Raw genomic sequence first — 135,890 nt, forward strand, 5'->3', positions numbered from 1 at the left:
ACTTAGAACCACTTGAAATGTCGGGAAATTAAGTAGATCTAGACCAAAAAGTAGTTGGTTATGTGTACTTGAGAGATATCCGGAGTTTAATATGATACATTTGTTGTAAAATAAACCAAAGAATCAAGCAATAAGCAAAAACACAATACACGAAGTTAAGAGTTCCTTCAACATAGGAGTACTTCTCTAACAAATGAAGCTTTATTGAATTCCAACAAATACAAGAGAACTCACTAACTCAAAGTACTCTTAAGTATTCAAACTTCTACCTCTCAAACTCCAATACAAAACCTCTCCCAAAGCCATCTATTTATGCTATTAGATGCCGTGAGTTTTACACAAAATCCCGTAGAATATAGGAAACCAAATTCTATACTAAAACTGAATCCAAACCAAACTAGGAAGTTGTACTTAATGATGCCTTGTGTCCAGGATATACCAATCATACACCTTTCCTGATTCTTGTTCTAGTTTAGGCATGTTGATTTAATGCCATATCCAACAATCTTCACCTTGGTATAAAATCCATATCGAGGCATCCAACACAACAACAGTTTTCGTTGCTCCACCATTTTGCAAGATCAAACTTGCTTCAATTGCACCAAATTCAAGCAGTGCTCAAACTTGGTTGCATTAATCACCTTTGTCAACATGTCAGCTGGGTTATCTTCTATAGCAACCTTCTTGAGACGAATCTCATCTTCAGCTACCACTTCTTTCACACATACATCAATTTTCTTAATCCTTGTATGATGTACCTGATACTTGGCCAAGTAAATGTCACTTTAACTGTCATAATCTACATCCAACATGTGTTGTTCCACACCTAAGTCTTCTAACAACCCCAGAGTCTAGATTGCTTCTTTGTAGCTTTAGCGATTGTCATGTATTCTGCTTTTGCGGTTGATAGTCAATTTATAACCAAAACCTCAACATAAAAGACTCTTTCTTTTTGGGTTTATGAAAGCTTTATGTTTTTAAACTAAACAGGAGCATAACATAAGTATATTTTGAAATCAAAAAGGAAAATGAACATTTTATAATATGAAATTATGGGGTTTTGGCTAAAAGAGATTGATTATTGATTAACCAACCTCTTCAAACCTCACAAAACTTATTGGAAAGATGAATCAAATAAAAGGAATGAAAAGTCTAACCAAATAAAAGATTACTTCAACTCCTAGCACTTTTTCTCCCTCACTAGCCCTTTACAATTAACTATAAAGCTTTTTGTCTGACATTGCTATTATCGTTGATTCTCAGGAGAACTGTCTCCCTATTTGTTCAGGTTTTTGCTTCTTTTTAACTGGCTAAAACTCAAACTAATCTTAACAATCCTAAGGCCTAACTCTAGACTCTCCACCTCCTGCTTCCATAGACTCCATAAGTTCTCCTGGAACTAACACTCAGGTGACACAAGCCAATGAGCCACCAAGCCACCGAAATTGGACACCTCGTGACACAAGCCAATGAGCCACCAAGCCACCGAAATTGGACACCTCCTACTTGCTAACAGTAAAAGGAGGATTCACCTAACTCCCACATGGTAACTAGATTGAGATGAAAAATCCTAGCAAATGAAAACAATATGTCTGATTTTAAATTCTTACGTGGTGGTAAGAGAGAAAAAAGTATGGAAATCACAAGCTCAATTGTACAGTCATAAGGAAATGAAAACAAACTTACCTCATGAATTACTTGTTGGCTACTCCAATCTGACTCTATATAAGCAAAGAATTGTAGCCCCAAAGACAAAATTTATCTCTTGCTTAAGCTCATGGGCTTGATCTTTCAATGCCCACTTGGGCCACGATGCCTAAAACTAACCCGAGGTCTAAAACGAACTTATTTGTTTGATTGATTAACATATTAATAATCCTAGCCATAAGCAATTAAACTATTTACTATTTTATCATCCTTACTCAACTATGTATATCCTTCAATTATTACCTTACACAAATCATTAGGTTTCTTTTAGCAAGGTAGTGTGCAATTAGAACTCTTACTAATTGATTGTGAATTAAAACTCACTTTCAATTCTCCCTTAGTGATTATTCATCTTTAGGGCTTCCACAAACCATGAGCGACACTTAGCAGTATGTCATGGCTACCCAAACTAATCATATGAAGTTAGAGAACCTATTCAATTTGAGGTTACACAATACGATCTTATTGTATTTCAATACTCTTGATCACATTGTTTGAGTGATAGTTAATTCATGTCTACTATCCAATGTGATTCCCTTGTCTATATGATTACCTTGAATGTAATTTGGAATGACTTCCTTAATCTCATCCATACTCTGGTCAGAGATTCTTAATCATATCATAGAACATTCTTCCACAACAGTTTGAAGGTTAGAGATTCCTTATTGTACATTCACATGCCCACATGGTTAGCTTAACCACAACTATATTGTGGACATCCTCAAATGGAATGCCTTTAATATAGTCAAAGACTAAGGACCTAACCACATAACAACTATGATATCTCAGGTCAAATGATTACTTTGCACTATCCCAACTATGAGTTCTTATGTGACGTGAGTATGAAAACTCTTGGTTGATTGTGCTTAGTGGACTCACTCTCTATTGAGCACCTACATACTTATTTTGGTGTTAGTCGCACCGAATAACTCGAGACCAATCACTTTCCTGAAAGAGAATACATAGTATGTACTGATCTATTCGAATTGTCAATGTCCAATTGTTAATTCTATGATCATTAATGTTTAAGATATGTGTGTGAAAGAGAAAGGTCTCATGAATCTAACTTATTTAGATCACATTCTCTTAATTACATATTCCTTGGACTTATCATGTAAGCATATAACATTTAATGAGAGGGCATTAAACAATAATATTTGCCCTTCTATTAAATTAGTTTAGTTTAACATGTGAAATGTCAGTCAACTATCATCTTATGATTGTTTTAAGGCATATTTCCAACAGAATAATAAAGAGTGAATCAGCATCGGCCAGTTGACTATTATCTAAATCATGGTCAATTGCTCCACAAATAAAGTTAGTTGTCCAGAGCAAAAAGGCAGATCATTAAGCAATTTAAAATAATGATTTAGGCGATTGAATTGGTTAAAGTAGAGAACAAAGGAAACGTCTTATCTATATTACAGTAACACGAATGCCAAGTTTACCTTCCAAGTATGCCCACTGTTTGCAGAATTGGCAAGAGCAAAGTCAGCATGCCCTTTTGCGAGTGAATATGATTCAATTCTCAATATGTCATGGTCTTTGTAATTGTTTTATGGTAGAGTTCATTGGGCGGGGGAATATGAGTTCACTCACAATGAAAGCACCAATTGTTGAAACTAAATTTGCGCACATTCACGGGTAAAGGAAAAACCCAGCAGGAATTTCCTATGATCTTTGGCAAATGGAGAATGGTGTTGATTGGGGATGTGGTTGAATCTGAATAGGTCTGCGTGCATATCTGTGAAGGAGAATCAAACCCCTGGTGTAGTTTTGAGAAAGAATGGTGTGATATGTTGTACATCGTGAACCACCCTTGACAAATAGCTTGTAGTGTGGCATTAAGGAGATGGGTTCTCGATGGACATGTCTATACATAGACAACGACGTGTATGCAAGATGAGCCTCTTTTAGGTGTAGAGAGAATATGTGTGTAATGGTCTTGTAGAGAAGATGATGAATCGTCCATTGTGATTGATTAGAGAATCTAGAGTCAAGTATCTTGATAAATACCCAGGCTAGAGTATTTATAGAGATCTTAAGAGTCTTTTTAGGGAAAGTAATCTTCTTTAAATCGGGACACTATCTAGGAGATACCCAATTCTATTAGGATTATGATTATGATTACGTGGCCTAATCCCCAAAATATAGTAATTTGACTTGAATTAGGGGTTTTCTTACTTGGGAGACAAGTAATATTCTCTATTCCTTAAGTCTAGCATGCAAATTAAGGTTATCGGACTGCAAACTGCGCTACATGGGCTATAAGCATTCCGGCCATTCTTGCCACCTAAGGCGCCATGTGTCATGGACCTAGAAAATCATAGATCACAACGTTGATTTATTTGCAATATCTCCTAAGACACGCTTGATTCTCTTAGTATTTAGGACTTGGTGCTGGAAACGAACTAAGGAAACTAAACATCTCCAAGTATTTAGGACTTGGTGTTGGATACGAAATCCGACCCACATGTCTAGATCGAAGTGTGTAGAGCGCTCAATTTTATTTACCATTTGAGGAAAAAAAAATCTTTGTTTGTTGTAAACATTGGTGGCTGACCACTAAATGATGTAATGGATGACTATATCAAGCACTTTAGAGCACTGTAGCTTAGCTGGCAACAAGGCAGCAAGCACCATCATCTGTGCCTATAAAAGGGAATGTTGAGGATGAGAGAAAATACATAGAAGAAAGAAGTTCACGGAAGAGGAAGAGAAAAAAGAGAGGAAGAGGAGAGGAGATAATAGAGAGAGTCATCTTTGTACTCCTATTATTCCAAATTATAATGAAAACATCACTGCTATCCCAAGGACGTACTTCGGTCACACTTATTGTAGGAATCTCGTAAATTTTGTGTCTTGTTTCATTTATTCCACTACACACACTATCGATTTTACAACACGTTATCAGCACAAAAAGTTCTCGTCTTAGTGGAAAGCACAACGCCATAAATCCGGTAAAGCATTACCTACCTTTCACCTCTGTCAGCTAAAATCTCACAGAATAAAAGGTATGTCCATTTTTCATCTCTCCCACCGCACCAGAAGCGCCCCACCGAATTCCGGTGAAAATTGAAATTTAAGACCTGTAGTCGTCACGAGATAAGAAAACTCACCTGACAACTGGTTTCCAGAGATCCAGAAGAATCTCATCAGACTTGGAAACCCAAATCGCGTCGTTTTTTACGGATCTCGAGAACTCCCATGAATACTCGGTTGTCTGAGATGGTGATGGCAGGACTGACTCCACACAGGCCTCCCTCTCTTGTACCTCCATGAACCCCACTGTCATCTATGTTCCTGTATAGAGGTTCTTACTTCGCGATGCCATGTTCTCTAGGCCATGCAAAGAAAAACGAAGAAAACAAGGGGATGGGAAATGGTACAAGATGCGTATGAACCAAATGAGAGACCTTCTGGCTCAGCAACTCCACCCTCTACCTTGAACTGTGAATGGTGCACGGCACCATGTGGAAAAAGAAAAAGAATAAAAAATAATAATAAAGTTGATAGTGGGAAGTTAATGGGACCATCACCATTATGAAAAGAAAGAAAAAAATATATATATTTATTTATGTGAATGGTGTTGGCTTAAAATCCTTTCACAAGTTCTATTTACTTTAAAGCAATTTATTTACTGTGGACGGTATTACCGCCTACTGCTTTAAGTTTTGATTTATGTGAATGGTGCTGAATTAAAACCCTTGTCACAAGCTTTATTTGACTTAAATGCAATTGATTCACTATGGCTGGAATTACCGTCTATTGCTTTAATTTAGTTATTGTACTTCTCTTTTATTACGATGAGTATATACAGGACCTGAAGTTCCTTGATCGGATCAGAACCTGCTGTAGACATCGAAATTTCGGTAAATAAATGTTGACCGATAAATCAAAGTTTCAACGCTCATGTATTACATAAATTTTACACGTAGCGTGTGTCTAAACAAAAAATCGAAATAAGTTGGAAAAGTCATCAAACAGGACACGTGTCAACACCTGGCAGAAACGACTTATTTCATCTGGAATATTATATTCAAAATTAGGCCTTGGAAATTTCTATAAATAGAAGGCTAATTCATTCATTTAAAAGGGAACCAATTCATATTACACCTTGAAGCTCTGAAGCTCTGAAACTCCGAAGCTCTCAAGCATCCAGGTTCCCGAAGAATCAAGAAAGCCTTCTTCATTCTTCGTCCATCGTTCTTCCAAGATCAAGCCCCAACGGCCCTTTGGATCAACAAACAATCACCAACTCAAGATCAAACCCCGACGGCCCTTGAAGAAAGTGTTCTTCGTTCTTCGTTCATCGTTCTTCCAAGATCAAGCCCCGACGGCTCTTGAAGAAAGTGTTCTTTGTTCTTCGTTCATCGTTCTTCCAAGATCAAGCCCCGACGGCCCTTGGATCAACAACATCAACAAATCCACACATCCAACCGTTCTTCAAGATCAAGCCCAAAAGCCCTTGAAGATCCGTTCATCACCGTTATTCAAGATCAAGCCTTAACGGCCCTTGAAGAAACACTCATCCTCGAGATCAAGCCCCAACGGCTCCTTGAAGATCCGCTCAAATCCACCTTCAAAGATCAGGCCCACGGCCCCTTGAAGAAACTTCCACACAACTGTTCATCCAAGATCAAGCCTCGACGGCCCTTGGATCAACAAAACATCCACAAATCAATACCTTACGGAGATCGAATCAGATGATCAAAATAGAGAGAGATTGTAACCCAAAATCATCAAATACAAATATTTGTTTGTGCATGTTGTTCTTGTCTCTTTCGTTTCAGGAATTTTCCGTGTTCACACCTGCATTTTCTTGATCCTCATCATATAAAATGATTGGACCCGAAGTTCCATCATACAAAAAGATCGAGTATGAAGTCCCTTGATCCTTAAGATCAGGACATGAAGTTCCTTAATGAGTACCGTAAGTTTGAAGTGTTGCAATGCCTCAACTTAATTGTAATAAAAGCTATAAGAGTCTTAGTCTACAGACTATTAAATAAGGACTAGAAGTTCCTCATGTCTATACTCAAAATGGTTGAGTAGAAGCATTTATTAAGCGGATAAAATTGATTACTTGCACTCTGCTCATGAAAATAAAATTGTCAAGTTTTCTACATGGTGACATGTCATGATGCATTATTACTTTGGTTGAGACCAGTTGCCAACCATCAATACTTCTCAGTACAACTCATGTTTAGGCACCATCCAAACATTATACATTTACGAGTTTTTGGTTGTGTTATCTATATGCCTATTGCACTGCCACAATGTACTAAAATGAGGCATTATCGTAGATTAGGCATTGATGTTGAACACTAACTATCATTCAATATTTGGAACCCTTGACTGGGGATATGTTTACCGCGTGGTTTGCAGACTGTCATTTTGATAAGACAATTTTCCCACCGTTAGGGGGAGAAAATATCGTTACAGAAGGATAATGAGAAAATATCATTCTAGAAGAATGATGAGAAAAGACCGTTTCAGAAGAACGAAGAGAATTTGTCTTACTTTGATTCACGAAGCAATCAACCTGAAAATGAAGTAAGAATAATTAAATGATGCAATGATATATCAATCAAATGCCAGATGCATTTAATGATGCAACAAAAGTGATGAAATCACATATATTTGCTGCAAATGTGCCTACAAGAATTGATGTCCTCGTTGGACAATATTGTGAAGCATCAAATGATTTATCTATTGCATGCCTAAAGTGTGGCAGACCTTCAGACTCAAAAGGTTTAGTCATTTGAAAGAAAAAGAATATGGCACTTCAGAACTATTGCATTCCTGAAGCATAATTGTTGCATGCCAGAAGCATGATAGTCGCCGCATGGATATACGTCCCAAAAAGGACAATCCGCAGACATGGAAATGTTGATGTCTCATGCATGAAACATGATAGACGTATAGGTTCCAATGACTCAACTCCTGGAAGTGGAGATTAAAATCCAAGTTCTATAACGCTCAAGAAGAGGTTATGATCCGCATTCTCTAAACTATGACTATCCTGGAAGAGATAGTATAATGTCCTTGAAGAGGCAATGGATATCTAAAAGAAATGAAAAGCTTTTATGCATGAGCATGCACATGAGAATATGTGAACACGGATTGATGATAACCAATGGTAATTTTGGTTTTACGAGTAACTAATAAATTCATCAATGAGCTATGTTGATATTGAGTCTCGTTCTTTTTCGTCAACAAAATTATTGGCCAAAATGGAGAAAGGCAATTCCATTACAATTTTGTAAGAACGTAGAAAAATGGACCTATATATTTGAATATAATACAAATAGCCAAAAGATGTGAACCAAGGAGGTTACATTGAGCATTTGTAATGCAGTGAAATACACTCACATGATATGACACAAGGTTGTAAACAAGTTCATATGAATGAAGAATTATATATGAAGGGTTGTGAGTCACCCATATCATATCTCCATAAGTAAATCCCTCAATTATACATGGGAGCAAGTTGCTCTGTATAAATTCCAAAGGAAAATGTGTCATGAAGTGAAGAAAATCCCTGAATGATTCAAATTGCTTGAAGTAAGCCCCGGAAGGGTAAAACATAAATTGTGTACTCAATACCAATGGATGGTATAAATTGCCTTAGTAAGTACTATCATTATGATATTGTTGCAACATACTAAAATCTCTTGCAAGAGTCAATGACATTAAATTAGAACTCCTGAAGAGTTGATGATATTAAATTGAAACTCCCGAAAAGTCTAGAAAGAATATAAAGTGTTGAGAGAAATATTGTCTCTAACTGCAAATCGAACAATATGCCAACACGAATCTTATCCATGATGTTTATGATATTAAAGAACCATATGGATTGAAGATTATGAGTTAAATACTCAAATAATGTTGACACTAAGAATAATAATTTATCTTTGTGAGGGTAAAGATAAATTGATATTTGGTCCAGAAGTACCACATCTTAGTAAAGTATATGCTTTATTGTATTTAGCACAATACATTGAATGAAATAAAGCTTATCTATTAATATGTCCTAGAAATTACAGATATGTGCATACACATGAGTTAAAACAAACAAACAGGATGAAGCCTTCACAAAGGTTGCTCATGTGAAGCCTCAGTGCTCGGCAGTACCCCAGAAGGAGGAGGCACTGAAGATTGATCATGTGGCACCCCAGTACTTGGCAAAACACCAGAAGGGGAAGGCATCAGTTGCTTTCGGAATTTAGCAACGAACCTCTGGTGATCACTTTGAATCTGACTTTCGGATTCCTGCAGCTGGTTAAGCTTTCTTTTCATGCTCGTCGAGTAATTATTTGCAAGCACGTGTAACACTCTATTCTTGTGCTTGAGCCCTTTGATCTTGTTTAAGACTTGCCACCTCAGCCATCAATGATTCAACTTGGCGAGTTTGAGCAAGTAGGCGTTGGCCCATATTAGATATATAGCCCACACATTGAACACTGAGAGCCAATGAGTCTTGAATGGCCTTCTCATTAGACCGTTTTGAAAGGATTCTGTTATCCTTTGGAGTGAGAAGATTCCTAACTACCACAGTAGCGGTTATGTTATTCTTCATCACATAGTCCCCAATTGTAAGAGGATCATTAGAAGATAAGAAGGACGGGCGCCATATATTATCGTGACGTTACTCGTCTATATCACTCCTAAGACTAAATCTAAGCAAATGTTAGATGGGCAAACCATTTTCAGAAATGATGAAGGAAAAATAAGGTCAAATAAAATCTTCGAAGTGCAAGAAGGGGAAAATTTCTACAGGCAGCAACTTTCTGAGCATACTCTTGAACACGATTGATGTCTCTATAAAGGAAGAGGCAACAGAGCCATTTGTTCAGAGATCGAAGAAGCACTACTCTCTGAATTTCAAAAGCCAGATTTTCCTAAATAAAGTTCGTTGGCATTTTTCAGACGCAATCTCAGCTTTTTCGGATATCGCGTGCAACTTTGTCAAAAATCTCTGACAAAGTTGAAAACGCGTAAATCTTACTGTTCTAATTACACTACTGACAACAGTAAAGGCACAACACCACTACTTGCTATTGAAAGATCTTTATATATGTCGACCTTCGTTCTCCATAACAAGGCATACTTGCAAGAATACCTAACTCTTCCTCATCTTCGAGAATGCATCTTCAACAAAGCATGTCGAAATACTCAGTTTTCTTCCTCTCCGAGAATACCTCTTCAAAACAAGTCACACCAAAATAAGAGTATCTCATATCATCAGGGTCAAAAGCAAAAGTATCTCATATCATGTTTTCTCCCTGTCCTTTCCTTTGTCCTTGTTCTTACCTACAAAGACAAGGATAAAGAAAGCAATATGTCGAAACCTCCAATCAAACTTCTGGTAAGGAACTAACTGCCCAGAACCTTTGCCTGGTTGCTTACCTTGCATTGCTCTCGAGTATTCATCTTCAACTGTTAATATGATGTTGGCTATCATGGATGAGTCACTAATAAGTGATGAACCATCCAAATGCAAGGTTTGCATTCCATTCCTGCATCAGTGGACAAATACTACAAGAGAAGATGCCACACATGCATAGGGAAAAACCAGGAAAAACACCACTTATGCAAGGGGAACAGATAAGGCAAGCGAAAATGATACATTGAAGCATGTGGAGACAAGCGCAACAAACACGTGCTGATTTATCCCCGACAAAGCCGAAGATCACTTGCCACGTGAAGCTCCTCATAGTCCAATTTCATTCAAGATCAAGCCTCGAAGGTTCTTAAAGAAATCATAAGTCTGATTCAAGATTAAGTGTCCACCACCCTTGAATAAAATTCAGCTCCAGATAAAAGGAGTAAAATTTAGACCTTTGGAGGAAGTATAGTAGAAGGCCCTCCAGCCCAGTTCAAGAACAAGCCCGTGGAAAGTCAATAAGCATAACAAATATGGTACTACTCATCAGGGGAGCATCCAAAAACAGATCAAAATTTAAACGAGTCAATCGAAGATTTGTGGTCATCCAAGGGGGAATGTTGTAAACATTGATGGCTGACCACTAAATGATTTAATGGATGACTATATTAACCACTTTAGCTTAGTTGGCAGCAAGGCAGCAAGCACTATCATTTGTGCCTATAAAAGGGAATGTTGAGGATGAGAGAAAATACATAGAAGAAAGAAGTTCACAGGAGAGGAAGAGAAAAAAGGAGAGAAAGAGGAGAGGAGATAATAGAGAGTCATATTTGTACTCCTATTTTTCCAAATTATAATGAAAATATCATCCTGACGACATATTCAGTCACACTAACTGTAGAAGACCTCGTAAATTTTGTGTTGTTTCATTTATTTCACTATACACACTATCGATTTTACATCACTGTTTTCTTTTTAGGCGTTAGATTTTAATCAAACGGCAGCCGCAATTTCTGTCGGCGCATGTGCGCGCGCACGAGAGGACAATTCAAAGAGAGAAAGATGAAACGAGCAATCTCAATCTCAAATTCGCAGCTGAGGGATCCTGATTCCTGACACCGCACCATGGCATACGAAGACAATCCGCAAGTCCCTCTCTCGCGAACTCACGATTAGGGTTAGAGTTCTCTTCGATTCCCTGCATCTAATCATCGTTATTGGTTTCAGGTACCGTGATGAAGATGGGGAGCCATTGATGGACTTCGACGACTTTGGAGCTGGTCGCGACCCGTCTCCCGAGCCCCTCCAAGATGACGTCCTAGAAGATAACGACGATTGGCCCGACCACGAGGATCCGTCGTCGTTGAAATCGAAGCCGAGGAAGCGGTTGATCAAGAAGAGCCAAGTGGGAAAATTGCCTGTGAGCTCTGATTTGGACGATGATGACGGCAATCGGAAGAGGTTGAAGAAGGAGAAGAGGCATAAGGGGGAGAAGAAGGGGTCTAAATACCCCAGGAGATCCTCATCTGACAAGGCGGCCACCGATGGTGAGGTCAAGGAGATGTGGGAAACCATCGCCGGCGGCGACTCTGAGGTTGTCATAAATGTTTTGTTTTGTTTAATTTCGTGATAGCAATTTGTATTTAACTTATTTTATATTTGCATTTTATGCTCTGTTGCATAATTAATTGTTTATGTTGAAAAACAAAAATAATTTATTGGTTCTTGCCTTGCCATTTGAATCGAATCGCAATTTGTCAGAAAGAATCTGAATTTTCTTTGACGACGTTTTAGAATTTATAGCTGCATTATGCTTTCCATAACTATAAAGATGTATTGTTCCTCTTGACTTCACTTTACTGTCGGAACTTCCTAAATGTTTTATCCTCTTCAATGGAATAGGATGATCAAGAGGGTGTCAGGAATTACGACGACGACAACTTTATAGATGACACTGGTGTGCATCCTTCTGATCGGTATGGAAGTGACAACGAACCACGTTCTCCTAGTCACCATCCTCAGGTTTGTGTTTTTTTGTAGCCTACCCCACTTAGTGGGATAAGGCTTTTTTGTTGTTGTATGCTTCTTGTGCTTCTATCTATATGCTAATGAAACAATGCCACGGCATGGAATTTAAAGGCAAGATGTAGTACAGCTTCGGTTGATTGACAATGGTTCTTGTCTTCAACTTATGTCATGTCAGATACCACATGTCACAACAGATGACTTACCAATACTGTTGATTATTACTGCTTCGGCTTGATTGATTTTTCCATTTGTTTATTGTTTTAATTGTTCTAGGCTGAAGAGGGTGAGGAAGATGATGAAATTAAGGATATGTTTAAGATGGGTAAGAAAAGGAAGAAGAATGAAAAAAGTCCCGCAGAAGTAGCATTCCTTGTTGAGAAAGTCATGGCTGAGCTCGAGATAACAGCTGAAGAGGATGCAGATTTAAATAGACAGGGGAAACCTGCCATTAATAAGCTCAAGAAGTTGCCTCTTCTTACAGACGTCCTATCAAAGTAAGCTGGCTTCATGTGATCTCCCTCACCAGACTTGCACCAAATATATTTTGCATCTGTAATAATAGACTATCACTTTAATTTTTACTGTTTGTACAGGAAGCAGCTTCAACAAGAGTTTCTAGATCATGGAGTGTTAACTCTACTGAAGAATTGGCTTGAACCTCTTCCAGATGGAAGTTTACCGAACATAAATATACGTGCAGCAATTTTACAGATTTTGACTGATGTATACACCTCTGTTGCCATTGTTGTATTTGAAATTTTGTAAAGGTTGTCAATAATAGGACCTGAATTGTTGTATCTGTTATGCAGTTCCCTATAGATCTAGAGCAGTATGATAGAAGAGAACAACTGAAAAAGAGTGGCCTTGGAAAGGTTAGATCATTATTTTTCTTTTGGAAAAGCATAGAAAGCTTGTCAATCAGTGTGACAACTTTGATTGATGTCAATCAGTGTGACAACTTCAATTGGTTTACTTTGTTCTTGGGCAGGTCATCATGTTTTTATCAAAATCTGATGAAGAAACAACTTCCAACAGAAAACTTGCAAAGGAATTGGTTGACAAATGGGTAATTTGACTCGTCCTCTATTACTTACCTTCTATGCTTCTGCGTTTTTATGTTTCTGTTACAAATATGTGGCAATCACCCCATCCCTTTCTACGAATTTATTCTTCTTAGTGACTCTGCATTAAATAGATATATATGTAGCACCAATCTGATATATCCTACTGGAAAAGGCAGTTATGTTGAATAGTTAGTCTCCTTGTCCAAGGATCATTTATAGGAGATCCCATTTCCATTATTTGTTTATATATATCTTTGTCTTGATAGCCGACCCCACTTAGTGGGAAAAGGCTTTGTTGTTGTTGTTGTTGTTTGTCTTGAGATTCTAATTCTTTTGTCTTTCTTATTTAATGCTCACTAAATGAAATTCGTTTGTATTGCCTCAAATGACTTTGACATTTTGTCTGTTGCACAACTGCAGAGTCGACCTATATTTAATAAAAGTACAAGGTTTGAGGATATGAGAAACGTTGACGATGAGAGAGTTCCCTTTAGAAGGCCTACAATTAAAAAGTACTGAGACTTTCTTTCATCCAATAACTTATTGCTAATATGCATGTATACAAATACATGGTGAACTCAATATAAATTTCTCTAAATTTAGCGCATTAGTAGTTGGTTTTCTTAAATTATTATTTATATTTTATTACACAGGCCAGTGAGTAATGGCACAGGAATGGAATCTAGAGATGACGTGGATGAATTTTCAAGGTAAATTTGAGGATAGATTAGGCATACGTCATTGGTCATTCTAAATCCGGAGACTTCAGCTTCGAAGGTGCATTTCTTTCAAATTTTAATGTTGACTTTGGTACAGGGAAAGAAAATCTGGCCAATCATCTTCTCGGCAACATGCCTCAAGACCAGAAGCGACACCAATGGACTTTTTGGTGCGCCCACAATCCAGGATTGATCCTGATGAAATTAGAGCCCGTGCTAAACAAGGGACACAAGATCAGCGCCGTATGAAGGTAGGCTTTGTTTTTCCTACTGGAAAATGTCTGGAAAAAAAAAAACATGAAAAAAGAATGTGATGATTAGTTGGCATCCAAGTGAGCATTATTCTGTAAATTGAGTGCTGCCAACGATTTGAAATTGAAACCTTACATGCATAAAAACTTATCATTTTAGTGGTTGAAGTTGATAGTTGAAGTTATTCATATTGCGGTGAACTCAAAAATCAATGGAGCTTGCTTCAACTGTCTCTATTTGTTTGTTGAAATTTTGGAGTTGAGCCTTTGCCCTTGTTTGAGATTTTCTTTGAGCTTAAATCTTCATTATTTAAACGGTCTAAGGATTTTTTTTACCGTCTTTGTTTGTTGGTTTATCTTCATAATTCTTAAATGACTTTCCTTGTTCTGAACTTTAATTTGCTAACCTCTATTGATACGATAATTGAAGAAAGGTTATCTTTGTTTGGCAGATGAATAGGAAGTTACAGCAGTTGAAAGCACCAAAGAAGAAGCAGCTTCAGGCCACAAAATTAAGCGTGGAGGGTCGTGGCATGGTCAAGTATTTGTGATCTTACCCAACATTCAGATATATTGGTGTACTCCGCCACTGTCCAGGGTCCAATACAATTGTGTAAATTACATTGTGCCTACATACTTATATTTCATAATATTCATGTTTCTTGCGCTTGAGGTACAAACTTGTTGATTAATCTTTTTGAACTGCCAAGTTTCTTGTTCTTTTCCTCTAAAAATGAATTAAAACTAGGATCATTTAATCATTCAATTGTAGCAAATAGACAAATGGTTAGCAAGGGTTTCACCGAATCTGTCCATTTGTTTTATACAGTTTCATGACTAAACAATCTTAGTTTTAATTTATTTTTTGTAGAGATAATTTTTACATAGTAATTTATAATATGGACGCTTCTGATCATTAACACGAAGTTAGGTGAATAAACCATGAGGTATTTTTAGTTCTTTCTAAATCATTGAGGAGAAGTCTTTCTAAAAGACTAATATTTGTGCTGGTGCAGCTTACTTGTTAAGCAAACAACCAGTTTAAACTATAGAATTATTTACATTAAATTCTTCTAAATTACTGGAAGAGAGAATTGAACACGAGATTTCAAGTGTAAGTGATAATGTTCATTAAAACTATTGTGCAAGATTTCTTGCTAAGATTGAGGGCTCAATTTGCGTTTGTGTGTGGTGGCTGCAATCTGTGATGTCGACACAGTCAAATTCAAATCGACTCAGTCACTGTCAAGAATGAAAAACGATAAACAGAGGTGAAAGGGACCACAAGAAAGGAGTCGAAACTCGAAAGAGTCGAGTCGAGTCGAGGCTCCAGGGTGGGAAAGACTAGGGAGAACGAGAAACACCACCAAAATGATCTTCAAGGTTCAGCCAGAGCTCACGAGATGAAGGTACACCGACAGTAAAAGGAATTATGTCCTCTGATAGAATGGTATTGAGCCAAATTAGAATGTTCTAATCCTTTTCATACCAGACTTCAAATTCAGGATTAGGAACACCAGTACCATTACTAGATCCATCAAGAAGAAAAGGCGGTTGACAAATCTTAGATCCATCAAGAATTCCTGTCAGTTTATACCGATGAAATTTTGAGCAAATAACGCCTTCTACACTATGTAATTATCACGCTTGAATTTTGTAGGCACCATAATTGATATTCTGGATTGTGATTGAAGCAATTGAAGAGTTACGGTTTGCCTGCAAGAAATTCATCGGAGGAGAGGTTGGAGCAACAACTTCTAGATGTGCATGAGAAGAAGCTCAAAGATTCAAAGATCAAATCAACGATGGAGAAACAAGATCACAAAGATCACATGAGGTAAGATTGAAGAAAAGAGAAGCGTTAGTAGAGAGGCAGTTGATACTGTAGACATCGAAATTTTGGTAAATAAATGTTGACCGATAAATCAAAGTTTCAACGCTCATGTATTACATAAATTTTACACGTAGCGTGTGACTCGACGAAAAATTGAAATGAGTCGGAAAAGTCATCAAACAGGACACGTGTCAACACCTGGCAGAAACGACTTATTTCATTTGGAATATTATATTCAAAATTAGGCCTTGGAAAATTCTATAAATAGAAGCCAATTTCATTCATTTCATTTGACCAATGGATATTACACCAAAACCTTGAAACTTTGAAACTCTAAAACTCTCAAGCAAATTCCGGAGGATCGAGAAAACTCTCTTCGTTCTTCGCCAAATCCGCCTTCAAGCTCAAGCCCCGACGGCCCCTTTGAAGAACTTCCACCAATTCAAGATCAAGCCCCAAAAGCCTTGAAGAAAGTGTTCATCGTTCATCATCCGTTCATCCTAAGATCAAGCCCCAATAGCCCTTTGGATCAACAAACGTCGACAAATCCACACATCCAATCGTCCTTCAAGATCAAGCCCAAAAGCCCTTGAATATCTGTTCATCACTGTTCTTCAAGATCAAGCCCAAAAGCCCTTGAAGATCCATTCATCAACTGTTCATCAAGATCAAGCCCCAAAGGCCCTTGAAGATCCGTTCATCAACAGTTCTTCAAGATCAAGCCCCAAAAGCCTTGAAGAAAGCGTTCATTGTTCATCATTCATTCATCCTAAGATCAAGCCCCAACGACCCTTTGGATCAATCGCACATCCATAAATCAACACCTTACGGAGATTGAATCAGAGGATCAAGTTAAGAGAGATTGTAACCCAAAATCATCAAATACAAATATTATTTTGTGCACGTTGTTCTTGTCTCTTTCGTTTCAGGAAAATTTCGTGTTTACAAATTTGGCACGCCCGGTGGGACAATCTCTACCTCTCATCTCTTTCTTCGTTCAAGGAATCCAAACACGCCTCAAAGTCAATGGCATCAAGCAAGGGACAAGCCATTCTCGCAACCACCAAGGGAAGGATCCTGAGCACTTCTGCCGCGAACGGACAATCCATTGGCGCCACAACCAATCCATCAAGGAAGCAATGACGATCAACACAGCTCTCGTCAAAATCTCTACACGAGGCAAGGAGATTCAAGCCGAACCTTTTCGTAATCAAGAGATGTGTAGACGTACTTTGAAGAAGCTCGAGGAGAAAACTTATCCATTCCCCGACTTTAATGTGGTCGCCATGTTGAAAGACTTGCTTGGTAAAAAGGTGATCGACCTACCTGAGTGCAGATGGCCAGAAGAGATGAATCGTACTGATAGTCCAAGGTATTGTAAATTCCACCGTTTCATCAGTCATCCAACGGAAAAATGCTTTGTACAGAAAGATCTCATCCTGAAGCTAGCACAACAAGGGAAAATCGAGCTTGACCTTGAAGACACGGTCGCGGCACACACTACTACTATCGTGTTTGGATCACTCGATCCTGTGCATCTTCGAAGCATGTATGACCATTCCCGTCAATGTTCAAGTCACACGGCACCCCCTACACAACCATCACCGGGGGCAAGCAACCAAGATGCATCTACTGGTGATAAGGAAGGGTGGACATCGGCGACCTACAAAAAAACGAGAAAGCTAAGACCACAAGCCATAAGGCCAAAAGAAGAGCCTAAACCCACCCCTCGAACTTCAGTCTTCGACAGGCTGAATCATTTAAAACCTAGAATTTTGGCACTTGATCGCATCAGTGGTCGAGACCGAACTTTTGTCTTCAAAAGGCTTAAGACGCCAACATTGCAAAGATCTGTCTTTGAAAGGTTATCAAAACCCAAGAAACAAAGCGGCACAGCTAGATCTCCTCCGCAACGGTCAGCTGCGGACGGACTTGAAGAAACTAAGAAGCCTTCTAGAAACAGAAAGGCAACGCCAAAGGAAGAAAAGCTCAACAGTCTAGCAGGAAAAGACGATGTTCAAAGCTTGATTCCTTCAAGGATGAAGCGCCAAGCAGCTTTAGAGGTCGACACAAAAGGACCACTGAAGGTAAGGAGGCGCACCATCACCTACACCGGCCAATCTTCACGCCAACAAACCCAAAATGACCGCACTGAAGAGGAGGCCCAAGAAGACAAAGAAGACGAAATCCCGGAAGAAGACGTCACTTCCGGCTCTGTCAACTCAAAATCTTCACCTCAATTGCTAGGGGCATGCTCCAAAACCATGCCAGTCAAGCCGAGTGAAGTTGAAGGATGGACTCATGTCACTCCAAAGAAACTGCACAATAAGCATATGTCTTCTCCACAAGTGCACCCATCGGAAAGAGGGCAAAGCAACTTTCGCCAACCTCCAAAGCAATGTGAAAGTGTTGAAGATGAGGAAATTTTGACACAAAGATTGACCATGCGTGATCTCTTCTTCCTCAAAAATTATTAAGTTACTCGGTCAAGGCTCGTTGCTATAAAGATTACGAGGAACGCCTCTCCAGGCAGCAACCATCTATTCCACAAGTTCACCAATGTGAAAGGGGGCAAAGTAGCTCCTGTCAACCTCCAGAACAATGTGAAAGTGTTGGAGATAATGAAACTTTGACACGAAGATCATCCATCCCCATCACGATGTGTGACATCTTCCCAGAAGACTTCTTCAACTACTCAGTCAAGGCTCCTTGCTATAAAGATTGTGAGGAACGACTCTCCCGGATCGCTTGATGAACAAACAAAGCTCCTTGCCCACACGAGCTTAAACTGCATGGCGCAACGCTCATTGTCTACAAGAGCCTAAACTGCAAGACATAAAGCTCCTCGCCTGCACAAGCCTAAACTGCATGGCACAACGCTCCTTGTCCGCACGAGAATAAAAGGCGACACCAAAACTCCTGGCCCGCAAGAGCATAAACTGTGTACGGTAAAATCATCATCAAAATCACCACTAAAACCATAAAAAAAAATAAATAAATAAAAAATCCATCATTCATTTGAACTACGTTACGACTTGATCTCTTCTTTGGAGGGGTACGTAGGCAGCTCAAATGTTCAATTTTTTCGAGTTCAGTCACATCAAAATAAAAGAATAAATGTTTTATTAAAGAAGGTCAATTTTATTACAAATTTATTTGGTTAAGAAAATTGCAATTTTCTTTGTACAAAATTAAATCACAGTTTCTTCGAAAAAAAAAAAGAAAAAAAAAAGAGAAATGGGCCGCCCCAGCCTTGTCTCCATCAAAGGGGGTCACAGCCCAAGCCTCCCTTCACTTCACAGGCCTGTCTCCAACTATCCTCAGGTCCAAACCATGAGCCCAACAAGCCCAGACCCAGTTCTTCACCGCCCCCCTTAGATTCGGACCAGGCCGAGCTGCTCCACCAAGTCTGACTCTGTCATTGGTGTCTACGAAGACACGATTTACAATCTCCACATCAATTGCGCACGACCACCATACCAAAGGTCCACGGACGACTTGGCCAAGGTGAAGCGGTTTAAGGAAGACCTTCTTAGTTGTTCTCGACGATTCGAACACCGACCGCACGACTTGGACCTCGACTCGGTCATGAAGAGCTTCGAGGAAGCTCAAAGTCGCCAGACTTCTTCATCCTCACTCCACCCAAACCCCACCTACTACACATGGTGCGCACACCCGGAGCAAATGGACCTCCAAGCTAGCCGCACGACCTCCTTCTTCCTCACAGCAAGCGGGTTTTTTGTTTCTTTCCAAGAAACCTCCGTCGAAAGAAAGGTGCTGTTCGGGGAAGATACTTGGGTTTCGAGTGGGTCGACTTCGACAGCTTCCGGTGTGGCGAATATGGTTTCGGGTATGCAGAATGTGTTGTTGAGCTCAAAGTATTTGAAGACGACGCAAGAGCTGCTCGATGAGGTTATGAACGTCGAGAATGGGATGAAGACTAAGCTGCCAATAAAAGGGTAATGGGCAGCAAAGTAAAGACAGCAACTGCAAGTAGTCACGAACAGAACTCTCCCTCATTTGTCTCAGCCATGAAAGCCACCGCAACCTCCTCCTGATTATCTCTGACAAACAAGACAGCGGTTTGATTCAAGCTAAGAACACCATGAAAGCTGCACATAACGAAGCCTTCACCACTGCGGGGTCGATCCCGAGTAAAAGCTGGTCACTAAGAAATTCGCCGTTGAAAAAGGCACTGGAAGACCGTGAAGGATACCAGCTTCCATTTGAATCTCCTTTGTCATTAGTTGCTGTGGCAGAGCTCCAAACCCTACAACAATGTTGCCCAGCCATGTCACTCTCTCTCCCGCAGCGCCATGAGCAGCTTCGCCTCCTGGAATCTTCTCGCAAGCTTGCCGTCACCGGAAAAGCAGGCTGACTTCCTTCACGACCAGACAACCACAACCTCACTGGCGCATGCTCCATCTTCGTCGCCTTCGTCTAGATCTCGTCGTATATATCATCTGTGCCACTGAGCTCAAACTTCAAATTGACACCACCATCATCTTCCATGCTCCGCTCCAGTTTCTAAGCACCATGCTCCTCCGTCTCTGCGACATACAGCCACAACGACCTCTAGACCAACTTCACCCGCAACGGCAGCTTCATGGTGCAAGTGGTGGCGATGCAGTGCATCATCTGGGCACCCTCTCCGTTGTGCAACGCTTAAGCCCAGCGAGGAACCCAACTCCAAAGCGTTGGCACCGTCTGTCCACATCTTCTCCATCTCTTGCCTCCTACAGCTCATCGTCCGTCTTTTCCTCTGCAAGGCTGTAAAAAAATGCAATGGCAGTGCAATGGTTGGGTAGTGGCAGTGGCAAACAGCAATGGCGAAGAACTTCAATAACCGCCGTCAAACAACTAGCCGGTCATGAAGCCTCGACTGTAGCTCTCCGTCCGTGGCAAACAGCAATGGCGAAGAACTTCAATAACCGTCGTCAAACGACTAGCCGATCATGAAGCCTCGACTACAGCTCTTCGTCCGTCTTCGTCCTTCCTACAAATTCCTCACCCATCATCAAAATTTATACAAAAAAATATATAATAAAAAATGGGATAGTGGAGCAAAGTGGTGTTGTCACCACGTGAAAAAAAAAGGGTGCATCTGGCACCATGTGCAAAAAAAAAAAAAAAAAAAAAAAGAGGAAAAGAAAAGAAAATATAAAAAAATGGATGGTGCATCTGGCACCATGTGCAAAAAAAAAAAAAATATATATATATATATATCTTTTTGGGATAGTGTTTTGAAAACCTTGAAAAACAAAATTAATAATAATAATTTCTTTATGCTTTTGGCACTAAGAAATATATATATATATACACACACACAGAGAATGAAATAAGGCTCCTTTATTGATTTCTCTAAAAATTTACATAAATGTACGTTTTACATAAGTTAAAAAAAAACAAATAAACAAATAAACAAACAAGATGGAGCTTTCCCAAAGGTTGCTCAGGAGAAGTCTCAGCAGTCGGCAGAGCCCCAGATTGAAGAGGCACCAGAGGGTGATTATTTAGAGCCTCAGTACAAGGCAGAACTCCAGGAGGAGGAGGCATCGAAGATTGATCATTTGGAGCTTCATTACGCGGTACAGCCCCAAAAGACGAAGGCAAATGCTGTTGGAACAAACCCATAAACCTCTGATGATCAAGTAAAATCTGACCATCAGATTCCTGCATCTGGTCAATCTTCTTCTTCATGTTGGTAGCATAGTTATGTGCGAGCCTGTGCAATTGTTTATTCTCATGCTTGAGCCATCTAATCTCCTGTTTGAGACTTATCACTTCAGCCACCAATGATTCAACTTGACGGGTTCGAGCAAATAGGCGTTGGGCCATATTAGACACAGAACCTGTACACTGAACACTGAGAGCCAGAGAATCCTTAACAGCCAACTCATCAGACCGTTTGGAAAGTAATCTGTTATCTTTGGGAATGACAAGGTTCTTGGTCACCACTGCAGCAGTCATGTCATTCTTCATCACCGAATCCCCAACGGTAAGAGGACTAGTATGGGATATGAAGGATGGGCACCATATGTTATCTAGAGAAGGTGGGACTGCCTTTTCACCAAGGTTCAAGTCAAAACGACGGTAGGAGGGTCCAGACATTTTCAAAGGTGTTGAAGAAAGAAGAGGTCGGACAAATCAAGATCTTAGAAGTGCAAGAAGGGATTTTCTACAAGCAAAAAATTCAAGTGTGCTTTGAAACGAACTGCGTGCCTCTATAAAAATCAGCACTCGATGGGATTTCAGAGAGGCGAGCTCAGAATTCGAAGAGGCCAATTCAAAAATCGAAGAGGCAAGCTCAGAAATCGGAGAGACATCTTGCTTTTCCAGACGCATCAGCACCCGTCACATGCAAACTCAGCTTTGCGAAAATCACAGGTAATTTGTCAAAGCGCCAATCCCAGATATCGAAGAGGCGCCAGTCTTTTTCAGCCTCGTCAACACCTGTCACATGTACACTTAGCTTGGCGGAAATTAGGGACAATTTGTCGAAGATTTTTTATAAAGAAGAAAGCACGTGAAGCCATACTGATCAATCACTCAATGGTTGCCGACACGAGTGAAAGAATAGTACCTTTACAGGTATTAAAGAACTTCCTATAACTGTCCACCTTCACCCTCCATAGCAAGGCAGATATACAGAACCTTTCTTCATTTCCGAGAATGCCTTCCCAACGAAGCCTCTCGAGTCACTCAGTGTTCCTTATTCCTTGGGGTACCTCTGCAAACAAATGACACCAAAGAAAAAGTATCTCATATTACCAGGGTAGAAAGCAATAGTATCTCATATCATGCTTTCTCCCTGTCCTTTCCTTTGGCCTTGTTCTTACCTACAAAGACAAGGATAAAGAAAGCAATATGTGGAACCTCCACTCAAACTTGGGTAAGGAATCGACTACCTGGAACCTTTGCCTGGTTGCTTACTTGGCATTGCTTTCGAGTACTCGTCTTCCACTGCTGCTGTACTTCCAAAGAAGCGGCCACATCTGCCTGGAGAACAGATAAGGCAAGTGAAAATGATACCTTACAGCATGTGGAGACAACATGCAGAAGAAACAAGCAGAGAAGAATGCAGCTTACATAGTTAACTCAGCAGAAGGAGTCTGAGCTGAGGAACTCGAGAAGATGCCACATTTACCTGGAGAACATATAAGGAAGGGAAAATGATACATTGAAGCATGTGGAGACAAGCACAACAAAGCACGTGCCGATTCATCCGCTACTTCTTCAAAATCAAAGGTATCTCATATCATCAGGGTTGCGATCACTTTGGGTGGAGGACTCGTTTTGACCCTCAAATTCTTGGGTCAACTCGCTAGGCGTTATGGGTTGCACGTGTCGATTCACCACCCTTGAATCAAATCTAGTTCAAGAATAAGCTGTGGAAAGTCAACAATTGGAGGAATCCAGAAAATTCTCCAACCCAGTTCAAGATCAAAGCTGTGGAAAGTCAACAAGCGCAAAAACAAATATGTGCCAATTCATCCACTACCAAAGCCAAAAGATCATCTACCACATGAAGCTCCTTGTGGTCCAATTTCAACCTTCAAGATCAAGCCTTGACGGCCCTTGAAGAAATTTCAAACAAAGTTCAAGAACAAGCCTCAACGACCCTTGAAGAAATTTCCAGCCCAATTCAAGATCAAGCCCTAACGGCCCTTGGATCAACATCTACAATAAGGGACTTCAAAACGCATCTCCTACACGTGACAAGCACATGTTTACGACACGCCTTGAAGTGGGGGCATTTGTAGACATCGAAATTTTGGTAAATAAATGTTGACAGATAAATCAAAGTTTCAACGCTCATGTATTACATAAATTTTACACGTAGCGTGTGACTCGACGAAAAATTGAAATGAGTCGGAAAAATCATCAAACAGGACACGTGTCAACACCTGGCAGAAACAACTTATTTCATCTGGAATATTATATTCAAAATTAAGCCTTGGAAAATTCTATAAATAGAAGCCAATTTCATTCATTTCATTTGACCAATGGATATTACACTAAAACCTTGAAGCTTTGAAACTCTAAAACTCTCAAGCAAATTCCGAAGGATCGAGAAAACTATCTTCGTTCTTCGCCAAATCCGACTTCAAGCTCAAGCCCCGACGGCCCCTTTGAAGAACTTCCACCAATTCAAGATCAAGCCCCAAAAGCCTTGAAGAAAGTGTTCATCATTCATCATCTGTTCATCCTAAGATCAAGCCCCAACGACCCTTTGGATCAACAAACGTCGACAAATCCACACATCCAACCATCCTTCAAGATCAAGCCCAAAAGCCTTTGAAGATCCGTTCATCATTGTTCTTCAAGATCAAGCCCAAAAGCCCTTGAAGATCCATTCATCAACTGTTCATCAAGATCAAGCCCCAAAGGCCCTTGAAGATCCGTTCATCAACAGTTCTTCAAGATCAAGCCCTAAAAGCCTTGAAGAAAACATTCATTGTTCATCATTCGTTCATCCTACGATCAAGCCCCAACGGCCCTTTGGATCAATCGCACATCCACAAATCAACACCTTACGGAGATCGAATCAAAGGATCAAGTTAAGAGAGATTGTAACCCAAAATCATCAAATACAAATATTATTTTGTGCACGTTGTTCTTGTCTCTTTCGTTTCAGGAAAATTTCGTGTTTACAGATACCATATTAGAAATAATACTTTGTTACTTTCCTTAATATGGAAGAAATTACATCCGAGTTTATATACACTTTACAAATAAAGCTGAGTAACTAATCACATCTAATTAACTAGTTACAATGATTACAACCATATGACAATTGTACAATCTAACTCAGATTAATTATGTGTCCCTTTAGTAGCATCGTATTAAGTTGAAGTTTGGCGACACCGATAATTATTTCTCTAGGACGCGTGAGCGCGTGCTAAGAAGAATTAAAAATGAAGGAGAGACTTGCTCCTCGAGGATTAAGAAAGAACTCCTCTTTAAAGTATTTTGCTGCTTATTCATAGAATTTTGTGTTTATGATTAAAACTATTCTTATTGTATATTATTCTATAAAAAACATCTCTACAAAAAATAAATTAAAACTAAAATCGTTTAATCATCGAATTTTATAAAAACAGATGAACATATTTGTTAAATGTATTACGAGCTGTTGATGTATTTGTTAAAAGTGATGACTAAATAATCTTAATTTTAATTAAATTATTATTTTCAGAATAATTTATAAATTAAATGCAAAGCAAATTACCAGTCGTTCGAAGAATGTTGAAGTGGCACATTGTATACGGGAATTGAACTCAACATTCCCTTGAAAGCCGGACCTATCAGCTTCACCCACGTGTACACATCGACGTGCCGGCACCGGCTTCCGTTCCAGCTCCACCAGAAAAGACAACCTCACCGCATCAATAATACCTTTTCTCTCTCTCTCCCCCCCCTCTCTTCCCCCGAATCATCGCCGCTTCCTTAGCTCCCGTTTTGTTATGATCTTGCAATTGGCCTATTAGTGAATCCTTGGATCACTATGAAGTAGTAGTTAAATAATGGGGGTCAGATTGTATTAGAGTAAGGATTAGATTGTAATAGTCTTGTTAATTGTGGGTTTTAGTTTTAATTGAGTTGTTGTTATGCCAGATGGCACTCTCGCGAATGTAAGGGCTGGCTTGTGGGATAAAAGCCTCAGCTAGTGGATTGAAAAGCATATATGAAAAACAATTAGAAATTTCCTTTTCTTGCTGTGCAATTCCTTTCCTCAGTACCCACCATTACCACACAGTCAAGGTTGCAGCTAGGTATTGGCTTGGGTTTTATCATTGGTATCACCCTCCGATTCTGGTATCCCTTCTGTATATGCCCCGTTCCACCACCACGGCCCGCCTCTCTGCCATGGAATCTCGTGTTGCTGCTATTGAAACCATCTTAGCCAACCTTCCCAATCAGTTCGCTGAAGCCATTGATCATGCTTTTGAAACACGATTGCCTGTCTATTTCGAGCAATTTCGTCGTGAGCAAGCTGCTCGCGGCGGCGGCGAGGGTCCTTCTGCTCCTCCTTTCACGGATCTTCCTCCACATCGCGACATGGACCGCATCCACGCGCCGCACAGTCCGGTCACCCCTGGCAGTGCTACGGTCAAGCCACCGTGGTCTCCGCGCATCGACTTTCCCCGATTTGGCGATGGTGACGATTTGTTATCCTGGATCTATAAGGCTGAACAATTTTTTGTTTATTATGGCATTCCTGCTTCTCAGCGCGTGGTCACAGCTTCATTCCACCTCGAGGGGGAGATCCTTCAGTGGTATCGATGGATGGATTGTTCCAATATTACTCCCTGTTGGGAGGACTTCACTCAAGCACTGTGTAAGGAGTTTGGTCCTTCCGAGTTTGACGATAGTACTGAGGCACTCTTCAAACTTCGCCAAACAGGTACCCTGCGTGATTATATTGCTGAATTTAGAAAACTGGCTAATCGTACTTGTGATGTTGGTCCTCTCTTGTTAAAGAGTTGTTCCTTGGTGGCCTTAAACGAGAATTAAAGTATGATGTGAAATTGTTGAAGCCTCATTCTGTTCATGATGCTATTGCCATTGCGGTTCAGTTAGATACTAAGTTTCAAGAGCTCAAAGGCGGTATCCCTAAACCATCACCCACAGTTCCTAAACACCACCCAAACACTACTACTGCCATCAATCCCTATGTTCCTCGGGTCCAAAATTATCCTGTTAAGAAGCTTTCTCCAGCTGACATCCAATTAAAACGGGATAAGGGCGAATGTTGGTTTTGCACTGACAAATGGGTTCCGGGTCATAAATGTGGGTTGAAGCAATTGCTTATGCTCGATGTTGCTGACCAAGCGGAGCTTGATGCGTTTCCCCCGGACTCCCCTCCTGAAGTTCATCACATGGAACTCAGTGAGTGTGCGTTCTATGGGACAACCGCCACCCCGAAAGCTCAAACTATGAAAGTGCAGGGCACTCTCCAGGGTCATTCTGTGCGGATTTTGTTAGACTCCGGCAGCACGCACAACTTTGTCGACACTCGGTTGTTAAAACAATGGGGCCAACCAGTTCATCCTACTAAGTCATTTGAGGTCATGATTGCCGATGGTGGTAAAGTCCAAAGTTCAGGCTGTTGGCGGTCCGGTGCACTGTCCTTAGGAGGTTATACTTGCAGTGTTGATTTGTATTCATTGCCTCTCGGGGGTTGTGATTTAGTCTTGGGGGTTCAGTGGCTCTCTTCCATTAGCCCTGTCTTATGGGATTTCCATCACTTGACTATGGCATTCACGAAGGACAATCAGCACTACCAATTGTTTCATTCTGCGGCTCCACCTTCTCTTATTCAAGAAGTCTCCTTACAGCATCTTGAGAAGGAAGTTGCTAATTCCAACTTGGGCCTTTTGTTGTATTCTATGGAGACACGACCGGTGCTTGTTCGTGACTGTGAGTTGTCCTCAGCTCAATCTACACAACTGCATGCGTTATTGGCCGACTTTGAGTCCCTCTTTGTGCTGCCATCTCAACTTCCACCCTCCCGCTCACATGATCACCACATTCCATTGTTGCCCGGTGCCAAACCACCTAATATACGGCCCTATCACTATGGGCCTCTTGCAAAGGATGAGATTGAACGAGCTGTCAAGGACTTATTGGATGCCGGTTTTATCCGACCCAGTCATAGTCCCTTTTCCTTCCCTGTACTTCTTGTCAGGAAGAAAGAGGGCACTTGGCGTATGTGTATTGATTATAGGGAACTTAACGCTCTCACAATCAAAAACAAATATCCAATTCCTCTTATTGATGATCTCTTGGATGAACTTTGTGGTGCCACCTATTTTTCCAAGTTAGATCTTCGCTCCGGTTATCACCAAATCTTGATGCAACCTGCTGATGTTGAAAAAACAGCATTCAAAACTCATGCAGGCCATTATGAGTTCTTGGTAATGCCTTTTGGGCTTACTAATGCCCCGGCAACATTTCAACAACTCATGAACGACATTTTTAGGCCTTTATTAAGGAAGTGTGTGCTTGTATTTTTTGACGATATCCTCATCTACAGTCACTCTTGGGCGGATCACATGTCCCACTTGTTGGCTGTTTTCCAAATCTTACAGCAACATCGCTTGTTCCTTAAGAAATCCAAGTGCTCTTTTGGTCAACAGTGTGTTGAGTACTTAGGCCATATCGTGTCCCGCGAAGGGGTAGCTGCAGATCCTTCCAAATTACAAGCCATCCGAGATTGGCCTATTCCTAAGACTCTTAAAGAATTGCGGGGTTTCTTGGGTCTCACGGGATATTATCGTAAGTTCATCGCTGGATATGGTCAGATTTGCCAACCCTTATATCAATTGACCAAGAAGGACAAATTCTATTGGACTCAAGAAGCTACAGAAACTTTCAATCAGCTCAAAGATATTATGACATCCCCACCAGTTTTAGTGTTACCTGACTTCTCCAAAGCCTTTGAACTGGAGTGTGATGCCTCAGGTAATGGCATTGGAGCCGTGTTGCAACAAGGAGGAAGACCTATTGCCTTTACCAGTCAAGCACTTGGTCCAAAAAATCAATCTCTCTCAACCTATGAACGGGAGCTTATTGCCATCGTTTATGCTGTGAAGAAATGGCACTCCTACTTACAAGGCAGGCACTTCACCATTAAAACTGATCATTGCAGCCTCAAATACTTCTTGAGTCAGAAAGCCAATACTCATTTCCAACAAAAATGGGTCTCTAAGCTTCTCGGCTATGACTATGAGATCCAGTTTCGTAGTGGCAGTGACAACCATGTAGCTGATGCTCTCTTTCGCGTACATGGCTCTCCTCTACTTCCTGAATGTGCAGCAATATCATATCCTCATTTTGGTTGGTTTGATGAACTTCGACAATATAATGAACATGATTCTTGGATTCAGAGTAAAGCTAAGGAGTATTTCCAAGCACAGGAGACTAATGCTACCACCCCTACATCTTCTAATTACTCTTTCCAGAATGGGTTTTTACGGTACAAGGCACGGATATTGTTAAGCCCTTCCTCTCCTTGGCGCACCAAGCTTATCGAAGCTTATCATTCCATACCTGCTGCAGGTCATCAAGGTGTGATTAAAACCTATCACAAACTTAAGAAGGACTTTTATTGGCCAAGTATGAAGAATGATGTCAAACTCTTCGTTTCGGAGTGTCACATCTGCCAACAACATAAGTATGAAACAGTGGCACCTCCTGGAAAACTGATGCCTCTTCCAATTCCTGAACGAATTTGGGCTGATATAAGCATGGACTTTATTGTCGGACTTCCTAATTGCAAGGGTAAGACTGTTATCATGGTGGTGGTTGATCGGCTGTCCAAATATAGTCATTTTGTTCCTATGGCACATCCATATACAGCGGCTAGTGTAGCACAGCTTTTTCTTGAGCATATTTTCAAACTCCATGGCATGCCCAACTCTATAGTCAGTGACCATGATCCGATCTTCATAAGCGCCTTCTGGAAAGAGTTATTCAAACTGCACAATGCCAAGTTGTGTATGAGTTCGGGCTACCATCCTCAAACTGACGGTCAAACTGAGGTTATGAACCGCTGCTTGGAAACCTACCTGCGCTGTTTTGTTGGAGGCCAACCTAAAAAATGGGTACAATGGTTATCGTGGGCCGAATGGTGTTTCAATACCTCATACCACACTTCTTCTAAGTTCACACCCTTCGAATTAGTGTATGGTTATTCCCCACCTCATATCACACCGTATGAACCTGGTTCTACAAAGTTCGCTTCTGTGGAGCAATGTTTGGTTGAGAGGGACAAGGTTTTGGAGATTCTGAAAAGGAACCTTGAATTAGCTCAGACAAGGATGAAGTCACAAGCTGATCAAAAGAGATCGGAACGGAGTTTTGCAGTTGGCGATATGGTTTATATAAAACTTATTCCTTATCAACTCCAATCCTTGGCTGCACACAGTTATCATAAACTGTTACCCAGGTTCTATGGTCCCTATAAGGTTCTCAGCCGAGTAGGTGATGTGGCTTACAAACTTGAACTTCCTGCCATGTCTAAAGTCCACCCTGTTTTTCATGTCAGCAGTCTTAAGAAGCACTTAGGGCCGAATGTGGTAGCCAACAACCTGTTGCCCCAAGTTACAGAAGATGGTCTTCAACAGTTGGTTCCTGCCTCCATTCTTGCCAGGCGCATGTATAAGAAGGGTAATTCTGCCGGCGTTCAATTGCTTGTTCAGTGGCAGGATCAAGATGCCAGTTCTGCAACATGGGAGGACTTTGAAGACTTCCAAGCTCGATTCCCTGCTTTCTCTCTTTAACCTTGTGGACAAGGTTTTTTCGAAGGCGGGAGTAAATGTTATGATCTTGCAATTGGCCTATTAGTGAATCCTTGGATCACTATGAAGTAGTAGTTAAATAATGGGGGTCAGATTGTATTAGAGTAAGGATTAGATTGTAATAGTCTTGTTAATTGTGGGTTTTAGTTTTAATTGAGTTGTTGTTATGCCAGATGGCACTCTCGCGAATGTAAGGGCTGGCTTGTGGGATAAAAGCCTCAGCTAGTGGATTGAAAAGCATATATGAAAAACAATTAGAAATTTCCTTTTCTTGCTGTGCAATTCCTTTCCTCAGTACCCACCATTACCACACAGTCAAGGTTGCAGCTAGGTATTGGCTTGGGTTTTATCACGTTTTCGCCCCAATTCTCAATTCCTGTGCCCCGAACACCAATTTTCCTTCTATTTCCTTGAAATTCGTGTCGGGATTTTATCGGGAAAAGTAGGGTTAGGGTTGGGGAGGGACAAAAAGGATGAGCTTTCGGGATCTGGAAGCGGGTCGGGGCACCAATTATTCCCGGCGAGGAGACCTCATCAATGGCAAGCGGGACCCCACCCAAGCTGTGGCCTCCGGCATTTTCCAGATCAACACCGCCGTATCCACCTTCCAGAGGCTCGTCAACACCATCGGCACCCCCAAAGACACGCCGGATCTCCGCGAAAAGCTGTGAGTTGGTTCTTCACTTCCAATTGTCGATTGTGTATTGTTTCCTGAATTCCGTTTGACATTTCCTGATTGCAGGCACAAGACAAGACTACATATCGGGCAATTGGTGAAGGATACTTCAGAAAAACTTAAACAAGTCAGCGAAAGAGATCATCATACCGAAGTTAATGTAAGTTTCTCTGTCACTCTCATCCCTCCTTCCTCCATCCGTCTCTCACACACACAGGCACACCCAAAAGTAGCGACACATGCCTTCCAAATTCCCAAATTCATCATTTCCACATCCAATTTTATCCAAATTCCTCATTTCTGATTAAACCCTAGATCCCAAATCCAATCCCAGAAGAAATTCTAGCGTAATCAATTCCATTTCCTTGCTGTCTAGGGGGGTTTCAGGTCTGCTATCATCTTCCAGCATGCCTCGCCTTCGTCTTTGTCTTTGTCTTCTCTTCCTCCCAGTTGGTAAGCCTCCTAGCCAATCCGCTCCGACCGTCTGGGGTGGTATAGCAAAAGTTGGTTTGTTACCAACCAATTCCAGCACTAATTGCTAGGCCAATTAGTCTTGGAAAGCCTTGTAGATGCTCCAGAATCACCGAAACAAGTACCACAGTTATCACCCACTAAGGATTATTGTGTTTGGAATCAGGTCGAAACAAAGATAGTATTGACGTTACGAAATCTAAAATTAATGTCGGACTTTTACCCTATCAAAATATCATAACTAGGTAAAATCTGATTAGCTTAAAAAAAAAAAAAAAAGGTCGTACCCAGTGCACAAGGCTCCCGCTTTACGCAGGGTCTGGGAGAGGTGAATGTCGGCTAGCCTTACCCCCATTTATGGAGAGGCTGCTCCCAAGTAAAATCTGATTAGCTTACTCTAGGGAATTTCCTTATTGGCCCCTCGAAATTGATGTAGTTGATTCATTTGAAATGGTGCATTCTTGTTCTCTATTGCGGGTCGGTCTTTGAAAATCTCAAACTTTTTGGTGTGATGATCTTAGATGTCTTCAACTTAATTGTAGGCAAGCAAGAAGATTACAGATGCTAAACTTGCAAAAGATTTTCAAGCAGTGCTTAGAGAATTTCAGAAGGCTCAACGACTTGCAGCTGAGAGGGAAACAACATATGCTCCTTTTGTTCCTCAAGCAGTTCTTCCGACAAGGTAACTTTTGCCAGAGGATTTATACAATTAATTCCCGTCTTTTATTTGTGTGCACTATTTATGTGATATCTTTCAGAAGATATTTTTGTTTTGTTTAGTTTGCATTACATCTACTGTTGGAGGACCTCAATCTGAAGTTGTATGATTATTCTAAATGTTTCATGCAGTTACACCGCTAGCGAGATAGATGTAAACTCAGACAAAAGTCTGGAACAGCGTGCTCTCCTTGTGGAATCTAGAAGGTGAGTTTTACTTAACAATGATAAGGAATTCTAACTGTTTTTGCAGAAAAGGGGTCATTATTCTAAAACAACATTAAACGTAACTCCAAATCAAATGCTGAAAGGCATTAGTAGAATTTCCGTTGGAAAAGAAGAAGGAAAGACGAGGGACAAACTAGTAGAATCGTGCATTTTCCAATAAAAGGAAATTGAATGAAATTATGTTCAATGGGAAGACGATGAGTTATGTACCATAATCTGGAGACAATCAATGAAATATAAATGAATGTTTCTTCTCCAAGTCTAGTTTTAGGTTTATGGTGGAGGGACAGAGCCTTTGGTGGGAAGTGGTGCAGTATAATGTGGTTCATAGCAAAAGGGTATTTTATTGGTAGTCATGGGATAGGGTGTTAGAGTCTGTTATTCATGGGGTTGCAATCCCTTTGGAACAAAGTGCAGGTCAGACCATGAGATTGAGTGAAGTGTTTGATGAGTGTTGTGGTGTTGGAGCTCAGTGTCTTGGTTCTTCTAGTCAGTGTTCTAAAAATGGGCCTAGGCGGCTACCTAGGCGCTAGGCGGTGGAGCGCCACTGGGATTTATGCCAAAGAGTTCATCAAATTGGGTGGGAGTTAGTCGGCTGCCTAGGCGGTATCTAGGCGGTCTAGGCAGTGGTAGGCAGCGGTCTAGGAGGTGGTAGGCGGCGGTCTAGGCGGACTCGTAAGAACCTCGGCGGTTCTCCATCTCATTGCGATCTGTCAAGAAGAGAGAGAGGGGCGATACATACAAACCCCATTGATCGTTCAAAGAATCCACCTCAGATTTCTTCACAAACTGCTGCTTGACCAGCGGGCCATGCCGATGTTGTTTGATCATTCAGGATTTTGGGATGAAAGTTGAGGGTTTGGAGTAACTTGTGGAAGTGGGGAAGAGGTTTGATGATGGGAGAGGCCTCTTGATTCTAAAACAGAGAGGAGAGCAAGCGGCTTCTCTTTGTCAAAAAAAGAGTGAAGGCAATGGAAACGAGGGATTGGGCAATGGAAACGAGGGGTTGAAATGAGGAATCGGAAATGAGGCTGGTTTTAATAAAAGCGAGAGAGGTATCTGGATGATTTGACTATTTTAATTAGTTGATGGAAATGAGGCATTCTTATAATAAAAGAGAGAAGACTTGTGATAAAGAAAGGGTGGGGTGGGCTAGGCTGGGACGGGCCATTTTATATGCTTATCATCTTTTTCACTTTTGAATTGGGGTTAAAAAAAAGCCCATCTTATTAAGTAGACCTAGTTTCTGTTATAATAAATTTAGTTAAATAAATAAAAATTACAAATTAGCCTAAGCGCTAGGCCCCATTCAACCGCCCGACTAGCGCTTAGCGTTTTTTAGAACCGTGCTTCTAGTATTTTGGTCTAGAAGCTATCTTTGAAATTTTTTGCATCTCCATTGTCTGTTGGAGTGGTCTATTGTTTTTCTATTATTTAACTAGTCTTTTAGTGTTTTGAAGAACCATACAAGTCACTTGGGTCAAGGTTGTTTCAGTCTTTAATTGTCTACAATTATTACTCTCTTCTGCCAAAAGACAAAACATAAAAAACTGAACCATCTCTTTTCATGGTCATAAAACATAAGGTGGTGGAACCACCGTACCATTTCAAAACCACCCTCAAAAAGGGAATTGCATCGGCACTAACCTTGTTGATGCACAAAATCAGCAAGATTTTGGAACAACGTAAAGTGTCAGGTTTGTGGCCCTCGTCTGGTTGCTTCGGTCACCTAGTGAGGATAATATGCAAGGGATAGAGATCAGGAAGCAGACGTAATATGTACATGGTTCACCCTAAGTTTGGCTACGTCCACGGAATAGAGAAGTTCTCATTAATAGTGAAGGGTTACACAAATACATAAGTTTAAGCATAATGACTAGTTTAAGGACAATAATGACATTAGGGATTAATTGTAGGAGAATGGTCTACTTTTATAGTTGAGGAGAGTCTCCAGCTTCTGTCCATGGTCGATGTGGGACTCTATGAGCTTTATTCTGATGTTGACATGTGTCATGCTGTGATTGGCCTCCTGATTGGAGGGAAACTCTTGTGCTTCGGCAGGGATGCTTCAGCATGAACCCCTTAGTGGGTTCTTGACGGTATGACGTTGACCGGTGCTTGGTAGTTTTGAGATTGGTCAAGTATGGTACAAACAAACCTCATTGCACCTCCATTCTTATTAGAAAAAGTTATATCCCAGAAAACATGTATTCCTTTCTTATTAGAAAGGCCATATGATAATTAGTAGTTAGGGTGGTTTATCTGAATATATGATATTGTGCCATTGGCAAAGGAAACGATGGAGGGGAGCAGTCGGTCAATTTCACTTTTTAATTAGCAAGGGAAAGAGTTTATGAAGACTTATTACATTTAAGATGGGTAAATTTGGAAAACAAAATTTAATTAATTTTAGGGATTGAATGCATAGTTTTAGGTGCAAGAAAATTGACACCTGGCGGAAAAGTGAGAAGGTGGCTAGCATTCCCCCTCCAAATTTTTTAAGACATCTGAAGATCAGAATAATCATGCCGCACACACCTTGTGTTGTTCTACATCAAACTTCCAATGCCTTTTTTCTGTCCTTGATGATACAAAAATAGTTGGCAGTGGGAGCCTTAGCATCAGCTGTCTTTGATTGTTGTTTGATTTATCTACTTCAGTTTAAAACTCTTATCAAGGTTGGATGTGCCATATATCTTTGGTTATAAGTGAGCTTTGCTGCAGACAAGAGGTCTTGCTACTGGACAATGAGATTGCTTTCAATGAGGCTATCATCGAGGAAAGAGAACAGGGAATACAAGAAATCCAGCAGCAAATTGGTGAAGTGAATGAGATTTTTAAAGATCTTGCTATACTGGTTCATGAACAAGGAACAATGATTGGTAACTTACCTTCTCCTTACTCTCTTGAAGGCACTTATACTTATCTGGCTTGTGTTTTCTTATCGGTTATATCCGCTTTGTAGATGACATTGGCTCCAATATTGAGAGTGCTCATGCTGCTACTGGGCAGGCAAAGTCCCATCTAGTGAAAGCGTCAAAGACCCAAAGATCGAATTCATCTCTGGTAATTTGTTCACATTTTTTTATATGACAGTCTACATCTAAGTGTAATTATTTATATATTTTTCAAAATGTTCGCTTCAGAGACTCTTTGGTAATTTATGTTGCTAGGTTGTTTTATGAATGATTCTTATGTTCATTCTTGCATGAACATGGGGTCCAAATTCACAGGTTAAACTGATGGTCCATGATAGTTTTCACAGCACAGCTACAACATTCTTCATTAGGCATCGACATGAATATTCAGATCCCGTAAACACATGAAATAATGCATTTAATCCCACTTAAGAAATATTGCCGATCTCTTTCAGTTCCCTTACAAATATATTATGTAATCACTTTAAAGTTAATGTTTTTATTTTTTGCAGACTTGCTTGCTCTTGGTAATATTTGGAATTGTGCTTCTCATTGTGATAGTAGTACTTGCAGCTTAACCAGAAGATTGTGCTGAGGTATCCCTCTGCTATTTCTGCGATGCCTAACTTGAGTATGTAGTTGTATTCTTAGTTCGTATATATATGTATAGGGGTGGACCGTGGGTATCCTTCACAATTTCTGGTTGCGGTTGGGTGAGGTGTCTCTTCTGTTTCAGTAAGTTGGTGTTTGGGGCTTCTGATGGTGTTCTCTGTGTGTTGTTTTTTCTTCTTCATTTTTTTTAAAGTTTTAAATGATACAGTGTTCTTTTTTATTTATATATAAGAAGTTATAATTGTTTGGGTTTTCATTTATTAACGTTAAATAGTAAATTATTGATTTCGAATTGGATTTGGAGCTCGAAAAGATATTCATACTTGATATTTGGGACCAATTTGCTCGTCGAGAAATACCGGGAGGAGAATACTATTCCTACCAAATATGGTTCAAAGCATGAGAATTGTTGGGCATTCAAGAATTAATTGCCTCTTTTCTTGCCTCTTGAGAAAGGACAGCAATGGCACAACACGTATTTGAACTGCGGAGGCTTCGACTATTTGTCAGAAGAATCACGAAGCCACTTGCAACTTGAAACCAAATTGAATAGTTGGTTTGAAATGGGGAAATGAATGATTATAGCACAATTTGAAGGCACAAAACATTTTACCTTTTTGCCATCTTCCCACCGGCGCCCTTGATGCTGTGACCAAGATACTTCTCTCGATGTTTATCAGCCTAAATAGCATCGTCCCAACTGAATTAATTATGTGCATCAAAGGAGAAGCAGAAAGTTGGATAAATAAAAATTGAATTACAAAGCTTTCCAAGATAAGAATGCATCTACGATGTACAAGCATTATGTTCATTGACCATGTCCATGATGTACAAACAATAATGTGATTCAAATTCTCTTTTGACGAGAATTGAACCTAAGACCTCTCACTTACAAGTGAAGAGAAATACATCTAGACCATAATACTGAGTGGCGGCACCTTACTACGGTTAGATTACGCTGTATAGAATTTCTTACATTATTGCCATTTTTGGATCTTCCTATTATTGGTACCAATAATTGTAATTAATTTCTCTAACTAGTAGGTTCATTTTCCTACAACTATCAGGGTTTCTTTGTAGGTATTAATGGCTTCTTGTGCTTCAACTACCTATTACAATAAGCCTTATTCTAAAACTACTGAAATTATTTGACTCTTTAACACAAAAATCCCACTGCCGCCCAGGGATCGAGTATGTATCTGTCTATGATCATATGACCCACTTTACGTGTATCAAGGTACTTTATGTGATATACTATCAGCTTCATTGACCAAATCAATGTCGGACAGCTTCACTAGTCAAGGCTAGTGTCGATGTGAGATGTATTATGTTTTCTTATAGGCTCAATCCCATGTCGTATAACTTCATCTTCAAGTGATGGAGCCCATCATATTTCTTCATTGGCGTAACCCAATGAAGTCGTTGAAGGAAAAGACCAATAGCGCAACACGCGCCCATTGTCTAACAATAGAGTGCCAATTCCAATGAAGGGGTGGTTTGGGAGTGAGGTGCTTAAAAAAAAGCACCCATGAAAAAAAAGCTGTGAGGGTTTTAGGTGTTTGGTAAACTAAAAAAAAAGGCTTATTTTGGAAGCTGCTGTGAGAATAAGCTGAAATCAAAGGAAAAGCTGAAACAACTATTTGCTGCTTTGGAAAACTGGTTTTTTTTCAAAGCACACGGAGCTATAGTGCTCCTTTAATGAAAAGACCTACACCAGACTTGTGGGCGAAGATCGAGTCAACGGCGAGGGAGGAGATCTCGACAGCGAGGGAGGGTTCAAAGGTGGTCATGTCGACGAGGATGCCTCCGGGGCGGAGTCCAGAGAGTGCGCTGGTGGTGGGGTCAAGGAGGACAGAGCGGACGTCGAATTTGGGTTATGGGTATTCTGGGTTTTCTGTCGAAATGCTTCCTGTCCTTGCGAGGGTGCAATTGAAGACGGTGAGGGCGCCGACTTTGAGGGTTTTCTGGGTTATGGGTAGAAGAACTGGAAATTTTCTGATTCGAATGAAGCTCCTAGGCGTTGGGCATCCTTTAAATCTCGGATTTCACCTCCCAGGTGTTGGGCATCTTTTAAATCTGACCTCGAAAACCCCAATTTGGGGATCTCCAAACCCTAGAAATGGTTTCCTCCGACGGGGGAAAAACCGATCTGAGAGAGAGACTTTTATGGGTTTTCAGGTTTAAAAAAAAAACTAAAAAAAAATCATTTTATATCCTTTTTGGTCATTTCACACAGTCACAGCTGTTTTACATAAAAGTTTACCAAACACTCTGCTAATTTATTTCACAGCTGCTTATTCTCATAGCACAACCGCTTATTCTCACAGCAACTTTTTTTTCAAAGCACAGCAAAACCAAACCAGCCCGAAGTAGATGGCTTCACTGCAAAGCTTGGCTGTAGCCCCTGCCCCAATCTTAGCCTTGATGGCGTCCTTTGTCTTATTCAAATTCTATTTGACCATCAAACATTCTTTGAATTTTTTTAATTAAAATAATAATATCACATCCACTTCACAATTGCTATAATAGAAAAAAACATTATTGTGAATATATATTGAAGAAAAAATAAATAAAGATACAATAAATTAGAAGAGATATGAAGCCAAACCCTAACAAAAAGTAGAAAATTATTAGAAACTAAAATCAATTAAGAGAATTTCTAAGAGAAATGAAAATTTGAAAACCATGAAAGTTTATGAACTAAAGCCGCAGCTGTACAATGCGGACAAAAATCCCACCAATGAACCCAAACATGACCAACACCATAGTTTGCCAAACAATCTGCCACCTGATTTTCTTCACTATAAATGTGAAAAAACTGAACATGCATGCATGGAAGAGAGGATGATACAACAATTTACCCAATCAACCGATAAACGTCAAGGCACCTAAGAAGATCCATTTGAAAGAAAATGCACTACTAAACAAAAATCACACTTAATCCAAAGAGAATGTCAACCCTCTCCAAAGCTATATAAACAACATGAATAATAGCTTTAAGTTTTGCATGTTGGAGTTTTCGAGTGGAAATTTCCCTTCATCTCATTTGTCCCACATTGGCCAAGTTGGGAAGTTTCACACACTTTATAACATCTTATTCATCGTACAAAGTGATTGGAAAGATGGACCATTGAAAGAAAAAATGGGCTTGAACTTTGAGTTTGGGTTTGTGTGTGTGATAATTAAATATATAATTAAAATATATTTAATTGTCAAAAAATGGGCTCTAATATTAAATCTAATAATGAATTATTATTTTAAATTAATTTTGGATTTAATTAATTATTTTTTCAACAAACTCATCCTTTGGGACGAAGTTTGAGACGATGAAAGAATGCCAAAGAGCAACACACCTCTCTGAGCAAATGCCTTCCAAAAGATGCATCTCATATTCATACATGTTACGAACTGACATTTGTGCATTATATACAACCATTTGCATGACATTTAGAACACAGAAAAAACGAATTCTCTTAAAATCCCAAAACCTTCTTACTGAGAGAACCACAAAGATATTCGCCAACAGCCAAGTTTTCTGGTGCTGAAATTTTGGTTTGATCAATGAATCCTGGTGAAACAGACGTCCATCGAACTATGAGCACTAAGTAGGGACAAAATTTTGTTTCAAGGACATTGATCACTGTTTTTTTTTTTTTTCATTTTATATTAATTTTGTCTTGTTCACTCTGCCAAATTAGTGATTTGCATTTATTATTTATTAGCATATTCAAATTTATTTCTATATATAAACTTCTCATTGATTGTTGATAACATCTGACGCCGCTCTAAGGCAATAACAATACCAAAATATCCTGCAAACCAGCCAAGACAATGACATTCTCTGGATCTATCACGAAGGAAAATAATAAAATAATTTAAAATTATAAAGCATTTACTCTTGCACCTGAAGTTGTAGGTTCAACGATGTGATCATAAACATAAGAGGATTAATATTTTTGGAAGACTATAGTAGTATGTTGTTTTATAAAAAATAATGTCGTAATTGATCGTTAATTCCCTATACACAAGCTCAAACGTTGTTCAAAATCATCCCCTAATGTGCGGTCACTTATTAATTTTGCATTTTCAAATTATATGTCAAATTGTCACACGTAAATGAAATGAAAACCACTAAAGGAGAAACTGCTCCGATATACAGTAAAAAACTGCGTGAATTTGAAGAAGTTTTCTTACAAAAAATGAAGAATATTGCAAAGTGACGAATTACCTGCCGGGCCGGTTTAGAGATTTTTTAGGCTTAGGGCGACACAAAAAAATGTGCCTTTACTTTATATAAGAAAATTATTTATTTTCACACGTAAGATATCGATAAAATTATACTTAGAAAACCATTTCAAACTTAATAATTTAGACTAATTTATTATCATGAGAAGGAAACAAAAAATCTTCAGGTTTACATGTAGATAGATATGAATTTTGTTTTCCATCTAAACTTTTAAAGTGTTTTTGTATAAATCGTGAGGTGTTTTTTCTTATTTACTAACCTTGTCAATATGAGATTAAAAAAATAATGATGTTTTTGAGTCTTTAATTGATATGTATAAGTAACAAATGGGTATTAAATTAAACTTTTTGATGACACATCATTTGATTTACAAATTTGGTCAACACATTACTCTTTGTTGAAGATTAGACTTGAATTGGAACAAATGTTTAAAAATAACAACTCACATAACTACTAGCTACTAATTAAAAATAAATTAACAACCAAACAAAACTTCGTAAAAATTGAAAAGAATAAACATGCACTTAGCATTTCGAACTTAGGAACTCTCGTTAATTTTAAACAACAAAAACCATTGATTATAGGCCTGGTAAACGGGTCGTGTCTGTCGTGTTCATGTCTTTTTCGTGTAACACCTGTTATCTTAACGGGTCGTGTCGTGTCACACCTGTTATCTTAACGGGTCCTTAACAGGTCGGGTCATTTACCCAACAGGTAAAGTAACCTGACCCGTTATAACTCATTAAGAAAAATATTTTTTTTCTTCTTAAATTTGCACATATCACACATTGCCATATAAATATTACTTCAAAACATTAAAACACATTTGTCGTTTAAGTACTACATCTACACTCGAAAATAAGAGTCTAATAAACAAACATCCATACACTACTAGTCTATTACAAAATATTAAATGTGCAAGGATATGCAAATGAAAGAGTTTTTGTTTTCAAGGTTGTGAAGTCTTTCTCAAAAGTTTAAACATTGCCAATGGAATTCAAAGTTTGCATGTTATTCATTTTACAAAATCCTCAATTTTCATCAATCATCATGACATAAGATTTTGTGGTATTTACTAGTGAAAATATTTTAAATTGAAGATCAAATTTATTCATTGTATTCATATAGGGTCAAGGAGTGTAGCTGTAAAAAAATCATCAAAATCGGAGTTAAAATAACTATTAAATCATAATTTTTCGTTTATAACCGTTGAAAAGTTTTGTCCCGTTACTTGATCTTTGAATGTTTGTTTTTTGTGATTTTTGGCATATGCGATCTTGAAGCATATACAAACAAGTTTGACGGTTGGATCGTTGAAATTAGTTTTGTAGAATACGTATCCCATCAAAACAACAAATTCACTAACACTTAGAGTTTATTTATACTTTCATTAATAGTGTAAATATTTTAAATTGAAGATCGAATTTATTCATTGTATTCATATAGGGTCAAGGAGTGTAGCTGTAAAAAATCATCAAAATCGGAGTTAAAATAATCGTTAAATCGTGATTTTTCGTTGATAACCGTCGAAAAGTTTTGTCCCGTTACTTGATCTCTGAATGTTACTTTTTTGCAATTTTTGGCGTATGCGATTTCGAAGTATATACAAACATGTCTAACGGTTGGATCGTTGAAACTAGTTTCGTAGAATGCGTATTCCATCAAAACAATAGATTCACTAAAGAGTTTATTCCTACTTTCATTAAGTATAACGTATGATTTTGTGGTATCCACTAGTGTAAATATTTTAAATTGAAGATCAAGTTCATTAATTGTATTCATACAGGGTCAAGGAGTGTAGCTGCAAAAAATCATCAAAATCAGAGTTAAAATAACCGTTAAATCGTGATTTTTCATTGATAACCGTTGAAAAGTGTTGTCCCGTTACTTGATCTCTGAATGTTTTTTTTTTTTTGTGATTTTTTGCTGATGTAATCTCGAAGCATATACAAACAAGTTTGACAGTTGGATCGTTGAAATTAGTTTCGTAGAATACATATCCACTAGTGTAAATATTTGAAATTGAAGATTGAGTTCATTCATTGTATTCATATAGGGTCAAGGAGTGTAGCTGTAAAAAATCATCAAAATCGGAGTTAAAATAACCGTTAAATCATGATTTTTCGTTGATAACCGTCGAAAAGTTTTGTCCCATTACTTGATCTCTGAATGTTGGTTTTTTGCAGTTTTTGGTGTATGCGATCTCGAAGTATATACAAACATGTTTGATGGTTGGATCGTTGAAACTAATTTCGTGAAATGCGTATCCCATCAAAACAATAGATTCACTAACACTTAAGAGTTTATTCATACTTTCATTAAGTATAACATAAGATTTTGTGGTATCCACTAGTGTAAATAGTTTAAATTGAAGATCGAGTTCATTCATTATATTCGTATAGGGTCAAGGAGTGTAGCTGTAGAAAATCATCAAAATCGGAGTTAAAATAATCGTTAAATCATGATTTTTCGTTGATAACTGTCGAAAAGTTTTGTCTCTTTACTTGATCTCTGAATGTTTAATTTTTGCGATTTTTGGCGTATGCAATCTTGAAGCATATACAAACAAGTTTGACGGTTGGATCGTTGAAATTAGTTTCGTAGAATGCGTATCCCATCAAAATGATAGATTCACTAACGCTTAGAGTTTGTTTATACTTTCATTAAGTATAACATAAGATTTTGTGGTATCTACTAGTGGAAATATTTTAAATTGAAGATCAAATTCAGTCATTGTATTCATATAGGGTCAATGAGTGTAGCTGTAAAAAATCATCAAAATCCGAGTTAAAATAGCCGTTAAATCATGATTTTTTGTTGATAACCGTTGAAAAGTTTGTCCCGTTACTTGATCTCTGAATGTTTGTTTTTTGCAATTTTTGATGTATGCGATCTTGAAGTATAAACAAACATATTTGACGGTTGGATCGTTGAAATTAGTTTCGTAGAATGCATATCCCATTAAAACAATAGATTCACTAACACTTAAGAGTTTATTCATACTTTCAGTAAGTATAACATAATATTTTGTGGTATCCACTAGTGTAAATATTTTAAATTGAAGATCGAGTTCATTCATTGTATTCATATAGGGTCAAGGAGTGTAGCTGTAAAAAAATCATCAAAATCAGAGTTAAAATAATCGTTAAATCATGATTTTTCGTTGATAACCGTTGAAAAGTTTTGTCCCTTTACTTAATCTCTGAATGTTTGTTTTTTACGATTTTTTGCTGATGCGATCTTGAAGCATATACAAACAAGTTTAATGGTTGGATTGTTGAAATTAGTTTCGTAGAATTCGTATCCCATCAAGTTCAATGGTGTGTGTATATATATTTATTAAGTAGATTTAAATTTATTTATTTTGTACGTATAACACTTAAGAAATTGAATGATATGTATATTTAAGCTGATCCAATGGTCACCAATTTATAATATTTAATTTAATATATATATATATATATATAATTATTATAGTTTTTAGGGGTATAAAATTGTTAAATTAATATATATAATTATTATAGTATTTTTAGGGTTATCAAATTATAAAATTAATATCTTGCTTATCGTGTATTGTCACAGCCCGTCCCGAAATTCATTTATCAGTGAGGTCAAATGACAGTTTTATCCTTGGACGGGGAAATTGTAGTGTGTATGTGTGACATATTGAGACTTAGAGTTTATTGTGAGGTTTTGAGATTGGTGACCACGTGGACCACACACACACCACACTCACTCACTCCCTCTCTCTTCTTTCTCGTGTCCTCATCTCTTTCGGACTCACTCTCTCTCTCTTCTTCCTCGTACGGACCAAGCTCGAAGTGAGCTTCCCAGTCGTAGATCGAATATTCTAAAGGCACCATTGCATTCCTCGTGCCATTTCGAGTTGGTTGGTACCCATTTCAGGTAAGGATTCATTCGAAATCTCGAGAACCTGAAACTCATTTTTCATGCACTATTCATGTGGATGTAAAACCTTATGTTTCATAATATTTCAAGCTCATTGGGAGCTTTAGGAGGTCCTAAGGAAGCTCGGGGTAGTTTGTTGGAAGAGTTTGGACGTCGGAGGGCCAAGATCGAAGGTTTTCAAAGTTGACCGGATTATCGAGTTTCCTCAGGTAAAATCTAGTAGATTTCAAGGCTTAAAAATAGTATAACGTGATTCTACATGTTGTTAGCTTTCCAATGGTTCAAATTTCATGAAAAATGGTTGAAAAACGAGTGAGAATAGTGGGTTTAAAGTTTTACCCAATTTCCCCGCGACCGGTGACTCGCCGGAGAAGATGACGGCATATTCCACCAGTTTGGACGGAATATGCTGACACCGTTAGTCAGTTTTAATGGAATCTGTTAGGTTTTAACAGAATATTCCCTAACGGTGGTTAGGGAATCCGTTAGGTTTGGCCGCGCGTGGGGGCGTGTTTTACCGTGCCCTTGCCGGCGCGTGGGAGCTCAAAAAAAATTTCTAAAAATTTGGGGATGATCCTAAGGTTGTGTAGGTCACTGTGGTGTATTCATATACCCATTTTGAGCAATGTATGAGAAGTTATTAGCTAGTTTTGCCTATGTGCTTTAAAACGTTTTTATAGTTAATTCGCATATAGGTGAGACTTATCCCGAGGACGAGCGTATCCACGGGCGACTCGGGGGTTACGACCCGTCGACATACCAGTGAGTGGGCTTTTGATTTTCAGTATATATTTATATACTTTATACTTTCCTAGAAAAATGTGTTTGAATAATAATATGCCATAAATGCCATGCATATAAGTTTATAATTCATACATGAATTGGTATGTTTATATATATAAATGTGGTGCGGTGGACACTCAGGTAAGCTCAGGTAAGTTGTGTTTGGTTATGTAAATTATCGATGATGTGATATGTGATTGAATAATGTTGAGCTCATAAAACTGCACCTAGGGTGATTATGATTTAGCCAGAGATATGAAGTACATGCCTGTTTATTTACGTCACCTCCCGTACTATATGCTCAAATTGGATCCAACTTAAGTGCACAATCTTGTCGTATAGACCTTATTTATGGTTTCGACTCGTAGGTGACTAGCGATTTATCACCCGGCTATTATGAGAGAGTAAAATTGAGCATAATTATATTACACCCAATCTTGTCGTACAGACCCCTAAAAAGTGGTTCCGACTTATGTGCAGTATATTGCCGTATAGGTCATTGTAGTGACTCCGCCTAGATTGACTTTTGAGCTATGAATTCAGCCGTACAGACTACCACAGGGGTTCCGGCTAACATGTTATATTTCTATGATTATTCTTACCTGAATTGCTTACTCTGTTATATCTTGGCATGGCATATATTTGAATATGATTATGTGAAGCATGAATTGAATTGATATGATTTCATATATATATGTATATGTATATGTATATGTATATGTATATATTATGTATATGCTTATATCTTGATTCTGGGAAAATTATATATGTTTTACAACGAGGGGTTAGATATGTTGATAAATGAAATGATTTTGTAAAACATTTGTTTTGCCCACTCACGTTTTCTGTTTTGCGCCCCTCCAAGTTTTAAGTAAGCTTGCTGTTGGTGGCTTGAAGACGTCGGTAGTTTTGACTTATCCAAATAATAGTAGGACATTTCTGGTACTGTATAACTAGTACTTGTCCTACTGGACTGCACTTAGACTTTATGCTCTGATTAGGAGTGTTTACTGTTGTAACTAACTCCAATTACTTTCTGTTTAGTAGTGCACTCTAGTAATTTGGTTTTCAATTATTCATATATTTCTTATCTTTATCGCTTCCGCACTGTGCACATAGCTACGTCACTCTCACGTGACGGCCATCATGCCTTGATCTCGGTCGGGGTGTGTCATGTATCGTGTCACCCACGTGTATACCCGAACCAACCCGTTATCTTAACAGGTGCTTATTGGGTTACCCGATAACGACCCAATTTGTTATCGTGTCGACCCGAACACCTGTTAATTTCGTGTCTTGTCGGGTTACCGAGTCATGTCAGGAATTGCCAGGCCTAATTGATTCTAATTAAACTTTTTGATTATTTAACCAAATTTTATATAGTTATACTCTTATGAAAATAAATTTGTAAAAATTAAAAGGTAATTAAGCACACATGGTGTTTTGAACCCAATGCCTCCTCATTAATTTCAAACAATAAAACCACTAGTTCTAGTTAAATTTCTTTGTCTTTGAACCAAATTTTATAAATTTATACTCTTATGAAAACGTATATAAATATATCACCCTAATAATTTTGGTGGCCCAATTATTTTGGGCCCCGAATGGTCGCTCTACCAACACTGGCTTGGGCCGGGCCTGATTACCTGATAGTTAGGGCTTTCATGTTTCAACCAACCAACCAACTATATCCAGTTAAAAACAATACTCATCAAAGGAACCATCAAATTCTTGCACAGCAAAACAAAATGCACATAGCATATATAGAATGTCTAGAGGGCTACTTTCTGCCCTTCTTGGTCTTGCCTCTCTTGTTCTTGTTCTTTATCTTCCCCTTGTTTCCAATACATTGGGAACCAGCAGCATCAGCCAACAGATTTGACTCATTTCATATGCGATTCTCCTCGCCTATAATGTGGTTTTCCATGTAATGGCAAGTTAAGATTTTCAAATAATGGGGTCATGGTATCGACCACAAAAACTTCATTAGACCATTTCTTTGAGCACCTAGTAGAAAGATGTCGATTCTTGCCAACATTTGTTAAAGGCTTATGCCAACATATGTCAACTACTATGATATGTAGAGGCTTGTCAAGAGCGGCTATAGGAAACTGTAAAGTAATGTTGAAGACTGCTAAGGCTTGCCAATTGAGGCATCGAGCATTTGATGCGTACAATAGAGTCGCACACAAGAAAAGAAAAACGACATGGATGATAAAAGAAAAAAAAAATAGAAGAAAAAGTAAAGGGATGTTGTAATTTAGCATGATTTTTTGTTGGCATGCTGCACGTGGTGCCATAAGAGCATTTCCCTTAATAAAAAAAGGTTTCTATTTGCTTGTGAGTGGTTTTTTTATTGGAGGCTCCGTTGTGATAACACTGCTTTATTTTTGGATTGTATATATGTTTCAATTTACACGTATAGTTTATATTTTAAGTATTCATAGACACTTATTTACATTATATATAATAACTTTACTTAAATCCTCTTAATTTGCATAGGCTCCGGCTAGACGCTAAGTCCGAGCCACCTTACTAGTGCCTAATGTCTTCTAGAACTTTGAGTCAAACACATTACACATACAAATACACCGATGGTTTTTAAAGTTGTTGGGGTCATGGACAACCACTGACCCCACGTTGGCTCAACCACTGTCCCTGGTCTCACACGGTACAGAAGCAACATCAGTTTGCGGAGACTCTGGAGACTCGTTGGATTCGCAATTTTCCTCACTTATAGTGTGGCTGTCCCCGGCGTCACATGGCTTATCCAATGCAGCACCAGTCTTCCCCTCCTCAGAATTGGTAGCACAAAGCGCACGACTGCAAGATCCAGATGGCGAAGCTTTTAGGACCGATGGTTTACGAAACAAATTTCTAAATACGTCATCCCTAGACTGGTTGGCCATCATGTCAACAAGGACAGCATCTGAACACAACCACCTTGAACAATTGGTCCCAAAACTTGCTATGACCAAAGGATTACCGACCTTCTTAAGAGCTGCCGCGAGCACATTCACATCTAACCTCACAGATTTGTGGCTCCTCCTGCTTTTGAGGGCATCATAGAACTCCGACGGCAGCTGTTCAGTGATATAGTTCCTCCCCAGCAAATCATGGAGTAAATCTAGACCAATACCAAAATTCACATAAACCAAGCATAACATAACGACCAATCTGAACATGAGTAGTGAATAGTAGTTCTTCCAATCTTCTATGGACATTTGAATCACAAAACGACCAATCCATTCAACCATATCCGCCTTATTGAAAATGCACTCCCGAGCCACATCAATCACAAAATGAAGGATGCCATCCAAAGATGGTCGAACATCAGCCCCCTTCAAAAGTAAGCAGGTATCTTCCCCTTGGTATATAAGCCACTCGGTAAAACAAGAACTTGTAGTGATAGCATAACCCTGAAAGCAAGTCGCCCACATCAGAAGGCGCTCTACAAGGTATAGAAAGCAACCAGGTGTTATGTAATCCTTCACAGCCCTCCAGTTCACATTATAAGTTTCAGCTAAAGCTTCATGGAACCTCAACATTACAGACACCTCTTTCGGTTCTTGACTGGTGTTTCCATGTTCGACAATCCCACTGAGATTCTCGATGAACGCCTGCCATGTCAGGTTGCAGTCAAGTTTTCTCACAAGCTTCTTGTACAGATCATTATTAAGCTTACCAGTCCCGAGAATGACCATTACAAGCTTCCCAACTTGCCCAAAAGATAGCTCATTCTTTTCTCTGGTAAACTCATTTATTACTTGTTTCAACACATTCTTTGAAGCATCAGTTCTTCGAAGAGAAATCATATTCTCCCTCAATGAATTCCTCCAATCCATAGGAAATACTAGAGGAACAATACTTTCAGTCGAAAATGTTACACATTTGTGCAATCGCTCGGCATCATGATACCTTAAGTTCAAACATTTTGATTGCAAAAGATACACCGAGACCTCACAGATATGGGTAAGACACCTGCTTCGACGGAACACAGACTCAACATTCTTGCTGGGAAACTTGTAGAGTTCTTCGAGCTTGTCCAAAACCTTCATGCCAACAGAGAGCAATTCTGAACTCCAATAATTCCTAGCGGCCGAAGCAAGCTGCTGAGCATCAACTGAGACCAATTCCCCTTGATTTCTAAAATATTTTTTATTCAACCCATGAACCCAATCAGCATCAGGAATCAGTAAAACATAGACTGGACTCAGATTATGATACATTCTCCAAACTCCCAAGTAATTCAAACAAAACTCTCCATAACTTTTGTATTCACTAACTTCCTGGTATTCGAGGCATCTGAGATATTCAAATATGTGAGCAATTTTATCCTTCCAAAAATTCCAGAAATAAATCAACGAGTCCACAGAAGCTTGATTTTCAGATATTCCGTTTGCTGAACACTTTATCAGACCATCAACCAACATTTCTTCCCACACATACTTATCGCCGCTTGAAGAAAGATGAGCATCCAATATTTTTTTAGCAGATAAAATTTCACCTCCAACACTCCTGTGTCTCTGGCAAGCATTCATGTGATTTTTCATCACAACCAAGTCACTCTGCTCATTTAACAAAATGTCAACCTCAGTGCAAACAAAGTCGTAAAAGCTTTCCGTCTCGTGCTTAGCACATGACTTGGCTTTTGATAAAAGCTCCTCCCTTTGTGAAAACTGCTTTACGGGCCATCCCTTGCTGCCATATGACCAAAGAGAGTTGGCAAGCACATAGAATAGAATGTGCAATGATGCCTCTCTGAACTTGCCAGCCTTTTCAAGGAAATCAGCTTGGAGTAGAATATCGCCTTTTAGTTTTCCGATTTCTGCAGCCTCAAGATAGTTTCCCAATCCTTCTTCCAACAAAAGAAGCTCATCAAGACTAGCGTGCTCCTTCAAAAAGTTTCGCATGGAAATTATAGAATGAAAAGCTCTAACAAAATTCATCATGGATCTGTTGTCTTTCAACTCGTAATAGTAAAGTGCGCATCTCTCGAGAAATGCCTGCTCAATTTCATCAGATCCTTCTCCCCTTTGAGCCACAGCAGAGTCCTTTACCGGATGCTTCTTCCAAGATTTGATGTAGTTCAGACCCATTTCAAATAGCTTTCCTTTGTCACAAACAGTGAGACACTCCGAGAAAAAATTGCCCTTAGCATACACATCAGCAGCCTCTTGATAGCATCCTGCTAGAGAAAAACATTCCCCGGCTCTTTCCAGTTCACCACATTTATCCAAATAAATCCTAGCTGCATCAGTAAAAAAGCTTTACTATGAGAATAACTTCATCAACTAGATTTAAGTCAGAACAATAAATACGAGGATTCACGTCCAACAAATTGTTAAGATTTTAGTAAGCTGATATATACAGGAATTGGATTTTAGAGGGAGCTGAAAAGACAGAGAGAGTGAGAAACCAGGTTTTTCACAACTGCAACTCTACTACACTGCAGAGAGCAACATTTCATTCATATTCATTCCTTTCTTTTACATCAGACATCATAACCGTTCAATTACATGAGCCAATGTGATTTTGACACATGGCAGAACAAAGCATATGAGCCATTGAAAAAGAGTCCTGATCTAAGACCATACACTTGGCATATGAGCACAAGTTATCACATCATAAAACAGCTACTCAATAGAACAAAGATAAAATAGATAAGTAAACAATCAAGGAGGGTTGCCGTCCATGGCAATGATCTCTCGGCCGGCTGGTACAAATCGTTCTAGTAATTCTTCTAATCAATCTTTAAATTCTCGTCCCTTCAACCGAGAAAATAAAGATGATTTGAAGTGTAATTTCTGTGGACAAACCCGTCATACTGAGGATACATGCTTTGCTAAGCATGGGGTGCCTAATTGGTTCCCAGAGTTAAAGAAAAAATTGCGTGCCAAGGAGCGTGGAGCAGCCGGGTCCAGTGGAGGCCGTGCCTCCCTTGCTGCGGCTACACCCACTGTTCAAGAAGCCGTGCCTAGCCCCAGTGACTGTGGTCAGAATTTGTTGACTCGTACTCAGGGTGCCTCGTCGTCCGACACAGGTACCATGGGACATGTTCTCTTAGCCTCCGAGAAACAGCACCATACAGGTTGGATTCTGGACTCTGGGGCAACGGATCATATGACATATGATAAAAATATGTTTCAATACATGACTACATCTCACAGGAAAAATATATCAACTGCCACTGGTACTTTGGCACCCGTGTGTGGTGCCGGCACTGTGCATCTCACCCCGTCACTTCCCTTACATCATTGCTTGCTTGTTCCGTCTTTATCCCATCACCTATTATCCATACCACAGGTTACTGAACAATTGGATTGTGTTGTTCTAATGTATCCGTCTTTTTGTCTACTCCAGGATATTCAGACCAAGGAAATAATTGGGCGTGGCACTAAGAGAGAGGGGTTGTACTATGTGGACGACGTCGTTTCTGGAAGAGCAAATGCAGTTCGCGCGTCCCGGTCTAGTAATTTACAAGCAGTGTGGTTGTTGCATCGTCGGTTAGGCCATGCATCTTTTGGGTATTTAAGGCATATGTTACCTAGTTTATTTAGTGGAATAAATGAATCAGACTTACATTGTGAAGTATGTATTCTTGCTAAAAGCCATCGTGCTTCTTTTCCGCCTAGTATGAATAAAAGAGCTTTACCGTTTGAACTTGTGCACTCTGATGTTTGGGGACCATCTCCGGTTGTTACTTCTTCTGGGATTAAGTGGTTTGTTACGTTTGTTGATGATTGCACTCGTATGACGTGGCTATATGTGTTAAAAAATAAGAGTGATGTTGGTATGGTATTTCGGAATTTTTCTCAAATGCTTCGGACCCAATACTTCTCTGTGATTAAAGTTCTTCGTTCTGATAATGGTGGTGAATATATTAATCGTGAGTTGTCAGAGTTTCTTGGTGATCAAGGCATTCTCCATGAAACAACCTGCCCCTATACTCCATAGCAAAATAGGGTGGCTGAATGGAAAAATCGCCATATCTTAGAAACGGCACGTGCACTACTTCTGGGTGCTTCTGTTCCTAAGGTTTTTTGGCCTGAAGCTGTTACTTATGTCGTCTACGTGATTAATCGTATGCCCTCTCGGGTGGTTAATTTTCAAACTCCTTTTCAAGTCCTCACTCAACATGTTCCTGTGGTGTCTTCTCATACTCTCCAACCCCGGGTCTTTGGGTGTGTGGCGTATGTGCATATTCAGAAAATTCATCGCACTAAGTTGGATCCGTGTGCACTTCGCTGTGTGTTTGTTGGTTTCTCCTCTCACCAAAAAGGATATAAATGTTATCACCCTGCGACTCGTCATATGTATGTTACCATGGATGTGACCTTCTCTGAATCAGAGTATTTTTATGCTCCCGTATCTTCATCTTCAGATCACCAGGGGGAGAGCTCTAGTGATGATCTGAAATGGTTGGACTTGGAAGGAATCCCTGTGGTTGATGCCGTGCATAATGGGGCAGTGATCATACATGCCGAGAGTGATAAATCTGCAATTGTTGCCGAGAGCAGCATGCAGTCAGGACCGGTTCCAGATGAGAGTGATCCCGAGAGTGATAAATCTCCAACAGTTGTCGAGAGCAGCCTGCAGACTGTTGCCGAGAGTAGCATGCAGTCAGGACAGGTTGTTGACGAGCCTACTAATGTACCCCCCTCTCTCTCTAGCTCCACAGTGCTGCCCAATGAATCTTCTCTGGAAATACCTGAGGTAAGTATTGTGGATGATTATGTAACTAATACAAGTAATGATGTAAATACATATAAGCTGCCATCGAGACAAAATCGGGGTGTGCCACCTAACAGGTTTTCTCCGGAAGGCAAGGTGAAGTATCCAATAGCCAACTATGTCTCATGCAATGGTCTTGCACCAGAGCGCAAGACTTTGGTGGACAATATGGAGGCTACTCGAGTACCAACCCGTGTGGAGGAGGCTCTAAAGGATCAAAAATGGGCAAACGCAATGGATGAAGAAATGTTGGCGCTACAGAAGAATAATACCTGGGAGGTGACGTCTTTACCAGAGGGAAAAAAAACAGTTGGTTGTCGCTGGGTGTTCATTGTCAAATACAAAGCCAATGGATCAATCGACAGGTACAAAGCAAGGTTGGTAGCTAAAGGATACACCCAAACATATGGTGTAGATTATCAAGAAACGTTCTCTCCGGTTGCCAAGATGAATACGGTACGAGTTCTGATATCTTTAGCTGCTAATATGAACTGGCCATTAAAACAGTTTGATGTGGAAAATGCCTTTCTTCATGGGAACTTGGAGGAAGAAGTATATATGGATTTTCCTCCTGGGTACAGTGCTGGTAGAAGTACCGGAGTATGTCGGTTGCGTAAGTCTCTTTATGGGCTTAAGCAATCGCCTCGTGCATGGTTTGATAGGTTTACTCAAGTTATGAAAAAGATTGGGTATTACCAAAGTCATTCTGATCATACATTGTTTGTCAAACGGAGACAGGAAAAAGTGACGGCCTTAATCATCTATGTAGATGACATGATTATTACTGGGGATGATTGTGATGAGATTTCAAGGCTGCAGAGAAATCTTGCGGCTGAGTTTGAAATGAAGAACCTAGGGGATTTGAAGTATTTTCTTGGAGTCGAAGTTGCTCGATCTTCGGAAGGTATTTTCTTGTCACAACGTAAGTATGTTTTGGATTTGTTAAAAGAAACGGGTATGCTGGGATGTAAGCCAGTTGATACTCCTATTGTTGAAAAACATCATCTATGTTTGGATCCGAATCAGAAATCGGTTGATAAGGGGAGATATCAGAGACTTGTAGGGAGACTAATTTATTTGGCTCATACACGACCAGATATTGCCTATGCAGTAAGTGTAGTAAGTCAATTTATGCATTCACCGAGTGAAGATCATATGGCTGCTGTTATGCGTATCTTAGCTTATTTAAAGTCTGCACCTGGAAAAGGAGTTCTCTATCGGAAGCATGGACATTTGAGGATTGAGGGGTTCACGGATGCTGATTGGGCAGGAAGTGTAGGTGACAGACGGTCTACTTCGGGATATTTTACTTTTGTAGGAGGCAATTTAGTCACATGGAGAAGTAAAAAACAGAAGGTAGTGTCAAGATCCTCAGCTGAGGCCGAGTTTCGAGGGATGGCTCACGGCATTTGTGAGCTTCTCTGGTTCGAAAACTTCTTGAGGGGCTTGGGTTCAAGCCAAAGGAGACCATGAGACTATACTGTGATAATAAGTCAGCGAGAGATATAGCTGATAATCCGGTACAGCATGATAGAACAAAACATATGGAAGTTGATCGACATTTTATTAAAGAGAAACTTGAAAGGAAGATTGTATCGATCCCGTTTGTGAGTTCAGATGAGCAACTTGCAGATGTTCTAACTCATGCAGTATGTAGTCGAGAGTTTGATGACTCACTTGTCAAGTTGGGCATGTGTGATATCTATGCACCAACTTGAGGGGGAGTGTTGAGCATGAGTCAATATTAGGGAAAAAGGAATGTAAATAATAGGAGTCCTTTTTTAAGTAGGTTTGTATTAAAGCTTTTGTTTCCTTGTGGAACTTAGATTGTACATATATATATTTCAGAACAAGTAATACAAGAAGATATTCCGTAAAAGTTCTATTTGGTATCAGAGCCAGGGAGCGGGCCCGTACTGTATTGCCACGTGATGGGTGGGTCCCCTTGGCCCCGCGTGTAGGGTGAGCCCCATTGGCTCCACGTGGTTGTCGATGTGTGGATCTCCTACGTGTGACTTGCTAATTGGGTCCCACGTGAGGGGGCGTGTTGAAATGTCCCACATCGACCGTATCAATGACAAAAGAAGAGTTTAAATATCCTAACCCCACTCTAACTAATACCGAGGCCTTTTGTGATAAAACCCCACACCTGACGAATTGTGCAGGTGGTAATTACCAAGTTGGGGACAATATCGGTGTTGTTGGAAGTGGGCCGTATGGCCCGTCTCTCTGATAATTCTACAACGTCCAACAAATTGTTAAGATTTTAGTAAGCTGATATATACAGGAATTGGATTTTAGAGGGAGCTGAAAAGACAGAGAGAGTGAGAAACCAGGTTTTTCACAACTGCAACTCTACTACACTGCAGAGAGCAACATTTCATTCATATTCATTCCTTTCTTTTACATCAGACATCATAACCGTTCAATTACATGAGCCAATGTGATTTTGACACATGGCAGAACAAAGCATATGAGCCATTGAAAAAGAGTCCTGATCTAAGACCATACACTTGGCATATGAGCACAAGTTATCACATCATAAAACAGCTACTCAATAGAACAAAGATAAAATAGATAAGTAAATCATTTACTAACTTGAAATTAGTAAGCAATTTACTTTTCAACACTCCCTTCTAAATTGTTAACTGATTTCACACCCAGTAAACTTCTCAAGTTGTTGAATCTGTCTTTGGGAAGAGCCTTGGTAAAGATGTCTGCAATTTGTTCTTCACTCTTGCAGTAAATCAGATCAATGGTACCTTCTTGAATTGCATCTCGAATAAAGTGAAACTTCCTGCCAATATGCTTGGTTCTTTGATGAAACACAGGATTCTTAGACATAGCTATAGCTGAAGTGTTGTCACAGAATAGCGATGTTGCTGCAGCTTGCTCTTCTCCAAAGTCCTTGAGCACAAACCTAAGCCAAATGGCCTGAGTCTGAAGCCCATGAGAATGCCCCACTTCCAAATGAAAAAGCATACCCTGAGGTGCTTTTCATATCCTCCTCAGATCCACTCCAGTCACTATCGCAATATCCAATCAGCAAAGCAGATTTTCCATTCAAATATTCAATTCCAAAGTCAATTGTTCCTTGAATGTACCTTAGGACTCGTTTAGCAGCTCCATAATGTTTCTTGGTAGGCTTGTGCATAAATCGTGCAAGTACACTAGCAGAGAACATAATATCTGGTCTAGTTGCTGTTAAATACAGAAGACTTCCAACTATTTTCCTATACTCACACTCATCTGCAGGTTCACTTCCATCTTCTCTTCTCAGTTTATCAGTTGCAACCAATGGAGTGCTCACTGGTTTGCAATCTTTGAGCCCAAATTTATCCAAAAGAGTTAGAGCATATTTTTTCTGATGTATAAATATACTCCCTTTAGTTTGAGTTACCCCCATTCCAAGAAAGTGATGAAGTAAACCCAAATTTGACATCTCATATTTGCACATCATTTCAGCTTTGAATTCTTCCATCATTTCTGCATTGCTCCCTGTGTACACAATGTCAACAACATAGATTGACACGATCAAGGTACCAACACCTTCCTTGCTTCTCACATATAAAGTTGCTTCACTTGAGCTTTTGTGAAATCCACAGTGAATTAAATATGTGTCTATTTCACTGTACCAGGCCCTTGGTGCTTGTTTTAGACCATAGAGAGCCTTTCTCAGCCTATAAACCTTGTCTTCAGCCCCTTTAATCACAAAACCATCAGGTTGATCAACATATACCTCCTCCTCAAGAACACCATTCAGGAAGGCTGATTTAACATCTAATTGCCACAGTTTCCAACCTTTCTGTGCAGCTAGTGCAATGAGTGTTCTAATAGTATCTAACCTTGCCACTGGAGCAAAGGTTTCATTAAAATCAATCCCTGGTTTCTGTGTGTAACCTTTGGCTACAAGTCTTGCCTTGTGTTTTTGAATAGAGCCATCAAGATACGGCTTTGTTTTGTATATCCACTTCACACCCACAACAGGTTTACTACTAAGTCTATTAACTAATTCCCAATTGGAATTCTTTTCAATCATCAATATTTCTTCTGTCATAGCCTTTTTCCAAGCATCATCTTTGACTGCCTCACTGAAATCTTCAGGTTCAATGATGCTCATGTTGCATTGAGCATATACTTCACTCAAACTCTTCCATTTATGTGGAGTATGATCATAACTTCCAGAGATTGGAACTGGAGAACCAAGTGAACCAGGTTCTTGAGATGCTTGCAAATCTCCAGTTGATTGTGATCTCAGAGGAGACTGCATTGACTGAGGTGAATCACTTGAATCTGGATCAAATTCAGATATCCTTGAGCTTCTTTCATCATTCCAAGGACTAGGAACTTGAACTGATTCATTTGTTTCCCAGTCCCATATTACTTTCTCATCAAAGATTACACTTCTTGATAGTTCAACCTTTTGAGTTCTCAAGTTGAAGATTCTATATCCTTTTTCACAATTTCTATATCCAACGAATACTCCTTTCTCACCAGTTTCCTCCAGTTTGTGTCTTTTCTGTGAAGGAATGTGAATATAACACATGGAACCAAATATCTTCAAATGTTTAACACCTGGCTTCCTTCCACTAAATGCCTCAAATGGAGTTATGTTGTTCAGAGAACTTGTTGGACATCGGTTTTGCAGATACACAGCTGTGTTGACAGCTTCAGCCCAAAACTTCAAGGGAATCTTCTTTTCAATCATCATAGTTCTTGCCATTTCAATTATTGTCCTATTGTTTCTATATGCAACACCATTTTGTTGCGGAGAGTAGGCAACAGTCAATTGCCTTTCTAATCCCATATCTTCACAGAACCTTGAAAACTCTAGAGATGTATATTCTCCACCCCTATCACTTCTGAGTTTCTTGATTTGATAGCCACTCTGTAGCTCAACCATGGATTTAAACCTTTTGAAAATGTTGAAGACTTGAGACTTGTGTTGCAAGAAAAATACCCAACACATCCTAGTGTGGTCATCAATAAATGTGAGAAAGAATTTGTTGCCTCCTAGAGTAGTTATCTGCATTGGGCCGCATATATCAGAATGAATAAGTTCTAGAGGTTGTGATGCCCTCCAAACTTTTCCCTTGTCAAATGATTCCCTGTGACCCTTTCCTGTAGCACATCCAGAGCAAACATGCTCAGAGACTTGTAGTCTAGGTAAGCCCTGCACCATTTCCTTCTCTTGCAGAAGCATCAAACTAATGTAGTTTAGATGTCCATATCTTCTATGCCACAACTGAGATGACTCTTCAACAGTTGCTCTATTAGCCATGTGAGGATTAACATATTCCAAACTTAATGGAAAGCATCTGTTTCCTTTCATTGGAACACTTGCAATCAGATCTTCCATCTGTCTATCTCCATAAATATCAACCATGTAATCACCAAACACAAGCCAATGTCCATGTTCTACCATCTGCCCTACACTCAATAAGTTTTCATCCAATCCAGGTACAATCATAACTTCTTTAATATACCTAGTCACACCTTTCATCTCAATCACCAATGTGCCTTTGCCTATTGACTGCACTAAATCTCCAGTGCCCATTTTAACTCTACACTTCACATTCTTATCAACATCAATAAGCAAGGATTCATGGGAGGTCATATGATTGCTACATGCACTATCTACATACCATATATTCATACTTCTTCCAATAGTAGCAGAATGGCAGGCATAAAACATGGTTGCAGATTATGTTACCTGATTCGCATAGTTTACAAGTTTTCCAGACTTGTTTGGTTGATCACAATCCTTGATGAAATGACCGAAACGATTGCATCCATGACATTTCGGCTTCCCTTTAAACCAGCACTCACCATAGTGCAGTTTATCACAATGCTTGCATTTTCCCTTAGACTGATCAGATTTTCCTCCTTGATCATATTTGCCACCTCGATTAGCAAGATTCTGAGGTTTAGGATCCCATTTCTTTCCTTTTGATTTCCAATCCTTCTTTGGTTTAGAATTACCAAACGAGAGATTTGGTTGGGTTCCTTTCGAATTCAGATTCAGAGTACTGAAAGCTCTTTCAATGGTACTCTCAGCATGCCTATCAAGGCGTTGTGCAAACCCTCTTAATGCTGCAATCACCTCTTGTACCTCAATAGTTTCAATATCCTTAGTTTGTTCAATTACATAACAAACAGGATCAAACTCCTTAGTTAAGCTTATGAGCAATTTCTGAACTAATCGCTCTCTGGGTAAATCTTCCCCATAACCCTTCATCTGATTTACCAACTCGAGAAGACGAGTGAGATACATAGACAGAGTTTCATCATCCCTCATCCTTGTGTACTCGAAATCACGGCGTAGACCTTGCAACTTGATGGATCTCACTTGCTTATCACCATGAAATTCCTGATGTAGGATATCCCAAGCACCCTTTGAGGTCTCTTCGTTTGAGATTCTGGGAAAGATGTCATCCGAGACAGCTCCTTGGATTATACCCAGTGCCTTAGCATCCTTCATTAGCTTGTCGCTCAGAGAAACTCTCTCCGACTCCGATGAGCCTTCATCTCCAATCTTCTTATCCTTCAATTCAGAAATTTCAAACCCCTTTTCAACTAAATCCTAGATTCCATGTGATTTGAAAATAGTTCTCGTTCGAATCTTCCAAAATTCATAGTTGTCACCATTGAATATTGGAGCCCGAAGATCACTACCACCAGATCCAGCCATTTGAGACTTGAATCGACAAACTGAGTCGGAAATTTCACGTTGGATTTCCGAGCACAGCACTCACAGATCTTACGCCCCGATTCCAGATAGAACATGAGCTCTAGATACCATGTTAAGATTTTAGTAAGCTGATATATACAGGAATTGGATTTTAGAGGGAGCTGAAAAGACAGAGAGAGTGAGAAACCAGGTTTTTCACAACTGCAACTCTACTACACTGCAGAGAGCAACATTTCATTCATATTCATTCCTTTCTTTTACATCAGACATCATAACCGTTCAATTACATGAGCCAAAGTGATTTTGACACATGGCAGAACAAAGCATATGAGCCGTTGAAAAAGAGTCCTGATCTAAGACCATACACTTGGCATATGAGCACAAGTTATCACATCATAAAACAGCTACTCAATAGAACAAAGATAAAATAGATAAGTAAATCATTTACTAACTTGAAATTAGTAAGCAATTTACTTTTCAACACAAATAGTAAACCAAATTGTAACAAATAGTAAACTAAATTGTATCAGAGTGCTATCGCAATTTCACTATAATATAAATTCTGGAAAGCTAAAATTAACTGCTGTTAAAGAGTCTTACCTGCTCTTTCATACTCTCCCAAATCAATAAAACATCTAACTGCGGAATCTGCCATGCCTATAGCATCATATATCTCAGCAGCTTCCTTAAGAATGGTATTGGCCTCCGCAGGATTTGAAGTCGGCATTCGCTCAGCGATAGCTTTAAGGCCAGCAGCTTTGGACTTCCCTTCCCAATAAGTATCACCAGCTTTTTCAAAGCACATTGTGGCCTTTTCGTAGTTATGTTCATGATAGAGCTGCAAGAAAGCAAAAATGATTTCGTAAATATTACTTAAAAAACGGTGTTACTGTTACAACATTAATAAATTATTTTAGCAGTGGGAATCTAATGACGATGATGATGATAACAAATCAAATATATTTACATGTCTACTACAACAATTCTTAGTTCCTCTTGACTATTATAGAGTAAATAATGCAAACCTTAATGCCTCGTGATTTCCACGCCGCAGGACTACTAGCAGCTTGCATTGCCTGCACAAGGGAATCGTCCAGTTGTCTAACCTGTACAAGACATTTCTTCTTCCAATAGTCAAACATGGGCTTGGAGAGCTCTTCTACATTCTCGCAAAACCATAATCTTTGTCTTGTCCGAGTAACAGCAACATATAATTGTTTCAGTTCAGAGCATAAGATGTTGTGTTTAGCTTCACTGAAACTTGGAAATCGTTGTGGCAATGTAGAGTCAAGTAAATCTTGCTCCTTCATGTACTCATATATCACCCTCCATTGATTTTTTAGGGGCGATGATCCAAAAAAGTTGTACAAGAGTACATCCTGCAGACAAGACATAAACGATACGAATCAAAAGAAAGTACAAATTTAGAAACATATACGGGATCCAATGCATGAAAATATCATAATTAACAAAAGAGAGATGAAAAGTGCTATCAATCACCTGGAATTCAAGCCCCTTGCATTCCAATATGGTTAGGACAAGAGCATGCTTCCCAACGATTTTCAAAATTTCTTTTTGAGCACCAACATCACGGACCAAAATAACTTGCTCAGCGCCGAAGCCAACTATGTTAGAATTATGAGTTCCACTATTTCCAAAAATTCTGATGATTGCATTTTCATCTTCTCCGGATTCAAGCAGTACTGGAGCTTCCCCATATATCAGACTGGTTTCAGGCCTTAAAATGTCAATATATAGAGGGAAAAAACAATAAAGTAGTTCAACAATGCTCTGTGATAATTTCAGAACGCCAGCATGCGTACGGAAGTTTTGAGTCAAGTGGAATGTTTCTGAGATTTGTCCCTTTTCTTTTCTTTCCTGATGCTTATTGCCTCTTGATTCCAACACAAACTTCTTGTAGAACAGATGTCTTATATCTTGGAACCTAAAATCAATTCCCCTGGCAATGGTCTGTGCCGTATCACCGGAAAAAACAAAACCCTCTTCGACATTGTTGCACATATGCTTAAACAACGCAATTTGGCTAATGGTGAGATCTTGAACTTCATCAATATAAACAAAATCCATTTGATCACCCACAAATTTTTCGTGCCTAATCCGATGGTGTAGATCAATGACAAAATCAGCCAAATCAAATTCACCATTCTTCAACTTCATTTTTTCATAAGCCTGAAATATATCGTATATTACTTCTCTCTTTTGCTTGCTTAAATTGGAATCCCGGCCATCTGACAGTTGAACATAATCCTCCCTACTGAGTTTGTCATCACCTGCTTCTATGGCTGCTAAACCACCTTTAATATGAGATATAATCTCCGTAAAGATTCTTGAAGCATCAAGCTTCTTTGTTAACTGCATACTAAAATGGGGCCAGTAAGATGAACTGAACCTCTCATAATTAACCTCCTTTGTCCTGATGAAGGTTTGCAATGCAACTGATCTTGAGCTTCTCAATTGACCGTGAGTTAGCGTTGTTGCATCAAGGAATCTTTCAAAGTATGAGTTAGTCAGTGTTCCATCCAGCATCATCAAGAACTTATGAAATGTTATTACAAGAGGGTAAGAATCGGGAGGAATATCCTGAAACGAATCCTTGATATCCTTGAATTGAAATTCCTCCTCATCAAAATCAGCCATATCAATCAAAATTTTCTCCGTTGAATCACTTCCACCACATGCAAATCTGTAGACGTACAAAAGTTAGTAACTTAAGGTGGCCGACGTGATGTTTGAAATTTACAAAACATTTCAAAAAAAGCAGTAAAAGTTTTCTTCATTGAATAATATACACACCTTTTCAAGTGTAGAACATGTTGTTTTATGGCAAAACATAGCTGAGGACTCACGGTAACAAACAGCTGGTGTAGAGTTCTCTCCTGAGTAGCCGAAGAACTCGGCTCAACCATGCTATTTGAACTTCTAACGCATCCTTTATGTGCCAAATGGTGACATCGTTCATTTTGAAATAATTTCATGGTTAAAACAGTTGTCTTACCTGTTCCTGATCGTCCAACTATAAAGGTACTTTTACGATAAAGGATAATGTCCATTTCCTGGTCAGTTACTTCAAATGGAAGATCCAACTCTTTACCCTCACGATCAGACAGCAAGTGATTCACTACACCAGATGACAAGGCGTAAAACTTCATGAGCAACAAACTCTCGCTGACCTGTGAATTCTCAACATAACTTCTACCATCAGAAGCATCACTAACAAAATCACTATCGATTTCAGTGGCACTAAGATCCTTAAACTGAGGCACATCCAAAGAGGTCGGCCAGCACTTTGGAACTTCCAAGTTACTGATCACAAATGACAAACAAAATAAAAATTACTTCAGAATTTCAAAAGATTGAGAAAATTTTGTATCTTCCATAAAGAAAGCAATCACAATTAACAATTCAGGCACGTTCAGCCCAAAAAAAAAAAAAAAAAAGAAAAAAAAAAAAAAAAATTAGAATGCAGAAAACATACCCCTCAAGACATTTCTCATTGCAGAGATTGATAAAGTCATCTGTATATCTCTTGAAAATCCTATCCAAACGATTTATCAATTTTGGGATGTACTCTAGAGGCAATATGTCCCAAATCCTTAACACTTGAGTGTATTCCAACTCCTTTGCAATGTCGATTGCGCAAACAACATATAGACCTCTAACTTTATATTGCCTCAAGAATGATGATGAGCCAGAAATAGTCTGGACATTTATCTTTTTAGGTCTCCATCCACCGGCAAGCTTCAGTAGAAGATTTATCACGGACTTCTTCAACTGAATCGACATAAGTTTTCTGAACGACTCCAGAAAATTACCACTCAAAAGTACCTAAAGATAATAGATTGGGAGGAGAGAAGATCATAAAAATGAACATAGAAAATATTTAAGTAACCAGAAAGTCCAGTACAAGAATACATATTTTCGACTATAGAGATTTCTTGGAAATAAACTGGGTAAAACTAGAAAGCAACTCAATCATAAATAAAAGCCCAGAGCTTTACCTTCCATCTACAACTTCGGAAAAGTAAGCTGTCAGCATTAAGCAAATCATCAAATTGTTGAAATGCTTTCTTCGCCTCTAATATGGCCTTGGCCATATCCTTGTCTGCATCAGCATTAAAGAAACACTGCCGACTCTTGGCATCAAGCACCAAAGCCTCCCAAACAGATTCGCTACCACAAAGAGTTCTCTCATTTCCCAAAATCCAAAGGCAGTGCCTGAATTCATTAGAAGACCAGTAGTTATTTACACCCTTACCAAAGAGTAAAGACGATGCAAAAGCATACAAGTTTACATAGAACCATACCGAGCCCTAGTGAGAGCAACATTAACTCTTTGTGGTTCCGATATAAAACCGAGTGAGTGATGTTGATTGGATCGCACAGTGGACATGATGATTATGTCCTCTTCACCACCCTGGAACCCATCAACTGTCTTCACCTTCACTTTAAAGCCATCACGCTTATCGTACTTCTGTCCAAGTTTTTCCTGAATTGCAGCTACTTGAGCTGCATAAGGAGATATTACACCAATACTGAGCTTCTCTTTTGAAACAACCCATCCTGTTTACAAAGGGAAATACAAGAGAAAAATTTCAGTCTTATCCAAACCAAGAAGTAATTGGCCTTTACAAAAAATATAATAAATGAGAACAAATAAACATTACAAGCATACAATCAAACATCCAGAAAATAACATAATCGAAAATATTGAATTTAGAACATGAGCATGGCTCCCTGGTTAGACATACTTTTGTACAAATTCTGCAGTATTTTCAAAGCAATTGCAACCTCTACCATGTTCTTTAGACTATGTTCGTCCTCGTCCTTCTCCTCTCTTCCATCAATTACATTAATAAAAGAATAAGGACCAAACATTGGCCCTGGAAGATAGCGTTTCTCATGGCTTCTTCTTTTAACATTTGGAGCGTCCAGGATCTGGTTATTGTAGAACCTTGAATTTGGGAAGGAACTTATTGAAGGATGCATTCTGTATTGCATGTTCAGAAGGTGTTTAGAGTGACCCATTGAGCTCAACCTCTCGAACAAGCTTCTTCCAAAACCAGCTTTATAGGACACCTAAGGAAGAAAGAATAAGTCGAAAGAAAAATTGCTATCAGAGAAATGATTAAATAAATATAACCAAGTAAGCATCAACGTACATTGCTTTTCACCATAGCTGGTAACTGACACTTATCACCAACAAGAACGGCATGCTTCACACCTGGAAGTTGCAGGGGTATCGTTGACTCGCACTCTTTCAGTTGTGCAGCCTCATCAATAACAACAGTGGTCAGTGGCTCCAATTTCACTCTATGCAGCTTAAACGAACTAGATGCAGTGCAAAATATTAAGGAAGCTCTTTGAAAACAAAACTCCATTACAGATTTTTTGTTCCTAACATCTGGGAGGTAAAGTCTTCTAATCGATTTCTGAAGAGTACGTAAAACTGAAAGGCACTCTCTTCTCTTCATGCACAGATGAAATGTGTTGTTGTCTACTGGCTCGAGCACATCTTCAACTTCTGAACGAGAGAAAAGCTCTTCCAGTGCTTCAGAATCAACATTACCTTGCAACAATAGTATTCTAAAGGAATCAACTAACCCAAAAAGCGAAATCATGTCATGGAAAATACGTGCCGAAATGTAATCTTGGCTTATATGGGTACAGAAGGTAGAAATACAACATTTTAAGGGTAATGCAGTAGACACAAATCTCTCTCTGAAAAATTCAAGAAATGATTTGCACTTGCCCTTGCTAACTTCGGTCTCACTTCCACATCCTTTCTCTATCATTTCACCATCACCATTTTGTTTTTTCTCGTTGGCGAACTCATTTTTCAAGAAAATATGGTAATGTGAAACGCAATCCTCAAGAAGCCTAATCATGGAAGACGAGCAACTACTCCAACCTGTCACCGGCCCCAGGCACTCGAAAAGACTTTCGACACGGTGATCCAAATATATATCTTCAATATCAGAACCAACTTTGAGTCCCTCTTTATTCCCAAATAAAAGAATTTTTCCCAGAGGATAAAACCAATCATTGGACTCTGCTTTAGCCACCATCTCTACAAGATGGGAAGCTACTTCAGTTACTGCAACATTTGTTGGGGCACAAGCAAGAGTCCTACAATTCATCCTTAACAGGGTCAACAGCAGAGTAGCGGTGGATTTAGTTTTCCCTGTCCCAGGTGGACCCCATATAAGTTGCAAAGTTGACTTGGAATCACAAAACAACATTTCAAGACAGGCCAAAACTGCCCCAGTTTGTGACTCATTCAATCCAAAAGATGAACTCTCAACTATCACCTTATCCCGAATGTCAGCATCCATTTCATACGAGGGAGGGTAGTTTTTCTGAGCCTGTTGCCAAGCATAAGATATTTAATCAAATCCAACAATAAACGACAGTGTTGAAATATAGTAACACAAATTATTCGATCAAACTGAATGGAATAGTAGATGGGAGAACGAGAGGGACCATAGAATCCAGAGTACACTATTGGAGTAGCACACATATACACATGACAGAAACTTTGATCGAAAGATAAAAAAGAAAGAAAAATCATCATGCTTGTATCAAAATTATTAGTGTACTATACACTGTAAAGTTACGTCTCTGAGTATTTTGTGTAGTGTGTAGAGTGCAGTACATTACATCTTGCATCATGTTTTGTTCACATACCATGAATAGGTCCCATTTCAGTGAATGCAATGCACAGAACTTAAGGTCTTACCACAGAATCAGTGCACAGAACATCCTTGATAATCTTCAGATTTCTGAACATGTGCAATGCTTCCCATATTCTGCGATTAGTGATCAAATTCACAAGTAAAACAACAAATAGTGATGGCGGAGTGCTCATGTTATCCTTGACCTCAATCCTTTTTGATGCCTTGACTTTAAACTCTTTTATTTCAGTCTCTATTTTCTCATCATTAATATCATCTTCTATTTTATTTTCCGTGATCTTAGTGACTGATACAAAAGTCCACCACCTCCCTGCCCGTCGTAAATCAGAATCAGTTTCGGGTTTCGCATCTGCTAAGACAAAAAGATCCCCCGGCAAAGTTTTGTATGGTTCCTTTCCACGTTCTCTTTGCCTGTTTTGCCACTTATCAACCATGATACTATATGTCCTTGTATCATCTAAATTGGACTCGGATTCTTCAAAAGCAATTACTTTAGCAAATGGTGCTCTGTCAATAGTTTCCATACTCGACTGCACATGTGCACGAGTTTCCTCTAATAAGGGAAATGAATAGGACCCAAAATAACGCCCAACTGAATCAAATGATTTAGGAATCTTTTCCACCTAGAAAAGTACAAGTTCAGAATAAGTTTGTTAATAAATCTACAGATGGTGACATTGCATGAGGAAACTATAGAAGCTCAAATATATTGCATTCACAGTCGTTGGAAGCGAGTGCTTTAGCCACCGCATAAATATTTACTTAACCAACTCTAGTGGTTGAGTACCACTAGCTTAAGACTGCATACTGTGAAGCATTGATATAGATACGGATACGACGATACGATAAGACACGACATGGCGATACGAAAAATCTCTAAAAAGTAAGATACGATACCATACGCTATGGATACAGAAAATAAAAATGTATATGGTAACAAAAATATACATTTTGAAACATAATTCATCATTCAAATTCAAGTACATTTGAGCTGTTAGATAAGAAAAGTTCGAAATCTAATCCTCTTTATACAATAGAAGAAGTGTGCGAGTCGTATTCATGGTTTTAATTAGAGAGAAGCTCTTTGTATTCATCAACTTTCAATTATAGATGTCTCCTATTAATTTTCTCTTCCTCATTACCTTTTTTGAAAGTGTAAATGTAACCTAAAAGCCGGATACTCGTATCCATCATGTCAAATTCGTGTTCATCAATCAGGATACGTGTCGCATGAGTATTCAAGAGTATCGGACAAGTATCGTATCCGATCAAGTATCGGATACGGAATACGGGACCAAACAGAAGTATCCGTGCATCATGGACTGCATATTACAAGTAAACTTATATGGTAATAGAGGCTGAAGATATTACACACACACACACACACACACACGCACACACACACAAAGATAATGGGGGAAGTGAAAACCGAACGCGCGGTGTAGGGTGAACACACACAAAGTAAAGAAAAAACTTGAATTATTGCTCAAGGTAGTATAAAGTTTTAATTTTTTGGGTCTAAACATCTTAAGCATTCCCAAAGATACAAAATAAAACAAAAGCTGCAGTAGCAATCTCATCAAAATTTGAAGAAAAACAAGATAAATCTAACAAAATGAAATTTAATACTAACAGTGGAAGAAAAAACCTGGTTTATGTACAGATTCTCATTGAAAATGTCTTCAAGTGACCAAGAAAACACAGTATCCATGAAACGGTCGGAAGCAGACATTGTCTCACTCATTCATTCACTTCCAAAACCTACTTCAATGGAGAGAAAAGTTGATAAGATCAGTTTCAGGAAAACAGAAAAAAAGGAAGTAAGACTTTCCATACATTACAAGAAAGAGATGGAAATTATAGGGTAAACACAGAAGTATTCCCTTTTAACGTAATAAAAGTGAAATTCGTATTCGCTGTTCACAGTTTAGCTTACAGGGGAAGTTCTTTTGAAGATTCGGTGACCATATTGAGCTTTAAAGGTTCAAACTTCACAAGGCTAATTAAAAAAAAAAAAAATGCAAAAGTATTCCTTTTCTTTTAGGAACTTTAACGAAAAGCTCCCGGTATTGTTCACTTTAACAAAAAACCACATTTTTACTTTAAAAAGTCAATCCTGATACTATTCACTTTACCCTTTATTTTGTCCTTATTATTAAAACTAATGAAACGGTCGGAAGTTGAGTTCCATACATTACATTTTCCTTTTAGGAAAACTAATGAAAAGGGCTTGAAAACTTTGAGTTTTAATGATAAAGACAAAATAAAGGGTAAAGTGAATAGTATCAGGATTGACTTTTTAGTGTAAAAATGTGGTTTTTCGTTAAAGTGAACAGTACCGGGTGCTTTTTGTTAAAGTTTCCTTTCTTTTTAGCTTTTTAGACACTTTTGTTTAATTTTGGCTCTTGTTTTTATATTATTTTTTGGCAAAAAACAAAAAGGAGCATGTAAGAGGCTTAGTGTGCGAAAATCATTCAAGATACACGTGTAAAAATGCTCTAGTATTTTCTTTTTGTACAAGTGATGCCACCACATCTTGCTGAACTCACGAAAGGTAGGCAAAGTCTGCCGACTTTACCTGAGATTCTTGGTCCCGCAAAACACGGAAACCTAATCCGATTAGAATCATACGAATTTCCTATATTCTTGGAGGTTCCTACGATCTAGGGATTGACATGCGTCACAAGTAATCACACTCCTAAGAGGAAACAATATTTAGTCCTAGATATCCTCTTGGATTCTTTCGGTTTAATACAAATGCACTATCCTAAAATGTTTCTCTCTCAACTAGTATAAATACCCTTATCTAGGGAATATATCTGGTAACGCAAACTAGGCATACTTTATATTCTCTCACCCATTGCTTGAGTCTTAATATATCTTACTAACTTGACAATCGGAGAGTCTTTAGCTGGTACCACATTGGTACCTTGGTTAATCACGATAGTTTTGGTTCCAATAATTGGTGCTTTCATTAAGAGCAAAACCATGTTCCCCTTACCAAATCACTCTGCCACACCATTTCTGCTAAAGATAGCTTTGTTAATGCTGACATCAACACCCTAGTAGGAAGCAATGAACTTCCTAAAGCCTCTGTTGTTCTGGGAAACAACAATTCACTCGCTAGCAGAGTTCATCCCACCATGGACCAAATATGGGAGATTTTGATGAAGATCAAAACCTCTATCAACGATCTTCAAAAGATTTCGAGGGCTTCTCAGGAGGAGAACCGTTCGAATTCTGTGACTTCAAAAGGCACATGAAAGCCCTGGAGAACGCTCGCGGAACTACTTCGCAAACCCAAGTCCCTATCTTCGGACTTGGAAACATAAATACCATAATTCCGGATGGACAATCTATAGTGATGACCCTTGTTCTGACCCCAGTGTAAATTATTGATTTGAACCCGCACCGAAACGACATGATGGTGGGATTGTTAGTCATACCACTCAGGTGGGATCTGAGTTCAGCGCAATCTTGATCCCTTAAACACTGTAAGAGCTTCTTGTGTAAAGCTTAGGCATCTCGACTTCGACGATCCAAAGTCCTCTGGAGACCAAATGCGGCGTGGACCGCTGAACCGTAATAACCTTAAGACTGCTCCGATAGATGCTTGGAATCAACTCCCTAACAGGGTTGTCACCAAGGTCGCTGGAAAGCATAAAAGGGAGAACAAAGCTCCATTACTTTGAGGAGAAGATTGTAAAGCAACCACAACCTGGGGTTTAAGAAACAAGCAACAAGGAATTAAACATTGACCATAACCCCTAGTACAACAGGAATTAAGTTATGTTCTAATTTCATTGAGTCGTCCAGAATCCCTTCTCGTGTTAGTTTTGCTGAGTGGTCCAGAATCGTGTTCAGATGGGGTTTCGTTGAGTAGTCTGGATACCCTGCTTCTTCTAGATGTCGTTGAGTGGTTCAAAATCATGTTATGTTTGGATTCCATTGAGTGATCTAGAATTCCTTCTCATGTCGGTTCAGTTGAGTGGTTCGAAATCGTGTCTTGTTGGGTTTCAGTTCAGTGATTCGGATACCCTGTTTCCTTTCCTTTTCCTGTGCTAATTTCGTTGAGCAGTCTGAAACAGTGTCCCGTTAGGGCTCCATTGAGTGGTCTAGATACCTTACTTTGTCTCAAATTTTTTTTGAGTGGTCTGGAGTCGAGTTTTGTTTGGGTTCCATTCAGTGGTCTAGAATCCCTTCTCGTGTCGATTCAGTTGATTGTGGTACAAAACCGTGTCCTATTGGGGTTCCGTTGTGTGGTCCGGATACCCTGGTTCATTTCTATTCCATTGAGTGGTATGGGATTGTGTTTTGTTTGGATTCCTTTGAGTGATTTGTAATTCATTCTAGTGTCAGTTCCGTTAAGTGGTCCAAAATCGTGTTTTGCTAGGGTTTTGTTAAGTGGTCTAATACCCTGTTTCGTCTGGATTCAGTTGAATGGTCCGAATCCCTTTTGCTATTCATTTCTATTGAGTTGGTTTGGAATTAAATCCCGATAAATCTTTACAGCTCCTTTGTGTTGGTCTAGAATGTAAGAACATAGGAGTTATAGGCTTCGATCAAACTGTGTGGCTCTAACCCTAGTTTTCAACATGTTTATAAACAAAAGATTGAGAATCATTATTAACTGATTTAGAAAGGACAATGGATGTCTATATGATTACTTCGAGATTTCCAGGTAGTTTATTTATAATTTTATAAAGTACGATTTAATAAATGATTTTGATCCAATTGGTTGATCAATGTGGTTAAAGATTAATGTTGTGCATCGTTGGTTCATGGAAATTTTATGTTGTTGATGGATTATATTGTGAACTACGAATGACTTATTCATGTCTTAGGGTATGTAGTTAGTCTAACACAAAGGTTAGATACAACCATGATAGAAGAGAAAAGTTACTTCAATGTTGAACTATTGACTATGTTTTGACCATGCCTTAGAGGCGACCAATGATAGAGGAACGGGTACATGTTAACGTCACGTGTTGATCTTGGATGTATCTTGGGATTGAGGCAGAGCATCCTATCACCAAGAGATGGAATATCGCCAAGCTCCGGTGGTATTACTAAGAACCTCCAATGAACTACACGTGGTTTGATTCTTCTTTGACATGAGTTGATATGTAGGCCATCCATCACAAATTCAACTACAAAGAATTTCAATGATGTCCATCTACGCGTAGATATGGAGAAGTACCTCTAAAGCTTGCTTAAGTCAAGGTACGTACATTCATCAAAGATGAATCCTGATGTAAACACACATTGTATCATCTTTTCATAGAACTACACCTATAATTTGATTCTCCAAGTCTAGTGATATATAGGCACTCCAACACAGATTCAATCACATCCTTCATCAAACCTCCATTATTTTATAATTCGAATATAGTTTGATTGTTGCATGACTTTTGTTTGTTTTTATCTTTTTGCTGTACAGGGAATACCCTAACATCCCACATATCACACCACTTTGAAAACTATGCAAGAGTTCAAGTATAAAAAATTTAAAGTGTTATTGTTAAAAGAGTCTCCTATAGCTCATTATGTTATGTTCTAGTTAGTAGCTTGGGAGGCTCGAGCCGTATTAAGCATGGTTATGTTAGGTGGACTGCTGAAATTAGGACATGGCCCTTATGCAACCTAAAGGTTGGGGGCTACACACTTAACCCTAAGCTTTGGCCATTCGAGGGAATAATCAGAAGGGTGATCCAAAAATCATCCGAGTAGTGGCCCTAAACTCCACCCTCATAGTACGATTAATTATATCCCGGACCAGCATACTAAATTAAGTACATTTTGTAGTGATTCCGTGCCTAAAGTAGGTCTAAATAAGGCATCCAAACTAGGAAATTATTAGGGTAAATTACATAGTAGCCCCTCAGGTTTGAGGTCTATTGCAATCTTATACAACATCTTTAAAACATTTCACTTTCATACCTCAAGTACTATTTTATTTCAATTTCATACGACCGTTACATTTTCCATCCATGGATATGTTAAATGCTGACGTGGCTGCCACATATATGCCACGTGGCTGCCAAATGTCTGCCACATGGCAAATAAAATAATTTTTTATTTTTAAAAAAAAAAAACCTGTCTGCCACATATCTTTTTTTTTTTCTCTTTCTTCTTCTTCTTCTTCTTCTTCTTCTGGGTTCGGTCCCTTTTTTTTTTTTTTTTTTTCTTCTTCTTCTTCTTCTTCCTCATCCTCCTCCTCCTTCTTCTCTTCTTCTTCTTCCTCCTTCTTCTTCTGGGTTGCAGGGGGTTCGATCATTCTTTTTTTTTTTCTTCTTCTTCTTCCTCCTCCTCCTCTTTCTTCTTCTCTTCTTCTTCTCTTCTTCTTCTTCCTCCTTCTGGTTCGGTCCCTTCTTTTTTCTTTTTTTCTTCTTCTTCTTCTTCTTCCTCCTCCTCCTCCTCTTTCTTCTTCTCTTCCTCCTCTTTCTTCTTCTCTTCTTCTTCTTCCTCCTTCTTCTTATGGGTTCGGTCCATTTCTTTCTTTTTTTTTTCTTCTTCTTCTTCTTCCTCCTCCTCCTCTTTCTTCTTCTCTTCTTCTTCTTCCTCCTTCTTCTTCTGGGTTCGGTCCCTTTCTTCTTTTTTTTTTCTTCTTCTTCTTCTTCCTCCTCCTCCTCTTTCTTCTTCTCTTCTTCTTCTTCATCCTTCTTCTGGGTTGCAGGGGGTTCGGTCCTTTCTTCTTTTTTTTTCTTCTTCTTCCAATTTCAGGTTTTTTTTTTTTAAATTAAAAAATTATTTTATTTTCCACGTGACAGACATTTGGCAGCCACATGGCATATATGTGGCAGCCACGTCAACATTTAACAGATCCATGGATGGAAAATGTAACGGTTGTATGAAATTGAAATAAAATAGTACTTGAGGTATGAAAGTGAAAAGTTTTAAAGATGTTGTATAATATTACAATAGACCTCAAACCTGAGGGGCTACTATGTAATTTACCCAAATTATTAAGATGAAATATTATTCTGATGGAGCTCTAACTCACAAAGTAGCTTAACAAAGTCATCTAAGTGTAATTAGATTCGGAAATGCTTAGGTCCAACACATACAAGGGTCTAACAGAAGGATTCCTAAGGTGTTTCTCATCCTATGTACAAGCGACTAAATTCCTGACGAACCTTTTGTTTAAGTTTCACTACGAATGGACATGCAATTTCGACTAGTAAGGAAACCCCTCCTCGGTTACCCATTGCACTTATTAAAATCCTCAGACCTAGAATGGGGTAGGGTGAAAGAATAAACAAAACCAAAGTCATGCTCAACTTCTCATGCAACACTTAGTTTAATCTTTTGCAAATGTTAACAATCATTACTACTTACCCAACAAGGCAATAGAAACATGTCAAACTGACATTAATATTTGAAGGACATTCCGGACAAAGATAGTCACTTTCTCATCTTAATCCGATCAATGGATGAAGGCAAGTTTTGGAGCAAGAGATTTTGCATGGGTTTAAAACCTGGTATTAGAGTAGGGTGGTACTCTGATTTCACAGTGGAAATCTTTTTATGCACTAAATTTAGAAAATAATATTTTTTTCCTTAGTAATGTTATCATGATAGGTGGATTAATGCCTTAACCTACAAGTTTGTTTTTGACTCAGTTACTTATTAACTTTGAGTTTAGTTTACTCTGGCATGGGCGTCGATCGAAAGTGGATCCAAATCTTCATCAACGCACCCTTACTCTGGAGATCTTACCTTCCTAATCTTTGTTGATGACTAGCACATCCTTGCTCCAATCTTTGTCTTTCTGGAGATTGGTAATGTATGTGTCCCTCATATAACTGGGCCTGGATTGGAAGAAATAATGAGCACTATAGCTCTTCAGCATGGTGTACAAGGAACATAATTCTTGAATTCTGAACTCCGTCCCATACAATTTGTCCAGGAGCTCTTAGCTGGTGATGATCAGGTGAAACATCAGAGTAAGATTGCATAAGGAAAGGTTGTAGAAAATCAACACTTCCTTTGTCAAGTTTGAAATGAGGAATTTCAGACCTAAATCTATGTACTGGGGGTGGATCCTGGTACAAGGAAGAATTCGACAGAGGGGAGAAGATGTTTTCACTGCCTTCCTACTGGATTTTGCAATTGTTCACCAGATTCTGGCGAACCTTGAAAAGTGAATCACATTCCTCCTTACTGTGAATTATGATCATCGGAGGTTTGAAGTAGGAGTTATAGATGGTTGTCGGGGCAGGTTGAACACTGGAAGATGCCATTTCTTTGACAGAAAGATAGAGAGGAAAGTCAGACAAGTTGAAGTTTGGGAGGAGTTTAGAAATTTTCCAAACAGTCAAAGGGTTTTTTTTTGCACTTAAGGGCGATTTATAAGCATGAAGAAAATGAAGGAAAAAAATATGAGGTAGTGACAAGTTTTTTCGAAATCATCTCACCCTTGAATCTGGATAGTCTCGTCTCAAGCCATGTGCATTTGAAGACGGAAATCAATCGGTAACATAAAAACATCTCCTCGTTTTTCGCATACATGCAAAGTGACATCTGTCATCATTGTTATCTCTATGGCACAACTCTAGAGATCACACGCCTGAGAACGGAATGTCTCTACTACCTCACAACGTTAGCGAGACTGGATTGCCACGTGTCCATTCGCAAGCGGAATGTTTTTTTAGATACCTCAAAAGTTCGGTCATGGACTCAACAACTTTGATTGGATTAAGCTACTCAAACGAACCAGGGATGCCACCACACCCTGATGAACTTCAAAAAGGGAGGCAAAGTCTGCCGACTTCGCAGAGATCGACTATTCTGGACTTCGCTAAGATCGACTATTCTTGTTTCGTAAGACACAGAAAGTTGATCCGATTGAAGATCAGACAGGTTTCCTATAGTCTTGGAGATTCTTGCGATCTATGGATTGGTGTGTGTGTCGCAAGTAATCACACTCCTAAATGGGAACAATATTTAGTCTTAGATATCCTCTTGGATTCTCACAATTGAATATGAAATCATTATTTTATAAGGTTTATTTCTCGACTAGTATAAATACCCTTATCTATGGCACATCTCTGGTAAACGCAATCTATGCATGCATACTCTATATTTTCTCGCCCACTATTTAAGTCTTAATATTGCTTTCTAATTTGATAGTCGAAGAGCTTTTGGCAGGTACCCTGAGTTAATCACGATTGTTTGCTTTCTTGTAGGTGGCAAGACTTGCGTACCTACTCCGTCCGCGACGGTGCACAATTTTGGTTCAACATCTGCAACGTGACAACGAAAATAGGCCCAATGCATTTGATTTTTCCATTCCACATATTTTTTTATTGGTGTTTAATTGTGAGAAGAGCTTAGATAATACGTGTAATTGTCACCGCGACATTCTATATCAACGTCATAATGTTATGTAGACAAAACTTATTATTGTCTATGAATTTGGCATGAGACACTATAATGATAGTATTACTCGTGTAATATGAATTGCTCTCCTAATAACATTTCAATAAGCACAATATATTTAAAGGAAAACTAACGAAAAGTCCAAAAAAACTTATCTTTTAATGAAAAGTCATTTTTAAAGGTATAGTGAATAGTACCAGGAAAATGTATAAATGTGGTTTTATGTTAAAAGTGAACAGTATCGGAAGCGTTTTGTTAAAACTCCCTATATTTAATTTTTTTGGTCTGACACATCGAGATTCTTCAAACAGATACGCATACATCACAATCTTTTGCTCCAAAACACATGCCCAGCTAGTCCCTAATTATACTCAGAAACTTTAATTATTTAATTGAAACTGGATGGAGCAAAGTTGATTGTATGTCATGTTTACTTGTCATGAAAAGGAACGGGAATATGAAGAAGAACAAAGCTTGTCTGCTTAAAAATAAGCAAGAGCTCCTCTTACCCAATAACAACTTGTATGAGTAAACTATATATCCTCCCATGATAATATCATAACTCTGTAGTTCTTAATAAACACGCGAATTAGAATCATATACATTCTTTTTAAATTTTTTATTGTTAATAATCTGAATGGTTCCCAATTTTCCTTGATTTTGATCAATGTTGTTTGCCTAATTATAATCCTTTTACTTATTTTTCAATGAGTATATGGCTTCACTCAAAGCTTGGCTGCGGCCGCTGCCCCAATCTTAGCCTTGATGGCTTCCTTTGTCTTGTTGAAATTTTGCAATTGATCATCAAACGACATTCTCTGAAGATGTCATGAAGAAAAATAACAAAATAATTAAGATTATAGAGTATTTACTCTTGTACCCTATGCCATATCTCGAAAATTTAATCTCAACAATTTTTTGTTAAAGTCTGATAAGATGATCAAATCGGGTTTTAGATTTGGGGACTGAGAGTTTGACAAGATGATTAATGAAGTGAGAAATGGATTTATCTGTTAAATGGGTTAACAAAATAGAGTAAAGAGGAAACATTACATACAAATATTATTATTGCTTCCATATATTAAATGCATTGTTGTATTTAAGCTCACCTGTTTATCCCTTATGAATATTTAACAGGTGAATCCTAAAAAGGCAGTTGACTGTCACGGGAGGTGTAGAGAAACTTTTGCAATGTAAATTAAGAGATGTTTATTTTCTTGTTACTTTTTTTTATTCGTGCACCGGGCACAAGGTTTAATTTTATGTTGACCTTGAATTTGAGGCGTGACAATAATACTAGACATTATATAACATCATGCAACATGATGCTTATTTTAAATTTTCTTTTTCTTTTTTTTTTGGGTCAAACGATGAATTTTTTAGATTAGGGAGCCGACATAATTGGTGCAAGGGTAATACTCATCTCCATTACTGTGGTAGAATGTCACTTACGATCCATATTTTAAATTGTCAATAACAACTCTTTTTCTATAGAATACGTTTGCATATAAAAGCTCAAGGTCCCCGCAATCATGTGTTGTCAATGCGTTGCAATCAATAAAGTTAAGATTTAGTCTCGTTGTACCCAAAAAATTGTACTTTAAGAAAAACAATTTTTGACCCAAAAAAAAAGAAAAGAATAAATCAATGACAGATGATAACCATATTTGAGGTAATTATAGGTGGATAACTTTAGGCAAATGTAGTGTTCTAAAAGTCCTCACCTAGAGTCGCTTACGCCTTGCCTAGACGTTAAGTGGCTGGCCACCGCCACGATTAATTTCTAGGCGTATAAAAGAAATATAAAGGGCGCCTAGATCCGCCTAGACACCCATCTAGACCGCTTAAGTCGCAATTCTCATTTAGACAAAAAATATATAAATTATATTTTGCATTTTATATTTTTAATAAATTGTACAAGACTTGTTTAATACTTAGATGAACACTTATTATACGTTTGTTCCTCATGTTTTCAATATGTTCTAGCAATTTATAATTATATGTTATTCTATTTTGCAATTTATGTATCATAATACAATTATGTATTTTTTTAAAGTGTAAGTAGACATTTATTTATTTGTTATATAATAAATTTAACTAAAATTAAAAAATAAAATGCCTAAGCCCCGCCTAGACACCTAGATGCTAGGCCATGCCACCGCCCGACTAGCCTTTAATGCTTTTTAATACCTTGGGGCATCTGACATGATGGCCTAAACCAATGTGACATAGAGTACTGATATTAGAGAAATGTTATATTACATTGTAATTCCAATTAAATAAGTATTGATGGTCATGACATACTACTTAGTGTCATTCGTGATTTGTGAGAATTAGAGTTTGTCTTAATTCACTAATCTATTGAGAAAAAAAAATGATTGTCCACTGCCTTGCTAATTAAAATATGATGGATTATACACCCATTTGAGAAATAGATTGAAGCAAAGAAATTAACAAGGATTGTTACAACCTGCCCCTAATTTTCTATGTTAAGTAGTCCTTATTCAGTCACCGATTTCTACGAATCTTTATATCAAAATCGAAGCCCTCGTCTAGCCTACGACGTTTGTCACCTCGATTCCCCCAGAAACAACTAAACAAGGAAGAAGTTCATAGCTTTGTTCACAGGGAGACTCATCAGTGTTCATTCACAAGATGTTCGTAGCTTTGTTTGCACAAACAACTAAAAAAACGTATAAAGTGCAGAAGGAAATAAAAACTAGGAAAAATCAAAAGACGTACGTACCTTCTACCTTCTCTCTCCAGATTCCTTTGCCTACAAAACGCCGGAGCACAATCGGTCTGTATATGAAGCTAAACAAAGTATGTATGCTTTTTGTTTTCCCTTTTCAAGTAAAACCGATCGACAGGAAGTTGAAATTGGCAGAAAATGAAATCAAGAGACAAGAAAACAACGAAATTGATAGAACGAAATGTTTTTTTTTCTTCTGGTTTTCGGTTTCGATTTTTCTCTTTTAGAAGTAAATCAAAGTAGATTGATTAAGCAAAAGAAGGTTCTGTGATGAATAAAGTAAACAACACAGGCATGTGTAATTTGAAATGGAGCAAATAATGAAAACAGAAGAAGAACCTTCTTAGCAGAAGAATATGGGACGAATGCATGAGAGAGACAACGTAGTACGATAGAGAATCCCAACGTAGTATGTAATTGGAAAAGACGAAGGTGGGGACTAATTCGGGTATTCGATTCCTTGCGCAATTGTGAAAAAGACTAATGTGAGGAATTAATCTGGCATTCGATTCCTCAACGGAATTGTAAAAAAAGATAATGTGAGAACTTATTCTGGCATTCGATTCCTCGACGGAATTGTAAAAAAGACTAATGTGAGGACTTGTTCTGGCATTTGGTTCCTCGACGGAATTAATTGTACTTGTTCTGGCATTTGGCGCAAAATGGCTGTATTAGTTGACGTCATTAGTTAGCACTTTGGCGTGGGAATCTACACGAACAAATTAACAATATTTTTTGTATTATAACATTAATAGGGTGAATGTTCTGCATGAAGAAAACCTCGCATTAAGACTATGGGGTGCCAAAACCAAATTTTGTGACACCAAGTACAATATTTAGCTTCCTAAATGGTTCCTTTTCCCCAATTCTGTAGTACTAAGATTTAATCTTTTGTTGCTTCTCGATTTCCATTTGCTTCAAAACGAATTTCAACTTTTCTTCTTCTTATAGCACTACAAAAAAAGTAGTCATTACCGACGAAGATTTTCCGACGGTCCCAAAAAACCGTTGTAAAAAGCACATTTTGCGACCATAAAATATGGGTCGTCGGTAACATGGCATGAAACAAATATTTATTACCAACGCACATAATGTCATTGGAAAAAGTCTCAAGTTTCGTCGGAAATGCACTTTTGTTTGGTGGGAAGAATTGGCGCCAGTTGTATTAACGATGAGTAAAGTTCTTATCGGAAATAGAATAGTTATTTCCGAAGGTTTACATATTGACGAAATTGATTTAGTATTTTTTAGGGAAAAAAAGTCCTCTTGGTAATGTTTTTATATTTTCGAGGGTGATTAGTTGTTGTCAGAAGTAATTATATTTTTTCCGACGAAATTTTTTTCTTTGTCAGAATAAATTTTTAAGGCATGGTTTTGTGGGAATCAATTATTTACCAATGGTCACATGTGTCGTTGGAATATTCTTCAAATAAGTTTGATGCTTAATTTAAATTGAAGATCGAATTCGTTCATTGTACTCTTACAGGGTTGAGGAGTGTATTTGTAAAAAATCATCAAAATTGGAGTTATAATAACCGTTAAATCGTGAGTTTTCGTTTATAACCGTTGAAAGGTTTCGTCTTGTTACCTAATATCTGAATGTCAGTTTTATGTGATTTTTTACGTATGCAATCTTGGAGCATATACAAACAAGTTTGATGGTTAGATTGTTGATTTGTAGAATGGGTAATCCTTTAAAACGATAGATTCAACAAACACTTGGAGTTTACTTTATACTTCTATTAAGTAGAACATAATATTTTGTGGTATCCACTAGTACAAATATTTTAAATTGAAGATCGAATTCTTTCATCATACTCTTATAGGATTGAGGAGTGTATTTGTAAAAAATCATCAAAATCGGAGTTAAAACAACCGTTAAATCGTGAGTTTTCGTTTATAACTGTCGAAAGGTTTTGTCCCGTTACCTAATATCACTAGTAAAAAAAAAACACTTTGCGCGACGCAGGTCCTTCGTCGCGCAAAGTCAAAAAAACGTCGCGCAAAAATTAGCGCAACGAACCTTCGTCGCGCACCAACCGTCGCGCTAAGGCCGTGACAGAAGGGTTTGCGCGACGAAGAAGAGAACTGCGTCGCGCAAAGTAGTTTTGCGCGACGTAGGTCCTACGTCGCGCAAAGTGTCTTTGCGCGACGCAATTCTATACGTCGCTCAAAACTACTTTGCGCGACGTATAACATGCGTCGCGCAAAGACAGTTTGCGCGACCCAGATCCTACGTCGTGCAAAGTATTTTTGCGCGACGTATGTTACTCCTTCGTCGCGCAAACCACTTTTTTTTTTTTTGGCAAAAATATTTTTTATTTAAATTTTAATAAATATTGTAAATTCTAAACAATAATTAATAAACAAAAAAAAAGTATTTAATTATAAAATATATGAAAATGTACATACAAGATGCCCGAACAAAAAAGAAAAAACTACAAGTAGTCTTCTATGTTTGATACATCAGACTACTGGGTATCGGCTAGGCGAAATGGCTGGGAGGTCGAAGGTGGAGCAAGATTAGGTGCTGGCATCGGGATTTAGAGGCCGGAAATCTGTAAGGCCCGTACAATAATACTCATCTGCTCGCCCTGGGCTGCAAGTTGACCTTTTAGGGTTGTCACTTCCTCCTTCAAGGCATTGACCTCTCCTGTGGTCGATCTGAAAAAGGAGGCACCCGTCTCACGAACCCGCGCCTTCCCCATACACCGAACAATAAAAATATAACATTAGAAACTAGTCCTTTCTTGCATTTGAAACTAATCAATTAGCAGCCAAAGTAATATCATATCCTTTCTTGCATTTGTTCACACACACACACACACACACACATATATATATATATATATATATATATATATATATATATATATATATATATATATATATAAAGCAGTAGTGCAATGGTAGAAACAATACTAATTAACAATGTCAACTATGCTTTAAACCAATAGGATCAAATGTTCCGTTTATGTGTATCTTGATTATTTTGGTCGCAAGTTAATATGTCGTATTTTTATTTGTCGTAAAATACATGTAAGAAAGCAATTCTAAGTAGATATATACTTGATGTTTATCCAAAAGCTATCTTCAAACACATTGACAATATTCTTAGTGCAGTTATTAAATTCTATACCTGCAATCTAACTAAGAAAGCTTTAATTATCATGGCCTATCTGACATGGACAAATCAATCATCAAACATAGACAGTCCTTATGCACCTAATTATACAGCATGGGAAGCATGACTTCATCAGTCAACAAACATACACAGTCCTTATGCACAAATCAAAAGTGGCATCAAGAAAAACTGTAACTACAAATGTGAGAACAATCATCGCGTTAGAAATCATTTATCAATCTTAAATAAGTGTCCATACAAGCAAAGTGTTGGCAACAAACCCCGTAGACATGTGTAAGAAAAAGATTAGAAGCACAAGTGTAAGAAAAGGAAAGCTGGATAAGTTACCTGCTTCCCATTCTCATCCATGATAACCATCCTCGGCAACGATTGAACCTGCATTAAGAAATTTGACTCTCATACAAAGAGAAATAGGTTCACTAATGCCCAAACTCAATACAAGCAAACGACGAGAGAACAATCTCAGAACTTATCTGGAAAGAGATCCAAACCACATGCATGCATACATCTTCGTTGCCTCTGAAGACCAAAAGAACCAAACAAATCAGCTCAAAAATGCAACCGGAATTTTCACTATGCCACAATAGATGAAAATTAGCATAGGAAGGCACACAACTCTATATGAACATATATTTTTTACCAGTAAAAGAGGGAAGAAAACCTAACTCTCAGAGTCTCATGACTTATTGTCAAAACATAGGCAAAAACTTAATGGACGCAGTTTCCAAATAAGTTTTAAAAACTTTATGAGCCTTGCATGGAAGAGAAGTAATCTTCCAGTACTTGGTTTTCTTAATTGACATGTTTTCAGCAGGAGTGTTGGTTGACATGTACCTCGCCATCCAAGACCTACTTGCTTCTTAAATCTGTTCTTGTCTTTTCATTTCAATTTTTTATTTTTTTTCAAAAGAGGAAGAAACAATTGTCATTATTATTTTTTTGGGTCAAGATTATATTATATGAGATGGGGACTTTCAGATTAAAAATGAGAAACAGAAAAACCTGCTAAACCAAGTAACATAATGAAGATCACTTTTTTTTCTTTTTTCAAATAACAAAAGTCCAAGAGAAAGATTTACCTTCCAAACTGCGTCTCTCTTTGCAGTTCCAACCAAGTATGGATGATGAGCACAGAACAAAACTCGTGTTGCTGCACTTGGAGCTGCAGGTAGAGCTACTAATGATATGACAAGTAAAGCCTTCACTGAAACCTCAACCAAAGGGAGGAATGGTACTTGAGTGTCCAATGAATTATCTGTTTCACTATAACACATAGAAAATTAAATCCCCGCCACCATATCAGAGAGGATATGAGAAACAATGTGCAGAGATGGGTACTTAAATGTACAAATCAATACACTTAAACCACCACAAACACTTGTATTTAATATTGTTATTAATAGTATATTTAAATATGATTGAAAGGAAGAACCAACAGCATCAACTAAAGCTACAGAACCATAAGAAGAACAAACCGAACTTAACAATGATGGTCAAGGTTCAAGATGCTTATTCTGCCTGCACCCACCCCAATGGGAAGAATTAAAAAGGATAAGTAGCGTATATAAAAAAGAGTTGCACCTTAACTTTGATCATGCCAAGTGGAGCATTACACATTTCTTGCAGTGTGTTGTATTAAGGACAAAAGTGTAAATATCTCTTCAAGAGATAAATCTTAGAGACTAAGTAATTGTTACAGTTTATTAGGACAGTTAGTTTTTTTGTTAGGCTTGTCTTACATGTATATATATACTCAAGATGTAATATTATCTGATGTGTAAATGAAAATATATTTTCTAATATGGTATCACCGCCTTTTTTGGTCTAACGACCGCCTCTCTTTTTCGATCCAAACTCTTCCGCTTCCCGCTTTGATCTTCTTCCCCGATTTGTCTTCTTTCTCCTTCCCCAACTTCAAACCCTAGCCATGGCGACTAGTGCATCTCCGTCCTCTGATGCAGATTCTCATCGCTCTTCCACCTCTTCTGCAATTACATCGATCACGATTCAAAATATTGGATCTCTGGTCCCGATTAAGCTCACTACTACGAATTATCTGACATGGCGTGCTCTTTTTGCTCCGATCTTCCGTCGGTATAATCTCACTGGTTTGATCGATGGATCCATGGCGGCACCACCTCAATTTCTTCCTGATGCCTCCGGAAATTGTACTACGACATTGAATCCGGATTTTGTGACTTGGTTCGAGAATGATCAGAACATTCTCATCTGGTTAAATTCAACCCTCTCGGAGTCTCTCATTCCCTACACCGTTGGTGTTACCTCTGCTCGAGAGCTTTGGGCTAAATTGGAATCCCGTCTTGCCACCGCCTCTCAGTCGCATATTCATGAGCTCCGATCTCGCCTTCGTAATCTTTCCAAAGGTGAATCCACGGCTGCTCAGTATCTTCAGAAAATTGAAGAAATTGCTGATGCCCTTGCCAGTGCCGGTGCACCGGTTGATGATTCTGATCTCATCTCTGTCACTCTGCATGGCCTGCCTCCTGAATTTGATTCGTTTGTTGACGCGATACAATTTCGCCTTGGATCTACAATGATTGATGAACTTCATGGCCTCTTGATCAGCAAAGAAATTCAACTCAACAGTCGCAAGAATTTGTCATCTGCGCCACCTTTTCAGGCTTTCTCATCCTCCCCTGGTATTCTGCCTACACCGCCTCAAGCATTCACTGCTCAGAATTTCGCCCACTCCACAACCACCAGCCGTGGTGTGGATCGAAATTCAAGGAATTACTCTTCCAATCGAGGCAACTTTCGTTCAAACAACACTAACAATCAGCGGCAATTTTCGTATCGCCCAAATCAGAGGCCAACCTATCATAATAATCGTGGAGGTCGTCACAACTTTCAATTTTCTAGCAAGAAAGTTCCTTGTCAAATCTGTCGCCAATTTGATCATGAAGCTTGGGACTGTCCTCATCGCATAAATGCACATTATAGTGTGAAATCCTCTCCCTCTGCAATGGTGGCGAACACTTCTACTTCTGCTCCTACTTGGATTATAGACTCAGGGGCTACATCTCACATGACCAATGCTTATGGCAATCTTCAGAATCCAGAACCATATACCGGACCTGAACAAGTTTATATTGGAGATGGAAAAGGTTTATCCATATCTCATTCTGGCTCTTCTCTTTTGCCTACTGCACATCATAATTTTCGATTACAAAATGTGCTTCATGTTCCTGAACTTAAGCACAATCTACTTTCTGCAAACAAATTTTTAATTGACAACTGGTGCTCAATGCATCTTTATCCTTTTCACTTCACTGTGAAGGATCTTTCTTCGGGGAGGATGCTTTTTAAAGGTCCTGTCAACGACGGTTTCTATCCTTTTCATCCTGCTTCATCCCATGCTGTGCATCCCAAGGCTTTGACTGCAACTGTTAAAGCTTCAAATACTATGTGGCATCAACGGTTGGGCCACCCCTCTGTGAAGATTTTGCATAAATTGGCTGCACATTCTTGTATCTCCATTTCAAATAGTAGAAATAAGTCTTTTTGCTCAGATTGTGCATTAGGCAAGTGTTCTAGACTTCCTTTTGTATCTACTCCTTGCACTACAAGTAAACCTCTAGAACTTGTTCACACAGATGTTTGGGGGCCAGCACCTGTGTCTTCTCTTAATGGTTCTCGATACTATGTACTGTTTGTGGATGATTACACCAAGTACACTTGGTTTTTCCCTTTGAAATACAAATCTGAGGTATTCTCTGTGTTTGTTCAATTCAAGAATCTTGTTGAAAACTTTCTGTGTACTAAACTCATTGCTCTAAGATCTGATGCTGGAGGTGAATTCATGAGTACTTCTTTCTCTCAGTTTTTAGTGGATAATGGCATTCAACATCAACTTAGTTGTCCTCATACACCTGAGCCGAATGGGTGTGCCGAAAGGAAACACAGACACTTGGTTGAAACTGCAAGGACTTTGTTGGCAGCTTCTAATGTACCTCATTTCTATTGGGTTGATGCCTTTGCAACTGCAATTTATCTCATCAATCGATTACCTACAGCATACAAATCTTCACCTTGGGAGTTGTTATTTCACAAAGTTCCAAATTACAGTACTCTTCGAGTGTTTGGATGTGCTTGCTTCCCTTGGTTACAACCCTATTCTCCTTCAAAGCTACATCCAAAGAGCAAGTTATGTGTTTTCTTGGGTTATAGTCTACATCATAAAGGATATAAATGTCTTGACCCAGTGACCAAGAGAATCTACATATCTCGGCATGTTCTCTTTGATGAAACTCGGTTTCCCTGTCACCATTCTTTAGTCCCTGTTCCTACCACACCTCCTCCATCTCCTTCTCAGCACATCCCATCCTCTCTCACATTTACCACTTCCATTTCCTCTCCTCCGTCTTTATCCCTTCCTGCTATATCACCACCCTCTCCTCCACCCTATGCCTTATCCCGATCTCAGCAACCTCCTTCCCTCTCCACAGAGTTACAAGTTTCCTCCCCTCCTAATCAACCTTTACCACCTTCATTCCCTTCATCTAATCATCACCAAATGCAAACACGATCCAAATCTGGAATATTCAAACCCAGGGCATTCACAGTCATAAAGCATCCAATTTCAACCCATGCCTCTTCTGATTATACTCCTCATACCTACCTGCAAGCATCCAAACATCCTCACTGGTGCAAAGCAATGCAAGACGAGTATAATGCTCTTCTCAGCACAGGTACATGGTCTTTAGTCCCTTCTATATCATCTCAAAATATTGTAGGCTGCAAGTGGGTATTCAGAATCAAGAGGAATCCGGATGGCTCTATTGACAGATACAAGGCTCGATTGGTTGCTAAAGGTTACAATCAACAAGAGGGCTTGGACTATTCTGAGACTTTTAGTCCCGTGGCCAAACCAGTTACCATCCGCATACTTCTCACTCTTGCTTGTCAATTTGATTGGTTTCTCAACCAACTTGATGTTAGCAATGCTTTTCTGCATGGTACTCTTACAGAATCTGTGTTTATGCAACAACCTCCTGGCTTTGAGGATGCCACCAAGCCAAATCATGTTTGTCATCTTCACAAGTCTCTCTATGGTTTGAAACAAGCTCCTCGAGCTTGGTATGAAAAATTGCACGGTGCTCTGGTTTCCTTGGGATTTACTGGTTCCCAAAATGATCATTCCTTGTTCATTAAAAAGGTTCCCCATTTGGTCTTCGTCTTAGTCTATGTGGATGACATTTTAGTCACTGGACCCTCTTCTGCAGCATGTCAAACAGTGATCACGAAATTGAGCAGTTTGTTCCCTGTTAAAGACCTTGGTCCGTTGCATTATTTCTTAGGCATTGAAGTTAAGCGGTCATCTTCTTGGATCTTTCTTAATCAATCAAAATACATTCTTGATCTTCTTCACAAGTCTCATATGGATGGAGCCAAACCCTGTGCAACACCCCTGAGTACAGACAAGCTTGATCATGACTCTCCACTTCTTGCCAATCTTACTGAATACAGGTCTTTGGTCGGTGCATTACAGTATCTCACCTGGACTCGCCCCGATTTGAGCTTTGCTGTTAATCTGGTTTGTCAGTACATGCATCGTCCTCGAGTCTCTCATCTTCAAGCTGTCAAAAGAATCCTTCGGTACTTAAAAGGTACTATTGATTTGGGGTTATGGTTTTCTAAAACTTCAGCTCCCTTGGATATTCAAGCATTCTCTGATGCTGATTGGGCAGGTTGCCCTTTAGACAGGCGATCCACTGGTGGCTTCTGTATTTTTCTTGGCAGTTCTATTATCAGCTGGAGTGCTAAAAAGCAACCAACAGTGGCAAGATCATCCACTGAAGCTGAATACAGGTCTCTTGCTCATACTGCCGCAGAACTGTCATGGATTTCTAAAATTTTAACTGATATAGGCTACTCTCTTCCTTGTGTTCCTCAACTGTGGTGTGATAATATCTCTGCCATTTCTCTGGCAAAGAATCCTATTTTTCATGCTCGCACAAAGCATGTCGAAATAGATTATCATTACATACGGGAGAGAGTATTAGCCAACCAAGTTGCTATCCGTTTTGTGTGTTCACAAGATCAGATTGCTGATATTTGTACCAAGCCTCTGTCCAAATCCAGATTTACACTTCTCAGATACAAACTCTCTCTTCGGCTACCTCAGTTTCGTTTGAGGGGGGATATTAAGGACAAAAGTGTAAATATCTCTTCAAGAGATAAATCTTAGAGACTAAGTAATTGTTACAGTTTATTAGGACAGTTAGTTTTTTTGTTAGGCTTGTCTTACATGTATATATATACTCAAGATGTAATATTATCTGATGTGTAAATGAAAATATATTTTCTAATATGTTGATCATGCCAATCCTCTGAGCCTGTTTAAATGGAAATGTTAATTAAAGATAACACAAGCAGAAGCCGCTTAACAGTGTGCTCAAATAAGGAAATGTTAAGAAAATATAGTGAGGACTTGTCTTTTCCCTAATTTGAATATTACTCTGACTGAGGAAGATATGGACTTACCTCCTAACCCCACTCTTTGTTCCTAATTAGTCCCTTCCTTACCCATACACCTACAGAAGAAAAAGAAGAAACTAAAAAGTCCCTTCCACGGCCCAATACCCGATTCGACTCGTTCTGAGTCGAACTCGTTGTCGTGAAACCCAGCCGCAGACGAGCTTGGAGAGGCAGGGGTCGCCGGAGTGCTCGCTTCCTTTGCTGGCGTCACTAGGTCCGGAGCTGTATCCTCCTACGAGTCTATCTTTCACCCGGTCGTCGAGCGGGTAAGTGACCCGTTTCGATCTCGTTCTAACAAAACCAGTCATTGATGATCAAACAGTTTCTCCTTCCTACTTTTGTTTCAGTAAATCGAGGGAAAGAAAGAGAGGGAGATTTTGGGTCTGCAGGGAAAGGTTCAAGATTGGGTTCGAAAGAAGGGGAAAGAATGAGGGAAAGAAAGAAAGGGAGATTTGGGGTTTACGGGGAAAAGAGGGTTCAAGATTGGGTTCGAAAGAAGGGGAAAGAAGGAAGGAGGGTTCAGATTTATCACAACTCATAAATAAAGAGGGAAAGAAAGAGGGAGGGTTCATGTTTGGGGAGAGAAAGACCGAGTGAGGGAAAGGGAGAGAGAGGAAGATATGAGCGAGAGGGAGAGAGAGGGTGATTCACCTGCGTGAGAGGATGAGGGAGACGGAGTGAGAAGAGAGAGTTCAGTGAGAAGAGAGTTCGGGAGACCGAGTGAGAAGAGAGAGTTTGGGTTTATCACAGATAGCAAAAATTTAAACAAAGCGCCTATTTTTAACAAGTGCACCGCCAAAATTATCACACATTGCGCGACGCAGGTTTACCTTTAGACGTCGCGTAAAGGGTTTTTGCGTGACGAGTACACGTGGCGTCGCGCAAGGTATTTTTTTTTATATAAATATTATAAAATGTACTGAAAATGTAATTTTACTGCCTTCAAATTCAATTTTTTTTTCCATAAAACCCACAATAATATATTGTTATAACAATTGCAATAAATTTAAAGCTACTTAATAAATATACATGTTTTTCAATTTCTTAAGTGTTATAGGTACAGAATAAATAAATTTAAATTTACTTAATATATATATACACACATACCATTGAAATTGATGAGATACGCATTGTACAAAACTAATTTGAACGATCAAACCGTCAAACTTGTTTGTATATACTTCGAGATTGCATACACCAAAAATTGCAAAAAAAAAACATTCAGAGATTAAGTAACGGGACAAAACTTTACGACGGTTATAAACAAAAAATCACGATTTAACGGTAGTTTTAACTCCGATTTTAATGATTTTTTACAGCTACACTCCTTGATCCTATATGAATACAATGAACTAATTCGATCGTCAATTTAGAATATTTACACAAGTGGATACCACAAAATCTTTATGTTATACTTAATGAAAGTATAAATAAACTCTAAGTATTAGTAAATCTATCATTTGATGGGATACGCATTCTATGAAGCTAATTTCAAGGATCCAACCGTCAAACTTGTTTGTATATGCTTTGAGATCACATACGCAAAAAATCGAAAAAAACAACCATTCAAAGGTCGAGTAACATGACAAAACTTTTCAACGGTTATAAACCAAAAATCACGATTTAACGGTAGTTTTAACTCCGATTTTGATTATTTTTTATAGCTATAGTACTTGATCCTATATGAATACAATGAACTAATTCGATCATCAATTTAGAATATTTACACAAGTGGATACCACAAAATCTTTATGTTATACTTAATAAAACTATAAATAAACTCTAAGTGTTAGTGAATCTATCGTTTTGATGGGATACGCATTCTATGAAGCTAATTTCAAGGATCCAACCGTCAAACTTGTTTGTATATGCATCGAGATCACATACGCAAAAATTTGAAAAAAATAAACATTCAAAGATCGAGTAACGGGACAAAACTTTTCGACGGTTATAAACCAAAAATCACGATTTAACGGTAGTTTTAACTCCGATTTTGATTATTTTTTATAGCTACAGTACTTGATCCTATATAATACAATGAACTAATTCGATCGTCAATTTAAAATATTTACACTAGTGGATACCACAAAATCTTTATGTTATACTTAATGAAAGTATAAATAAACTTTTAAGTGTTAGTGAATCTATCGTTTTGATGGGATACACATTATACGAAACTAATTTCAACAATCAAACCGTCAAACTTGTTTGTATATGCTTCGAGATCGCATACGCAAAAAATCGCAAAAAACAAACATTCAGATATTATGTAACAGGACAAACCTTTTCGAAGGCTATAAACCAAAAAATCATGATTTAACGGTAGTTTTAACTCCGATTTTGATAATTTTTTATAGCTACACTCTTTAAATCTATATGAATACAATGAACTAATTCGATCGTCAATTTAAAACATTTACACAAGTGAATACCACAAAAGAAAAATGCAATGCAAGAACCCAAAAAATAAAAAAAATAAAAAAATAGAAGACTTTGCGCGACGTAGGTACCGCTACGTCGCGCAAAAGTTTTTTTGGAATTTTTGACCCTTTTGCTTATAAGTACAAAATAAATAAATGAAAATATACTTAGTAAATACATATACCATTGATTTTGATGGGAAACGTATTGTACGAAACTAGTTTGAACGATCCAACCGTCAAACTTGTTTGTATATGCTTCGAGATTGCATATACCAAAAATCACAAAAAAAAAAATTCAGAGATCAAGTAACGGGACAAAACTTTTCGACGGTTATAAACGAAAAATCACGATTTAACGGTTATTTTAACTCCAATTTTGATGATTTTTTACAGCTACACTCTTTAACCCTATATGAATACAATGAACTAATTTGATCATCAATTTAAAACATTTACACATGTGGATACCACAAAAGAAAAAGACAATGCAAGAACCAAAAAAAAAAAAAAAACACTTTGCACGACGACAGTCTTCGTCGTGCAAACTGCCTTTGCGAGACGTAACTTTGCACGACGAAGGTTGGCATCGCGCAAACCCACTTTGCGTGACGTAGGAACTTCTGCGTCGCGCAAAGTGGCTTCGCGCGACACCAACCTTCGTCGCGCAAAGTTACGTCTCGCAAAGGCAGTTTGCGCGACGTTTTGTGTTTTCCGTCGCGCAAACATACTTTGCGCGACGACAGTTTCTCCGTCGCGCAAGATTCCGTCGCGCAAACATGTTTTTCTACTAGTGTATCTGAATGTCAAGTTTTTGCGATTTTTTACGTATGCGATCTAAGAGCATATATAAACAAGTTTGACAGTTGGATCGTTGAAACTAGTTTGTAGAATGTGTATTCCTTCAAAACGATAGATTCAACAAACACCGAGTTTATTTTATACTTCCATTAAGTTGAACATAATAATTTGTGGTATCCACTAGTGCAAATATTTTAAATTGAAGATCGAATTCATTCATCGTACTCTTATAGGGTTGAGGAGTGTATTTGTAAAAAAATCATCAAAATTGGAGTTAAAATAACCGTTAAATCGTGAGTTTTCGTTTATAACCGTCGAAGGTTTCGTCCCGTTACCTAATATTTGAATGTTAGTTTTTTGCGATTTTTTACGTATGCGATCTTGAAGCATATACAAACAAGTTTGATGTTTGGATCGTTGAAACTAATTTTGTAAAATGGGTATTCTTTCAAAAAACGATAGATTCAACAAACACTTGGAGTTTATTTTATACTTCCATTAAGTAGAACATAATATTTTGTGGTATCCACTAGTACAAATATTTTAATTTGAGGATCAAATTTGTTCCTCGTACTCTTTTAGGGTTGAGGAGTGTATTTGTAAAAAATCATTAAAATCGGAGTTAAAAAACCGTTAAGTCGTGAGTTTTTGTTTATAATCGTCGAAAGGTTTCGTTTTATTACCTAATATTTGAATGTAAGCTTTTTGCAATTTTTTACGTATGCGATCTTGAAGCATATACAAACAAATTTGACGGTTGGATCGTTGAAACTAGTTTTGTAGAATGGGTATTCCTTCAAAACGATAGATTCAACAAACACTTGGAGTTTATTTTATACTTCCATTAAGTAGAACATAATATTTTGTGGTATCCACTAGTGCAAATATTTTAAATTGGAGATCGAATTCGTTTATTGTACTCTTATAGGGTTCAGGAGTGTATTTGTAAAAAATCAGCAAAATCGGAGTTAAAATAACCGTTAAATCATGAGTTTTCATTTATAACCATTGAAAGGTTTCATCCCATTGACCTCTTCACAAAAGTTGTTGAACTTGATATTATGAGTGTTTGTAGATTTTTTTTTTGTACTTCTACATTAATTAAAAAAACTATTAAAAATTAGAACAAGACATACTTCTACATTAATAATCATAGGATTTAATCTCACTTATGTGAGATTAAATCCTTACCGTGTGTTTTAGAGAGCCATCAAAATTTTGGCATGGCGCCTTTTATATTTAGCTCTCCATTTTCAAAACTTTGGCATGGCGCCCAAAAACTTAACTCTCCACCGATTATCTCTTTCTCGCAGCTTCTCTGTATTTCCTCTTCAGAAACAAAACCCTAGCCTCCATCCTCCATTCTCTAGTAGCCATACGTGATGATGATAGAAACCATGAAATCCTCACATATGTTGTTTTTCAGTTTATATCTTATGAGGTCTGACATATATATTTTCAGGTCTCGCCTGGATTTGAGATTTGGAAGGAAAAAACGAGAAGGCTAAGAGGATGGTGAAGGACATGGCAACTTACTTCTCTATGACTTTGGGTGCTTTTGTGTTCTGGCAATCCATGGATGAAGTCCACGTCCGAACGAAAAGGTAAAAATCTCATCTTGCTCATGCCTATAGATGCAATTTCTCTTTTAGATTGGACTTATAATTTGGGTGATTAGCAATTTTTTTTTTAAGAATTTGATTGACAAGCCAAGTAGGGCTTTTGCTGTTTGTCTTCCGAGTATGTGGGCAAGCCAAGTATCCAAGTTTTCATTTCAATTAGGGATTTTGCTTGTCGAGAGAGACTCAAAGAGAAAGGGGAATCGGAATCGGATTCAGTGTCTTAGGGTTAGGGCTTGTAGTCATTATATTGTGATCTCCGTCGCCGAGTCTGAAAGGAGAAACCCCAAAAGATATTGATTCACTTCTTGTTCCTTGCCATTTCCACAATCAAATTCTGATTCTTTATTCTCTAACTGCTATCTTATGCCTCAATTCAGCTACTTAAGGTGATTAGTGTGTATTTTTATGCATAATTAGTGCTTTGTTTTGACGATTTGGGTGTAGGGGCAAAAACATTTATTCGGTAATCCAATGCATTTTGTGTAATTTCAAGTTGATTAAGGTAGTTCTCCAATGGCTAAGAAATCTGTAGCTCAACAAAGGCTAACGAAACTCGATATCTATCTTTACATACCCAACATGATTGGTGAGTTTTTCACTTCCTAAACAGAAATGTTACTATGAAACTACATTGTCAAGTAAGCTAGAAATGGGTTTTTGTTTTGATAAATGATTTTGCGATTACTAGGAATGCAGGGTACATAAGGGTTCTTATGAACCGTTTTGCCTTTGCCCAGTGCTTCTCCAACAAGCAACTTTTCTCCGTTCTCTATTTCATAAGGTGAGGATTCATGCTTTTGAAGAATTCATTTATCTGGTGTTTGGATTTATGGATTTGGAAGAAGTGATTTGCAAATAGAGTTTAAAATATATCGTCGAAGGATTCATTTAATAATGTGTTTTCTTCTCTAAATATTTTATGCAAATAGAGTTTAAACTAAATCATTGAATGGAAACTTTCAATTCAAAGCCACAATTCAAATGCAATCTTAGTTTTTTAGCCGTATTTTGTTCGTCTTGTCTTGTTGGGTATAATATATGATTAAGTTTGCTATTCCAGCTTTGTCTGCGATGGGGTAGATGGTTGGTGTGCTCGCAAATTCAACCAAGGTATGAGATTCTGTGTGTCTTGTGATATGTCTTTTTATTGGAGGAGTATGTCATTTATGCATATACACACTTGTACAAACAAATTGTTGAACTTCTATACGGATACTGAGCATAGGGTTTATCTTACAAAATGTCAACGTTTCATCAGACAACAGTAAACCATCAAACTCTAACAACTAAATTAAGCGCAGCATTGTCCAGTTCTCTGTGAACTTGTGATTTGACATATACTTCTCTGTGAACTTGTGATTTGACATATACTTCTCTGTGAACTCGTGATTTGGCATATACTTAAACTTCTCTGCGAACTTGTGATTATAGTTCAGTTTATTTGATATAGTTGTCCTTATCATCCTGAAACTGTGAAACATCATAATTGTTAAACTGTGCATAGAGTTTTACTTTCCTTATTATATTTTTTAGAGTCTTTGGATTATGAGCATCCTCTGATCTTAGGGTGGTACGAGAAAAATTGAAGAACGTATTAGAGGTGTGTTTAATTTTCATTTCAACTACTCACTTGCATTATGTATGTTACAGATTGGTGGTTGATATGCTCACACCTTGAGCTAAAATTATGCAAGGCTCTTCATTATAGCTTATGTTTATTTTCTGATTTTCATTGTTTGGGTTTCTTACCAATTGACAATTATATTGTGCTTGACATAATTTTTTTTTTTGGCAGAATAAAGATAATAATTGTGGATCAATGTTCGTAGCACTACATTCGAACTCCTTGACAGTTGGTTAAAGTGGACATGAAAAACTAGCATTATAAGACATATCATAGGATTGTAAAAAGTACTTGTAAAAATTTTACTTTGATTTTTTTGTATATGTAGTTGAATATATGATTATTAATATAAAATTGAAAATATTTTTAAATTAAAAAAAATTGTATTTATATCCTTTTATTTTTGCCGACGAAGTAAGATCAACGGAAATGTATAATTCCAACGACTCTTGACCCTCACAAATATGTTTTTGTGCATATTTTCAACAATTCTTAATTGTCGGTAATCGTAATTGCGACGAAATTGTGCACTCTTGTAATGATTGTTGGAAAATCATTTTTCGACAAAATGTTTTGGTGGTAAGAAAATCATCGCAAAAAACAAATGTCGTCGTTTGGAAGGTATATTCGACGACCATACAAGTATTTGCAACCACATAGACATGTTGAAAATAAAATAACTTTGTTCATTTTGAAAAATCAATTCCGACGAAAATATAACTAGTAACGACAAGCTACAAGCATCGTAAATGAATCATTTTCGACGGTTGGTCGAAAAAAAAGTATTTCCCATGGATCAATTTGCGACACCGAGCGAGGGCTTTTTCCCGTCGTAAATAAGTATTTGCGATGTCAAAATGCCTTTTTTGACGACATAATGACCATTTTTTTTGTAGTGTAGATCCCCGCCATGTCCTCATCGCTATGTTGAACTAATAGTTCAACCTAGGAAACACATTGGGCAACATTTGGAACTTGTATCTATTGTGAACTAAACCAAAACAACAATCAAGCAATAAACAAATCACAAAACAATTTCAGAATTCCTCTAATATAGGAGTACCTCTAACAACGGAAGCTTTATTGATTACCAATGAATACCAGAGAACTCACAAACACACAATATTCTCTCGTATACAAACTAATGCCTCTCAAACTCTCCTCCCATAAACCCTATCCTACAACCATCTATTTATACTAATAGATGTCGTGGGTTTTACATAATGTCCCTAGAATAGGAAACCAAATCCTATATTAAAACTGAATCCCAACCAAACTAGGAAACATACATACTGATATCTTGCATCTAAGATATCTAATCCTTCTTTGATTCTTGTTTTAGTTTAGGCATGTTGATTTAATGCCAAATCTAAAAATCTCCACCTTGGCATGAAATCTATACGAGGCATCCAACAATAGGTTTCGTTGCCCCACCATATCGTAAGAGCAAAATTGCTTCAAATGCACCAAATCCAAGTAGTGCTCAAACTTGGCTGTATTAACCATCTTTGTTAACATGTCAGCTGTATTATCTTTTGTAGCAACCTTCTTGAGATGAATCTCACCTTCAACTACTACTTTTCTCACAAAATGGTATCGTACATCTATGTGCTTAGCCCTACCACCGTTGGTTGTAGTATTGATCTCTAGCATTAGGACCCTTTGCCATGGTAAACAAGTACCATGTTGTTGATCTTCTCTTGTCAAAATCACCAGCAAAATCTGAGTCCACATATCCAACTGAGAACTTATTAATTCCTTCATCACTTCTTTCAAAACAAATACCTTTGTCCCTCGTTCCACATAAATACCTTAGTATCCACTTAACAACATTCTAATGCTCTCTTTCAAGATTATGCATGAACTACTAACAATTCCAGCTGCGTGTGCAATATTAGGACGAGTACAAACCATCACATACATTAATCCTCTAACCAAATAAGCATATGGAACACCCTCCATCTTCATCTTTCGTTTTTGGGACATTGTTGACTGCTCAACTTGAAATGAGCATCCAATGGAGTTCCCACAAGCTTAGTGTTTTTTGTTACTCCAAACCTTTGTTACAACTTCTCAAGATACTACTTCAGAGACAAACACACCAAAGCTTTCTATTTATCCCTTGTGATCTCCATTCCCAATATTTTCTTGGCTTCATCGAGATCCTTCATTTCGAACTCCCTTTTCATCTATTCCTTCAACTTTTCTATCTTTGAAATATTGCTTGAGGCTATGAGCATGTCATCCATATAGATTGACAAGTACACAAACAAACCAACTTTCAACTTCTTGTGATAAACACACTGATCATAGTGACTTCTTGTATAGTCTTGACACTTCATAAACTTGTCAAATCTTAAATACCACTGCCTAGGCGACTGCTTCAAACCATATAGAGATTTTCTGAGCTTACAAACCAGTCTTTTTTTTACCTTTCTCATCGTCCATTGCATCATGCTATCTACTCTTTTCTTCACTATTTGCTGCTTTTTCAAAATTAGTGGGAATTTCAGCCTCAATTATTAGCAGTACATATCCCATGCAGGCCATGCAATCCATGTAGCTTGCACGTAAGGATATTTCTCCTTTTCCTTTCCTTTCCTTTTGGCTATGCAATCACCTTCTATCTTTAAATTCTTTTGTTTATCTTCGTGATCCCTTTCTTCATGTTCAAGTTAATCACCTTGTCTTTCTTCTTCCACAGCTTCCTCACTTGGTTGTGAATTCACTATTATTTGTTCCCCAAGCTCTACTATCTGAACATCTTCCTTCATTGAAGGTCACATCTTTGCTCACTATAATCTTGTTCAACTCGGAACATCAACCTTTGAAGCCTTTCACACCACCATTGAATCTCATAAAGACGTATTTCTTGGCTTGTGGATCCAATTTGTTTTCCTTCACGTGAAAGTAAGCATTGCATCCAAATGCTCGTAGCTTATTGTAGTCCTTAACTGGTTCTCCGGACCACACTTCAATGGGTGTTTTTCCTCCAATGCTGCTAATGGTAAATGATTAAGTACATGACATGCATAGCTTAAAGCTTTTGCCCAAAATCTTTTGGCAGCTTAGCTTGAGATAGCATGTAACGAACTTTCTTGAGCAAGGTCCCATTTAGTCTCTCTAGAATCCCATTTTGCTGTGGAGTATGTCTAACATTGAAATGTTGAGTGATCTCTTCCTTTTTACACACCTTAAAGAAAAGATCAGAGGTATATTCCCTTTCATGGTCACTTCTTAATGTCTTAATTTCCTTTCCAGTCTTGTTCTCCACTATGTTCTTCCATTCTAGGAAGTTGTCAAGAACCTCAACCTTTCGTTTCATCGTATATATATATATCCATGATTTGTGAGAGTAGTCAGTCATCAATGAAAGATACAAACCATCTATTTCCACCTTAAGAAGCATTCTTTGCAGGCCCCCAAACATCATAGTGAATATAGTTTAAAATTCATTTCGTTTGATTGACTGTTAAGCCAAATTTCACCTTTGTTTGTTTGCCAAGAACACAGTGCTCATAAAACTTCACCTTTCCCGTTTTTGCTCCTTTAAAGCACCGTTGCTTGATCAATCCTTGCAATGCTTTTTCTCTTACATGTCCCAACCTCTTGTGCCATAATACAGACAAGTCACCTTTATCACTTTGCACTTCATCAGCTACCATATCCACTCCATTCTCCAAAGGTTTTCCTTATAGCATATAAAGCAAGGTATTTCGAGGCCCTTCAATTATGACAAGTGCTCCTTTAGCAGCTTTAAGCATGTTGTTATCAAGTAAAACTTGTAGCCTTGAAAACTCATTTTCCTCATGTATAGCCAGCCTTCTTTTCACATTGGGTTTGTGACATTTAAGTTAAGTTGTCACACAATCTTAGCTTAATGGGCCTAATGGACGGAGACCCATTGGGCCGTGAAACCCGAAACTAATTTAAAGTTCAACTTGACCTTTTTAATTTGATTAATTAACTTAGTAATTAATCTCAACCACATTCAATTAAACAGTTTAATTGTAATAAGGGTTTATATCACAAATGGTCCCCAAATTGACCCATCCTATCAAGATGGTTCTTGAAATTAAAAATCGATCAATATAGTCCCTGAAAATGGATGTTGCAAATCAATGTGGTCATTTTGTTAGAAATTTGTCAAAAATTCTGTTATATGATGATGTGGAACATAATTAGGTCTCACAAATTTAATTAAATATTGTTATAAGAATTAAAAATAATTAAATAATTTTTTTTTATATACTTAAATCTGAGTACCATTCGTTGCACATATTCCATGTGCCAATAATACGGATTGCATATGCGTGCAATGGTGAGTTTTCTCTCCGTCGTGAGAGCTTTTTCTCCTTTGTGAGAATCCGCCGAAGTGCGTGTTTTAGTGTGGGTGTGGGTTTCTTTTCCTTGCAGATTCTGGGTTTGCCGTCGGTGTTGGTGGATCTCCTTTTGGGCGATTTATGAACGGGGTAGGTGGATCTCCTTTGGGGCGATTCCTGCGAGAGTGTCCTGATTGTCTGCTGTGGTCCGGCTATTCTGTTGGGGGATTGTTAAATTGGGGTTGGTGAAGCTTTAATTCCTTCTCTGTGCTCTGCGATTGGGGTTTGCGTTTCGTCTGGTTGGGGTGGGGTCAGTATGGAGGAAAGTGGGCAGGGCTTTTCCCCCTTCCATTATCTGATTTGGGGGCTAGGGTTACACTGGTTGTTCAGTTTGGGGGTTTGGAATTTATATCTCTGCACGACTGGTATCGATGTGGGACTGACCGTTTGGCAAAAATGTGGACTCTGTGAGGTTGGAGTAAAGATGGGTACCAACCAATCTCATAGCACTAAATGCTGGATTTGTATTTTTGGGTCTGTTGAGATGGTGGTTGGTAGTACTAAAGGAGCTCAGCCCCTTTTGTCCCCTCACGAGTTACGACTGGTTCCGACGGGTGCTACTAGGGTTTTTTTCTGCGAAATCCAAGTACTCTGCGGCATCTCTGAGGCTGTTGAAGGTATGGAGTCTGCTACTTATGGAAAATAATGGTGTGGAAGAGCTGGTTGTTCATCTGGATCGTTCGCTGGATCTGTCTACGATGGAGATTGGTGTTAAATTGGTTGGCAAGGCTTTGACACAGAAATCATTGAATAGGTGGGGTATTAGAAATATTCTTAACTCGGCGTGGAAGGATCTAGGTGAAGTGGGAGTTAAATGGGTCCGAGAGAATTTGTTCATTATCTCGGTTCCGGATCAGAGTATGGCTCAGAAAATCCTGGCGCAGGTGCCGTGGGCTGTCATGAAGAAAAATTTTGTGGTGAAAGCTTGGCCCCCGGACCTTGCTTTGGAGGAAGTAGACATGAAGACTATTCCGTTCTGGGTTCAAATCCGTGGTGTCCCCTTAAGTATGGTTTCCAAAGAGAATGTTACTCGGCTCACTAGGCCAGCTGGTGTTTTTCTGGAGATGGAGGATCCAGCAAAGGCTCGAGGCTTCTTAAGGGTTAGAGTGCTAGTTAATTCGGAGAACCCGCTTGTCCTTGGATGCTGGTTGAAAAGGGAGGTAAACCGTGAGACTTGGGTTGAGTTTCGGTACGAGAGGCTCCAAGATTTTTGCTATCTTTGTGGGCGTATAGATCATATTAATACGGAGTGCTCCTACGCGAGAAACTTGGGTGGGGCGGAAGGCTATGGAGATTGGATAAAAGCTCCCCCGGTGCGAGATTTTGTGGAGCCCGTGCGCCCGTCGCGTTTGGGAGTAGGGGAAAGGAGGACGGTTGGAATGGTTAGGGGCATTGATCGCCCTGAGTTGAGGTTGCAGAGTCCGATCCTAAGGGAGGCTCCGAGTCGGCAGGATACAACTGGGGTTAATGCTGGGGAGCATGGTTCTCACACTCGTGACAAGAAGAAATGGCGTAGAGTTCAGAGACAAACTTGTCCTGCTAGTCAGATTCAGGTGGTAGTGCCTCAGCTTCGTCGTCAGCTCAGATGGGAGTGCGGTGATGGGAGTTTCCCGTCAGTTCTTAACCAAGTGGTTTTTCAGGGGGGAGAAGGAGGGCCTGCGGGCCGGATTCGGGAAGTCAGTGAGACTTATTCTAAGACTATACCAGATGGTGCTGTTGAAGGGTTCTCGGGAACAAAGGTTAGTAATCCTCAACAATATTCAAGCCTGGTGCGACATGAGGTGGGTGGCGTTAAGAGAGGAGTAGAGCCTTCGGGTATGGAACTAGTACCATCCCCGTAAAAGAAAACTCGAGGGCCGAACTCGGAAGCTGGGAGACAAGTGCTTTATGAAGGCACCATGGATGTGCGTGATTTGTAGGATCATGTGGAGGAAGTCTCGGGGAGATGGAGAGCTGCATCTTGGCTATTTATGCGGGTAATCTGGCTCGGGGTGGTGGCGGCTGGCCTTCAACAGCCGCAAGCTCGCCATGATTCTGGTGTTTTGGAACTGCCGTGGTCTAGGGTCGGACACGGCAGTTAGGGCCCTCCATGGTTTTATTAGAAACAAACGGCCCTCTATGATCTTTTTATCTGAAACAAAAATGAAAGATCATAGATTAAATGGTGTTAGGAGACGTTTGGGTTTTCCTTATGGTGTCAATATTTCTCCAGTTGGTAGGGCAGGTGGGCTTAGCTTATGGTGGGATGACTCTGTGGAGGTGCAAACTCTGTTTTCTTCTAAGCATATTATTGATGTTATTTTGCGCAAGGGTGGAGATCGTACTTGGGTTCGGATTACTGGAGTTTATGGAACTCCTTACAGGGAAGATAAAGCTGAATTCTGGGAGTGGATGTCGAGTTATTTTACTCCTTCTGATATTCCGTGGCTATGTGCCGGGGATTTTAATGAATTTCTTTGGGATCATGAGAAGTATGGGGGTGTGGAGGTCCTCTATAACAGACCTAGGTATCTGGAGAATTTCATGCAGGCTACTAATTTGTGGGATTTGGACTTTAATGGTCCTGCTTTCACTTGGCATGGTATGCGACATGGTCATTTGGTGGAGGAACGGATTGATCGGGCTTTGATCAACGGGCTATGGCAGGATTTGTGGCCACAGTCTTTGGTTACGCATGGGACGGTTATGGGGTCTGATCATTGTCCTCTCATTATTCAATCTGATTCGGAAAGTATGCGGGGGCGTAGGGTGTTCAAGTTTGAGGCTTTCTGGGCTAAGGAGAATGAATGCGATAAGGTGGTGAGCTCTTGCTGGAATAGGCAGGAGCCGGGTGAGATTTTGGTGAGATGGACGAAGAAAATTAATGATTGCAAATCCAGTCTCATTCGGTGGAGCCGTAATAAATTCAAGAAGAGGGGACATATGATTCAGGAACTCATTCTTCAGTTGCAGGAGCTTCAAAGGGATTGGCGATCTAACTGTGACGTCATTAAGCAGAAAATGCAGCTAGTTGATGATTTGAGGGCTCAGGAGGAAAGTTATTGGATGCAGCGATCTCGAGTTAGATGGCTGCGGGAGGGGGATGCAAATACAAATTTCTTTCATAATTCTACTTTGCAACGAAGACGTCGCAACCAAATTATTAAAATTAAGGATGAGTTTGGGAACAGGGTGGAGCATCCGGGTCGTGTTCGGAAGTTGGTTGAGGATCACTTTATGCAAACGTTCACTACTGGTGGAGCCCGGAATTGGGGCTCTTTGTTGGATTGTATTAGCCCGAGAGTGACGGAGGATATGAATCAGGCACTTCTTACGCCGGTTTCAGAGGAGGAAATCAAGACAGCGATATTTAAAATGGGTGGTCTTAAAGCTCCGGGACCGGATGGTTTTCAGGGTATATTTTACCAATCCTTTTGGGAGCATGTCTATGCGGATGTTTGTGTTTTGGTGAGGGACTTGATGCAGGGGTCGAGTAGTCTAGCTACTCTTAATGCTACGTATATTGTTCTGATCCCAAAGGTTCCGCACTCGGAGACGGTCTCGCAGTTCCGGCCCATTAGCCTGTGTAATTATTCTTACAAAGTGTTGTCCAAGGTTTTGGCGAACCGGTTAAAGGTGATTCTTCCTATGCTTATTTCTCCCTCCCAAAATGCTTTTGTGGTGGGTCGTCAAATTCAAGATAATATTGGGATTGCTCATGAAATGTTCCATTTTCTGAAAGGGAGAACAGCGAAAAGGAAGTTTGAAATGGGAGTCAAATTGGATATGCAGAAAGCCTATGATAGAGTAGAATGGGATTTCCTTGACGCGGTTATGGAGAGAATGGGGTTCTGTTGTGTGTGGAGAAGGCTTGTTATGGGCTGTGTTTCTTCTGTAAATTTTGCTATCCTTCTCAATGGTCAGCCAGGTAACAAGTTTGCTCCATCCAGGGGCCTCCGGCAGGGTGATCCTTTATCTCCTTATCTGTTTATCATTCTGGGGGAGGTTCTCTCGTGTATGATTCAAGCTGCGGTTGACGATAAAAGGTTGGAGGGAGTTAGGATTGGTGTCTCGGGGCCCATTATATCTCACTTATTCTTCGCGGATGATACCCTTCTTTTCTTGAGAGCAGAGGTTCAATATTGTAGGAATTTACTCTCTATTCTTGAAAGGTATTGTGAGGCTTCGGGGTAGAAAGTGAATCTTCTGAAGTCTAGTATTTATTTTGGCGCGAATGTTCCGAAAGGGGTGGCTGCCAATTTGGGTGGCATCCTTGGTGTGTCTGTGGTGGATAATTCGGGCACTTATTTGGGGGTCCCTGCTATCTGGGGTCGTTCCAAGAAGCGTGGCATTACTTATGTGAAGGGCAGAATTTTGGGAAAGCTCCAAGGGTGGAAGCATAGTGCGTTGTCGAGGGCGGGAAGAGAAGTTCTGATTAAGGCGGTGGTCCAGGCCATTCCTGCTTATCCTATGTGCATTTTTAAATTTCCTGCTGTGGTTTGTCAGGAGTTGGATGCCTTGGTTGCGAGATTTTGGTGGGGAAGCCATGGGGAGGACCGTAAGATTCACTGGGTGTGTAAGGAGGTTCTTGGCCTTCCTAAGGATATGGGTGGCCTGGGTTTCAGAAATTTTCAGGAGTTTAATGATGCGTTCCTTGCTAAGCAGTGCTGGCGATTACTTACGGAGCCGAATTCTTTGTGGGCTCGGGTTATTAAGGCCCGGTACTTCCCGCATTGCTCTTTTTGGGAGGCTAAAAAAGGGGCTCGGGCGTCGTGGGCTTGGTCCAGTCTTCTTTCGGGCAGGGAGCTTCTTGCTAGCGGTTCTCATTGGCAAATTATGGGTGGGGATGATGTGAGGGTTTGGGTGGATAGGTGGCTGCCCTCTCTCCCTTCGGGGCACCCTCTGCCGCTTGGTGAAGTTACTGTTACGTCGAATTTACGGGTTAGCTCCCTCATTGACTCCTCTTCCCGACAATGGGATTTTGATTTCCTTAGACCATTTCTATCTTTGTTAGATCAACGGGCTATCCATGAAACGATTATTGGTGACTCGAGATGGAAGGACCGGCTTGTTTGGGCTGCTAACTGGAATGGCAAATATTCTGTGAAATCGGGGTATAGGTGGCTTCAAGTTCGCTCTATTGATGTGAGGGATCATCGGCTGCCGGCTGTTCGTTCGGTTTCTAAAAATCTTTGGAAGTGCATTTGGCAGCTGGATGTGCCTCCAAAAATCCGGCATTTCTTTTGGGCTTCGTTGCATCTTGGCCTGCCTACTGGTAAGGCTCTTTTTAAAAGGAGGTTATCCCCTTCTCCCTCTTGTCCTCTTTGTCGGAGTGCTGATGAAACTGTGGAGCATGTCTTTCTTCGCTGTCCTTGGGTGGCGGCTGTTTGGTTTGGTGGAGCTTTGAATTATCAAGTTGACGCTGTCGATATCGATTCGTGGGCTCTGTGGTTGCAGACTGTGTTTTCTTCTAACTGGGGCTCCTCGGTTGACAGGCAGTGGTTCCAGGCTTATGTTGCGTTTACTTGCTGGTTCATTTGGAAAGCTCGTTGTGATTATGTGTTCAATCAGGTTTCAATCAACCCTTCTAAGGTTCTTTTTTCGTTGTCGTCTACTTTCGGGAATTTTTTGCTTGCTGTGTCTTCTGTGGGTACTGCTCGGCCTGTCTCGGTTCCTCGGGAGGATGTTGCAGTCAGGTGGTGTCCTCCTTCTTCTCTTTTTGTTAAGATCAATGTGGATGCCAGCTGGTCTAAATCTTCTCGGATGGGTTTTACGGGGGTGATTGCTAGGCAGGACGATGGGTATTTTCTGGCAGCGGTTAGGTCTTCTATTTTGGCTCCTTCTTCTTTTGCGTCTGAGTCTTTTGCGATTCTGCGTGGTTGTGAGTTGGGTGCCTCGATGGGTTTCAGCTCTGTTATTATTGAATCTGACTCTCTTCAGGCTATTTCCTATCTTAATGGTTCTCTTGAAAATGGCAGTTGGGAGGCTTTCCCCATTTTGGCTCGTGCTCTTAGGATGGGGTCAGCTTTCCAGAACTGTCGCTGGTCTTGGGTTCCAAGATCAGCCAATATGGCAGCGGATGCTCTTGCGTCAATTGGTCTTACGGAGATGTGTGATCTTGTGTGGGTTGACAGATCCCCATCTTCGTTAGTTCATGTTTTATGTAATGATGGTCTTCCCTGTCCTCACTAGCTGGTTGGGGTGGGTTGGGGTGACACTCTCTCTTAGTGATTGTGTCGTTTGCTGTATCCCGGCTCACTGCTTTGCTTGGTGTTTAGCTTCGCTGTGTTTGCCTCGTCGTAGGCTCTTTTGCTTCTGTTTGGCTTCTTAACCTTGGGTTTCTTAATTTAAACTCAATTCTTAAAAAAATAAAAAATAAAAAAAAATACGGATTGCAAATCTGACTGCCCTTGTTCAGATACAAGACATGATGCAATTGGGCGGCTAGCCCTAGGGGCCCAAGCGAAGTAGGCAGATTTGAATAAAGTTGTTACAGATCATATAAATAAGTGTCTCTATCATCCAAAATAAGATCATATTTTCTGTAGCAATATATCTATTTCATTCTAATTTTAGAAACTTGTCCTTGGATCTCAATGGCACTCTTAGCCCTGGTTTGGTACTAAGGTGATTTTGAAAAAAGTGGCTATAAAAAAAAGCTGGGAGTTTTTTTATGTTTGGTAAACATTTAGCTTAAGCTTTTTTTTCACAGTTTTGGGTGAAAAAAGCAAAAAACACAAAGCTGCAAAACCCAGCTTTGAAAAACCAGTTTTTTTTCGCATCTGTTTTACATAAAAGTTTATCAAACACTATAATACTGTTTTTTTTTTCACAAGCATTTTTACAAAAAAGTTTACCAAACACTCTGCTGCTTTATTTCACAGCTGTTTATTCTCACAGCACAGCAGAAGTAGTTTTTTTTTTTCAAAGCATAACAATACCAAACCAGCTTTTAGGTTCATTCATCGTAGCCATCTACCTCAGCCATCATCATTGATCACAGTTCACAGATATATAATATAATCTTTTTGTGGGCAACTTGAAAACTCAGGCCATCTCCAACCAATGACTGGCCAGATGGCTCGTTTTAGCCCTTTGGCCCTTGAAGATCCTCCAAGATATTAATATTTTAATGAACAGTACATGGCCATATTTGCCTCCGTCTCCAACCGAGGACTAGAGGGCTAGAGGGCTCGTTTTAGCCTTGTCACAAAAAACCGTCTCCAACAGAGGGCCAGAGGGCCATAAGGCCAAACATAATTTATTATTTAAAAACTACAACTTAAAATAAAATGAAACAAATTTTGTGAAATAGAAGTTATAGGAAAAAATGGAATTTAAAAAAAATATGAAACAAATTTTGTAAAATAAAAGTTATACGAAAAAATAGAAGTTATACGAAAAATTTTGTAAATAAAAAACAATAATAAAACTGTAAAAAAAAAAAAAAATCAAATGCAATGGCTAACTCATTGAATTATTTCTCAAGGTAGTATAAAGTTTTAATTTTTTTGGGTCTAAACATCTTAAGCATTCCCGAAGATACAAAATAAAACAAACGCTGCAGTAGCAATTTCATCAAAATTTGAAGAAAAACAAGATAAATCTAAAAAAAATGAAACATAATACTAAAAGTGGAAGAAAAAACCTGGTTCATGTACAGATTCTCATTGAAAGTGTCTTCAAGTGACCAAGAAAACACAGTATCCATGATACGGTCGGAAGCAGACATTGTCTCACTCATTCATTCACTTCCAAAACCTACTTCAATGGAGAGAAAAGTTGTTATGATCAGTTTCATCAGTGGCAAAGCCAGGATTTGCCGAGGGGAGGGGCGAAATTCAAAAGAGTTCAATTGAAGCAGTTGCTTTCACATTGGAAAGTGCAAAGTTTTGAATCAATATTCATAACAGAAAACAGTCTCTTCACCAAAGCGGTAATATCAAAGCCATGTACAAAGCTTAAATTAGTTAAGATTAGATTCTAAAAAACGTTTAGGCGCTAGTCAGGCAGCGAACTGTGGCCTAACAGCTAGGCGCCTAGGCAAGATTTAGGTAGGAGCCTAGATGGATTTAAATAAATTTCTTTTATTGTAAAATAAACAATAAACAATATTTACATTATTTTTTTAAAAATTAATACAATATTTATAGATAATGTGAGAGTTTAAGATAAATATGATGGGGTCTTAAAAAGAGGGGGTAAAATACATACAAGGAAAAAAAAAGAGAAATGGGTTAACAAACCACAAAAAAGGTGGGGTCAGAAGAGAAAAAAAAGAAGACAATAACCTTCTAACACCTGTCTTTATTCTAACTCTCAGTTTAACAGTATCAATGTTTAATAATAATAAATAACTAAATAACTAAAAGTTCAAAAATAAAATCAATCATCACTCCCACTGCCCATCAACGATTCAACATCAACACCAATCCTTCACCTGAGAACTCTTCATCTTCGCGAAACCTCATTTTCTCTCCTTGACTTTTTGTCTGGCTAATTACCCAGCCTATCAAACAACAAATTTCATGTAAATTTTGGTTTGAGGAAGCAAGGAAAGGGGGCAGCGCTACTGCACTTTGTTCTCTGGTTGGAGGGTTGAATAAAAAAAGGATATAGAGAGAGAGACTAAAGGGAACGGGGGATAAAGACTGAAGTCTGAAGGGAGGTTAGTGAACGGCCCCTAAATTTTTTTTTTCTACCCAACATATACGAAACAACACCATTTCGTTTTATTTTTCAATTTTTTTACCAGGACCAAAACTATGTCGTTTTGGCCTGGAGGTTTAAAAGAAAAAATTGAATCAGCTTTACTGCGAAGGACACCAGACAACAGTAGCAGTGGCTAACTGGTTAGGTTTTCCGATGAGGGGAGGGGCTGAACCAGATCTCCAGACCTGTTTTCCGGCGAGGGGAGGGGCGGCCGCCACCTCATGTCTGGTTCAGCCCCTCCCCTCGTTGAAAAACCTGACTGGTATGCCACTGCTGCTGCTATCCGGTGTCCTGCACAGCAGAGTTGATTCATTTTTTTATTTTATTTTAAACCTCTAGGCCAAAACGACATCGTTTTGGTCCTGGTAAAAAAATTAAAAAAAAAAAAAACGAAACGGCGTCGTTTCGTATATGTTGGGTAAAAAAAAAAGGGCCGTTCACTAACTTCCCTTCAGACTTCAGTCTCTGTCCCCCGTTCCCTTCAGTCTCTCTCTATGTCCTTTTTTTATTCAACCCTCCAACCAGAGAACAAAGTGTAGCAGTGCTGCCCCCCTTCCTTGCTTCCTCAAACCAAAATTTACATGAAATCAAAATTTACATGAAATTTGTTGTTTGATAGGCTGAGTAATTGAACAGACAAAAAGTCGAGTAGAGAGAAAATGAGGTTTCGCGAAGATGAAGAGTTCTCAGGTGAAGGATTGGTGTTGATGTTGAATCGTTGATGGGCAGTGGGAGTGATGATTGATTTATTTTTGAACTTTTAGTTATTTAGTTATTTAATATTATTAAACATTGATACTGTTAAACTGAGAGTTAAAATAAAGACACATGTCATAAATATTAGAAAGGAGACACAAAGGAAACACAAATTTGGAGATAGTAGCTCTCTAGCCTTGGGAAAATATTAAATAGACAAGTGTTATAAGGTTATTAGACCACCTGTTGTAGTGAGTAAATTGAGTACTAACTTCAAGTATTGTCCTATCTTTTTTCTCTTTTGACCCTACCTTTTTTGTGGTTTGTTAACTCATTTCTCTTTTTATGTACGTGTTAATGCTTCACCGCCCAACATTCCGTGCCATAAAGCATTGCCAACCTTATTGTTGTCCTATAAATGATTTTGATCCAATTGGTTGATCAATGTGGTTAAAGATTAATGTTGTGCATTGTTGGTTCATGGAAATTTTATTTTATTGATGGATTATATTTTGAACTATGAATGGCTTAATCATGTCTTAGGGTACGTAGGCAGTCTAACAGAAATGTTAGATACAACCATGATATAAGAGAAAAGTTACTTCAATGTTGAACTATTGACTATGTTTTGACCATGCCTAGGAGGTGATCAATGATAGAGGAACATGTATGTGTTAATGTCATGTGTCGATCCTGGACATATCTTGAGATTGAGGCATGACATCCTATCACCAAGAGATGGAATATCACCAAGCTCTGGTGGTATTACTAAGAACCTCCAACGAACTACACGTGGTTTGATTCTTCTTTGACATAAGTTAATATGTAGGCCATCCATCACAACTGCAAAGCAAAGAATTTCAACGACGTCTGTCTACGTGTAGATATGGAAAAGTACCTCTAAAGCTTGCTTAAGTCAAGGTACGTACCTTCGTCAAAGATGAATCCTGATGTAAACACACATTGTATCATCTTTTCATAGAACTACACCTGTAATTTGATTCTCTAAGTCCGGAGTTATATAGGCAATCCAACACAGATTCAATCACACCCTTCATCAAACCCCCATTCTTTTATAATTAGAATATATTTTGATTGTCGCATGACTTTTGTTCGTACTTTAATTTTTATTTTTTTTTGCTGTACAGGGAATACCCTAACATTCCACATATCACACCACTTTGAAAACTATGCAAGAGTTCAAGTCTAAACAAAATTCAAAGTGTTATTGTTAAACGAGTCTCCTATAGCTCATTATGTTGTGTTCCAGTTACCAACTTGGGAGCCTTGAGCTGTATTAAGCGCGGTTATGTTAGGCAGACTACTAAAATTGGGACATGACCCTTTTGCCCGGTAAACTCTACTGCACTATCTGACTTCCAAAAATTTTATGCAACCTAAGGGTTGGGGGGTTACACACTCAACCCTAGGCTTTGGCCATTCAAGGGAATAATCAAAAGGGCAATCTAAAATTCATCCGAGTAGTGGCCCTAAACTCCGCCCCCATATAACGATTACTTCTATCCCGGACCAACGTACTAAATTAAGTACATTTTGCAGCGATCTCATGCCGAAAGTAGGTTTGAATGAGGCATCCAGACTAGGAAAATATTAAGATGGAATATTATTCTGATGGAGCTCTAACTCCCAAAGTAGCTTAGCAAAGTCACTTAAGTGTAATCAGATTTGGAAACGCTTAGGTCCAACACATATAAAGGTTATACATGGGTCTAACAAAAGGATTCCTAAGGTGTTTCTAATCCCATGTACAAGCGACTAAATTCCTGACGAACTTTTTGTTTAAGGTTCACTAGGAATGGACATGCAATTTCGACTAGTAAGGAAACCCCTCCTCGATTACCTATTGCACTTATTAAAATCCTTAGACCTAGATAGGGGGCAGGGTGAAAGAATAAACAAAACCAAAGTCATGCTCAACTTCTCATGCAACACTTAGTTTAATCTTCTACAAATGTTAACAATCATTACTACTTACCCAATAAGGCAATAGAAACATGTCGGACTGACTTTAATATCTAGAGGACATTTCGGACAAAGATAGTCACTTTCTCATCTTATTCTGATCAATGCATGAAGGCAAGTTTTAGAGTAAGAGATTTTGCATGGGATTAAAACTTGGTATCAGAGTAGGTTAGTACTCTAATTTCATAGTGGAAATCTTTTTAAGCACTAAGTTTAGAAAATAACAATTTTTTTTGTTAGTAATATTATCATGATAGGTGGATTAATGCCTTGACCTACAAGTTTGTGTTTGACTCCATTACTTATTAACTCTGAGTTTTGTTTACTATGGCATGGGCGTCGACCCAAAGTGGATCCAAAATAAGAATCTTGGAGCAGTGCTTGATGATAAAGTCTCTCCCATGTAAGTCATTCTGCCCTGGAGTGATGAGCCAACTCCAATCACGGTGCTTTATATTTTGAACACCCTATAAATCAATTTCATGTGGCAAACGGTGACTTTTTTAATGTAGTTGTCGCACTTCAAGTCCGTTGATGACATGTTCCGCACCCTTACTCTGGAGATCTTACCCACCTAATCTTCATCGACAACTAGCACATCCTTGCTCCAATCTTTGTCTTGCTTCTGGAGATTGGTAATGTATGTGTCCCACATATAACTAGGCCTAGATTGGAAGAAATAGAGAGTTCTTGAATTCTGAACTCTGCCCCATACAATTTGTCAAGGAGCTCATAGCTGGTGATGATCAGGTGAAACGTTAGAGTAAGATTGCATAAGGAAAGGTTGTAGAAAATCAACACCTCCTTTGTGAAGTCTAAAATGAGGAATTTCAGACCCAAATCTATATACTAGGGGTGGATCCTGGTACAAGGAAGAAGACAGAGGGGAGAAGACGATTTCACTGGCTTTCTACTGGATTTTGCAATTGTTCACCAAATTCTGGCAAACCTTGAAGAACAAATCACATTCCTCCTTATTGTGAATTATGATCATTGGAGGTTTGATGTAGGAGTTATAGATGGCTATCGATGCAGGTTGAACACTGGAAGATGCCATTTCATTGACAGAAAGATAGAGAGGAAAGTCAGACAAGTTCAAGTTTGGGAAGATTTTAGAAATTTTCAAACCAGTCAGAGGGATTTTTGCACTTAAGGGTGATTTATAAGCAGGAAGAAAATGAAGGAAAAAATATGAGCTATTGATAGAGGATTTTTCGAAATCAACACTTGAATCTAGATCGTCTCACCTCAAGATCTGTGCATTCGAAGACTGAAATCAATCGGCAACATAAAAGCATCTCCTTGTTTTTCGTATACACACAAAGTGACGTCTCTCATCATTATTATCTCTATGGCACAACTTTCGAGATCACTCGCCTGAGACCGGAATGTCTCTACTATCTCACAATGTTAGTGAGATTGGATTGCCACATGTCAAAGAATACTAAACATTATGTACTCTGATTTACGTTGAAAGGTGCGGTCTTTGGATAAATATCCATTCGCAAGCGGAACATCCTGTCAGATACATAGTTAGGGCATTTGTGGGACAATGAGTTTTCCAAGGCCAAAGTAAGACATGAAAATACGTATACCTCTGAATTTCGGTCATAGACTCGACAACTCCAATCGGATTAAGCTGCTCAAACAAACCAGGGATGGCACCACATCCTGCTGAACTTCGAAAAGGAGGCGAAGTCCGCCGACTTCGCAGAGATCGACTATTCTGGACTTCGCTAAGATCCACTATTCTTGTTTCATAAGACATAGAAAGTTGAACCGATTGGGGATCAGACATGTTTCCTATATTCTTGGAGATTCTTGCAATCTATGGATTGGTGTAGGCCGTAAGTAATCACACTCCTAAAAGGGAACAATATTTAGTCTTAGATATCCTCTTGGATTCTCACAGTTTAATACGAAATCATTATTTTATAAGGTTTCTCTCTCGACTAGTATAAATACCCTTATCTATGGCACATCTCTAGTAAACGCAATCTATGCATTCATACTCTATATTTTCTCGCCCATTATTTAAGTCTTAATATTGATTTATAATTTGACAATCGAAGAACTTTGGGCAAGTACCACACTGTTACCTTGAGTTAATCACGATTGTTTGCTTTCTTGTAGGTGGCAAGACTTGCGTACCTTCTCTATTCACGACGGTGCACGATTTTGGTTCAACATCCGCAATGTGACAATGACAATAGGCCCAATGCATTTGATTTTTCCTTTCCACACATTTTTTTATTGGTGTTTAATCGCGAGAAGAGCTTAGATAATACATGTATATTGTCACCGCGACATCCTGTACCAATGTCATAATGTTATGTAGACAAAAACTTATTATTGTCTTTGAATTTGGCATGAGACACTATAATGATAGTATTACTCGTGTAATATAAATTGCTCTCCTAATAACATTTCAATAAGCACAATATATTTAATTTTTTTGGTCTGACACATCGAGATTCCTCAACCAGATACACATACATCACAATCTTTTGTTCCAAAACACACGCCCAGCTAGTCCCTAATTATACTCAGAAACTTTAATTATTTAATTGAAACTCGATGGAGCAAAGTTGATTGTATGTCATGTTTACTTGTCATGAAAAGGAACGGGAATATGAAGAAGAACAAAGCTTGTTTGCTTAGAGCTCCTCTTACCCAATAACAACTTGTATGTATAAACTATCCCCCCATGATAATATCAGAACTCCGTAGTTGTTAATAAACACGCGAATTAGAATCATACACATTCTTTTTAAATTTTTTATTATAGAGTATTTACTCTTGTACCCTATGCCATATCTCGAAAATTTAATCTCAACAATTTTTTGTTAAAGTCTGATAAAATGATCAAATCGGGTTTTAAATTTGGGGACTAAGAGTTTGACAAGATGATTAATGAAATGAGAATTGGGTTTTATCTGTTAAATGGGTTAACAGAATAGAGTAAAGAGGAAACATTACATACAAACATTATTATTGCTTCCATGTATTAAATGCATTGTTGTATTTAAGCTCACCCGTTCATCCCTTATGAATATTTAACAGGTGAATCCTGAAACGGTAGTCAACTGTCACTGTAGAGAAACTTTTGCAATGTTAATTAAGAGATGTTTGTTTTCTTATTACCTATTTTTATTCGTGCACCGGGCACGAGGTTTAATTTTTCGCTGACCTCAAATTCGAGTCATGACAATAATACTGGACATTAATAACATCATGCAACATGATGCTTATTTTAAATTGATTTTTTTTTTTTTGTCAAACGATGAATTTTTTAGATTAGGAAGCCGACATGAATGGTGCAAAGGCAACACTCATCTCTACCACTGTAGTATATGACTACTTGCGATCTATATTTTAAGTTGTCAATAACAACTCTTTTTCTATATAATATGTTTGTATATAAAAGCTCAAGGTTGCCGCAAGTTGTCAATGCGTTGCAACCAATAAAGTTAACATTTAGTCTCGTTGTACCCAAAAAATTGTACTCTAAGAAAAACAATTTTTGACCAAAAAAAAAAAAGAATAAAAACAAGGGAATTTTAATGAAAGACTCATGGTACTGTTCACTTTAACAAAAAATCATATTTTTACATTAAAAAGTCATTCCTAGTACTCTTTTTACCCTTTATTTGGTCCTTATCGTTAAAACTTAAAGTTTTCAAGCCATTTTCATTAGTTTTCCTTAAAAACAATGACAGATGATAACCATATTTGAGGAAATCATAGGCGGATAACTTTAGGCAAATGCAGTGTTTTAAAAGTCCTCATCTAGCATTGCTTAGGTCTTGCCTAGGCGTTAAACGGCTGGCCACGACCACGATTAATTTCTAGGCATTTAATTAACTATTAATTAATGAATGATTCTTGAATTTGAATAAAAAATTGCATTTCCTTAATGATATAAGAAAATACAAATTGATACATAACCAATCAAATCAATATTTATTTTTTGAAATATCAAAATCCTTCCCAATTTCAATTATAACTGCAGTTCTGGGTAAAAGAAATAAAAAGGGCGCCTAGATCCACCTAGACACCCATTTAGACCGTCTAAGTTGCAACTCTCACTTAGAAAAAAATAAATAGATAAATTCTATTTTGTTGTGGTCTATTTTATCTGACAAGTTTAGGATGGCCGGCGGCAAGGAGAAAAAGAGAGAGAGATGTGTTTGTAGAATTGTAGGGGAATGTGTGTGTTGTTATCCCTCCTACATTGTGCCTTTATTTATAGTAATATAAGGAGAGAAGATATTCCTTCATCCCCAAGGAATACAAGATACAATAGGAAATGATAACTATAATCAAATCTAATCTAGGATTTATACAGTCACACTTAAACTAGGAATGTTTACAACACTCCCCCTTGAGTGTGTAAATACTCAAGGTAGATTTAGCATAATGCAGAAGTTGAGGAAGTCGACTAATTGACACTGATTCTAAAGAACATGCTTATTGTCAATAAGGTAGGAACTTGCATAAGTAGTAAGTCTCACTAAAAAACCCTTAGGCTATGGCACAAACCTGAGTAGGGACAAAATCCATAGTCTAAGGAACAATGCATGAGAAATGAAAAAGTCAAATAAACATCTACGGGATGTCATCAAGGATATGACTAGCCTAAGGTGGGTGCCTTGTTAAAACCTAGTTAGGTAGCAAAAACCCAGTGGAAAAAATGCTCCTAATCATAGGGGAAAAGAGTACATTAAGATCAAGCAAGTATCTACAGGATACTCCCCCTGAGTTTGACATAATTCTAAAGAGAAATAGCAAAGTTACAACTCAGAAAGTTTACGCATACCAATTCCATGAACAAGCTTCTGAAACGTCGTCTTTGGCAATGATTTGGTGAAGAGGTCGACCATATTGTCTTGTGAACAGATTTGCATGACTTCAATCTTCTGATGCTCTTGTTGTTGATGTTAAAAGAAAAATTTCGGCGCAATGTGCTTGGTATTGTCTCCTTTGATGTAACCCTTCTTGAGCTATTCGATGCAAGTTGCGTTGTCTTCAAAGATCGTAGGAGCTTCGAATATGGCCTACTACTGCTCTCAACCAAAAGCATTCTTGAGTTGCTTCATGTAAGGTGAGAATTTCAATACGATTAGACGAAGTGGCAACTAAGGTCTATTTAGTTGACCTCCAAGATATTGTGGTGCCTCCAATGGTAAAGACATAACCCATTTGAGAGCGCGCCTTGTGCGGATCAGGTAAGTATCTTGTGTCGGCATAACCAGGAAGGCGAGAATCAACTCGAGGAGCATAGGGTGCGGCACCATTCGAGGTTTCGTAAAGATAGAACAAGCCCAAATATGTAGTACCCTTAAGGTAACGAAAGATGTCTTTCACCCCAGTCCAGTGTCTGCGTGTTAGTGCATTACTGTATCTTGTTAAAAGATTAACAGCGAAGGAGATGTCGGATCTAGTGCATTGAGCTAAGTACAATAAAGCGCCTATTACACTTAGATAAGGAACTTCAGGCTCCAAAATCTCTTCATCATCCTCCTTCGGACGGAAGGGATCTTGTTTTGCATCTAGCGAACGAACGACCATAGAAGTACTTGAAGACTTTGCTTTATCCTCATTAAAGCGGCTCAACACCTTCTCGGTGTAGTTCGATTGATGTACTAGGATTCCATCCTAACAATGCTCTATCTTGAGGCCGAGACAATATCGAGTCTTACCTAGATCTTTCATTTCAAATTCCAACTTCAGGTACGCGGCAGTTCTCGCAAGCTCTTCCGAAGTTCCGATAAGATTCATGTCATCGACATATACTGTAACAATCGCAAATTCGGAATGTGTGAACACACAAGGGCATAGTTTGTTGTTCACATATCCCTGACTAGTCAAATACTCACTCAGACGGTTATACCACATTCTTCCGGATTATTTCAAATCGTATAGTGAAGGCCTTAGCCGAATTGAGAGCATATTCTGGGGTTTGGAAATATTTGAACCAATCAATGTAAGTCATTTAGGAACTTTCATATAAGTTTCCGTATCAAGATCCTCATAGAGATAAGCGGTTACTACGTCTATCAGCTGCATATCCAGTTTTTCGAAAACTACCAAACTGATAAGGTAGCGAAAAGTACTCACAACCATTACGGGTGAACAAGATGAGCTTTATAACGCACGATTTTGTTCTTCTCATTACGCTTCCATAAGAAAACCTACTTATAGCCAACGGGCTTCACATGTGGAGAAGTAGGAGCTACAAGTCCAAACACCTTAGGTTTCGCAAGCAAATTGAGTTCGACTTAGATTGCTTGTTTCCATTTTGACTAATCAGTTCTACGTCGACATTCATCAACGGAATACGGTTCAATGTCATCGCTCAACATGATCTCAGTAATTACTGCAAATGCTAATGCATCGTCGACAATCATCTCATTTCTACACCACACATCATCTAAGCTAGCATAATAGACTGAAATCTCAAGATTATCGGGAGGATGATTCGTCTCTTCAAGGACGTTTCCATAATCTAGAATTTCCTCATGAGTTGGGTAGAATGAGTAAGCGATAGTAGGATTCACAGTAGGCTCTTCATGACCTTGTGCTATGGTTTTCCTCTTCCGGGGGTGTGAATCCTTTGAACCAAGAGGTCTTCTATGCTTTTGTGTAGGGGCAGATGATTGGTTACCCATTAATGTAAGTGGATCACCAAGATTGGCGTCTCGGGCTTCTAAGAGGGCAGTCCGTCATACATTTGGTACATCCATCTTTGCATGTGTATTTGCAACTAGAATATGTGATCTTGTCACACACGCTAGATCGGTGAAAGCATCTGGCATGCTTTGAGCTATGCTCTGAAGATCTAATATGCACTGCACTTTAGTTTCAGACTGAACGGTGCGGGAATCTAAATGAGACAAGGTGGGAGTCGTCCATGATAATTCACGTAGTTCTTTAGGATTGTTGACGTTCTTAACTCCCCCTAACGATGGGAAGGCTGTCTCATAGAAGTGACAATTCGTGAAATGAGTGGTATACAAATCACCTATCAAAGGTTCTAAGTAACGAATAATCGAAGGAGAATCATATCTGACATAGATTCATATCCTTTGTTGAGGCCCCATTTTTGTACATAAGGGTGGCAAGATCGGCACATATACTGCATAACCAAAAACACACATATGCGATATGTCGAGTTTGTATCCGGTAACCAACTGAAGGACACTAAACGGTTGTGTTGCAACAAGCCTCAGGCGGACCAACTTTGCTACGTGAAATATTGCATGGCCACAAGCAGTGATCAAGAGCTTGGTACGTATGACCAACGATCGAGCAATCATTTGTAAGCGCTTAATGAAAACCTCTGCCAGGCCGTTCTGGTTATGAACATGGGGTACATGATGTTCAACTTCAACCTCAACCGACATGCAATAGTCATCAAAAGTTTTTGATGTGAATTATCTAGCATTATCCAATCGAATAGATTTGATTGGATAATCAAGGTGGTAAGCCCTGAGCTTGATAACCCGAGCCAACAGTTTGGAGAATGCAGTGTTCCTTGTGGACAATAAACACACGTGTGACCAACGTGTGGAAGCGTCAACCAAAATCATAAAGTATCTAAATGGTCCGCAGGGAGGGTGAATCAATCTACAAATGTCCCCCTCAATCTGCTATAGAAAAATGGGAGGATTCAAACGAATCTTGTCATAAGAAGGCTTAGTAATAAGCTTTCCTATTGAACATGTTTGACATGTGATTCCTTGGATCGAACCTAAACTTCGGGTTAGTGGATGCCCATGTGATTATTTGAGGATACGGCACATCGCTATTCATCCAAGATGTCCGAAATGATCATGCCAAAGTCTAATTTCTTGCGCGGTCCCAGTAGTAGGGCTGGCCACATAGTGACATTCTATGGGGCGTATGGTTGTAGTATACAGACCACTTGGGATACGTTCCATCTTCTCTAGAATATGCTTTTGGCCATATTCGTATGACGTTATGCATAGAAATTCAACTTCGTTTTCTACGTGGGTTTCAACATGGTAATTGTTATCTCTAATGTCCTTGAAACTTAATAATGTTCTTCCGGGCGTGGAGAATATAGTGCCTCAGAAATGGTCAAGATTGTACCATTAGTCAACATTATACGTGCCTTACCATATCCTTCTATTAGGTTGGATAGGCCTGAGAGGGTTGTTAGAGGTGCATTCTTAGGTATGAAGTTAGTGAAATAGATGCGTTCACGCAAAACTGTGTGCGTGGTTGCACCATCTGCCAGACAACTAATTTTTCCACTAGTCATACCTAGAATGAGAAATTAATTTGAATTGGTCATATGCATAAAAGTTTTATAAAAAAAACAAATATCAATTCAAAATAATTTCGTTTATCCAAGGATTAAAAACTTAATATCCAAAACAAATCACCAACTAATAATCCAAACATAAAGGAAAATTGTTCAAAAACCAACCAAAAATGAAGGAGGGGTTCGGCCACTAGGTGGAATTTAGCCCCAATTGTCTTATGTCAACTAAAAATAAGTCTATGTCTAAGATTCTAATCTTCGATAAGGGTGTGATCCTTCTAAAAATCAGAAACCTCTATCTTTGTAGTCTCCGATTCATTCACTTACATGAAGTTTGATTCAAACTTCTTACGACGAGAATGATATTCATCTACAACCTTCTTGGGAGTTCGGCAAACATGGGACTAATGGTTTTTTGAACCACAACGATAGCACATGTCCGCATCCATGGTTTCAGGTGTTTTGCCTTTATTCTTGAAGTTTGGGGCTTTGGGGCGAAGTTTGGGCGGTTCTGGGCTTTGTTTCCTCCCTTGGATGGGCCTTGACTCTGTTGACCTTGGTGGGATGGCTTTTGGCCGCCCCTACCACACCCCATTTAGCGTTTTAGGTGTTGGTTATTGCTATAATGTGCTTCAGGCACAATAGTCACCCCAGTAGGTCGAGCCTGATGATTCTTCATCAATAGCTGGTTCTGCTTTTTAGTGAGAAGTAAAACAGAGATCAAATCTGAGAAGTTAGTGAACTTATGAGCTCTATATTGTTTCTGCATGTCAATATTAGAAGCAGAAAAGGTCGAATAGGTTTTCTCTAGGAGATCATCTTCAATCAAAGTTTCATTGCAAAACTTGAGAAGTGATCAGATTCAACAAACTTCAGAATTATATTCATTCACAGACTTAAAGTCTTGGAAGCGCAAGTGCTACCAGTCGTGTCTTGCTTCAGGCAAGAATATGCCTTTTTGGTGACCAAAACGATCAGCTAAAGCGACCCATACGTACCGTTTGGTACGCAGACGGGACAGAATGGGATGGGACGGGATGGAACAGGACGGGACGGGACGGAACAGGACGGAACGGATGATGTAAATATTGAAAAAGATAAGGAGAAATTTTGTCGTAAAATGTTATAAATTTGTGTTCCACGGATGTGGAATGGGTCGTTCCAGGGGGAAGAGGTGGAACGAAAAATTAGCCAAATTTCGTCCCATGGGACAACCCGTTCCACAGTTTTTAGGTGCACCAAACGTGGGACGGAACGGCTCGTCCTGTTCCGTCCCGTCCCATCCCACGTACCAAACAGTACCATAATGCACGTGGATCCTCCTCAACAATATATTTAGTTTGCAGAGCGTCATGAATATGTCTTCGAATGAAGATCATAGCAGTGGCTTTTTCAGCTTTGCCAACAGGCTCGTCCGTTGCTTCTTCAATGGTAGGACGCGAGTTCTTTGTAGTGAGGTGGAGCTTCACATCTTAGACCCATTTAAGGTAGTTCCTTCCAGAGACCTCTAAAGCGGTGAAATCGAGTTTGCTCAAATTCGACATGTTCCTATCACAAAATAGATGGACAAGATGTGGTTAGTGTAATGGAGAAACATCAATCCATTCACGTAGGAGTAGAACATACAGGTTCTAATAGACATGATTTGGTTTAATTTTGCATGAAAAACTTCAGGTTTTCATGGGTGATGTGTTTAAATGAAAAACTTCAGGTTTTCAAACAAGGCATGTTTATAAGAAACTTCAGGTTTCAAAATAATTATGAACTTTAGGTTCATATATTCCTGCAGGCAAACACAAATATATATGCAAACAAATATGCAATATATATATATATATATATATATATATAATTTAGGTTTACAATTATAATTGAATTTTAATTATTTGGACTTCGGGACAAATTAAAGTGTGGGTGAAAAAATATAAAACCCAAATTAATATTAAATAATCGAAGCTCGAAGCCCAAAAATATAGGCCAAAACCCTCAGGTGGGTTGAGCGATTTTTGATCCATATGTCCCAAGCCCAAAAATATAGGTTGAGGGGTCACAGGTGAGCTGCAGGCTCACGGGGAGATATGGGCAAGGGGAATGGGTTGCTGCGGGCAGACCAAATTTTATTTTTTTTCAACACGAGCTGCTTCAGGCAAGCCTAGAAAACAAAAAACAAAGAAAAAAAAAATATTTTACACCGGCTGCTTCAGGCGAGCCCAGAAAACAAAATGGGTTTGTTTTTTTTTTTTTTTTTTTTTTTTTTTTTTGCGCTGGCCAAGATGTGGTAGCCCAAAAATTTGGGGCTTAGGGTTTCAACCAGAACACCCCAGCCGGAGTTGGGTGCAGTCACCAAGGATGAAAACCAGTGTCGCCGCTGCAGGCGGCCGTGTTTGGGAAAGACGTACCTTCTACCTTCTCTCTCCAGATTCCTTTGCCTACAAAACGCCAGAGCACAATCGGTCCGTAAATGATGCTGAGCAAAGTATGTATGCCTTTTGTTTTCCCTTTTCAAGTAAAAACCTATCCACAGGAAGTTGAAATTGGCAAAAAATGAAATCAAGAGACAAGAAAACAACAAAATTGAAAGAACGAAATGTTTTTTTTTTTTTTGTTTGTTCTGGTTTTCGGTTTCGATTTTTCACTTTTAGAAGTAAAGCAAAGTAGATTAATTAAGCAAAAGAAGGTTCTGTGATGAAGAAACTAAACAACACAGGCATGTGTAATTAGAAATGGAGCAAATAGTGAAAACGGATGAAGAACTCTCTTAGCAGAAGAATATGGGTAAAAAAGATAATGTGAGAACTTATTTTGGGTAGGGGTGGGAAATTTTGCCATAAATCGATTTACCGACCGAACCATACCGGTTGGCTCATAATGGTATGGTATAGTTTTGGCATTTTTTCATAATTGGTTGGCAGTTTACCGAACCGACAATTAATGTCATGGCTTTGGTAATTGATTTTGTATGCCGGCGGTATGCCATACCTACCAATATATATACATATATATTTTTTATTTTATTTTCTATTTAGATATTTTAAGTATTTTTTACATGCTTGACTCCTCAGTTTTAGGGTTTAGAAAATAAATGACTTCTTAGTTTTAGGGTTTAAAAAATACATGCTTGACTTCTCCCTACTACTATAAATCAAAATCTGATTGTCCATACTTTGTGCCGCAAGCCAATTTGAATTGGGGTGTAGCGAAATTGATGGCATGGAATGCAAATGAGGCTCACTAATATACTTAATAACCACATGGATCCCAAACTCCCATACGCGAAGCAACTTATCATCGCTGGAAGTAACAAACCTACGGTTATTGTCCACAAATGTAATCGTATTCACAGTACCCAAATGTTGATCATACTCTTGCAAACATACGGTTATTATCCACACTTTCCTTATTTGCAAATCATCGGTTGTGCCATTTACCAACCGAACCAACCAATAATTTTGGCTGAACCAATTTTTGGCAACTGCAAGAAGATGGTTGGCTAGCAGTAATTGATTTTCGGTAATTATGTATATGTGGCTAGCATGTGGCACAAGAAATTTGGCACGACCAGCCCTAATTCTGGCATTAGATTCCTCGACGGAATTGTAAAAAAGACTAATATTGTGAGGACTTATTCTGGCATTTGATTCCTCGACGGAATTAATTGTACCGGCTATTTTTTTTTTTTATTACAACGATATACTTACGTTCAGGGGAGGGGAGATTTCGGCTAAAGTTATACAATAGGTAACCTAATTTGGTGTCAAATTCATCATCCACGAGATTTGAACTTAAGACTTTTTATTTACAAGTAATGAAGAAGAAGAATACCATCCGACGTAACACTGAGTGGCAATTGTATTGGCTGTATTAGCTAGGTAAGAAAATGGTTGTATTAGTTGACGTCATTAGTTAGCACTATGGCGTGGGAATCTACACCAACAAATTAACAATATTTTTTGTATTATAACATTAATAGGGTGAACGTTTTGCATGAAGAAAACCTCGCATTAAGACTACAGAAGTGCTAAAACTAAATTTTGTGACACTAAGGTACAAGATTTAGCTTCCTAAATAGCTTTTTCTTTTCTTCTTCTTCTTTTTTTTTTTTTTTTTCAAATTCTGTAGTACTAAGATTTAATCTTTTGTTGCTCCTCAAGTTCCATTTTGCTTCAAAAAGAATTTCAACTTTCTTCTTATACATCCCGCCATGTCCTCATCGCTATGTTGAACTAATAGTTCAACCTAGAAAACACATTGGGCAGCATTTGGACCTTGTATCTATTGTGAACTAAACCAAAAAGCAATAAACAAAACACAAAACAATTTTAGAATTCCTCTAATATAGGAGTACCTCTCCAACAACGGAAACTTTATTGATTACCAATGAATACAAGAGAACTCACAAACACACAATGTTCTCTCGTATACAAACTAATGCCTCTCAAACTATCCTCCCATAAACCCTATCCTACAACCATCTATTTATACTAATAAATGTCGTGGGTTTTACACAAAGTCCCTAGAATATAGGAAACCAAATCCTATATTAAAACCGAATCCCAACCAAACTAAGAAACATACATACTGATATCTTGCGTCCAAGATATCCCAATCCTTCTTTGACTCTTGTTTTAGTCTAGGCATGTTGATTTAATGCCAAATCTAACAATCTCCACCTTAGCATGAAATCCATAGGAGGCATCCAACAACAGTTTTTGTTGCTCCACCTTATCGCAAGATCAAACTCGCTTCAAATGCACCAAATCCAAGCAGTGCTCAAACTTGGATGCATTAACCATCTTTGTCAACATGTCAGCTGGAGTATCTTTTGTAGCAACCTTCTTGAGACAAATCTCACCTTTAGCTACCATTTCTCTCACAAAATTGTATCGTACATCATTGTGCTTAGTCCTAGCATGATATACCTGATATCTGGCCAAGTAAATGGCACTTTGGCTGTCACAATATACATCCAACTTGTGTTGTTCCACACCTAAGTCTCCTAACAACCTCAGAGCCAGATTTCTTCTTTGATAGCTTCAGCAATCACCATCTATTATGCTTCTATAGTTGATAGTGTCACCGTGGGTTGTAGTATTGATCTCCAGCATTAGGAGCCTTTGCCATAGTAAACACGTACGCAGTCGTTGATCTTCTCTTGTCAAAATCACCAGCAAAATCTAAGTCCACATATCCAACTGAGAACTTATCAACTCCTTCATCACTTCTTTAAAAAAAAAAAATACCTTTATCCCTCGTTCCACATAAATATCTTAGTATCCACTTAGCAGCATTCCAATGCTCTCATCTAAGATTATGCATGAACGTACTAACAATTCCAGCTGAGTGTGCAATATCAGGACGAGTACAAACCATCGCATAAATTAATCCTCTAACCAAATTAGCATATGGAACACCTTCCATCTTTATCTTTCCTTCATCAATATTGGGACCTTGTTGATTGCTTAACTTGAAGTGAGCACCCAATGGAGTTCCCACAGGCTTAGTGTTTTTTGTTACTCCAAACTTTTGTAACAACTTCACAAGATACTAATTCAGAGAAAAACACACCAAACATTTTTATCTATCCCTTGTGATCTCCATTTCCAATATTTTCCTGGCTTCACCGAGATCCTTCATTTCAAACTCCCTTTTCATTTGTTCCTACAACTTTTCTATCTCTGGAATATTGCTTAAGGTTATGAGCATGTCGTCCACATAGATTGACAAGGACACAAAAGAACCATATTTCAACTTCTTGTGATAACCACAGTGATCATAGTGACTTCTTGTATAGTCTTGACTCTTCATAAACTTGTCAAATCTTAAATACCACTGCGTGGGCAACTGCGTCAAACCATACATAAACTTTTTGAGCTTACAAACCAATCTTTCTTTGCCTTTCTCATCGTCCATTGCTTCATGTTATCTACTCTCTTCTTCACTATTTGCTGCTTCTTCAAAATTCGTGGGAATTTAATGCAGATCAGTTTACCAGTGCATTTATTGAATCATTGGGATAAAATGAATGACTATAACTAATCAAAAGAACTTAATAACAACCATTAGTAGCTCCTAATAATAGCCAGGGTGTTTTGGACGCTTTTTGGTTGATTGGATTACTTTCTTTATGTAATTTTCAGTTTTTTGCCATTTTAATTTTATTGCCTTTTTAATTTCTGAATGTAAGTTACAAAATGGTTATAAAAACCATTTCTTTCTGTAAGATGAAGGAGTTTGACATTTTTTATTAATGAAAATACTCAGAAGTGTTTCTTTGTTTTAGGTTTGTGCCTTTCTCTTTGTGAGTTGTTCGGCTTTGTTCTTCTAGTTGTCTACGTTGTAGGCTGGTATTAGAACCAAAGTTTATAGGGTTTTCAGGCCTCTCCTCGCACTAGGAGATAGTGGACCCTACCTTTCTATCGTATCTATCACTTTATTTCATTTCTATCCACTGTACCCTACATCAGTTGGTATTAGAGCCTTAATCGATTCTTGGGTTATCATGTTGCTGTTGTTTGGTTTTTACAAAATCGATAATTCAGTCGATTGGAGTTCTCTACCAATTTATGAGGAGTATTGTGGATGCAAATTTCTTCCTCCTTGTTATTGGACAAGATTGCACCTACAAAACAAATAACACCTTTGGTCAAGGCCAAAAGCCTCATGCGCCCATGATGAATGGTGGGGGGGGGCTTTGGTCGAAGAACCTCCGATGCCAAAGTTAGAATTTTGAGGGAAAAGTGTTTGGAGAATTTAGAGAATATAGCAAGAGAATTGGAATTGAGTTTTGGAGAGAATAAGGTAGTATTTATAGGGGTGTGGCCGGCCCCTTTAGGAGGCCACTTGGTTGGTATTTTTGGTGAGGTTCATGATTTGTAGCTAATTAGGAATAATTGAATAATAAATCAATTAATTAGCTAATTAATATAATTAAAAAGGAATGATTTGGGGGTTACCTTGTGGAGAGGATTTGATGAGGATGGATGACATAGGTTTATAAATAAATACCTAATTGGGCATTTTTGACTTGATTGAGGGATGATTGTCCACTGCTCATGTGTAGGAATTCAAGTGTGCCTCGAGGGTAATTTTGTCATTTTTACCCAAAAATCCACGTGTCACCTCTTGATTATTTTTGGCTCCACAAGTATGATGAAGATTACATGCTTGTGATTAAAATAGCTAATGAAATTCAATTTACTATACAAATCGAAGCTCATTGTGTTGTCGATTAGGATTCTGACCTAATTTAGGATGAATGTAATGGTGATGAAGATTGGGGTTCAATGGTTGAGATACTTGCGGTAAAATCTATTCTACACTTCTATAACTTTTATGATTTTGTTTGGGAATCATTCATTGCTTGTCTCACAACAAAATTTTATTTGGAGGAAAGAAATTTTTCACATTGTTCGAATTATGTCTACACTTTCCAAAGTCAAAAATATCAAGATGTTTGCTGGAAATTCTATGTGCACTCAAATGCAATTTATGTCATCAAGAAAAGATTAAATTCGAAACGGAACATGAGAAAGTGGAGAAGAATGAAATTATTTGGAACTTTGTACTATTTGGATATGTTGATGCCTGCTAAATTTGTGGTTCTTAGTTGGCTATTATGGAAAGTACTTGTTGGGTATCTAAAAGATAGAGGAAGAACAAACAAAACTCGGGGACAAGTTTATTCAAGAAGAACAGATTATGTGTTCCATGATGGGTTTCTCTTTAAGGGGTATCAACTTTGTATACCTGAGTCTAGTTTGAGGCTGCTGACCATACAAGAGTTACATAGTGATGGCCACGTTGGAAGGGACAAAACCTTTACACTAGTGTTTTTTTTCTTATTTCTGGCCTACCATGCGCAAAGAAGTATATCGTTTTGTGGAACGATGTTGAATCTGTCAAGTTTCCAAAGGCAAGGCGACCAACGTTGGATAGTACATGCCATTACCCATTCGATCACAACCATGGGTAGACATAAGCATGGATTTTGTTTTGGGTTTGTCTCGTCCTCAACATGGTGTAGACTCAATTTTTGTTGTGGGGGATCAATTTTCCAAAATGGCTTACCTTATTGCTTGCAAGAAGATACCAAATGCTTCAGAAGTTACTAAGCTATTCTTTTGTGGAGTTTACCAACTTCTTGGATTACCAAGTTTGATTGTTTCAATCATAACACCAAGTTACCAAGCCATATTCGATGTGTTCAACGTGAAACACCTCATTCCATACAGAGGGGACATCGACGATACTGAAAATGCAATTTGAGGGTGAATTTTCCCCAACCCTGAAGAGGAAGATGCAGATCAGTTAGCCAATGCATTTATTGAATCATTGGGATAAAATGAATGACTATAACAAATCAGAAGAACTTAATAACAGCCATTAGTAGCTCCTAATAATAGCTAGGGCGTTTTGGACTTTTTTGGCTGATTGGATTACTTTCTTTATGTAATTTTTAGTTTTTTGTCATTTTAATTTTATTGCCTTGTTAATTTCTGAATGTAAGTTACAAAATGGTTATAAAAACCATTTCTTTCTGTAAGATGAAGGAGTTGGACATTTTTTATTAATGAAAATACTCAGAAGTGTTTCTCTGTTTTAGTTTTGTGCCTTTCTCTTTGTTAGATTGTTCTGCTTCGTTCTTTTAGTTGTCTACGTTGTAGGTTGGTACTAGAACTAAAGTTTATATGGTTTTCAGGCCTCTCCTCGCATTAGGAGATAGTGGACCCTATCTATCAATCCTATCTATTATTTTATTTGGTTTCTATCCGTTGTGCCCTGCATCAATTGGTATTAGAGTCCTAATTGATTCTTGGGTTATCATGTTGTTGTCTGGTTTTTACGAAATCAATAATTTAGTGATTGGAGTTCTCTTCAAATTTATGATGAGTATGATGAAGATTACATGGTTATGATTAAAGTAGCTAATGAAATTTAATTTGCTCTGCAAATCAAAGCTCATTGTGTTGTCGATTGGGATTCTGCCTTGATTTCGGATGAATGTTATGGTGATGAAGATTGGGGTTCAATGGTTGAGGTACTTGCGGTAAAATATATTCTACACTTCTATAACTTTTATGATTTTTTTAGGGAATCATTCATTGCTTTTCACGCTACAAAATTTTACTTGGAGAAAGGAATTTTTTCACATTGTTCGAATTATGTCTACACTTTTCAAAGTCAAAAATATCAAGATGTTTCTTGGAAATTGTATGTGCACTCAAATGCAATTTATGTCATCAAGAAAACCAAAAAACCCTCGAAAAAAAAAATTTGAAAAAAAAAAATTTCGAAAAAAAAAAAATTGCCTAGGCCTCCTCTTCTTTGGGCCTAACAACTTTCATAACAAATATATATGAAGAATGAGTTTTGGGCTACCACTTAGAAAGGAAATGCCTCATTCGTCAACTCCCTCGACCGGAGACTTGGGGGACTCCTACCATATGCTACTGCACCTTGATACTCGGAAGTCTCACGACCACTCAGTGACTTGGATTTTCCAAGTCTGCAAACGAGAAGTTTTCCTCACTCGGGAAATTAAGGGAGCACTACCTCAACCTACATGCTTCACTCACAAAGCAACATACAAGCTTCAACAAAAGGAAAAATTCAAAGAACTTAGTGAAAAAGGCCTTTGGTGTATTTAACATAATACGTTGAAATGAAGCAAAGCTTGTTTATTGATATCTCCGATAAGTTACAAATATGTACATATACATGAATCAAAATAAACAAACAAGAGGGAGCCTTCACAAATGTTGCTCAGGAGAAGTCTCAGCAGTCGACAGAGCCCCAGAAAGAGGAGGCACCAGATGGTGATTATTCGGAGTCTCAGTACTAGGCAGAAACCCAGTTGATCATTTGGAGCTTCATTACGCGGTACAGCCCCAGAAGACGAAGGCAATAAATGCCTTTGGAACAAACCCACAAACCTCTGATGATTAAGTAAAATCTGACCATCAGATTCCTGCAGCTGGTCGAGCTTCCACTTCATATTTGTAGCATAGTCATGTGCGAGCCAGTGCAACTGTTTATTCTCATGCTTGAGCCCTCTGATCTCCTGTTTGAGACTTATCACTTCAGCCGCCAATGATTCAACTTCGTGGGTTTGAGCAAATAGGCGTTGGGCCATATTAGACATAGAACCTGCACACTGAACACTGAGAGCCAGAAAATCCTTAACAGCTAACTCATCAGACCGTTTGGAAAGTAGTATGTTATCTTTGGGAGTAAGAAGGTTCCTGGCCATCACCGCAACGGTCATATCATTCTTCATCACAGAGTCCCTAACGGTAAGAGGACCTGTAGGGGATAAGAATGATGGGCGTCATATGTTGTCTTGAGAAGGCATGGCTACCTCTTTACCAAAGTTCAAGTCAAAACGACAGTCGGATGGGCCAGACATTCTCAGAAATGATGAAGGAGAAATGAGGTGCAATAAATCTTTGAAGTAAGGGGAAAATTCCTACAAGCAATAACTCTCTGATTGTACTCGTTGCACACAATTGGTGCCTTTATAAAAAAAAAGGGTAACATGGCCGTTGGTTCAAAAATCGAAGAGGCACCACTTTCCACACGCAACATTAGCTCTTCGAGTACCACAGATAACTTTGCCAAAGATCATTGACAAAGTTTAGACAAATAAATTTTGAAGGTCTAGCTACCCTACTATTACCCACAAGGGTAAAGGAACAGCACCACTGCTCGATAACTAGAAAGTCCCAATGTGTATCAACCTCCGTGCTTTGTGACAAGGCAAACTAGCAAAAATGCCCAACCGTTACTCACATTCGAGAAAACACTCCCAATAAGATTGCTTGCTCAAAAATCAAAGAGGAACCACTATCTGAATCTCAAGAGCTAGACTCCCAACAGGATTACTTTCTCAAAAATCGAAGAGACACTGCTTTCCGAATCAAGAGTCAGACTCCCAACAAGATTGCTTTCTCAAAAATCGAAGAGGCACCGTTCTCTGAATCTTGAAAGCCATATCCCCGACATGATTGCTTGTTTGAAAACCGAAGAGGCACCGCTCTCCAAACTTTGGGAGCCAGATTTCCTTGGATAAAGCTTGTCTGCAATCTTCACACGCAACATTAGCTTTCCAGATACCACAGACCACTTTTTCAAAGCGCTCTGACAAAGTTAAAACATGTGAAGCTTGCAGCTCCTACTACATTGCTATGACCAAGAAGGGTAAAGGAATAGCATTATTACTTGCTAGAAAATCGAAGAGGCACTGCCCTCCGAATCTCGAGAACCAGACTCCCAACAGGATTACTTTCTAAAAAATCGAAGAATCACCGCTCTCCGAATCTCAAGAGCCAGACTCCCAACAGGATTGCTTTCTCAAAAATCGAAGATGCACCGCTCTTCGAATCTCGATTGTCAGATCCTTGACAGGATTGCTTGTTCGAAAACCGAAGAGGCATCGCTCTCCGAATGTCGAGAGCCAGATTTCCTTGGATAAAGCTTGTCTGCAATCTTCACACGCAACATCAGCTTTCCAGATACCACATACCACTTTTTCAAAGTGCTTTGACAAAGTTAAAACACGTGAAGCTTGCAACTCCCATTACATTGTTACGACCAAGAAGGGTAAAGGAATAACATTACTACTTATTGTTAGGGAGACTCTTATATATGTCGACCTCTATCCTCCACGGATAGGCAAACTTGCAAAAATGCTCAACCCTTCCTTATATTTAAGAGGGCACTCCCAACGAAGCCTCTCGAAATACTCAGCTTTCTTCCCCCTAATAATACCTATGTAAACCAGCCACACCAAAGCAAGAGTATCTCATATCATCAGGGTCAAAAGCAAGAGTATCCCATATCATGCTTTTTCCCTGTCTTTTCCTTTGCCCTTGTTCTTACCTGCAAGACAAGGAGAAAGAGAGCAATCAGTCAGCACTTGGAATCAAGCTTCCAGTCAGGAACTGACTGCCTGGAACCCTTTGCCTAATTACTTACTTGGCATTGCTCTCGAGTACTCATCTTTAACATCTTATGCTTCCAGAAAAGATACCATATCTACCTGAGGAACAGATAGGGCAAGTGAGAAGGATACCATATCTGCCGATTCATCTATTACTTCGTCAACAGCAAAAGTATCCCATATCATCAAGGTCGAACGTACTATTGATTTGATGGACTTGTTTTGACCCTCAAATTCTTGAGTCGGCCTTATACTCTGGAGGAAACCAGAAAACCCTCCAGCCTAGTCCAAGAATAAGCCTGTGGAAAGTTACTTCTTCAAAAGCAAAAATATCTAATATCATCTCTTCTTCATTTGCTTCCCCTTATCCTTGTTGCTGTTTACGACACAATGAGAAGGAGAACAATCATCCGGAAGCTGATGTTGAACCTCCGATCCAGGTTGCTTGCTTGGAAGTCTGATTGCTTACCTTGTCTGTTACCTCCTTCGGAAAATCTCCTAGCTCGGCGACTTGGGGGACTCCTACTATAGGGGTTTGTATCGCACTTGACCAAGCTCGAAACTACAAGTACGCTTCAAGTGAAATTGATACATTACCTTATGCATCTTTATCGGTTAAAGATAACACCCTTGGATGGAGGAAAAGTACTTCCAGAGAAAATGCCACATCTACATATAAGACAGATAAGGCAAGTGAAAATGATACCACACTTCGGTACTTAGAAGTTTCATGATTACTCAATGGCTTGGATCTTGCAAGTCCCCAACCGAGGAGCTTCCCTTACTCGGGAACTTAGGAGAGCACTGTTTGTACCATACTTGACCAATCCCAAAACTACTGAGCATCGGTCAACGTTATACCATCAAGGACCCAGAAGAGTTTCCTTCCAACTAGGAGGCCAATCATAGCGCGACACGTGTCAACATCAGAAGCCAATCACAACACGACATGTGTCAATGTCATAATGAAACTAGAAACTCTCTTCTATAAATAGAGATCATTCTCTCACAATATTTCCTAATGTCATTTATACTAAATCATTCACTAGTACTCACAAAAGGAGAGCTTGAACCTATGTACTTGTGTAAACCCTTCACAATTAATGAGAACTCTTCTACTCCGTGGACATAGCCAATCTGGGTGAACCACGTACATCTTGTGTTTGCTTCCCTGTCTATATCCATTTACATACTTATCCACACTAGTGACCGGAGCAATCTAGCGAAGGTCACAAACTTAACACTTTCTGTTGTACCAAAGTCCTCGCTAATTTTGTGCATCAACAATATCTATTTCATTATAATTTTAGAAACTTGTCCTTGGATCTCAGTGGCACTCTTAGGTTCATTCATCGTAGCCATCTACGTCAACCATCATCATTTATCACAGTTCACAGATACATAATATAATCTTTTGGTGCGCAACTTGAAAACTCACTCAACCTGTTAATCGACATCTAATTCAAATTATTCAATGATTCAATCACTAAAAGTCTGAAACAGGACCTACAACATTAACCTCGTAAGCAAGTGGTGATTTCTGGACTAGAAATAACAGAATTGAAATGATTCAATCACCAGTTTTAGATGTAACGTGAGAGTTGTGGATGTGAGTCTTGGAGCGTAGCGATTCAATCACCCTTCCAAATTAAAGAATTCAAATCACCTAATGCAAATGTGAGAGTTGCAGATGCGAGTCTCATAGCGCAGCGACCGCAAGAGTTGCAAATGCCTACAATTTTTATTTTAGAAGTAATAATCTTCAGACAACAATTTTCAAAAGCAGCATGTAGATTGCTTTTAAAAGTTGCTTAAAAAAAATGAAGTTGAGCCTTTAATTAAAATTTTCAATTTCTGCAATATCCTCATTAGTCTTTAAAATGACATTATTTATCCTTCTATACACATTTTCTCTCATGCAGAACAAAGTGAGGTGTCCTAAGCTCTCTCTACAGAACCCCCCACCCCTCGTACAAAAAAAAAAACTCACCACATATCACTACTCCAATCACCATCTCCACAATTAGCGAAGAAGAGCTTAGGGACGTGCTTTTCCATGGACTCCGGGCTCTATCTTTCTTTTATTTTTATTTCTATGTGTAACTAAGTTATTTTCTAAGGTTCATGATGAAGTCATGACATGAATATTTGTGAAGTACTTTGTTAATTATTATTCGATTATATGCCATGTTAGATTCTTAATCTTTGAGCATATTTTATTCCAGATTCGGATTTCTAATGACTGATCACCTTTAGGAATTTTGTATCTAGATATTTAGATAAATATATGAGGATGACCAATCAATTAGGTTTATTGGAATTAAGATTAAGAAGAGTTGACAAAACTAGTGAGGATGACCAATGTTGATGCACAAAATCAGTGGGGACTTTGGTACAACAGAAAGTGTCAAGTTTGTGACCTTCCCTAGTTCCTCCGGTCACTAGTGTGGATAAGTATACAAATGGATAGAGATAGAGAAGCAAACACAAGATGTACGTGCTTTACCCAGATTGGCTACGTCCACGGAGTAGAGGAGTTCTCATTAATTGTGAAGGATTTACACAAGTACATAGGTTCAAGCTCTCCTTTAGTGAGTACTAGTGAATGATTTAGTACAAATGACATTAGGAAATATTGTGAGAGAATGATCTCTATTTATAGAAGAAAGTTTCTAGTTTCATTCTGACATTGACACATGTCGTGTTGTGATTGGCTTCTGATGTTAACACGTGTCGCGCTATGATTGGCTTCTGATGTCGATATGTGTCGCGCTGTGATTGGCCTCCTGGTTTGAAGGAAACTCTTCTGGGTCCTTGACGGTATAACGTTGACCGGTGCTCAGTAGTTTCAGGATTGATCAAGTATGTAAACAGTGCTCCCTTAAGTTCCCGAGTGAGGGAAGCTCCTCGGCTGGGGACTTGCAAGATCCAAGCCATTGAGTAATCACAAAACTTCTAAGTACCGAAGTGTGGTATCATTTTCACTTGCCTTATCTGTCTCATATGTAGATGTGACATCTTCTCTGGAAGTACTTTTCCTCCATCTAGGGGTAGTATTTTTAAACGATGAAGATGCATAAGGTAATGTATCAATTTCACTTGAAGCTTACTTGTAGTTTCGGGCATGGTCAAGTGTGATACAAACCCTATAGTAGGAGTCCCCCAAGTCGCCGAGCTAGGAGATTTGCCGAATGAGGTAACAAAAAAGGTAAGCAATTAGACTTCCAAGCAAGCAACCTGGATCGGAGGTTCAACTTCAGCTTCCGGTTGATTGTTTTCCTTCTCATTGTGTCGTAAACAACAACAAGGATAAGGAGAAGCAAATGGAGAAGAGATGATATGAGATACTTTTGCTTTTGAAGAAGTAACTTTCCACAGGCTTATTCTTAAACTGGGCTGGAGGGTTTTCTAGTTTCCTCCAGAGTATAAGGCCGACTCAAGAATTTGAGGATCAAAACAAGTCCATCAAATCTAGAGTACGTTCGACCCTGATGATATGGGATACTTTTGTTGTTGACAAAGTAATGGATATATCGGCATGTGTTTTGTTACGCTTGTCTCCACATGCTTCCTTATATCCTTCTCACTTGCCCTATATGTTCCTTAGGCAGATGTGGTATCTCCTCTGGAAGCATAAGATGTTGAAGATGAGTATTTGAGAGCAATGCCAGGTAAGTAGTTAGGCAAGGGGTTCCAGGCTGTCAGTTCCTGATTGGAAGCTTGATACCAAGTGCTGACTGATTGGTCTTTTTCTCCTTGTCTTGCAGGTAAGAACAAGGCCAAAGGAAAAGACAGGGAAAAAACATGATATGGGATACTCTTGGTTTTAACCCTGATGATATGAGATACTCTTACTTTGGTGTGGCTTGTTTGCAGAGATATTATCGGGGGGAAAAGAAGCTGAGTATTTCCAGAGACTCTGCTGAGAGTGCCCTCTCGGATGTGAAGAAAAGTTGAGCATTTTTTTTTATTTACAGGTTTGCTTAGCTGTGGAGGATAAAGGTCGACATATAGAGGAATTGTCCCAACAGCAAATGGTAACGCTGTTCCTTTACCCTTCTCAGTCATAGCAATGTAGTGGGAGCTGCAAGATTCAAGTGTCTTGAAAGCTGATGTTGCGTGTGAAGATTGCAGACAAGCTTTATCCAAAGAAATCTAGCTTTCGAAGTTCGGAGAGCGGTGCCTCTTCGGTTTTCGAACAAACAATCCTATCGGGGATCTGGCTCTCGAGATTCGGAGAACGATGCTTCTTCGATTTTTGAGAAAGCAATCATGTTAGGAGTCTGGCTCTTAAGATTTGGAGAGCGGTGCCTCTTCGATTTTTGAGCAAGTAATCCTGTTGGGAGTATGGCTCTCGAGATTCGGAGAGATGTGCCTCTTCGATTTTTGAGCAAGTAATTCTATTGGGAGTCTGGCTCTTGAGATTCGGAGAGCGGTGCCTCTTCGATTTTTGAGCAAGTAATCCTATTGGGAGTCTGGCTCTCGAGATTTGGAGGGCAGTGCCTCTTTGATTTTTGAGCAAGTAATCTTATTGGGAGTCTGGCTTTCGAGATTCGGATAGCGGTGCCTCTTCAATTTTTTAGAAAACAATCTTGGTGAGAGTTTGGCTCTCGAGATTTGGGGAGCGGTGCATTTTCGATTTTTGAGCAAGTAATCAAGTTGGGATTGTTTTCTCGATGTGAGTAAAGGTTGGGTATTTTTGCTAGTTTGCCTTGCCACAGAGCATGGAAGTTGACACACACAGGGACTTTCCAGTTATCAAGCAGTGGTGCTGTTCCTTTACCCTTGTGGGTAATGGTAGGGTAGATGAACCTTTAAAATTTATGTGTCTAAACTTTGTTAGAGATCTTTGGCAAAGTTATCTGTGGTATCCGAGGAGCTGCTGTTGCGTGTGGAAAGTGGTGCCTCTTCGGATTCCGAAGAGTGGTGCCTCTTCTATTTTTGAACCAACAGCCCTGTTACCCTTTCTTTTATAAGGGCACCAATTGTGTGCAAGAAGTACACTCAGAGAGTTGTTGCTTATAGGAATTTTCCCCTTACTTCAGAGATTTATTGCACCTCATTTCTAAGAATGTCTGGCCCATCCGACCGTCGTTTTGACTTGAACTTTGGTAAGAGGCAGCCATGCCTTCTCAAGACAACATATGGCGCCCATCCTTTTTATCCCCTACTGGTTTTCTTACCGTTGGGGACTCTATGATGAAGAATGATATAACCACTGCGGTGGTGGCCATGAACCTTCTCACTCCCAAAGATAACAGACTACTTTCTAAATGGTCTGATGAGTTGGCTGTTAAGGATTCTCTGGCTCTCAGTGTTTAATGTGCAGGTTCTGTGTCTAATATGGCCCAACGCCTATTTGCTCGAACCTGCCGAGTTGAATCATTGGCGGCTGAAGTGATAAGCCTCAAATAGGAGATCAGAGGGCACAAGCATGAGAATAAACAGTTGCACAGGCTCGCACATGACTATGCTACAAATATGAAGAGGAAGCTCGACCAGCTGTAGGAATCTGATGGTCAGATTTTACTTGATCATCAGAGGTTTGTGGGTTTGTTCTAAAGGCATTTATTGCCTTCATCTTCTAGGCCTGTACCGTGTAATGAAGATCCAAATGATCAACCTTCGGTGCCTCCTCCTTCTGGGGTTCTGCCTAATACTGAGGCTCCGA

General features: G+C 38.8%; 4 protein-coding genes and 1 long non-coding RNA gene across 20 annotated transcripts; 3 read left to right on the forward strand and 2 right to left on the reverse strand.

The window, feature by feature from the left end:
* Positions 1-11,076: 11,076 nt before the first annotated feature.
* On the forward strand, positions 11,077-14,867 carry LOC126607425 (protein IWS1 homolog 1-like). The gene is made up of 11 exons (XM_050275005.1): positions 11,077-11,241; positions 11,324-11,690; positions 11,999-12,118; positions 12,398-12,618; positions 12,718-12,847; positions 12,934-12,996; positions 13,113-13,190; positions 13,609-13,700; positions 13,842-13,898; positions 14,005-14,158; positions 14,611-14,867. Exons 1-11 carry the CDS (start codon positions 11,222-11,224, stop codon positions 14,707-14,709), a joined length of 1,401 nt encoding a protein of 466 aa, XP_050130962.1. The 5' UTR covers positions 11,077-11,221; the 3' UTR covers positions 14,710-14,867.
* Positions 14,868-23,957: 9,090 nt separating this feature from the next.
* LOC126607427 (uncharacterized) lies at positions 23,958-25,297 on the reverse strand. Its single transcript, XR_007617597.1, has 2 exons — positions 25,225-25,297; positions 23,958-24,525 (listed from the first exon to the last, which is right to left on the reverse strand). It is a non-coding gene; the product is annotated as an uncharacterized LOC126607427 (long non-coding RNA).
* A 22-nt stretch (positions 25,298-25,319) lies between these two features.
* Positions 25,320-36,176, forward strand: LOC126607426 (syntaxin-22-like). 3 transcript variants are annotated; one of them, XM_050275008.1, is made up of 8 exons: positions 25,320-25,450; positions 30,651-30,965; positions 31,041-31,134; positions 31,988-32,127; positions 32,295-32,369; positions 35,115-35,272; positions 35,356-35,456; positions 35,821-36,176. In XM_050275008.1, the coding sequence occupies exons 2-8, from the start codon at positions 30,772-30,774 to the stop codon at positions 35,884-35,886; spliced, it is 828 nt and encodes a 275-aa protein (XP_050130965.1). In that variant the 5' UTR covers positions 25,320-25,450; positions 30,651-30,771; the 3' UTR covers positions 35,887-36,176. The 3 variants fall into 3 exon arrangements, with proteins under 3 accessions (XP_050130965.1, XP_050130964.1, XP_050130963.1); XM_050275007.1 differs by lacking the exon at positions 25,320-25,450 and having other exon boundaries at positions 30,622-30,965; positions 35,821-35,904; positions 35,979-36,176; XM_050275006.1 differs by lacking the exon at positions 25,320-25,450 and having other exon boundaries at positions 30,622-30,965.
* An 11,050-nt stretch (positions 36,177-47,226) lies between these two features.
* On the reverse strand, positions 47,227-120,806 carry LOC126608470 (uncharacterized). 5 transcript variants are annotated; one of them, XM_050276358.1, is made up of 13 exons: positions 120,681-120,806; positions 67,645-67,757; positions 66,041-66,619; positions 64,464-65,666; positions 64,053-64,380; positions 63,609-63,864; positions 63,303-63,519; positions 62,780-63,129; positions 62,098-62,607; positions 60,784-61,987; positions 60,309-60,662; positions 59,884-60,121; positions 47,227-50,109 (listed from the first exon to the last, which is right to left on the reverse strand). In XM_050276358.1, the coding sequence occupies exons 2-13, from the start codon at positions 67,738-67,740 to the stop codon at positions 47,504-47,506; spliced, it is 7,941 nt and encodes a 2,646-aa protein (XP_050132315.1). In that variant the 5' UTR covers positions 67,741-67,757; positions 120,681-120,806; the 3' UTR covers positions 47,227-47,503. The 5 variants fall into 5 exon arrangements, with proteins under 5 accessions (XP_050132315.1, XP_050132316.1, XP_050132313.1 ...); XM_050276359.1 differs by having other exon boundaries at positions 67,645-67,760; XM_050276356.1 differs by lacking the exon at positions 120,681-120,806 and adding an exon at positions 78,124-78,465.
* LOC126608477 (probable CDP-diacylglycerol--inositol 3-phosphatidyltransferase 2) lies at positions 92,274-94,702 on the forward strand. 10 transcript variants are annotated; one of them, XM_050276379.1, is made up of 5 exons: positions 92,274-92,597; positions 93,304-93,396; positions 93,676-93,725; positions 94,149-94,215; positions 94,411-94,702. In XM_050276379.1, exons 1-4 carry the CDS (start codon positions 92,506-92,508, stop codon positions 94,199-94,201), a joined length of 288 nt encoding a protein of 95 aa, XP_050132336.1. In that variant the 5' UTR covers positions 92,274-92,505; the 3' UTR covers positions 94,202-94,215; positions 94,411-94,702. The 10 variants fall into 10 exon arrangements, 8 of the variants coding, with proteins under 8 accessions (XP_050132336.1, XP_050132338.1, XP_050132337.1 ...); XR_007617879.1 differs by lacking the exon at positions 94,149-94,215 and adding an exon at positions 93,109-93,201 and having other exon boundaries at positions 92,587-92,597; XR_007617878.1 differs by lacking the exon at positions 94,149-94,215 and having other exon boundaries at positions 92,274-93,201.
* Positions 120,807-135,890: the final 15,084 nt, after the last annotated feature.

Source organism: Malus sylvestris, chromosome 16 (genome assembly GCF_916048215.2).
Source record: "Malus sylvestris chromosome 16, drMalSylv7.2, whole genome shotgun sequence".
Classification (NCBI taxonomy): domain Eukaryota; kingdom Viridiplantae; phylum Streptophyta; class Magnoliopsida; order Rosales; family Rosaceae; genus Malus; species Malus sylvestris.

Bases quoted from the DNA above. Each gene is read 5' to 3' on its own strand.
- LOC126607425 (XM_050275005.1), top strand. From the start codon at position 11,222: ATGGCATACGAAGACAATCC. The intron at 12,848-12,933 runs GTATACACCTCT...TCTGTTATGCAG, and splicing joins TTTTACAGATTTTGACTGAT to TTCCCTATAGATCTAGAGCA. The intron at 14,159-14,610 runs GTAGGCTTTGTT...TTTGTTTGGCAG, and splicing joins AAGATCAGCGCCGTATGAAG to ATGAATAGGAAGTTACAGCA.
- LOC126608470 (XM_050276358.1), bottom strand. From the start codon at position 67,740: ATGAGTGAGACAATGTCTGCTTCCGACCGTTTCATGGATACTGTGTTT. The intron at 61,988-62,097 runs GTGTGTATATTA...GTACGTCTACAG, and splicing joins CATGTTCTACACTTGAAAAG to ATTTGCATGTGGTGGAAGTG. The intron at 60,663-60,783 runs GTGATTGATAGC...TCTTGTCTGCAG, and splicing joins GCAAGGGGCTTGAATTCCAG to GATGTACTCTTGTACAACTT.
- LOC126608477 (XM_050276374.1), top strand. From the start codon at position 92,506: ATGGTGAAGGACATGGCAACTTACTTCTCTATGACTTTGGGTGCTTTT. The intron at 92,598-93,303 runs GTAAAAATCTCA...TGCGATTACTAG, and splicing joins GTCCACGTCCGAACGAAAAG to GAATGCAGGGTACATAAGGG. The intron at 93,397-93,675 runs GTGAGGATTCAT...TTGCTATTCCAG, and splicing joins TCCGTTCTCTATTTCATAAG to CTTTGTCTGCGATGGGGTAG.
- LOC126607426 (XM_050275008.1), top strand. From the start codon at position 30,772: ATGAGCTTTCGGGATCTGGAAGCGGGTCGGGGCACCAATTATTCCCGG. The intron at 31,135-31,987 runs GTAAGTTTCTCT...ACTTAATTGTAG, and splicing joins ATCATCATACCGAAGTTAAT to GCAAGCAAGAAGATTACAGA. The intron at 35,457-35,820 runs GTAATTTGTTCA...TATTTTTTGCAG, and splicing joins AAAGATCGAATTCATCTCTG to ACTTGCTTGCTCTTGGTAAT.